The sequence below is a fragment of the Myripristis murdjan genome, chromosome 5 (assembly GCF_902150065.1).
Source record: "Myripristis murdjan chromosome 5, fMyrMur1.1, whole genome shotgun sequence".
Taxonomy (NCBI): Eukaryota; Metazoa; Chordata; class Actinopteri; order Holocentriformes; family Holocentridae; genus Myripristis; species Myripristis murdjan.
Genome location: NC_043984.1, coordinates 6,568,768 through 6,712,946, shown reverse-complemented (window position 1 = coordinate 6,712,946; position 144,179 = coordinate 6,568,768).

Genomic DNA, 144,179 nt, shown 5'->3' with positions numbered 1-144,179 from the left:
TCTTTGTCAGGGAATAATAATAACTACATTTACAAGGCACTTTCCTTAAGGTTAACAAAGCAGAAAAAAGGAACAAAACAATCACATAAATGAGCAGTCAGCTTAAATAAAGGGACGATTTGTGCTGCTGACACCATTAACGTCCACAAGGGCTCCCAGCAAACAAAATATTACTACAGCATAATGAGGAGAATAAGAAGGTATCAGTTAAATACCAGTTTTAGCAAATGTGTACCAAAGGTGTGTGAAAAGAATAACATTCATCAATGGCTTATTATTCACTGATTATTCACATGTATTGCCTGAAGACCCACAGAGAGTTCAAGGATTGCACAAGTCAATAGCAAAGAGGTGCCAAAAAAAAGTACTTACTGTTTGAAAGGTGTCATTACAAAAGCTAAAATATCTGTGTGTGTGTGTGTGTGTCAACCTGTACATAAAATGTAAAATGTAAATGTATTGAGCCATGTGACCTATAAAGGACTGTTCTCCCAGTCTATGTGCCATGGTATTCTTTTGCAATTGTTGACATTCAGTTTTAAATGTTAGTTAAATAGAGAGGCTCCAGCGCCTTTTACACAAGAAATTAATTATGTAAAAACTAGATATTTACATGCATGCAGATTACCTCAAATTGAATGCACGGGTCTTCAAACACTCCGCCAGGGTTGCCAAGTCCGCGTTTTTTCCGCCAAATTGGGCTACTTTTTAAGTGTTGCCGCGGGTAACAAATTTTGTCCGCGGGTTGGGCTTGGGCAGACATGAATAAAGATTCATATTTTGAATGACCAATGTTTATACCCAAATCCTGTCAAACTGACTCCGGGCCAGATCAGCATATAAACTATCCACATATGTCACATGCTCCACAGACAAATAATATGCCAATGCTGTGTGAGGCCACTCAGCACATGACCAATCACATCATCAGCACAACTCACGCCCAGTGCCTGTCAGCTGAAGTAAGGTATCCATATTATATTTTAAGTTCTGATATACTGTAAATTAAATAAGCGAAAGAACTGTTTCGGGAAATTGCCTTTAATATTTATGGTGTTATTTTATAGATATTATAGTGCATTTTGCAATTATAGCAATGCTGTTGGACTTTAAAAGCAACATATATGGATTTTTATGGGCATATTTTGAGTTCTGGTATTGGGCTGATTTTTGGACCCTTTTTATACCCGGTTGGGCCGGTTTTGGGCTGGTTTTGAGTTGCTGTTTGGCTGCTTTTGTCTCACAGACATGGCAACCCTGCACTCCGCAAGAATTCCTTGGAGATGGCCAAGGTCAATATCAATACAACCAAGCACAAAATTTTCACAGTAGTATTTATGAAACAGTCGTGTTGGAATTCATATCAAAATACATTTTGGAAACTGTTTGGGACTGATATCAGTAAGATGTTTAGGTTCCCATTTCCCAGGAGTCATCTTTTCCATAGATGACTGCAGATGGGTTTTCAAAATGAGTGCATACTGTATCACTGGATCAATATTCAATATCAAAATGTCTCCTGGGTAGCTAATTTATGCAATATTTAATTTTCTGAGATTTTGTAGATTCTCCAAATGATGAATATCTCATTATGAAAGGAAGCTCATGGGTTGTTGCTATGCTACCATCGTCCTGCACTGCATTTCACTGACAGTAAACCAGTTTCAACTTTCAGCATCTCACTGCAAGCACCAGGGGTTAAATTGGGATTAGGAACGTCGCAGAGCTCTTGACCATGACAGAGTTGACTCAACTCTCCTCTGGGTGGATAATTATATATTTATACCCTGTAACTGCAATATTCTCCAGGCCTATCTTATTTCTGTTTATTTGATTTTCTCCACTGCTGCCTTCCACAGCTTGCCATTGCTGCAATTAGTCAGGTTCTAACAGAGAACCTTGTGCAACATGTATACAGAAGATGGATGATTTATAAAGTTTGGTGAACAAGTAGAGGGAGCTACATGACTGTCACCCTGGACAACACTGTAAGAGATAAGGCTTGGGATGCTGCTGTGTCCCTGCTGGGGCATGAGCAAAGCAAACCGCGGGTGCCAGAATAAAGTTTTTTTGACATTAACCTGTGGCGAGAAGGCTTCTGATGGTCTTACTCCTCAGAAAACAGTTTGAAAAAGTGTGTTTTAGTTTGTCAGTTTAATAATCAGTGCAAATCATACCGCCAGCAATGAAGGAAACTAAATGCCACAGGTCCATTCATTTTCTGTGACCGATGGCAGGCGTGCTGATTGGCTTCCTCTTTTGTTGGAAAGCCAAATATAACACCTTTGGCTGTGCTGCTAGTAATCAGCTTGTACTGGCCCAAGGACAGTAGAATAATGATTTATTAAATAGCAGTTGGTTAGTTAGTATAACTGGACAACCAGCAGAGATGTTGAAAATCAGCCTGCCGCCTAGGGTGGGAGGTCAGTGGCTTAAAGACACTCTGCTAAACTCATGGAGTGCTTAGATGCCCCTTCTGGCTCCTAAATACACAGTCACACACACACACACACACACACACACACAGAGAGAGAGAGAGAGAGAGAGAGAGAGAGAGAGAGAGTCAACCTCCCTCAATCAATATGTGCTTAGAGGGTCAGTGAATAGATAGATGAGAATTTGCATGTGTGTGTGTGTGTGTGTGTGTGTGTGTGTGTGTGTGTGTGTGTGTGTGTGTGTGTATGCGCCTCCTCAGGGCAACTGGTCTGGCAAAGTTTATAGACTTTACTCCTGAAGTGTAAACTGATGTGTGTGTGTGCATGTGTGTGTGTATGATGGGAGATAGGAAGCAAGGCAACAGTCTAACTGGTGAGTAGAGATGGCTCCCTGGGGGGGATTTAAAACTCTGTGTGTGTGTGTGTGTGTGTGTGCTTCTGTTTGGGATGTTCTTAACAGCTAAACGGAAATTTAAATTTAGACTTGTTGACTAGTCTAAAAGTAAGACAAGCAGGCCACACAGAAAACAGTCAGAATTGAGCACAATTATATTGATGAGGTTAAACACTGTCCAAAAATAAAAGGCCTATAAGAGCCGCTTTGAAACCGTTAATCACACTCATCAATAACCAAACTGTATTTCAAATGCAGCCAAAATTCTGCAGACTGCACATGACCCTACCTGATGATCCCAGTCTGGGTGTGATCACTTTGTGCTGCTGCACTGTGTGTGCAGGCTCAGTAGATTCCATTAAGTTTCAGAGCCTTTGCCTTCCACAAAGTTGTGTCCTGAGTGCATATATTGCAGAGTGTATATGTGTGTGTGTGTGTGTGTGTGTGTGTTACACATATTGGTTTGACTCACAAGGGATAGCAGTGGCCCCATCAGTCAGACAACCAGTCTGTCAGACTCACTCACACGACTGCAAACCAATTTTACTGCAGTGACTTTGAGTCAACTGGAATAAATAAGTCATCTGAACACTATTAATACCACCAAGTAGCTGACAGATGACACTTGAGGAGATGGATTTCCCTAAGCCTCATCACAGAATTAGTGTACTTTAATGTAATAATGTACGTATTCTCATAGAACTAAATGTCTGCTTTGCTACTCTTTCTTGATATGACCCAGTTATGATTCTGCCAGGGCTGACCGCTTAGAGTCAGCAATTCAAGTCATGTGTCATAAACCCCTTACAGGCGACTGAGAAGTTTTTTTTTTTTTTAAAGACAGCCAATGTGCATTACAATGCCACTGTAAAACCGATCAAATGTAACCTATTTCTGCCAAGACACACCTTCATGATTTAAGTGTCAAATAACAACATGTGCTCATGGACAGAGCAAAAGACACACACACACTGCTGCCTAAAGTGTTCCTATAAAATTTCTATAATTAATTATTTATTCAAGGGCATCACTGCTGTTGAAAATACGCTTGTTTGCATGGCTCTGTTACATTTTTAATTGATTTGTGATTTTTTTTAAAAAACAATATTTTATTGTAAGCGTCATGAACAGTACAGTGAAGCCCCACATATATAGTGATTTTCATAAGTAGCTCTCACCCCAGGACTCACCCTTAGCACAATGCATTTTCTGATGACCAAAAAGACTACAAATTACAAATATATAAATAAATAAACTGTCAAATAGTCTCATTGAATGGTAGAGTCTGAGTCAGGCAGAGCCCTAGATTCAGCCCATTCAGTCCATGAACGCTTACACATTTGCTCTTCTGAATCTCTTACATAAGAAAGAAAAAAAAGGGATGTCTTATATTTCTCCAGCAGCAGCAATAGTTTTTTTTTTTTTTTTTTTTTTTTTTTTTTAATTTAGAATCAACAAAGGAGGAAGTGAGTAGCTATCATGAGCAGTGATAGCCACCATGGCTGAACAGATGAAGAAAAAAAAAACACCTACAGAAAATGGAAAATCAAAGGAAAAAGAAAAGAGAAAAAGTAATAATAGCTTAAAAAATATTGACTATTACCCCATTAAGTGTCATAGCGATTCAATAAATTGACAAAAAAACTGAATTGAGAAACTGACTGAGACGTGTGTGTGTGTGTGTGTATATATATATATATATGTGTGTGTGTGTATGAATAAGTTGATATGTATGTTTACTGAGAGACAGAAAGGTGGGAAACTATTTTGCATCATTTGGAAAATAGTTGCTGGTGTGTTGATGCCGTCTGTGAGGAGACACTTTGGTTCTGCTCGGCACAAGGCGCTGTTATTTCCTTTCCAATAAGCTGACGTACCGAGAGCGGCATCATAATGTTGAGTGGCATCTCAACCGGTATTACAGCGAAATCTCCCTAATCATCCTCAACTTCTGCCTGGCTAATAACGAATCATTGTCTTGGGTCATTTTCTGCTTGTTTTCGGCTTGTTTCTCATCAAACTTAATGATGTTATTCCAAGGTCAGCAGCATGTATTATCCAGCAGCAGGAAACAGCAGATTGTTTTCACTCAGATCAATAGCTCTAAAAGCCTCCTCTAGCCTCTCTCTCTCATTCTCTCTCTCTCTCTCTCTCTCTCTCCATCTGCCTTTCTGTGATACCTCATACCTCAGCCGCTCCGTCCCTCATAGCTCACACCCAGTGATGTCACGGTAACAAAATCTCACACTGCCACATGTCAAGTTCCATGACTTCCCCATGACTAAAATGCTGAATTTCCATGACCTATGTACATGTAACCTGGTGTTTTTTCCTTTATCAAAATATCAAACACACTTAAGATTCAGAGGTCTCATTAAAGTTTATTATGCTGGTTTATTCAGTTTGAACAACAAAAGTTACTGTACACTCAGTGTCTTATTTTCAGGATGCAGGATGGCAAGTGAATGTAATGCAAACACAATGGAAAATAAATATGTGGGCAAAAACTAGTTACTGCTTTTTTAATTAAAGCTAAAAAAAAAAAAAAAAAAAAAAAAAACGCTCCTAAAAATGTATCAAATTTTCCTGTGACTCTCCCTGCCTACACTGGACCATTCAAAATTCCATGATTTTCCAGGTATTCCATGAGCCACAGGAGCCCACTTTGCCCTAACCAGTTCTGTAAAGCTTATCAGCTCATTTGATGAGGAAATCGTAATTCATCCTCCTCCATGCTCAAAGGTAAGTCACTTCTTTGTCACTGCTCTGTAACAGCAGACGTGCTATCATGCATAGCAAGATAGTCAAGATTCCTTTATTGTCTTTGCACAAGGTGCAAAGAAACTGCGTAGCAATCCTCCTGACGGTGCATTCACACAGAATTGCCATTAAAATACAGAGTTCAAACTAACTAAAAAAAAAAGAAAAAAAACTAAAAACTCAGATATAACCTAAAGAACTATTTTAGGTGTCAAATGTTTAAGTAAAATATATATATAGAAAAAGTAGAAACATATGTTTCCTGTAACCTATAAAAGAACAATATATAAAAAATATAATAAAAAATGGTACAATTATTAACAGTGATTGGGGAGCTGCAATGGCCCTATGCACAGTTGTGAGGTCCTGTGCACAGTAGTGCAATTAGATTGAATTTATGCATACAAATGGTGAAAATATGATAAGGACAGTTATGGTAGAAAATATAGTTTTTTTTAGCACTTAAAACAAAAAAAATATTGCACTTCAGGTTATTGCACATTAGTGAACTGCACTGATGCAAGCCGAGTCGAGCTGTGTAGATTAAAATAGCTCATTCTGCTTAACTGCAACACACTCAATCTTTGTCTTGTGCGAGATGTACATTATGTAAAAGATACTGAGGGTAATGTATGTTACATTTTTATGAGAACTATTTTTACGGTCTAAAAGTCGCTCAGTGATCCTTAAAAAAAAAAAAAAAAAGAACCATCATTCTTCCCCCTTGGACGACCCAATCCTCACAAAACTTACATCAGTTTAATGCGACGCACTGTGATGCAAACTATGACTTTACATCATAAATACTCATATCAGAGTCCCCGCTCTTCCCTCTCTCTCACTCTCCCTCATCTGCTGCCGTGTGTGTGTGTGTGTGTGTGTGTGTGTGTGTGTGTGTGTGTGTATTGCGTGCTTGTATCTGATGAGTGCAGCTTTATGATTTAAATAAATCATTGGGTCACCTTCCTCTTATTGCGTACATGGATGTTTCACCTGCGCTGAGAGCTCTGTGCTTCAGCTGCCCGAGCTTTTAGTGGGCACTTCAATCAAGTGACTGGAGACATATTATTTTTATAGCGCCAAACCCCCACCACCCCTCACACGCTCCCCCTTTTCTTTCTCTCTCCATCCGCTTCCATCTCCGTCTACTTGTTCAGTCCCTTTTGTTGTCCATCTGAGTGTGTATCTTATTAAATCTTGCTGCGTGTCTTTTTCTTCCACAACTGACATTTTTGTCATCATATCTTTCTTTTTTGGCCACTCTGTAGTGTTCCCTCTCTCAGCTTCCTCTCTTTCAGTAATAGGTCTGACTGAGATCTCATGTCTTCAGATCTGATCACAGAGGAATGTGGTGGTTTTTCCTCCCGAAGCACATGACCAGTCAGCCGCTACACAAATAAACCAGCATGCAGACCCATCATGATCACAGGATAGCTCTACACAGCCTGAGGTAGCCATATATTCCTATGAAAGCTTATTTTCACGGCATGAGATTGAAGAAAGATCATCCATTGTCAGTGAAAAAAAAAAAAAAACAAAAAACTGAAATTTGTATACCAATATAACAATCAGTGAATTAGCAAGTATGACTTTTGTTCCAGCCTCCAAAACAGCCCTGGTTGCAGTTCTTTAGAGAGCAAAAGCAAAAAAAAAAAAAAAAAAAAAAAAAATGACCCTGTCAGTTTATGTGAACTATGCAAAATAATGTAATAATTTGTCCGCATGAGTAGAAAATTCCCTCTAACAGCTTGTGGATTTGTGTCCAAAAATCCTTAAATTCCACCGTTGCTTGTTTTGCCTGCCAGCACATATGATGGCCACTTTAGCCTCGACAAATGCAAGCTGTAGCATGAATACGCAGAATATATACCAACATTAATATGCAGTTGATTGCTAATTGGTGATATGCCCTACAGTGTAATTTGTGGCCAACTGTCACTCACTGATAATCAAGGAAATACGGCGACTGGGAATCACTGGGATCAACAGCAAACGACTCTCTGGTTGCAGACTATCATGAACTTCCAGCGTCTCTTTTCTTGAGTTGCTTGCAGAGTGCATGCACGCTCACAGTGTTTATTTATGTACATCCACTAATGCAACTCTTGCCAGCACTCCAAGTGAGACATCAGTGTGACTCAGTGACACTAGTTAGCCATTTACATGTGACATGGAGTTTTTCAAATGGAAATGACAAAAATCTGCAAACATTTTCTGACTGGTCTCTATCAATGCCAATAAAAGCAGAGTTCTCCACATATATTACTACAGGCATACAGAGTCAGCAGTCACTCTGCTGCGAGTTCCCTATCCTGCACTAGTATTCTAATAATTTCCCTCAGGGGTGGACAGAGAGTTTAGTGCTGGTGGTTCATGGTTGCCTGCAATGGGACAGCTAAAACTGGCAAGGCTGAAAATGTCTGATTGCAAAATGAGACACATAATACTGTGATGAACTGACTGCTGGCAGCAAAGCAAAACTTGGACCTTAGCTTACAAAAATAACAATATTGTTGTAATGTTAAACAATGCTTTTTTTAAATTGAGCAAAAAATATAGACAAAAACAAAGATAAACTTTTTTTTTTCCCCTTAAAAATGGATTTATTGCATTTTGGAATGGTATCATTGCATTCTGTTGCAGTGCTCCCCAGAAAACAGCAGGAAAGTGTGTGCTAGCACTTGCACTTTATTTTGTGATTTTGTGATGGCAGCTTAAGAAGTAGAAGTTGTGCGTTCGCTGCCTCGGCTGTACAGAAGAGTGACAGCGAGCAGGATCTGGAAAGGATGTGCTCAAGTGTTCCCCTCGGCAGAAATGAAATTTTATGATCAGAAGCAGCTCAGTCACGCATGCACATGCACATGCACGCACTCTCTCTCACACACACACACACACACACAGGCAAATGGCATGTCACATCTAATAACTAGGCTGATATGATTGAAGTGATGGCAGTGTAATGGCTTTTCTACATAATACAGTTTAATCGACACTTCAACATATCCTTCAATTATACAAGTGTAACTGCATATCCATCTAATGTGTCTAATTGATATCACACCCTGCTTGTTTGTATAAGTGTGCATATGAGTGCTTATTAGACACGTGTGGTCCAAAAACCCCACCAAAATAAAATCCACTGAGGTACAGTCATTTGTGAGGACTTTAGGTTAGGTTTAAGGTTAACGTCACAATGAAATGGCATTTGGAGAGCACTGTCTAATTTGATGTGTTTCTTATAGCATGAAGAAGGATCACTGAGAACTGTATAAACCAGTGGTATAAGTGGCATATATAGGAAGTTAAGATAAGAAAGGCAGTTTCATTTGTTGGGAGGGACAGAATTATCCAAATAATCTGTGATGTTTTGTTGATCTGGTTACTTACATCTACTGGTTAGGGCTGGGTGATTAATCAAATTTTATTTTCAGTTACAATTTTGGCCTCCAATGGTATAATAAACAAGTTAATTGAGACAAAACAATAATTGTGCTGCATTCTGTTTTGCAATGATGCTCTTCTCTTGTCATATGCTGCACCCCTCTCACCCCTCACTAACAGCCCAAAGTCACTCAGCCAGGCTGTGGCATGTTTAGATTTAACGTTCAAGGAAATCAACGTTTGAAATTCATGTTCAATAATCATGATCATCTAAATATTGACCAAAATAATTGTCATTCTGATTTTTGCCATGAACGAGCAGCCCTGCTACTGGTGCATGATGAAGTAACCCATACAGATGCATTGTTTTCTCCATGAAAGCAACAGAAGAAGATCACTGGTTAGTTAAGGGTCCGATGGGAAAATCCACTGGGCCTCAGACACAATCTACCAGAACTGGTGGTCAGTTATGTTTCAAAAGCAGAATCACCCCTGGATTAGCCTGTGTGATGATCAATCTGAACTCATTAACTGTGTCAGTGGCTTTGAAAATGGAACATTTTAAGAGCTGTAGCACTGACCAATCAGACTCACCCAGACGTCTGGTCTGACCCTCAAAACAACTCAACTCCTCCACACATCCTGGACGTAATGATTTTCCCCCTCAGAACTTCTCCCCTCTCAAAACAGAGGATCGCCACGGAGGGTCGCCATGGTTACAAGGTGAGTTCGCAGACGGCTCAGTTACGCCGGCGGAGTTGGAGAGCGAGAGTCTCCAACTCCAAAGGGATCTGCAATCTTTACATGGCAATTGTGCTTGCATTGGAACAAAAATGGTTCAGATAAAAAAGTAATCCTTCTGAGACAGATCAGAACACTGGAAATACATGATCCAGAAGATGAAGGCAAACCACTACTCTCTAGAGAATTTTCATGGGCCGTATATCGTTAAAAAGGTGTATATAGTGTTATTTCAAGTTAGCCAACAAGGTGAAAGGGTCATTTTTCCATTTCATTGCGACTTGAGGATTGGGAATTTAGTGACTGAGCATGCGGTTAGGGGTGAGGGTTGAAGAAACGGGTCTGGGATTGAACCTGTGAACAGATACAGTGTACTTGTCAGTGTGAATGTGTGTGTGTCTGTGGGTAAGTTACAGCCTGTCAATCACCTCGATGACCTCATAAGTCTGGGTGAAGGACGACCGCTGGGTCCCTGACACCCTCCCGACCCCCCGATCGAGCCAAAGTGTTATATTACTCCTATCAGCATCTCCAGCCTCCAATCATTTCCCATCATCCACCTCACCACCACCACCCCTCTCTCTCTCTCTCTCTCTCTCTCTCCCTCTCTTGATTCCCCCTCTTCTTCCATGTCTCCTTTCCTTACCTCTCCCCTCCCGCGACTCCTTCTTCTTCACCCTGGAGTCTCCATCATCTGACACTCTCCCTCTCTCTCTCCCTCTCTCTCTCTCTCTTCTTCTCCCCTCAGGCCCTCCATTCCCCTCCACTCTGTTATATGACTCTGCTATCCATTTTCCACGTCCTTCCTCGATCGCTCCATCCCCTCTGCTCGGTTATATGACCCCTCTCTCCCCCCTCCATCCCTCTGTCTCCATACAGTAATGACTCAGAGAACCCGAGACCACCCAAGAGAGAGAAAGAGAGAGAGTGGGGGGAGGAAGAGCAAGGGGAGAGAGAGAGACAGAGAGAGAGGGAGAGATAGGATGGAGGAGAGAAGGACGGCTGGATCAATACCTTTTAACGAGAAGGTGCTTTCAGGTCGGGTAGTAGATATTGGCCTCTGATAAACACACACATCTACGTGCATGAATACATACAGGCACTCACACACACACACATTCAGACAAACGAACATTTGTGTACACTCTAACAGGCGCACAGGCCGGATTTCACATACAAAACTGTCTGTATGTGTACACACACACAGTCTGTCTGTCTCTGTCTAACACACACACACACACACACCCACAGTGGAGTGCTTCTGGGAATTTGCTCATTCTTGTTTGTCTCCATCGCAAAAAATGTATACGGCACTGTGTGAGCTCAACGCCCCGCCGCGTAACGCTGCACTCGCTCACAGTCACATGACATCAACGAGGGACGGCATGACGTCTGCAGCCATTTTTAGGTCCTTCGAGCTCGAAAATTCACTCCCTCGTTTCTCGCCACCGCTTCAAAAATAACTGACACAGACGCAACACAAAACTGCTTCACCTGCACTGTTTCCCGCACGCGGTAACAGCAGCACACCGACCTTTTCATCTGGTGTAAATCAAAGACCACAGCGTGTTTGTGGAATTTCGTATTTATGTCAAAGAAGTGCTGGCATGCCAGTTAACACGTCCTTTAATGCAAAAAAAAAAAAAAAAAAACTTCACTTTTTCCCTGGTGGTGTTAGTGCCACGCTCGGCAGGATGATATCTGGTAAACATGCTGAAAATATGGAGGAAAATATACTCTTAATGATTCAACACTGTGTGAGGCTGGAGGTAAGGATGGCTGTTGGGATCAAAAGTTTCAGTCTCCCTGCTGTTACCCCCAAACCTCAGCAACTCAGCAGCTGTGTAGCCTAATGCAATATGAATGAATGTCAGGATGAAGAAAAACAAATGAAAATAATGATAAAAAAAAAAAATCCTCAGATGGTATTCTTCCTTTATACAAAGTCTCTGTAATAATTTATAATAATGTAAGTAACACTGAATAGTCTGATAAAATTATTTAATGCATGCTACCTCAGTCAGCATGGAGGTCACATTACATCCATAGAGCTCTGTTTTTTTGCTCAGAGGAGAGGAAAGGCGATTGTGGCAAAGAAAAAGAGGTTTTTGGTGCAACAATCAAAGCCATTTCCTCCATTTTTGAATTTGGCGAGTACAAAAGGTAAAGTCCGCACGCTCTCTCATCGGGCATCGGTGAGTCACATGAATCCAGTTCGGCGCTCAGCGTAGCCAAGAGATGAAACTAATTTGCCACCTGAAGCGATCCTTTTGGAGATGAAAAAGATTTCTTTAGCGCCAGTGGGACTGCGCCATAATTACTGTCACCGCCGCAGCACCGTGTCAAAAAAAAATCCAGGGGAGTTCCGTGAGAGTGCAAATGTGCCCCTGTGGAAGACAGGTAAATATGTACTCGACAGATAAATGTACTTCTGTGGTGGAAGAGTTTTCCTCCAAAACTCAACAGCTGCTACATCGAGTTTGTGGCAAAATGATAAAACGGTCTCTGACATCGGGGAAATTCATTATTGAAAGTTACGCACTACATCTGATTGAACAGAACACAGTGTAATGTTATTGAGAATGGGATCATTTCAGGGCCATATGATCTCTTGAGCTGTGAAAGTTTATGAATGCATATATGCTGTTTCAAATGAAATCTGTAGACTTAAAAAAAAAACAAAAAAAAAACAACCTTAGTTTGTTCTGACAACTGGATAAAGACATGGCTGAATAAATCTTGGTTTTTGTGCAGGCTTCTCCTCCAGTTTGTGCAAAATGTTCAATCCCTTTACGTCTCACTTTGTCTTTATTTTTGGGTTTTGAACTGAACACCTCCAGCCTCGGCTTGCCTGCCTGAACAGTATCAATTCTATTAGTTCTGCTTCATTATTCTGCAGCGTTGTGCGATTTTGTAACTCCAGAGTGAAATCAACCATGGGGCAAATACCGCCGAACAATATTGACTCGATGACTTTACCATCGCGTCGCAGTTGCCAGAAAAACCCAGCTACTTATCTTCGCTTGCGAGTTATTTTATCCCATGAAAAAAATGGAGCTGTGTGAGTAGGTGCGGATGTGTGTGTGAGAGCGGGTGTGTAAAAAATGTCTGTAGGTTTCTGTTCATGCCATTCAAGCAAAGAGAGAAAAGGGGAGAAAGGGAGAGAGCAAGAGGTAAATGTAGGCTGGAATATGCAATATTTACCGAGACAGATTTGCATCAAGCTTGCCTGGTCTATGAAAGAATCCCGGGAGAGGAAAGAAAAGAGGGAAATACAGAGACACAGGGCAAGGTGGGTTGGGGTTGGGCAGAGAGGCAAGCAGCAGAAAAAGAGAGAGGAGAGAAGAGGAGAAAGCAGGAGAGAGGGCAGCTTTGCAAATGCAAACTCAGGAGAGAGTGAGAGTATGTGCTGACTCTCAATCCCTAAATGCAAACAGCCTGCAGGAGACGGAAACTGTCATGGAAACACTTTCTTTCTTTCTTTCTTTCTTTCTTTCTTTCTTTCTTTCTTTCTCTTCAATTAGTGCAAATAGCAATTTCATGATTTGCTGATTCACTTAAAATTCATTTTGGCGTCCCTGGAGCTCTCGTCCCTGCAGCCTGCAGGAGACAGACACCGTCCCGGAAAAGCTGTTTTTCTTGTCAATGAAAGCGCACATAACACGGCTTTGGATCACACAAGGAAACAACAAAGACGACAGAGATAAAATCACGTATTGGCTCGGGCGATGCACATCGGCTTTGACCTTGAAAGGCCTTTCCACAGAGGGATGAGAAATCCATCTGGTGGGAATCGATGACTTGGTCCCTTATTGAGCAAACAGATATGGCTTCCTTGATAGAGCAAATATAGACTTAACCTCAGACCTCCTCTCACCTCGGGCCCCGCGGCACAGCATCACCTGCCCTACCTGTGTACGGCTTGCTCATTTCCACAACTCATTTTTTCTGTTCTTCAATGCAAACAAACAAACAATATAGTGGACGAGCGCACTTGCTCAAACACACACACATAAACGCACACGCAGCCGGTGTTAATACACACCGCTCGCTCACACACACTCACGTGGTCTGATCCGCTATTCATGAAACAAACCTAAATCTGCAAACAAGCTGCAGTTTGAACAAACACCCTGAGCCACATCAGGCTATATCTGTTTTTCCAATCTCATTTATGTGCCTTTCATAATCCATGTTATTATAAGTGAGCGATAATCCAAGCGGTCTGGACCCCTCCCTGCCACCAGCTGGGGTGTGAGCCTAATACCGGCTGAGATAACGGCGCTTGTGCATGAATATGAATCGTGATTGATGAGAGCGAGGGACGGGGTGTGTGTTAGTGCATGTGTGAAAGAGAGCAAGGGAGGGAGAAAAGAAAGCGATACTAGTGGAATATGAAAAGAGGGAAGTTACAAAAGAGAAGGTGATAATAATAATACATTTTATTTATATACTGCAACACCTTTAAAGGACCGTTCCAGTGATTTTGCATTATATCTACAAAAGGTATATACTTCATGTTTCGAATAATCTTGTGAGTGAAACAGTCTCTCTGCTGGAAAAAAAAGACCAGGGAAAACATTTTCTTTACACAGCCAGTTATCAGTTTGTTAGCCAGGACAAAGGAGGGTTTTTCGATCAGAACTTAAAATTTGAAAATCAAGAGATTTGAATAAATGTTGTGAAACTGTTGATTGTAATTTGCAAAATAACTTGTAAATGTAAAATGAGGGTAAATTGTAGTAAAGCTGCCAAACATTAAAAATCACTCAGATGGTCTTTTAAGATACAGCACAGAAAGTGCTTCACAAAGGCACCAGCACCACACAAATAAACAGCAAAAATATAATTGAGCAAAAAAAAAAAAAAAAAAAAAAAAATTAAGTACCAAAAACAAGCCTAAAACAGTGAGTTTTAAGAAAGGGTTTAAAGGTTGCTCCTGTTTTTGCCCTCCTCATATCCTCTTGCAAGCTATTCCAAAGCGTGGGGGCCCTAATGGCAAAAACACGGTCGCCAAGTAACAACCAACAGGGACTGTGAGAGAGGCCTTGCTCAATGTGGGTTAAAAGCTCAGTATTGTAAAATGGGTGCAAGGCCAACCTGTGCTTTAAAAGTGATCAATAAAATCTTAAACGCAATTCTAAACCTAAGGGTTGACCGGTGAAGGCAGGCTGAAAGTGGAGTAATGTGTCCTGCTCCACCTGTGCGAGTTACTAGTCTGCCTGCTGCGTTTTGGACTAATTGTAAGCATCAAAGGTGCTTCCTGTTGAAGACAAAAATGTGCAAAGAATTACAATAGTGTAGATGGGAGAAAATAAAAGCATGGAAAACTTTTTCAAGGTCTGTAAAATTGAAAAATGATTTAACCGTTGAGATATTTCTGAGACGGTAAAAGCAACACTGAGCGACTGTTTTCACTCGAGTGTTGGAGCCAAAATAAGTATCAAAGAATAGGCCTGATTAAGAATGAGAGCAAGTCAGTATTTAGCAGTGCTGCCAACGCCAACGTGAGGCAGAGACTCTACCTCGGCTGTCTATCTATCTGTCAAACAGACTGACAGCCACATCTGCAACTGAGGAGAGTGAGAGAGAGAGAGAGAGAGAGAGAGAGAGAGAGAGAGAGAGAGAGAGAGACATGGTGGTTTTGTGTATGCATTGTAGCATGTGTGCCTGATGCACCGCTCTGCATACATTTGTTCCACTTCCTCCCTCAAAATTCCTCTCATATAGAAACCCAAAAAACCCAAACAGCAGCGAAGAGCATAAGAAGCAAAAGCGAAACACGACTTGGCTCAGCAGGCTATCATTTCCTGCATAGAGACAGCCTTCAAATCACAACACTTTGGTCAACCGCGATCGTTGGAGCCGCTGTGTCAAGTGGACCTTTGGAAGATGGAGCAACATTGCGTTTTTACACTGCCAATAAATGATAAATACAGTGCACAAGGGCTTCTGCAAACGATAGCATATTAAGGTTAACTTTATTCATAGACATTGTAAAAGGATCCCTGCTGCCCTGAGACTTATTCCCCAAAGGGGGGGCTGTTTATCCGGCAGCACCAATAAATGACAATGCAAAAGGACTCCTGCAAGTGCTACAAGTTAAAGTTTACAAGTGCAACTTAAACTTTATTGGAAATCACTGTGAGCTAGAAGGGAAGTCAAATTTATTCTAGAGAGAGAGAGGCAGTTTTGGCCGTTGTCCTGTAGGTCCTGACTTGCACCCCAGCCTCGGGTCAGTTCATTTTTAATGCAGTGAGCTGAAGATGTGGCTCTCCTTCAAAACTCCATGACTTGGACTTTTTTTTCTTACCACAAAAGACTATACAGAACTGTTGTTGTTGTCGTGCTTCGGGAAGCATGAATTTATATTTTCAGTTAAGTGAAGTGAAAGTGCACTGATTTCAGCCCTGGCTTTCCCTGACAGTCACACACGTCTGTAGCACATCCTACAGAATCACTGCACAGCGTGAGTCTATATTTTTGTGGAATTTATAACAAATTCTACAAATCAAAGTAATGCTCCTCAAAGAAAAGTGGGAGTTTAAATAAATGAAACACCCTTGCACTATGTAAATATGAAAGCATTACTCATAAAGCCATAACAGATATGATGGAAAACATCTTGTGACTGTAATCCTATAAGTTACTACCTCACATTCATCAAAGTGTCATACATAAACTACGTTTCATTTATCTTATGTCTGCATGTAATTCGCTAATGCAGAGCCTATAGATTTATGCAGTTAATTACTTATCAGGATATCTTTCAAACTGTTTTTTCTGCTCATTTGTTTTATTTTTATGACATAATATTCTGGATATGGTGCTAATAAAGTCGATGAGTCATTCTGTTCACTGAGCAGTATGACTCATCAGTAGTAATCCTGCCCTACATTTTCTCTTAACTGACACCAGCCCTAAATTAGATACAGTAATGTTTGCACATAATTCGCAAGCATCTTTTTAACCTGCTTGAGGAAACAGATGGTGTCAGGTAATTTGTCAATCACAGCGATGCCTGGTGAACTCTCCAAATACTCATTCTACAAAACTAATTTCCCTTTCAGAGACATCCAACAATAGCCTGATAATAAGACTAAATGACTATTTCATTTCCATTATTCCCTCTGAAATTACCTCCAGATTTCTCTAGGCAGACTGATTTGAAACCCACTAACCAACCAGTAGCGGCTGACATGTCCACCCGCTGACGTAGTTTTCAGTCTACACACTAGCTGCTTTAGCCATTTGACACCACTACTGCAATTCAGTCTAACTTTAGTCACACAGAAAAATAAAGTCAGTGGTGTCAGTACAAAATACAAATAAAGAGCTCTAGTGAAAAACATTCCGATGAACAATTCAGTTAAGTCAATTTCCTAGAACAGAGCTAGGCTAAAGCTTTACATTAAATTAATTAATTAAATATTACACTTAAATTAAACTTTTGTCAAATCCTATTGGCAGAAAAACATCTCCTCCTCTAAGAAATGTCTTCAGCGTACAACATGGCTCTGCTTTGAGTGTTTTTAGTTGTAAGTTATTTAAAACAACATCAGCATTTGTCATTTTTATCATCCATTTTGCTGTGTGCCAGTGACAGCAGGTATGCTCTGATCTGTCTGGCTCGGGCACAGCTTGATAACATCAACAGTGTTTGTTGATGTCATTCTCCAACAATGGCGCTGATTGGCCCCAGTTCGTTTTCAGTCAAGAAATCACACTCGCATTGAGCAGCACCAGACCTGTATTAATAGCTGGAACTTTTTTGAAGTGAGCATAGATGATTCACAGGTTTGGAGCCAGGTCTCATTTATTCATATTGTGTACATAGCTTTAGATTGCTGACTCAAAATAACTTAAGAGCCAAATGAATGTTTTTGGCTAGAGATTGCTGAAATCAAGTACAACTGAGATACCTAAAAGTGGAAAAGATTCACACTCATATTTTGCAGGTAAAAGTTTGATTTATTTGGCTGTTATATCAAACGGTCAGATAAATCAGCATCCTACCTGCAAACTTAACCCTATAAAGCCATTTGTATCATATATGATACACATTTTCAATTCCGTTTTTCGTTTTCAGTTTAATCAATACTTGACCAAAATACTGTAATAATGTTGTATACCTTTGAACACTTCCCCTGTTCACCCTGGACCATACCACTGGCACTTCAAGTACATAGGTACAAGGTCGTGTAATAACATATTTTTTTATTTTTTACATATATATTTTGTTATAGGACTAAATAAAGGGTTCAATTTCAAAAAATTGGAATTTTCTGCCAATTCTTTCATAGTTCAGGCTTTATAGGGTTAATATGATCTCCTCTACGTTCATAAAGAGGAAATGTAAATGTTCAGGGCTTTTTTTTTTTTTTTTTTTACAATTTTCTGATGCAACATCATCTGCCTTTCTAACTGACTCTGCATTGCTGGCTACATCGGTGTAGCACAGACAGTCAAATGGGATGATAGCCAGCAATTTGCTAATTCACTTTGAGGGTTTGCATGTAATAGATCAAAGAGCACGGGCAACATTGTACGTTATCATCAGTGCTACCGGTGTATGGAGGATGTACATGGTATAGATCCAACATTAAATGAATGTAAAGCTTTGGTAAGGTCCCAAGTGGATTAAAACTGAAAACCCTTGAGTTTTGTACAGCATATTGTACTAACTGCTAACTGTAACACATTTCTCATTATGTGCCAGGAAGTCTGACCTAATATCTGTCCTAACATCACCCATCCTGAACTCACAGCCAGCAGCATAACCTACAATGACCTGATCCAATCAAAACTCACCCTAACCTGACCCAACGGGGAAGATTTCTCTCACTTATTGAGAAAAGACCGTTGAGTCCACCTTTCCAACGTGCACAGCCGCGGTCTCATAAAATGCATCAGCCAAGCCGGCGTGTGTGCTCAGCCAGTCCTCCAGTCCAGAGTCCTTACATTGCGATTCTAAGCTACGGAGCGAATGGCAGACGTTCCCAAAATAGCACGGGCCTTGTTAAATATTTTAGTCACTCAGATGGCGGCATAAGGAGAGGGAGGAGGAAGAGGAGGAGAGAGAGGGAGAGGAAGAGAGAGAGAGAGAGACAGAAAGAGAGATAAAACATCAAAATAGGCTCCAAACAAAAACAGACGCGCAGAATGATCAAATGGTGAAAAGTGAAGAAGCGCTGTCGTTATTGGGGTGTGTTATGAAGTGCCTTTTTTAGTTTCTTGATCCTGACTCTTGCTTAGAACAATGCCGCTATGCTTCTCATTGCGCTTAAGGAACATTTTTTTTCATACTTACAACTGCCTCTACAGAGAAGGAGAGAGAGAGAGAAAGAGAGAGAGAGAGAGAGAGGCATGAATACAGATAAAGTAAGTGAGAGAAAGTCTGCTTTTAGAAACCATACAGTAAAGTTAGTGAAGCCACAGCTGCCATGTTCGGGACACAAACAACATTTCTACGCACACACACACACACACACACACACACACACACACACACACATGCACATGCACACACACACAAACACCCTCTGTCTCAACAGGAGAAGTCCATTCCATTCCCAACCGCATTCCCCGCCTCATCAAATTTAATAGAGGGGTGGATTCCTGCTGCTCCTGCACTGGAAATGGATTTTGTAGGAGGAAGTTGCCTGGTTAAAGGTGCACAGGCTCTGCAGTTGCATCACAAAACTGCTAGTGACCACGCCTGCTGCCTTACTGGAGAGCTGGCTGTGTGCAAATAATGATTAAATATAATAACCAGGCTACAAAAGAGAGAGATGTGGACTAGATTGTTCTGTTGCTGGTGCAGAAAAATTCAGTTAACATTATGTGGAGCTTGGGAGCAGCAGCCCTGCATGGTGCATTCACACACTAGGAAGCAGCTTGATGATTTTCTAACTATAGTGGCTGAGCAAGTGCACGAACCAAGCGTTAACTTCAGTGGTAGTTACATCAACAGCCGCAGCACTGCGGTGTTAGCGGGTGACGATTTTACCCCCCTCCAATCATGCAGATCCCCACCCACCTCCACACCTGAGCATTAAGCGGTAACCAGCCATCATTAACACATAATAAACCCTGACAGGGTGATCATTATGTACCATTATATTCCTTATTACATGTCTACCTATGAAAGAAAGCATACATTTGAGCCTAAATGTTAATTTGGAGGAGATTTTATTAGTCCTCAGAATTGAAATAGTCACCAAATAGTCCATAGATTCTATTCATGTCTGTAACAAGTAGGCCTGGATGATGATATGTTAACATTTCAGCTTTGTCTTTGTCTCTGTAGTTTTCTTTTCGGGTGAAAAGAAACAATGAATATCACATGTCACTCTGCCCTAATAAACCCAAAGTTATATCCATGTTGTAATGACTGTGTATAAATCGGCTTGATTTAACCGTTCACAGCCACAGTTATTCATATTATTTGATGGTCAATATAATTCAGTGATCATTGTTCAGAAATACTTTACTGCAGAATGCCAAGACCAATCAGAACTAAATATTCCACAGAGCTGTGCAATACTTATAAGTTCAAGTGAATTCTCTAGTAAGACATTGTATTTGTATTGTATGTATGTGGTATGTATGTTTTTGTATTTATGTATAACGCTGTCTCTTGGTGCCCAAGACAAATTTCTCCTCGGAGACAATTAAGGCTAATTGAAATTGAATGAATTTAGTGCATGGTGCACTGGTTCTAGGTTCTAGGTTTCTGTTTAGAGCACAAGTAGCTCAGCTGATGTACACAAACAGCTGTTTTTGGCCTTGTTAGCCAGCTAACAAGCCAGGAAATTCATTTAGCAAAGTGACCAGTGGCCAAAGGAACTGACCCTGTTCACAGCGGCCATTTTGAAATGAATTAGCAGGGTACACACAGCTCTTACTGATGACATTACAGTTCTGTTGGATGTAAGTGCAGCAGAGTCAGCAGCAGGAGCCTGACTCTGTGTGCTGTGACTGGAACAGAGGCTTCATTAATGCCATGAGTAACACTTGTGTTTACCTGCTATTCATGTCAAAATGGCTACAGGGAAGAAAAGAGAGAGAGCAGAATATGTTATTGTGGTGATGGAGATACTAACAGCTCATCTGTTAATTCCAGCTCAGCACGATCCATGTTGGAGCACAAATTCTGATATTACTTAGCACTTCCTGATCTTTCACCCTTTTAACCAATATTTTTCATGGCCTACCACTACATATAAATTTGGCCTTGTCTCTGAAGTATTAGGGAGAAAAAAAGTTCTAATAACCTTTTCTTTTATTATTTGACTTTGCTCAGTCTGTATGAAATTTATTCAGAAAATGTTCAAAAATAGTTGCACAGGTCAGTCCCTCCAGGATTTTGCAGTTTTCCCTGTGAAAGAAAACTTGATGTTGCTGTGGCTGTTAGTAAAAAAAAAAAAAACAACAAAAATAGATAGATAGATAGATAGATAGATAGATAGATAGATAGACAGATAGACAGATAGACAGATAGATGCTCAGGCATTTGCAGTGTGTTCAGTTTCTAGTTGAAGGAGATAGACCCGATCTGCTCGCAGCCTAATGTTTTGATTACATGGCTTATTGCAGAACAATTACAATGCATTGCAAAAAAATTGCAGTTCCTGTTGAAACAAAGCTAAAACGGGGTCTTGCGGGGTAAAAGCATATGATTGGTTTAAAGAAAATGCAAGCTCTTGCAGTATCCGCAGATGTTGATTTTGCAACATTTCCTACAGGTCTTATGCCCTGAATTCGTAATGTGGAGGAGCCGGCTCCACAGTGGAACAATACAAATCTGTTAGTCCCAATGCATGTGCGGATTCATGCTGTTTGAATCATATGTTAGCCAGTGTATGTGTACCAGAACGTGTCATCATACGTGTGTGGCTGGGTGTGTGGGCGAGAGACGACGTGTTTGTGCATGTCTGCATTCTCACATCTCAAGTTTACAAGGATGTGTTAAAACTAGGTCGGCATAATCAATTCCCCCACACGAAGCTTCTCTCAGATCTAATAATAGTCAGAACTACAAGAGTTTATAGAGAGAGAGAGAGAGGGAGAGAGAGAGAAACGACGAGGGAGAGAGAGAAATGGAGGAAGACAGAGAGAAAGATTGCGAGAAGCAAGATTTAGAGAGTGAGAGTGAGAATAAGAGAGACAGAGTGAGACAGATGAAGAGAGAGACACAAAGGAGGAGAGGGAGAAAGATAAAGAGGATGATTGCATTTTCAGAGCAGAAACTGTCAGCTCCAGGCCTCTATCAGAGCCCAATTTACTATGACATCACACACAGACACACACACACACACACACACACACACCCGTGCTCAAACACTCCCACACTGACAAACAGAAGCGCCTACATACACACAGCATGCCAATCAATATGAACACACACACACACACACACACACACACAAACGGCGTGTGCATGCATACACATACACATTCAGATGCTTATAAGCACAAGCAGGGTCTTGGTGGTCCTGAGTTTGTTGGTGGCCACACACACACACACACACATACACACAGTTTCCAGTACTCAGAGGTTCATATTGATCTGTTCCAGGAAGTGCATGCTGCGGTCAGTCTGTCAGTCAGCTATTTATGACCGACTCTAATTCCCTCCGTCCATCCATCACCCATCCATCCCTCCTCCCCCCCCCCCCCCCCACCCCCACCCATTCATTCACTCAGACATCCTGCTAATCTATACATCTTTCTGTCCATTCATCCATCCTTCTGTGTCTCCTGCTTTAAAGATGAATTTTCTCTCTAAAATATAGGAGGGGGTGCTGAAGAGAGTGCCGCTATAAACATAACACACACTATCAGCCAATCAGATTTTAGGCAGCCGTACGACGTTGATATTTACAACACACCCAAAAGACAACAATGTCGCAAGCCCACACAAACGCAGGGAAGACAAATGTTAGCTTACTCGACAATGGTGAATTGATCCAGGTAAAAAAAAACAAAACAACAAACGTATGCATTTTTACAAGAATCTCTGCGGCCTGACTACATGCCTGACATGCCTGTTTACAGTTACCATGGCAATGACAAGAGCCGCCGCAAATCGGGATGCGGTGCTCTTGCTGTTTATTGGGGCTGTGGATGGAAGCTCAAGCCTCGGTGAGTGTAAAATTTTTTTTTTTTTTGGCACTTAAGCCCTTCATAACAGATGTTTTCACTCCATGTTGTATACAACTTTAAAGTGTCAGTAAATATGAAGATGTAATGACATTACATATGCCAGAATGTTAAACATTCAAAGTGATGTGGGTCTTCTCTGGCACTGAGCACGTTTCCATGCACACCTTATTCCTGTTTTAACCGGAATATTCGCAATATTCCGGTTGCACACGTGTCATGTAAACACGCAACGAACCCAATTAAGGTCATATTCCGGTTGGAGAGAATTCCAAATCAGACCCCTGGCATATGCCTGTTCCAACCGGAATATTGGGGCATGTAAACACCTTAGTCGGAAAACGGCCCAAACCGGAATATTCAGTCACGACTGCGCATGCACGACTGGCAAGGAATTCTGTGGCGTCTTTGTTGCTATGGTTACTGCAAGCAGGGAAAACGGCAGGGCAAACAGCAGCAAGAGCCAGGAGACTGCAGTCCGCCTTAGCTAATGAAAGACTTAAATATCACGGAGGATATCGATGGGAGAAAACATAGAAATAGCGACAGAAGAAGAAGAAAAAGAAAAAGAAGACGTTGAAGAAGACTTCTTCGTCTGTTTTTCCGGCAGACCCGATGCCTATATGCGTACTGCTGCCCCCTGTGGCTGAGTGTCGCATTACATAAGAGAGTGGAATACGCCGAAACACGGGAACATGGCAAGTAACATGTAAATGGAATATTCCAGTTGCCGCGGCGCAGTTACCCGAAGCGGAATATGGTGTGCATTTAAACGTAGTCACTGTTCCTCAAAATTCAGACTACATTTCCCATGAATCCTTTGCTCCCTGCCACAAAGACAGTGTTACCAGTTGTCCCTGCACCCCCTCACTGGTGACACTGCGTTCCACAGAGCAACAACAGGGATAAGAGCCAATAAAAACCCAAGATAGGAGCCATGTTTATTCTGAGATCAACTCTGCAGTCAGAGCAGTTAAAGGCAAATGAAGTTTCTTGTCGAGCAACAACCCTTACTGTAATGCAGCCGATTCCCCCGCTGGTTCTGATGCAGTGACACGAGAGGTGAAATTCACTGTAGCGACTGGTAAGAGGCTTCAGAGCCTCTAAACAGCGCGTCCGGTGATTATACTAATGTGGTAATGATTTAATGGCCTTAAAATGCACCGCGCTGCACCTTTAAATGTGCTTAGCCGTCTTCCATATCCCTCATGCCCCTCATTTGATTACAGGCCGGGCTGACCCAGCTCCATCCGCGCATCCGTCCGTCCATTAACCCTCTATCTAGTCATTTGTTCGCTGATCCATCCATCCCCACACCCATCCACCCACCTGCCATCTTTCATTCCTCTCCTTCATTTAGACGAAGGGCTGTGGCCCAGCTCTCATTAACAGGCCCCCCCTCCCCTCCCCCGCCCACCCATAGCCTTTGCGACATCCAGACAGTGCATTAGCAGATTAAACGGAGGGGGAGATGAAGCACCTCCTGTCCATGTGCCAGCTCCTTCAAGCCACTCCTCCCTTACACTCCTTCCATCTTCCATCTCCAAGGCTTTTCATGTTTACCTTGCCCCCTTTCCCTCTTAATTTTTCCCTCCGTCTCCTGCGTTTCAGCCGAGCGTTCAGCTCTCGCCTGAGTTTCTGAAGCTCGCCGAGTCTGACGCATGAAATGTCTGAGCCTCAACCAAACCTTTGTTCTTCCCTCTGCTATCTCCGGGCTTCTATCTCTGCCTCTGTCTTTCCCTTCATCTGCTTGCCTGCCCACTGTTTATCTCTCCATTTCAATCACGCTCGCTGTTGTTGTGGTTTTGACAGAAGTGTGTGCCCTCCGCTTGCTTTGCAGTTTGTTCAGTTTACCTGGTTTTGCCCTGCGTTCAGATCCAGCTCTCTCTCTCTCTCTCTCTCTCCCACTTCACCCTCTTTATTTCTCCAGCTCTGCCTGTATCCATGTGTCGTCCCTATTGACTGAAACTGTTTTTTTTTTCTATCTCTGCTTTCCTGTCTATTTTTTTTGCTTCTTCTTCTTCTTTGTTTTTAAAATCTGTCTCTCTTTTAACGAAATCTCTCACTGTTCAGCCTGTGTTGTCTCTCCCTAATGGCATAACTCCCCGTGTCTATGCAATTGTTGGCAATTTCTCTCTTCTTAAGACATCTCTATCCACTCGTCTGCTGCCTCCCATCTCTCCCTGTGTGAGCAGTTTCTATGGCTCTGTGTTTCTCTTATCACCAAACCCCGCCCCCCCCCCCCCCCCCCCCCCCCCCCCACCCCCCATCCCCAACACCACCCTGATTTAAAAAGTTGACTTATGAGCCAGTTTAAAATTCTCCCTCATATTCGGAATCATCCTTCACGTTGCTATGGATTTATGCAAATATAACAAGGCCATGCCTGCGGATGTAAATATATGGGTTTATAAAAATGCATGTATATAGGCTTCACTGGATTTTGAGTTATTGTAATGATAGTAACAGGTGCAAGTGTCACTTTAACATCAATAAGTCACTCCCACATTGATTTTGAGACACTAGTAGCCTATAATTACCACACACAAATTAGACCATGGACAGGAAGACTGGCAGCCTCCACCAGCTTCTACACTAAATTTGCTGGATTGTTTTATGGCACAAAGCATTGACAGAGAAAACGGTGCATTTCTTTGCAAGTAATACACAACTTCTAACTGCATAATGTCAGCATCACGTTCACCTACCTTGTCTGAACACACATTGTCTTATCAGCTCTTAACCTTCCTGCACTTCAAAATCAATGGAGCAACATCAGCAAGGAGGAAGAGGAGCAGCAACATCTTCTTTGCAGCGCGAGGCGACAAGGTTTATGGGAGATGTAGTCTTAATTTCTTTTTGAAACACAATATGTTCCATGTAGCACCTTAAACATTATCTCCTAAAATGAGTGCTGGGATTCAGAAGCAGTTCAGATAAATAATCAGCTGAGCAATATGGACAAAATCAAATATTGCAATATCTTTGACTGAATACCTCAGTGTTAATATGGCAATGATATTTAACTATGGGTACTTTCATAAGATATATTTGTGATAACCAGTCATTATTAATGTGGGTATGCTGACCAAGCAGGAAGAGGAAGACAACAGAACAGGTTCAACATTATAAGAAAATTGCCTTCCTTTACCTTAATGCAGCCTTTAAAAACCAGGAAAACACAACACTGACGCTATATCAAGATATTACACAATCCAAAATCCCTGACGATACCTAGTCTCGATATAAAATCAATACATCGGCCGGGCCTGATCCTCCTCTTGGTGACTAAACATCCGAGCAGCTTGAGAGACCTGCCATGTGAGGTCCATTTGTTTCCTGTTTTATTTGGCTGATGTTGAGGGCAGCTGCCTTCTCACTTTGTGAAAGCTGACTGCAGTTGATGTTTGGGGTGACATTGCAACTCAGCAGGCTGCACCGGCACCGGAGCTGCGGGTGAGGCGAGCAGCAAGCTTAAAAGTACAGTTACTTGGTGACAGGCAGCGAGAAATGAGGAGGAGAAAGACAGACGGAGAGAAAAAGTAGGGAACGGAATTGATTGGTTACTGCAATTCATTTTGTTTTGTTTCATTATGAATATTATTTTCAACTTCCTCTGGTGATACACAGGAATGTAGGGGGAACCTAACTAAATTCAATAAATCTTAGTATATTAATGAATCCATGCTTCATAATAAATAGTTTATAGTACAGCTGAGAGAGTAAATATCACAATATCTTTGACTGAATGTCTCGTTATCCAAATTGTGATGATACTGGGGGGAGATTTTTTGATAAAAAGTCATTTGTAATGTGGATATGATGAGCAAGCAGGTAGAGGCAAATAACAGAACAGCTTCAACAGTCTAACAAATGATTTCCTGCGATGCAGCTTTTATTGAAAATAAAACGGATCCTTCACGGTTCACGGTCGCACACATCACCGGTGACACGTCAGAATTAAGTGTCATTAAGCTGAACCGAACCCATGGAAGTAGTGGAGAATGGGAGAAAGAAAGAGAAGCGGAGATGTATTATTCAGAGAGATGCAGACAGACAGAGGGAGACAGAGTAAAGCCAGTGGAGGAGAGAGGAGAAAAAACTGAAAGAGAGAGAGAGAGAGAGAGAGAGAGAGAGAAAAGTGAGACAGAGAGGTACAGAGAAAAACAGACAAAGCTCAGCCTTGTGACTGTGGACTGGAGGCATCGGGACACAGTGGAGCTCTGTGTCTATGTGTGTGTCTATGTGTGAGTGTGTGTGTGTGTGTGTGTGTGTGTGTGTGTGTGCGTGCGCGCAAATGCATGAGTTCCAGTGACGCATCAATGAGTAGTAATGCGTGTATGCGTGCCACATCCCCCACCCACCACATAAACACAGGAACATTCTTTCTGACATGTGAGCATGTATTGTGCTGGAGCCATTTCCTAACTCATCATGGGGTTTCTGGGTAACTGTGTGTGTGCGTGTGTGTGTGTGTGTGTGTGTGTGTGTGTGTGAGACTGCTTCTTGTTACACTAAGTGTTTGATACGGTTAGTGATTTTAAGTCAATTCTCCATCTATAGTGTGTATGTAATCGAGCTATTACATAAAAGCTATATTTTGTGTGTGTGTGTGTGTGTGTGTGTAGGAATATCTCATTACACTTTGCATTTAATATGATCCAAGACCAAATCCAGAAACTAACAGCATGCATCATTTACTAGTGTGGTTTAATAATGTGGCCATTTTATAATATTTCCTAATGACGTGTGTGTGGGAGTGTGTGTGTGTGTAACTTCTTCCACTCACAGGAAAAGTCTTCAATACAGTTAACGACAAAATGAAAGCTAATCTCTAAATCCAAAGCAATTTTCTATCTAAAAGCGTGTATTAGCAAATCATTCACTCTGAGGTCATTACACTGAGGCCAGTTTTGTAATGCTTTATGCTGTGTGTGTGTGTGTGTGTGTGTGTGTGTGTGTGCCTGATGCAAAGTAAGTGCTAAAATCACAGAAAAGGCCAAATATGTTGAGTATTCAACCATCAGAAAGACGGACACAAAAGACGGTCCAGTCAATGACATTTTAGGGAGGCGGGTTTTGTGTTGCCTTTGGTTTGGATTTTATTCATTTTAACCCTCTGAGACCTTGATGACACTCCTTTCATTTCTTACAAAAATATTTTAAAATCATTACTTTGGCCTATGAAGGTATCTACACTATATTACCAAAAGTATTCGCTCACCCATTCAAATGATCAGAATCAGGTGTCCTAATCACTTGGCCTGGCCACACGTGTATAAAATCAAGCACTCAGGCATGCAGACTGTGAAACAAGACATTTGTGAAAGAATGGGCCGCTCTCAGGAGCTCAGTGAATTCCAGCGTGGAACTGTCATAGGATGCCACCTGTGCAACAAATCCAGTCGTGAAATTTCCTCGCTCCTAAATATTCCACAGTCAACTGTCAGCTCTATTATAACAAAATGGAAGCGTTTGGGAACAACAGCAACTCAGCCACGAAGTGGTAGGCCACGTAAAGTGACGGAGAGGGGTCAGCGGATGCTGAAGCGCATAGTGCAAAGAGGTCGCCGACTTTCTGCACAGTCAATTGCTACAGAGCTACAAACTTCATGTGACCTTCAGATTAGCCCAAGTACAGTACGCAGAGAGCTTCATGGAATGGGTTTCCATGGCCGAGCAGCTGCAGCCAAGCCACACATCACCAAGTGCAATGCAAAGCGTCGGATGCAATGGTGTAAAGCACGCCGCCACTGGCCTCTAGAGCAGTGGAGACGCGTTCTCTGGAGTGATGAATCACGCTTTTCCATCTGGCAATCTGATGGACGAGTCTGGGTTTGGAGGTTGCCAGGAGAACGGTACATTTCAGACTGCATTGTGCCGACTGTGAAATTTGGTGGAGGAGGAATTATGGTGTGGGGTTGTTTTTCAGGAGCTGGGCTTGGCCCCTTAGTTCCAGTGAAAGGAACTTTGAATGCTTCAGGATACCAAAACATTTTGGACAATTCCATGCTCCCAACCTTGTGGGAACAGTTTGGAGCGGGCCCCTTCCTCTTCCAACATGACTGTGCACCAGAGCACAAAGCAAGGTCCATAAAGACATGGATGACAGAGTCTGGTGTGGATGAACTTGACTGGCCTGCACAGAGTCCTGACCTGAACCCGATAGAACACCTTTGGGATGAATTAGAGCGGAGACTGAGAGCCAGGCCTTCTCGACCAACATCAGTGTGTGACCTCACCAATGCGCTTTTGGAAGAATGGTCAAAAATTCCTATAAACACTCTCCTCAACCTTGTGGACAGTCTTCCCAGAAGAGTTGAAGCTGTAATAGCTGCAAAAGGTGGACCAACATCATATTGAACTCTATGGGTTAGGAATGGGATGGCACTTCAGTTCATAGTATGAGTAAAGGCAGGTGAGCGAATACTTTTGGTAATATAGTGTATCTATCTATCCATCTATATTTTTGTTTTATTTTATTTTGTTAGAATGAGAGTTCATGTAAATGACAAGCATGCTGCTGAATCAACTGTTTTGTTTTTTTTCTTTTTTTAAAATCACAAGCCATCACCAAAGTGATTTTTAATCAATATTTTTTTTTCATTCACATGTATATATTCTTTATTTTTATATTGTTTTTAGATTTTTTGTATTATTTTTTTTTTATTTACTTACTCTTCATGGGCCGAAGTAGTGATTTCGATTTTTTTTTTTTTGAGGAAAAAGGTCATTTTGTGCACTGGTGACAGGGTTAACATGAAATCATGCAAAAGCACCACATCTCCTAAAACCAAAAATTAAAAATTCTTAAAGCTTACAGAGGAAGAGATGAAATGAACACATAAGAAATCAAACTGGCCAGCAAACAACAACCAGAGAACAGCCTCATCAGAGACAGGAGCTTTGCAGATAATATAATAATACAATAGTAATGACAATATTAATAATACTGAAGCAAAACAAATGGTCTTACGAAATGAAATGGGTGATATGAAATGGAAGAGAGGGAGAAAGGGAGGAAGCGAGCGAGGCGTTCTCATTGTCCGTGCAGGGGTGTGAAAGCAATGTTGACTCTCTTTCATCCGTGATTTAGCACCTCGACTGAAAACATTAGAAATCCTGTTGCATTCTCAGATCAGTGTTTAGCCATGATTTCACTCCTCTGATGGAAAAAGGCTGACTGTCCAAAGGAGCTTTTACATAGTGCAGGACGACAGTCAGTGTTTCTTGAGGCCCATGTGTGTTACAGTGCAGCTCCTCACTTATATCCCAAACAGCAGCAGGTGAAGTGGTGATTAAGATTTCTAGCCCCAATTATTGACATCAACGATTATTATTGGATCCAAACGTGATCGCCTCCACAGCTCAGGCTGCAGGAGAGGAAGCTCAAGCTGTGCCACATACTACCTGCACTTTACTGCAGCTTATAGAACACCATGCAATTTGTTGTACACAGGACACACATGCATGCATGCATACATACACATGCACATATGCACAGCTACACACACACATATGAGTGCGCACACACACACACACACACACACACTGCTCACCCACTGATCCAATTGAATATTCTGGCACTACAGAGGACCTTTAATTAAAAAACTGAATCAATGCCTGTTTCTCATCTGAGCTCTGTGGAGGCTCGTTGTGTCTGTGCACTTAACTGACCTCATTCCCACTGGTGTCACACACACACGTACACACACACACACACACACACACACACACACACACACACACACATAGACAAATAGCTACAGAAACATGCATGCACGTGCACACCCCACACAAACCCTTGTCAACATGCATGATCATGCACTCACTTGGATGAAAATGTGCTTACACACACACATACGCACGCACGCACGCGCACACACACACACACACACACACACACACACACACACATGCACTTGTCTATGTCTGCTCTGCTGATTGGAACCAGCGTGATAGATGGCATCCACAAGGAGGTTGTGTGTCAACCATAGGTCAGACACATCACACACACTTGAAAATGAATTCATACGCACGTACACACACACACACACACACATACACACACACACACACACTCACACAGAACCATTCCTTTCCGAAGCTTGACAAATAAAAGCCTTGGTACTTTACCGTGATGACAAAGATGCTTGTTTGATCCTGGCAGAGGTCTCACCTCTACCTTGCCGCTGTAGATGAGGCATTTTTAAGGATTTAATTAAAGCGCCCTAACTGTCATACAGCACACAGCACCAGCTGCAATATCATTATTTCCCCGAGGCAAACCTATATACACCATGGTGTATATAGATATGTCCTAATTCACGTATTTAACCTGCATCTATCCTGCATTAACATAGAAAACAATTCATCTCCAGATGCTACACACTAAATTAAAACACCTATTATCTCTTGTGCGTCTTGCAGCTGTCAAAGAGCTGGAAAAGAGTAAAATTTGATTTGTTCTCTTGGCAGTGGAGAAGGAAATGCAGCAGCAGTTCAGCAAGCAAACATTTAATCCCTACAATGGCTGCATGTGGACTCCCTCTCCAACACATATCCAGCTCACTTAAGGAGTCAGAAGGTCCGAGATGCCAGATGGATTCATTTTCAATTGCTGGCCAAGCAACAAAGTGGAAAATTGCTATCTTTTCAAAGGTCAAGGAAATGAAAAACAACTGTCTAATGTTAGGATAGAGCACAGTGACTCCGGTTCCAGCTTCATAATTTAACATAACTGTCCCCCTGCTTTGAAAACAGTGATGAAGACGATGGATTGCGATCATTCCTTTGAATTGTTTGATTGTTATTTCCTCACATGCGATATCTCAAATACCAATGATGGGATTTAGATGAAACTTGGGGGGATTACAAATTTCAAAATGAAGATTCACCTTTGTGGAGTTGCCACACAATAGCAAACAGGCCAGATGTGTTGTATCTACATGAGGCAGCAGTTCAATATCAACATCCCCTCAGAGGGCCGTCACAGAGGATCAGCCCTGCAGTCTGAGCTCAGGTTGACTGACATTTGTTGAGATACCGTTAGGTGGATGCCTACATTTTCAACATGGGTGGTCCCAGTGGGAAGTGACGCCCTAACCCCGGTGGGGTCGAGGCGTGACCGAGTCACCCGCTGAGCCGTGCAGACCCTCCTTAAACTGACAGTGCCACCCACCATGTTACTCCACAGCCACCTGAGCCGTGCACCACCAGCTAACAGTGATCCAGCCTCGTCCTCTTCGTTTTACTCTCTTTCATAATACAATATTAGGGCTAAAGGGTCGCTGTTCTGTTCTATTGTGTTGTATTGATTGGATGAGATAGGAGAGAGAATCGCGGCTATTTCAGTCATGAAGGCAGCCACAGTCCCTGACATAATTGTTCAGCCTAGCCTGAGAGAAAGGAACAGCTCTCTTTTGTTCAGCGTCTGCTGCAGCCAGGGGTTAACTCCCCATCTTCTCTCTTCTCTTCATCTTCCTTTGTCAAAATGAGGACCCAACTGTTAATAACATGGACCTCCTGACCCCTTTCATGAAGGGACCGTCCTGACAGCCAAGTTTCACCTCTTAGGGAGGATCCGCTATGTTATGTCAATCGATTATAAATAAAGAATCCAATACGTTTTTGATATTTCTGCTTTTCCCTTTGATGGAAATTATTTTCACCACCACTGGCAAACTAAAAGACAAATAAAACTCAATCAAAATCTGTCTGTAAGCTTGCAGCTCAGCATCTGAAATGACTTTGTTTAATCTTGCTGTCTCTAAATCCCCTAAAGAGTGGCTGTGCCATATTTTCTGTAACAATATACCTTAAAGGAAACTCTTTTTATATGTTTCAGAACTCTTGTAGGGAGAGTTCCAAAATGTTGCATGTTGTATTATTATGTTGTACCAAACGCTGGAGAAATTTTGAAATATGAAACTAGAACATTACAAATAATAATATCAATACAATATTAATAAGATGAATAGCATCCAGTTTGTTCTCATTTTATCAACAACAGCCTTCCTTTAAAATCGATCACCGTTTGCTTTGATTGTGTCCCTTTATTCAAATTGTGCAGCAATCTCATCTTGGAATGAAACCATCCACATTTTTCCATTCATCCTCCTCTCTGTCACAGCCTGACAACCAACTGGAGGGAAGAAAAAAAAAAATGAAGGAGTAATTGTTGGGGAAACGTTGGCTTGATCGGTTTTGCGCGATAAGGCCGCTCGGCTAACAAAGACGTTTTGACACTGATGTTCTCTGAGGCTCAGTGACTTGCATGACTTCAAAAGGCAAAAAAACAAAACTGTCAAGTGTCCTTTTCTGCCTTGTCGCCGGGGCTGTTTGACCTAGATCCCGTGGCTGTGTGTGCATCTGAGTGGCTGCCTGGTTCCTACATTAGATATGAGAAAGCCATGCTCGTGTTCAACTCGATTATGCGGATGACAGGAAAGCGAGGCTGGCTTTATAGGCCAAACAGCGGGGACCCTGACTTGACTCAACACTCGGCGCTCTCGCCCTCAGTAAAATGGAGTCCCGTTTGAAGCTTGCTTACTGAGATAACAGACCTAGGAAGAGCCCGTGTGTTTTCTTTACGTTGAATTATGCCAACTGTAATCATTTAAAAGGCTCACGGTATTCCTTTAACGTGCTTTGGCGTTTTTTTTTTTTTTTGAAAAGTTTCATCCAAAACATGATGATCTGTGCAAAAGCAGGGATACAGCTCGAGCGTGTTCCAATGGCATGCTGCGCTGTGTTTCCCAGAAGCATTTTAGGGTTGAAGTAACCCGCTGCACTGTTGCGAGCACATGGAAAACAGTGATCTTAGAGCTCAGTGCATTTCGGATGACAGAAAACAGGGACAAGGCTCTTATCCTCGATATAGCAGGAGTCTCGTTTGAAGCTTGCCAGCAGATCCGACTCAGCTTGAAAACCCAAGTGCAGCCACTTAAATTGGTCATGGTAATTAGCATTTTCCTCAAACGCACTTCAACATATTTTCCTCGGGAATCCGGCGAAGAAAACTAATCAAAGAAAACATCAAAACCCTGCCGATCTATGTCAAAATATGTCATTATGCACTCAGAGATATATTGAAAAACGCTCCTGCACAAGGGTAGCGCAAGGGGAGAGGAAAACACCGACCATGCACCCTTTGAAATGAAATGCTTTACTGCACATGCCTCGCCAAAAGATTATATATTTAATTTGTTTTCAGTGGACAAAGATTGCTGTGGCGCTACCATGCAGGGCTCAGGCTTAATTTGACACGCTATGCCCTCGCCACGTAGAAAATGGAGTCTTTTTTTGAAGCAACAAGTCAAACACGGCTGTTTTTCTTCTTGCAGATTGCCTGAAGTATCAGAATAGAAAACTGCGCTCCAAACTCGGATCTGAAACTTGCTGAGCCACACCAAAATCCACACCACATCTGCTGGATAACACTTGTGCGTTTGCCCTCTCTTTCATGAACACACACGAATGCACTTTTTTCCTCGGCTCCACCGTCTCTCGCTTTCTCGCCATGCCTCTGGGGCAGAGTGGACACACGGGGCGGGGGGTGCATGTCCCCCTCATGCCTGGAACCTGTCCCCTCTGTGCCCTGCACTTTAGTCCGCCTACAAATCGCCTCATCCCGATAGCATTTTTTTTTTTTTTTTTTAAAGAAACGCGAGGTCAGTCAATCCGTGTCATTTGTGAAACAATAACAGTGACACCAACCCATTGATTTATATTCATATAAAAAAACGCAAGTCTTAATCCTCAACAATCCACCTCCCTCACTTCTGACATGATGGATCCATCCCCGTCATCCCTTCACATATAAGACTTTACATCTGATACACACACACACACACACACACACACACACACACACACACATTTCTCTTACTACTGGATTACAGTGTGCACGTCACTCGTCATCACTTCTCCTTCTCCACCGCTGAGACTCTCTCCTCTATTGTTCTCCACAGTGAGTTATTAACCTCTAACCTTCACTATCTGATGGCACACCACTACCATTACTCTGTCTCTCTGCTCTCTCGCTCCCCCCCTCTCTCTCTTTGTCTTTTGTGTTTTCCCTCATTTATCTTTCTCCCCCTGCTGAAATCCCCCTTTCCATATGTATCTATATTTCGGATCTCATTTCCTATCTGTTGGTCTCTCTTTATTCCTCCTCTCTCTTTCTCGCTCTCCCTCTCTCACTCTCTCTTTCCCTCACCCTCCAGCTTCCTCTGGAGGCTTTAAGTGCATTAGGATAAGAGGCTCTCTGCCTCTCTTAGGCCTTCCTCTAGGCTTTCTAGCTCACAGGTCTGGCCCCCCTCTCTTACACACACACACACACACACACACACACACACACAGAGAGAGTGAGAGAGAGAGAGAGAGAGAGAGGACAGCCATAAATTCTGCACTGTTAGTGAGCCAGCTATATGGCAGAGAGAAATGGAATCATCAAATCCATTAATGACCACACATGAAGTCAATATCGTAAAAATTTCCTTTTGATTTGAGGATATTTATGTCACAACTAAAGCCGGCGGACTGCCACGAATAAGTCACCCCCCCCAAATCAGAGCCCAGAGAAGCACAAAATGTCTGCGGTTAAAGAGCAATAAAGGCCGCTGAGGTATAAGAAGGCGTTAAAGCTGTTTTACTATATTTTACACTGAAGTAAAAGAAAAGTAGTGAGATGATACCACATTTGCAAAATCAAAGTGCTACACAAGATGTAGAGTTTAGCACGAGATGTTAGCGCAAGACAGGATATTAGATGACAAAGGATATGGAGGCGCTTCTCCACAAAGCAATGCAACTAATTACAGGAGATATTATACTATTTGCAGATGATCACGCTCTTGGGGAAACTTGTGTATTGAGGATTTAAATTGGTCAGGCCAGATAAATGTCAGTGTTTTTTATTTTATTATTATTTTTTTGGCAAACATACCCTTTTTCAACAAAAGCGTCCTAAACGACAGTAGCTTTAGTAGCAGCTACATCCAAAGCAGACAGTGAGTCGAAGCAAGACTGAGAATGACACAGCTGTTGGTTTGTTGCCACGGTGCCATCCCCGAGGTGGAAGGTAACTGGTTCATGACCTAATTTTTTTTTTTTTTCTCCTTTCTTCAACTTTCCTTATCTTTTTTTTTTTTTTTTAAATTTACCTTTTGACCTAATTAATTACACTAAGACGAGATGTTTGCGAGCACAAATCCCCTTCACCTTTCCGCCAGTTGTGGAAACAACCGATGAGACATTTCTTGGTCTTGAGAAGTTGCAGCATTTATTAGCTGACACGCTGCAGCCTGTTACTCTGCATTTACCGCCAGATTGACAACTTACCGCTAACCTTTTCCTCGGCTCTGTTCGCACTCACCGCCACTTTTCTGTCGCCTGCTCTCTCGCACTCACTCAACCACACACTCGCTTAGCGCACACATTACACACTGCCCTATTCCTTAAAAGGAACTATGCTACTCTTATAACAGTACCTTTCATGCAGATGTCCTTTTTAAGAATGAGGAGCGGAAGGATTCTGGGATTTCATGCTCTTGCTGATGACTAAATTCCATGGTATCGTCGAGTGTTATTGTGTGAGTGAAAATGAAAAGTAGCCCATTGATATTAATTGTGTGAAATTTTAGCAGCCGTGCTCATAATTCCGCAGCGGCGCACGAATATAGTGGAAACTACTCTCCCTTTGTTAATTGGTTTGCTCACAAACTCATTTGTTCATATCTTAGATCCCCTTTACACCTCGCATTAAAATGCATTTTAAGGGTGTGACATGTGCAGTACAGTGTGATCAGATCACAATCGGATCTAAATGTAGACACTGAAGACGCATATTAATACTAGGGGTAAATGAAATCCATCCTAAAAATATCTAGATACAATCTGGATACGAGATGTTAAAACCAGGTGTAAAGGGGGCCACAGCTGCTACTGACAGGATTTTGACTGAAATTAGGGAAATGATGCATTGGTGATTGGCACAACATGTTTAGTGTTGTGTTGTTTCCTCTTTTAGTCTGTATGTGGTTCAGAAAGTGAAAACCAGGTGATTCACAGCCAAAGTCGTGAGCTGGAATCGAACTGAAAGTGCAAACAGGGCGCGACCTTCAGAGACTGCAGGACAGTCATTAATATGTTCTGTCACTTTTCTTTAATCTTCAGTCTACCACACACTCAGTCTACCCAAGTTGCTTTAATTAACAAATTGCTTGGCAACAAGCTGGCTAGTAAATAATCAGCGGATCGCAATGTGGGAAAGTAGGGCTGGACATGATTTGGGCATGATTTGGATTAATCCAGAGCCAGCTCCATCTCCGAGGACAGTGACTAGTGAAACTCCCTATAGAGAGCGGCTGTTCAAAGCTTGATCTAGGAGCGAAATGAATGTGGCAATCATCAAGAGAGGCCCAAATGAGAGGGAATCAGACAGAGGGGTGGAGGAGGAGAGAGAAGGACGGAGAGGCAGAGGGGTGAAGTGATAAAAAAAAAAACGCAGTAAAGCAACAGAGTTAAAAAAGAAAGCCAGAGAGCGGGACAAAGGGAGAAAAAATGAGGGGAGACGAGAGAAATCGAGAGGTCGGACACGAAGACAAAGAGAGGAGCAGTGAGAAACGGAGAGATAGAAATCCTCTCACTAATTAATAGGTGTCTGAATTTCAATTAACAGTGACCTCAATTTCTGAGATGAAGAGGGAAAACGAGAGACAAACAGGAGAACGAAAAAAGGAGGGAGAGCTTATATAAAAGGGCATTTTGTGGAAAATATTTTGTTTTTTCTCTCGCCCTGGTGGAGCGAACAATGCTACCATTCTTCAGCAGCAGGCCTCCCATTAGTGTTGGGAGCGGACAGCGCTGTGCTGAGTGTTGAGCTATGCTGTGTTGGCTGGTGTTCATTCTTACATTGCATTATTTCCCACTTTGTTTTACCATGCTGCTGTTTGCTTGTGTGACAGTGCGCTCTCTTCATGCATTGTGCTAATTTGCTGTGTTGTGTTTGACACTGGACCCTGTTGCACTACGTTGCCGTCATGGTTAGCTGTGTCATGTTGGGTTACATTGTGCAATACTGTGCTCTGTGATGCATTGCGCTCCGCTGTGCTATGTCACATTTTATTGCATTTTGTTGCCCCGTGGGTTGTGTTGTCTTGCGGGCTGGAGCTAATGTTAGGCCAGTGGTTTACAGCAGAAAAAAAAAAAAATCCCCCTCAGAACCTCTTACACTGTGACTTATCATCAAGCAGTGATGTTCATGCATTTCAGGAGTTATTTTTCAATGAAGTCTTCATTTTCTTTTTGGATTTATCCACATTTCCTCAACCTTATCTCGTCACTTTCCTACATTTCCCAGCGTGCAGCCACTGACTCAAAACACAGGCCCAATCCCATTTACCGCAGTTAAGCCACACTCACATGCTTTCACATTTTGATGTGTACTTCGTGGAAGTGCACAAGTGTGTTCCATTTGTCAACAAGCCAAAGTACAGTGCACCTGTTTCCACTGAAAATACTTCAAAGGAGCACTATTTGTACATAACCCACAATGCAACATGTTGGTGGTGCATATTATTGTTGACCTTGAACACAAGGTTGCAGTGCTTCATCAAAGGAGAGAACTGCCACCAAAAAATTCAGTACATATTATGTTTCCACATCAGAAAAAGTAAAACTACATGTTTTATGTTCGTAGAAGATACAATTCATTATTGATTTATTATTTGGGGGAAATCCAATTTCAAACAGCCACACATGGGAAGTAGTTAACATCCAAGAATGAAATTTCCATAAATACCTATACATCAAAAAAGTAAGTAAAATTGAAATAAAATAAGATAAATAAAAATAACATTTACAATAAAAAAAAAAATATATCCATGTGTAATACATGTGCAATATTTGTGTATAAATAACCAAGCACACTTTCCTTAAGTATAGTAAATGGGACTGGACTACAGTTTTGTTTGTGGCTGCATTGCACTCTGCTCTGCTGAGGTTGCTATCAGTGGAAAAACTGGTATCTCTGCCTCTTCTGCAGTGGATTTCTGCCTGATTGCTGAACTTCAATGCAAAATGTTAAGTTTATAAAGAAGCTCTTGCTCTTTGGCTCTGAGGACGTGACACCAAAACCTCATAGTAGCTGTTTTTTGGCCATCAAACCGTATTGTGGCTGCAATGCTTTTCCACAGCGACCAGTGGGGAATACTAAAAACACACCACCAAACTACAAAATGGAACCAGAAATGCAAGCTATGCCAACAAAAGTGTCAGTGTTTTCGGGTGGATTTTCCTTTTTCCTTTAATGTTACTGATGGGATTACACTGCATACTATTATGCTTTATTTATTCAGTTTGAGTTGTGTTGCTGCGCCGTGCAGCGATGTATTGTACTTTATCATGTTATTCTGCACCATTCCTGCATGCATTGCTTTCTGTTGTGCTGTTATGTTGTGTTGCATATAATTCAGCTATTGAAATCTTCCGAAATGAGTCCTGGCAGTGTAGCACAAAGAGCAGCTGGCTCTGAATCCTATCTACAACCCCCACCTATCAAACCCACATACACACCGTCTGTGATCTCTCGTCTTCTGCCACTCTCTCTTTCTTCCAACTGTCTGAATTAAAGTGAATACCAGAGCAAAGACAATGATCTGCCCGCTTGACTTTGAAAAAGGTGAAAAAAAGGTGTGCCAATACACACCGATGCTGCGCTCTGATATTCTCTGACTTTTTTGAAAGAACACTTCAGAGAAAAGTTAGCAGAGAAAGCAATAAAAGTTAGCAGCGAAAATGATAAGCCGCCGTCTTGACAGTGTGAGGCTGGATTTCCACAGCCACACAGGACTTGGTTAGAACCACTTTGTGGCAAAGATCTCATCTTCTCATGGCTGATTAAAAGTGAGCAGAGAGAAATGACATGGGATGTGCTTTTACCCTGTTTAGGCAGTCATGACGAGATGAGACATCTGCTACAGAGGGTTACAAAATCTGATTCTGGGCTTTTTTTTTCTTTTTTTTTTATCCCATCAAGAAGACAGTCTGAGAGGATCTGCGAGTAGGAAGGGAGCTGACAGACATGAAACTTGAAGGATGGATGGATAGCTGGATGCGTGCACTGATACAGTATATAATTGCATGCATGCCTGGATAACAGCCTTCATCAGCAAAGTCATAAAAGCAAGCACCACTCAACACAGCTTAAGATATTGAGGGAAACAAGACCTAAGGACACAAAGTGCTTTGGAAGGCAAAATAAAATGTCAAGCGCCCCAGCACGGTGCTTTGTGGTCCGAGGGAGATTTATACTACACAAAACCCATAGGCTGGTGTATTTTTCAAAGCCCGTCCGCTTCCCTATGAAATTCCGAAGCTTTCCGCCATCTGAAAGTTTAATACTAAACTATTTCTCAAAGTGTAGTCGAGATAAAAGCTATAAAACATTTCCTCTAGGAACCCCCGGGGTGACGCTGGCCCTATTAAAAAGTGTCAGCTAAGCATCTAAGTTTATTGCCAGTGTGTGTTTTTTCTACGTTAAAAATGGAGTTTCTGGTACATCCCGCAGATAAGAATTTGTCTGGTCCACTGAAGAAAAAAAATCTTCAACTCAACATGTCATATAATCAAATTGTCAAATTTTGTCTTGAGCAAGAGCAAAAATCAACGAGCGGCACAGGGTTATTTCTCATCTCCAATGCAGTTTCACTTAGTTCAAGATTTTTTTTAAAAAAACAGTGCTCATGTATCATTTTAAGAATAAATAAATGATCAAGGAAGTATTTTTGTAGTGGCTTTTTTGTTCTTCAAAGCTCAATTTGCCAAGACAAGTCACTTTGTGCTCTTTATCTTGCCAGCAAATATTTCTTGACTGGAAACAAATAGCATATGGCCACAGAGTTGCACTGCCTAAAGCTGATGTGATGCTGCAAACAAGATCCAGCGGAACAGCGATCCACTCGGTGTTGTTTGTGATTCACAGTTTCAGAAGCTGAGTTTTGTTGAGTTTGAGGCCATGGTGGGACACAGGGAAGGATTGCGTGTGGGTAGTCGATTGCTACCCACACACTCACACTCACACAAATATGCAGACTTGAATACTGACCATTTGAATGGGCAGCATTCAAGATGTATTAGAACATTATAGATATAAGATATAAATGTTAGGACCTTACTAACAGAGCTCAAGCAAGCAGAATTTCTTTAAGTGCGTGTGCTCTGTGCATGACAAGTGACAGAAATACATTTTCCCGTATTGAAAGGATTATGTGGAGGAGACAGGGCTACAGCAGGCAGCACTCCGACATGGAAATAGCACAGAGGAAAGCAAAACTGTGGAGGCTGAGGAGTTGGAGTTGCATGACCTGGGTTCAGTTCTTAACTCAGTCAATTAAGTTTTCTACTCTGAGTGGAGTTTTCAAGTTTTCATTTTCAGAAAAAGTTCTTCTCAGTTTGCCATAACCCCAAACCTTTATATTCATCATACTGTTTTTGTTTGCTGCTTAGCCGTAGCCTATTGGCAGAGCCATCAGGCCCTCTAAGCAGATCAGACACAGTGCCTAGGGCCACACAGGCCCCCCCACAAACACTTAGATTATTATTTAGTTTGTTTTTTTTTTTTTGAAAGCTCAGTTGAAACCTGGGAAAATTAATTTGATTTCTTTTGAAAGGTGATGAACAATTTAGTAAAAAAATGACCAGAAAATTAGTACAAAAAAAAACAAGTAAAAAGGAAAGACGGAAAAGGAAAAATTACACAATTACCTGAAAATGAGAAATAAAGATGCCAAAATCACAAAAAAAAAAGAAAGAAAAACCCCCCTAAAATGAAAATTAACAATAACTAAAGGGAATTTTGTTGAGAGGGTGAAATGAAATTTTAAGGCTCTTCATCTTTTGGACCTGCATTTATCTATTCATGGTAAAAATGCAAGGTCTCCCAAATGATTTTTTGCCTAGCACTCCCAAATGTCTGGGGACAGCACTGCCTAATGGTGTCCACAACATATTGTCCACATTTCAGAGCGAGGCCGTGTTGCTCTGATGCTGAGTTGCACTTACTTTTGTTGCAAATCCATATCCCCGGCTGACTGAGAGCTTGAAAAACACCCCACTTTCGCCCGTCTCCTCTCCTGCCTCGACATGCCCCGCTTCATGAATGAAGTGGATACAATCGGTGAAATCAATGAGGAATCCCAGCTTTCATGTGGACTCACCTGCTCGCTCTATTTCGTAGAAAACAGACGGTGTAGCTTACATGCACCCGGCACAAGTGAGCTGGTGTAGGCTCATATCTGGTCTGTTTTACATGCAGCATATACACAACAAGCTGAGGGCAGTAAACACAGTGGCTGATTTGTTCTGTATCCAAGAAGTCACATTGTTAGCCCCAGGCCACTGCTACCATGCATGTAATGCTATGATCAATATCTAACGGCCTAACTCTTTGATGATCACACACACAGATGCAAACAAAAGGCACGCCGGCTATCTACAATAAGTTACACGCACACTCAGACACACGCGCGCACACACACAAAATTATCTATCTGCGATTAGCAACACACTCACACAATCAGCCATGCTACATTTCCACAGCTGAAGGGCTGAGAGTTCACTATCTGCTTTGAACTCCAAAGTAGTGTGATGAAAACAGCATAAATTAGCATTAATCCCCAAAAATGCGGCTGAGCGTGTGTATTTGCCTATGCGCGCCGTCTGCATATGTTTGTGCACGTCTGTATATGCTCAGCCCATTGTTGTGTGTTTGCGTTTGTGCCTCTCTGCGTTCGTGTGTGTGAGTGTGCAGATGCGTGTCTCTCTCTCCGTGTATCGTCGTGCACATGTATTCCGGCGCGTGTGTGTTTCTGTGAGCGCGCTGGCATGCAGCCTTTGTTGTGTGCGCTGGCATGAGCACCCGCATATACATGTGTTTCTAACAAGCCATGCCTGCAATCCTCGACTCCATCCTTATCACAACCACCACTGCTGCACTCCTCGATGCTGACAACAACAGGCCATAGGCACTGGACTGTTTTTTTTTTTTTTTTGCCCCCCTCTCTCTCCCTGCGCCACTGTTTGTCTGCCCTATAAATAGGGCATTACTTTGAAATGTAAGTATGCTTCCTAAACCCCCACCCCTCTCACTCTGCACTCTCTTTCTCTCACACAACACATGCACACATAGGCGCATACATGCGGCCCTCCCCATCCGCACACACAGCCCACCAACCTAACAACAGAGCCCAGATTAAACTCTCCTTTTTAAAGCTCATCTCTATGAGAATGGAAGGGCAACGTCACGGGGGCTGTTTGATGTGGGTGGTTGATATGCAGCTTGTGATGTTCCTGCTGTGTGTGTGTGTGTGTATGTGTAGGATGTCTGTTTGATGTGAATGTGTGTGTTAAACCGTAAGTGAGAGCGTATCTGTGTTTGACCTAAAATGTGTCGGTATAGCGTAACAGGGGCCGAGAGAGAAAGCGAGACAGAGGCAGAGAAGGACAGAGACAACACCGACACGAGAGGAGTCTTAAAGTTCCAGTGGCCTTTCCTCCATTAGAGGATGATATGGCTGCAAGTTGACGCGCATCAGCAACACTAATGGAAAAGCAGCTAAATGGGCATGTGACGTGTTAGCTTAATTCGCTCTCTGGATGTGGAGTGAGCAAGATCCTAATTCGATTTAGTGTAATAGGAAATGCTGTAGCGACATGAGCGAGACGGAGGATGGTTTGGTTGTAGACGAGGGACACCGGAACGACATCTGGCCCAGAGTGCTGAAGTAGGCATGTACGCTCCGCCGATTTTACGTTGGACTCCTCGTCTCAAAGGCGGAGTCGGTCGGAGTCATGTTTTCCTGCTTAAGTGACAGAGGAATCACATGCTTGCGGAGAAACAAGGAAAACAGTTTCATTCTCAAAACGTGATTACAGGGCAAATTTGATGAGGAAAAACTGGAGTCAGCAGACAGCGCTCTCCCTCTCAAGTCTGCTTGCTCATTCTGTGCTCTGGTGTGTGTATGTGTGTGTGTGTGTGTGTGTGTGTGCATCCTCATTGGCTGTCGTCAGGTTACTGAGTCGCGGGTGGGAGAATGGCGGGAGTCCATCTGTCGATTTAAAAACGTGTCTCTTCCACCCTTCTCAAGTCAAATGCAAAAGATGATAAAAATATCACCATGAATATTAAGCCAAATATTTTGCTTGACAGTGTGGCAAACCACAGTGTGGTCTTATATTGTGTACAAACTGTCATTAATGTCATTAATTACTGAAATGAATTTCTTAAATAGTCATGCCACTTCTCCTGTCTCAGTGGTTTTGATTATAATTTCAACATTTGAGCAGATATTAGCTATTCATAGTGCAGTCAAAAATACACATTTTTTTTTTGTAATGATGAAAAGCTATATTTTATCTGCAATGGGTATTTGACTTTGACCAGTTTACAGTACCATTATGCATATTCCCATGTATGATGTGAATTGGGAGTAGGACCAAAGGCAAGGACATATCTACTTGAAACACACCGTACAACAGAGGAAGAGGACGTCAGCCTATTTGTTATTCACCTCAACAGCCTCACTTTGTAAGGGGTTTGTTGAAAGCTACCAGAACGAGTTCTGTGTTTATCTGCACAATAGAGCGATGTGAAGGCACATGCTATGGCTGAAATCATAAGCCAAGGTCTCCTGAAGTTGTGGTATGCAGCATTTTTGAATTTCACAGACAAATCGCTTTCAAAGGAAAAAGGGCCAGATTCGGTGCTCGAAAGGTTACACTGACTGAGTAAAAAGAAAAGTAAAAAGAAGATAAAAGATAAGTAAAAAGAAAAAATTTATTTTTCTTTCAAGTTTCTTAACTTAGCAAACATTAGCACCTGTATTAGCTGCCGGTAGCTCATCATTACATAATGCTAGAACATTGTGATTTGCTTCAACACTAATATAAATTGATTTCATAAAAAATATTTGACCTTCGATTTGCAAATTTTTTTCATCAGGTTAATGCGCTGCGGTACAGTGTGCTTCAATTGGTGGAAAACCACTACGGGGAACCTTAAAGGACCATACCAGTGATTTTGAATGGGCTAGGTGCTACTCTTCACACACATTTTACAGTGCAACAAATCACACTGCAAAACATGCAATGGAATGAATGACCATTGGCTGGAAAAATGATATCAGAGAGCTTGCTTTGGAAAAAAAATTAGCATAAACGTTAAGTATATATATTTTGTAGATATTACACCAAACATGCAAAATGACTGGTATGGTCTTGTAAGTTGCTTCACAGTTTATGTAGCAAAAAGGACAATAGACATCAAAAAATATATATATTTTCCACATAATAAATAACATTCACCAAAAAAAAAGAAGAAAAAACTCCAAAACAGCCAAAATATCATCCCAGATTTCTGAATAGTCCCTCTTTCCACTCCTCCCATCACATAAGAAGTGAAACTTCACAGCTTTGAAACTACCACAACACGGTGCAGTTTTGGGTGTCGTCCCAGAGTACTGTTTCCTTTCCCTAAGACACCATGGTTGGTCCCGTTGGCTGGTATTTGTTCAGTTTGAAGGATCTGGAACTTATGTACAAAGCATTTTTCCTTCCTTTGAACAGTGCGTCCCTCCTGCTACAGCACGTCCCACCCCAGCATCCTGTTTCAACACACAATACGTCACTTTGCAGCCGAAGTACCATCAAAATACAAGTTCCTTGAGCTTTTAAGTGAAGGTGTTACTGAATTTCCTTGCCGCTGTAGAACAAAATGACACTAAAACGTGTAGCATGCGACGTGCAGTAAGCACAAGCTCTCCCACATGGCGAACCAAACATCCACCATTGAGCTAAATTGGGACTAATCTCCACTTTGTGCCCCATGTGTCCTCTTGCACTGAATGTGAAATCCTGTTGTCCCTGCGCCATGCCTCTGTCTCTGCATGAGTGCTCTGCTGTATGTTCCCTGCACCGGTGTCACCAAGGCAAATCCCCCTACATTTATTGTGGCTGCAAATGAAGTGACTCTGGGGCCAGATTCACCAAACCTCCTTGGGAAAAATAATCTTCTTAAGTGCTTTAACTTTAGTCTTAAGAAAGTGAACATTCATCAAGAAAAGTTCTTTAAGCATTTCCTTAACTTGAGCCTTATTTTGCTTCCTTCTGAAAACCTTGTGAGCGATAGGATATTTGAAAGCAAAGTGCCCACATTAGTTCTTGTAAGTTGGGCTCCTACTTGTTTTAGAATTATCGCAGAATAGAGGTACATCTCAAATATTATTTGTTGTGCGTGCTAAGAAGGTATTTCAAAATGTTATTAGTGTTGCTGTATCTGGCTCATGTTTCATGAACAGACGCCAGCAAGTTATATTTAATAGCACTTTAGGAAAAAAGGCAGTAACAAATCAATGTGATTTTTCCCCATGCTTTAATTTACATATTTGCCTATACCATAAATAAATTTTAGAAAGTCCTTGGAGAACTGCACATAAGAGCCTTCTTCAGAACTTCTTAAAATGTCCTTTTTGGGGTAACTTCTTCAGATCTACTTGAAGAGCAGTTTTGTGAGGCCAGCCTCTGATGCTGGAGCCAGATTTAAGTACAGCTTGTGTATCGTCAATCACAGTGCACTACAAGCTGGGCTCAATGGTCCAGCGCAATTTTCCTCAGTTTAGCGAGCGGCACAACTGGCTGGACAAGTTTCATAAGGGCATGTAAGGCAGCTGTCAAGGCCCAATGCCATGATGATTAACAGTGGCAGATAGCTGAGGCATCATTTGTCAAGAAATCCTTGACTAATCCGGTTGGAATTTTTTATAGGAAAGATAATACAACCTGAAGATGGACGGCCCAACCAGGAATTGACCTCATGTTCTTGAAATCTCAAGGCCACCGCTCTAACCACAAGGCCACTGCACTGGTGTCGTATTAGGCAATAAAACTGCATTTGAAGAGTTCCATTCCCAAGTGAGACATCAGCCACTGTAAAATATGGACACTTATTACTCTTGGAAAATGATTGCTGGCATGAAAGTAAAGCAGATTATGAACTGCTATGCCTTTTATGAGATGTCTTAATAGGTTTGCCTTACACTGTCTCAGGGTGGAATCATCTGAAAAACCGACTGGTAATGTTTTGTGTGCTTCTTTCTTTCTTTCTTCCTGTCTTTCTTTTGTTTTACACAGCCTTTTCATATAAAACCCATAATTTGTTTAGGAAAAAGCAAAATCAATTAGGGCTGTCTGCCTTTACTAGCCAGAATTCTTCAGCATTCGGTCAGGTGTTTTGAAAATATACAGGAACAATAACAGATGTAACAGGATGCGTTCGATCCAAACTCCACATTGCAGTAAAGGTATCTACATAATGTCACAGTCAGTGTGTTCTCCATGTAATACTAACCACTGCATGTCTTTGGCTTAATCTTAAATGCTGGCACATGATAAGATCATATAGGTGAGATCATGAGCGAGATTATGTAGGAAGCAGTTCTTCGTTTTTCCCTGATAGAAAATCACTATAATTTCCGATAGTACTCCCATAAGAAACCAGAGGCTGTGTGTGGCTGTGGTACTCAGTAGATAGAATATGATGATCTTCATGTACATAAAGATATTTTATCCCCTGTAGTATGACTGTGATATTCCTATAATATTCCCATGAGCAATTGTGGTGGGTCTGTGGTGCTAAGTAGGTAGTTTATAGTTACTTTATCGCATTGAAAGGTATTTTATCTCCTTTGGTATCACTATAATGTGTGTTGGGAGCTTGTAGCGTGTAAACAGTGGTGAATGTATTTATAGTATGGCACTTTTTAATATCCATATAGTGTGATTTTGTGTAAAATGCATCACAGGATTCACTGTGGATCTTATTCACAAGGGTTTCCTTCAGCTGAGCCTTGCAGCCCTTGAGTGAGAACACGAGGTGATCAAACCTTGCCAATTACTGAGACACAGTCGCCTATTAAAGATAGCAGACCCCCCTTACACCCCCTTCACTTCCCTCCCTCCCTCCCACACACACACACACACACACACACACACACAATATCCATAAAGAGACAGAAGGTATATGTTTCGGTGTCTCCAGCCTCCAAAGTAGGCTGCTGATGTAACCACTGAACATCTGTGAGCCTTGGGGAGGATGGTGCCATATGCCACCCAAATTTCGGAAGAGGGGAGAGAGGATTGGAGGCTGGGGAAGAAATTAATGCCTGCGAGGGAGGAGAGGGGGGGAGGAGGCCTGGGAGGGCGAAGAGGAGCGGGGGAGCGAGCAGTGGTTTTCAAAGTGGGGTCCGGGATCCTCCGGGGGGTCCCCGAGGGGGTTCCAGGCGGCTGAATGAGCCGCAGCGGGTCTGTCGCTTGTGCGCAGTTTCATTCATTATAGAAATGATTTGAGAATATGAAATGAAACGTTTAACTGTCACTTCCATCATCTCCCCCGCCGTGCGGACTGTACACAATTGAGCGCTGCCAACTACAAGTAAACACGAGTGTGCCGCCGTACAGACATAACCGCACGCTTAGTGTGGGTCTAAAAACGTGAAGGTATAGTGCGCTACTGGAGCATGCAGCTACATTTTATAGGTCTGCCTGCCTGTCTGGCACATTGTTTTATACGCTGACAGAATGAGACGGGTAATAATTACTCTGAACTGCAGCGCACTGTAAACCAATAACAGCGTCAGCGCGTTTCCCCCTCACTTCTGGTAATTACAAGCACTAGTCATTACGGACAGGATAATAAAGCTCAGTCGAGTCCTGATGCATATGAAAACACAGAGAGTGCTGAGGCTGTATCCAAATGTGCCACAGCTATAGTTCTTGGAAGTTAAACTCAAGCGCCAATCCTCCCATTCCCATCCCCTGCCTTTTGCCCCCTCCATGTTCCCACTAAATCACACAGCCAATAACGCAATGACTAGTAATAACGCACTTTGCAATAGTGTGCCTGTTTCCCCCCTCCGTTTCAACTCAACCAGCAGCAGCAATATCCCTCTGCGTTTTATTTTTTGACACGCACATGGCTCAGCCAGCCAGCGCTGCCAGAGGATTCGCCAAAATGTACAAATAAAGAGAGAAAACACAATCAGAAGTGAAACGGTAAACAGGAGCGCGTTCTTACCGTGGAGTGGAGAAATAAACGCCGGAGAAGGGGAGGAAAAGAGAAATTATAAATCCTTAGTTGGTGTCCACATTGTCGGAGGAGGAGGAGGAGGAGGAGGAGGAGGATGAGAGCAGCCTGCTACTGTGAGGGAATAATCCGACTGTCAGTGACAATAAACCGGAGAGGAGAGGAGCGGGTTGGGGGGGAGAGGGGGTGGAGGGGCTGGAGGGTGGCCGGGAGGGTGTGGGGTGCCCCATCCAATTAGAACCAGTGGGACTGATTGTTAAAGGAAACAAGGCATTTAGACCACTCCAAGTCCATTTTGACCATTTTGAAAAACTGCTGGGACTTGAAGCAAATGAATAAATAAATAAATATATGAAATAATAACAACAATAATAAAAAAAATTAAAAAAAAAAAAAAAGGTTTTCTAGAATGCCTAGAATACAGACTCGCGAGTCAAGTGATGTTAAATAATAGTGCTTTTATTTAGAGTAACAACAAATACTGTATCAGCATGCTGGGCAGATTTTCTCCACTATTGCCAAGCCCACTGTGTGATATTCAGAGCTGAGATTAGTGTGCCTATTTCCATATCCAAACAGTGCTGGCTGGCCTCACCATCTCACCCCGTTTGCTGCCATCTAGGGAGGAAAGGGTGTAATTAGAGAGAGAGAGAGAGAGAGAGCGGGGCGGGAGGCACTGTGAAACTTATTATTACGCCTACCATTATTTTAACCCATGTTAATCCAGTGGACATTGCTCTATTTTGAGGCACTGGTCACTAGAAGATTCCATTCCTATTCCATATTTTCCATTTATTCCTACAATGCAGCGACTCCTTCTTGAACTACAACTGCTGTATGAAATGTGCTATATAAATACATTTATTTATTTATTATTTTATTGATAATGATTTTTTTCATTTTAAATTTGATCGATTCATTCGTTTGTTTATGTTTTTATCTATTTATTTTTCCTTTATTTATGCAGGAAGAGCCTATTGAGATACAATATCTCTTCCTCCATGAGTCCTGGTCAAGAAGGCAGAAAAAAGATAGAAATTACACATAGAAAAACACTCACTGAAGACAAAACAAAACAGTGAAAAGAGTGTTAAGAGAAAGAGGTGTAGTCTGATCTGTAATAGCAAAGTCTATAACTTTTTTCTTTTTTTCTTTAAGATACACCTCCCTATCCTCTCTATAAACCGCATATAACACTCTTTAATATTATCATAACACTCTTTATGAGTGTAATGATGATATTGAGATGACAAAACCAGTTTAGTCACACAGCCGTTTGTTTGAATTGTCCCAGCCTCCTTACATGTCAAATGAATAGGGTTGCTGCTCTAGGACTACACTGTCAGACAGTCAGGAAAATATGTGGAAAGTTGTTTAGTATACTATATCTGAAGAACAGCTTCAAGCTATCGGTGGTGAACTTTGAAAATCAGTAACATTCCATTTTTGTTTCTGAACAGTCATCTTGAGTTAAGTAAGTGTTATGGATGCAGTGCTATACTTTGGTACATTTATCAGCCTTCTATTAAATATCACATATTGGCCAGTTGTGAGGTCCATTGCCTCCATGATGGAGGTTCACAGCCACATGAATGGCCTGTAAAACCTGCAATGAAATGTGATTTTATGTGCACATTATTTCAGTTATGCTTTTGTAAATCTGTTTTTAAAGGCCTAACACAGACAGCTAGTTATGCCAAAATGTGTTATCATACTCCACAATATAAGAAAAAAAATTGTTAAACTGAACCCAGGTTTCCATTAATCACTTTACGAAGTATTTGAAGAGCTGCTACTTTGAGTTGCCTATTACCCAGTTTCCCCTACCACTGAAGAACTGTTGACTTTGAAAGTTTATTAACAAGTATGGCTGTAAGAGGAGAGTTTTACTGTCCAATGGTAGTTTTAATTGCTACTTCATAAGCTTTTTTTCACACTGACAGGCATGAAAGTGTGGGGGAAACACTGATACATTTTCTTTTTTATGCAGGCAAGAGTCCGTTGTCTATTTCAAAGATGCTTTAATAGGAACTCTTGCTTTAATGGACATGTTTTAGGTGTGGATTGAGATCAAACCTTTGTTCTTTCAGTAATAATACAGTCTCTTTAACCATTTGGCCACCCTACCTAAGAAATATGCCAGGCAGTTTTGTTGGGAAACATCAAGAGGGCTTTCTTATCACCCTTGTATTATACTGACATTGTGAGGAGAGCTGGAAGTCTGTTCATTTTCTGTGAACGCTGCTGATGTTGGCTATAGCTGAACGTTCCACGGTTCCTGATGTGACTCTGTTTCATGAACAATAGCTCCTGCGACTTCTTGTTACGCTTACAAATTCTTACAGGTTCATGGCCCTGTCATGTTGCCCAAAATCGTTTGCCCCCTCCGTGTCACCGCTTCAAGGGATTAACCATCAAGAGCGTGTGAAGAGAAAACACTCCATAGCCACCTCTGCTATGTCGCCATCAACATAATGGGCTTGGTGTGTGTGTGTAGCTATTGTCAACATAGTTATATTAGGAGCATGCCCCATTGGGTTTGTGCGTGTGTGTTTGTATGTGTGTGTGAGTGGGTGAGTGTGAAGAGGAGCAGTGACATAATGAAGAGGCTCTAAAGTGGTAGGAGAGAAAAGGCAAAACAGGTGTAGGACACACACACACACACACACACACACACACACACACACACACACACACACAGAGGAATGTTCCTAATATAACTATGTTGACAATAGTGGCAAGGAGATACAGAGGTGAAATGTGAGTAGGTGCACAACAGACATTGTATGTGAGAGCTGCAGTCTGTATCATTTTGATGTGTTGTGTGACAGAAGGAAAGTAAGAAAGACAGAAAGAAACAGACAGACAGAGAAGAAGGAGAAAAGATTAAATCATAACTTTAAATCTGAGCCTGTTTTACAGGGAAACACTGCCCTCCTCAGTGTGGTGAAGGGATAAACTATTAAACCATTCTTATGCATTTGTGTACCACTACATTAAGCATCACTCATGTAAATGCACAAATAAAACATCTGTGTCCCTGTTTAGCATCATTGCATAAATTTAATAATCTGCTGCCAGCATATGCTGCTACAGCAGATATGCTCCCCCGTAGCAGGCAGGACCTCCTGGTGCACCTGTTGGCTGTAACCTCCTCTTTATTTTTACAATGCAGTGTTTTGCAGAATCCATGGAGTGAATGTAGAGTGAACTGTTGAATGATATTTTTGGAGTGGAAAATTTGGATTTCAAATTTTATCTGAAAAATGACAATAATTACAATAGTTACACAGGTTGAAAAAAGGTCATTTGTAATTCTGAGCAAGGATCAATGAAGCAAAATACTACTGCTGCGCTATTACTAATTATTATTATTATTATTATTATTATTATTATTATTATTATTATTATCATCAGTAATAGTAGTAGTAGTAGTAGAACAATAATAACAATAATTATGATAATAATAATCTCTTAAACAAAATAAATATACAAAGTGTGCTTTAACAAGGAACACCTTGAGAATTTAAAATAGAGGATTCTGTTGGTAAAAGTCATGTACTATCTCTCTATCTTGTAAAAATGAAAGTATTTCATTTTAAATCTGTGCCATCCGATATTTTGTTTGAGTCATTTTGTTTCAAATACAGTTTACTGAGAGGTCATAATTTAGGTTTATAGACAACTGATTTAATATATGAAAAAAAAAAAAAAAAAAACTGACAAACTCTTCCTTTATTTCATGTGCCAAGCATCAAGTGGTGCTCTGAATCTTTGGAAGTGACAGACAAAAGTGAAAATTAATATTGAATAGAATCACCAGGGGGGCTGTTCATGCGATATCGGGCAGTTGTAAGTCAATATTGTGAACATGAACAAGTCTGTCCCAAAGCTACCAAACAGACAGCTACAACAGACAGAAACACACTGACAGCTGGTTAGAGACGGCCTCTGTGTACACACACATTATCTGCTCAGGACCATACTTGTGTTTTTTCATAGCCTGCTTCCTACACTGCATGCATACTTCTCATTACTAGGGACCATTTGCAAATCATACTTATCTATATTCATATTAATATTTACACTTGCAGTTAGCGAAGAAAACAGTATTTTCTTCAGGGACTATTTTCTTGTGGATTCTGTTGTGTGGGAGTCTCTGCAAAGGAAAAATGTCTGAGTAACAGAGAGAAATTGTGCATTAATGGGATATCTTAAAAATCTATAAAATACATTTACAATTTGGTACTCTGCCAGACAAACTGTCATATTTTTTTAAAAACAAGAAGTCAAATCTCCAGCCATCACTTGCACAAGTTCCATGTTTGCTCACCATTTCATTCTTTCACAAAATAATCTCTGAATGCAATGCAGGCAATGCTTTAGAAACTCCAACATCTAAACACCTGGATAATGGATGTTTTATGATTTGTTCCAACCTCCATAAATGGATGGATGTATTAACCAGCATGTGAACACACAAGACAATGTATAGACCTTTCAAATCACTGCAAGCCTGAGACTAAAACAACGCTAAAGTATGTTTGACAAAAAAAAAAAAAAAAAAATCTGGGCTGGGTGTTCACTGCAATGAATTATGTGGCTCAAGTAAGTTTCATGTCTCTCCAAGTTGATTTTTGTACAATCACAAAATGAATTAAAACAAATGCCTATCAATTTTTTGTTTGTTTGTTTGTTTGTTTTTTTACGAAAGACACTTCAGCTAAGTCCACCTATCTCTGCCCTCTGCCCCGCTGAAGGTCGACCAGTGATTACGGACTCATTCTTACTCCCCTTTGTTGTTGTAGAGTGCCAGAGAAATGCTTCCTGGAATTTGCTAAAAGATAGCTGAAAAGTGTAGTTTAGATAACTAAATTTATACAGATTTTACCATTCATGGATACTACAGTAAAAAAGAAAGAAAAAAAAAACATACACTGATGTGCCCTTCATAGCAATGTCCCTGAGCAGTCAGCAGAGAGCGCCCTCTGACTATGAAATGGCCAGCCAGCCCAGCAGCCAGCGTGCTGTCCTCAGGCCTGGAGAGGCAGGGGAAGTTCAGGTGAGGTGAGGTGAGGTGAGGGGTAAATGATATGCACCCTCCAGTCAGGGCTGAAAATGGAGGTAATCTGCACACATGGATCTTAATCAAGATGCTGGCAACGTGTGAGGCCCTGCCTCAACTTTTATGACCCAGCTCGAAAGTCACAACACAAGGAGGGGGGGCAGACAAGGTTTAATGCATGATGGGCAAAATTTTATTTACTAAAGGAATAGACTACTAAAGACAAGTAGAAACAGCAGTTTTCTCCCTCAGTCTGGTCTGGGTAAGAGTTTGAGCAGCAGTGATGGCCTGTTTAAGTTCAGCCCCAATCCACATAGGTGGCTTCAGTCTGCACATCAGTTGTTTCCACTCTTTTTAATGGGGCGTTAAAGGCTCCTAGTCAGGTAGTGACGAACCAGCTGGGTGGACTTGTCCTTTTTTTTTTTTTTTTTTACAACAGGCCCTGCAGGCTCCAGAGTAAGAGGCATCTGTCTGCAGCCTTCAGGATAGTAAAAACATGCCCCCTTGCATCACTTGCTCTAACCCTAACCTCAGTTGCGTGGGTATGTGTTATGTGGGTAGGAGTGTGTGTGTCTTTTACTGTTGGGGGGAGTGTGTTGAAGTGAGGGATCATGTTTTGTACTAGCCTGTAGGTTGCAGAAAAACCCATTTTGGATAGAGCTGGCTGTTTTCACTGAGTGGTGTAAATTGGCCAACAGTGAAAAACAGAACGCCACATGGTGGAACATGATCAAACACTCTGCAATTATTTGTCTTATTACAATTTATTCATCAGGAGCAAAAATCAAATGGTGTTTGGTAGCTGGGAGTGCAGGAAAAACTGTCTGCCTATTCAGAGCATATTTTAATATTTGTTGTCCGCCTTAAAAAAAAAAAAAAAAGAAAAAAAAGAAAATATATTTTTTATATACTGCAAACATCCAGGTGATAAAACTATCTCTCAACATTCTATGCTGCTCTAGTTATCACTCCTGCCTAAGTTTAGAAGTCATGGATCTTTTCTTCAGGGACTGTTTTCTGGTGGAGACGGACATGCTGTGGGAGTGTGTGGGAGTCTCTGCATAGAAAACATTTCAACACAGAGAAATTGTGTATTCATGGGATATCTGAAAAAATCTGAAAAACAAATTTCCTGCTTGGTATTTGGCCAGCCAGGCTGTTATATATATAATTTTTTTTTTTTTTTTTTTCTTAAAAAGAAGTCAGGTCACCACAATTTACATGTTTGCTTCAGAGTGTGGAACAACTTCCATTAACAGTGGTATCACAGAATAAAAATCTCTTTGTCTCTCCTTATGAAAAACAAAGGCTGCCATTATGATTTTATGATACTCGAGTTGATATCAGTGTTGTATATGATTATTGTGAACAACTTCAACAACATAAACAGCGATAAAGGCTTCAAAGCCAGAACAGTGCTGAGCTTTGAAAGGGTTTCTACCACACAGGGTTAAACCTTCTTCTTAAACTATAACAAGCCAGTGTATCTATACAGCAAAATAGATTATATATGATAGGCTATATCTGTATTGTATCTAACTATGTGGCCTCTCCCAGATGATAACATGTTCCTCCATGTTTTGTTAATCCATGCCCCAGGGCTGCCAAAGATGAGCGAGCGCTGACCCTCAAATATATCGCTGGGTTCCTATCACACAAAACCTGGCAGCTTTTTTAATTTGTTTTTTCATAAGTGCAACAATGACCTATTGATATATCAAACTTTTACTGAATCGAGCTAGAAGGACACCAAAGCTGAAGTGTGACTATGCTCTTTCACTTTGTATGCAGAGAAACCATTCATTTTTTACAGTTTGAGTGGTCACTCTAGCTTATTGGTTAAGGTCAAGGTCTAGGTTAGGGGTAGGGTTGGACATAAGTTGTTATGGCTAAGATTAGAGAGGTTGTGCATGTAAGTCTGTGAATGAATGTAAGCCATTAAGCCCTGTAAGATCCTGCCTTCACCATTCTGCTGTTATACCTACATGTAGTAGGTATAAAAGCATTTGGTATTGCATTCTGTGAGGTACAGTTAAGTGCTGAGTGGGGATATGTGTTGCAGGTCGTTTCCAGGGTTTTTCACACTGCAGCGGTCAAAGCAACATCTATCCTCCTCTGGTGCACTAAAACTATGACATGACCCCATTACCACATGATGAGCTACAGGCCATACAGGCTGGCCTGGGGAAAGAGCGCTGCATGCACTACAACAATTACACTCTCCACTTCCAAGCAGGAGAATGGTGCAGACTGGTACACTGTTGGATTGCACTTACAGCATTTTCATCGCATGCTGATGTCTTCAAGAATCCATTAATACCAGCTCACAGAGATACAGAGGCATACTGCTGCATGGACTATCATGTTGAAGGAACACATTAACACTGTTTAAATACAAATATGCCTGTTTTACTTTGTGGTTGTGGTGCTGTTTTGTTGTTCTCTAGTTTAATGTCTTTACGCTGTAAGTTGTTCTTTGCAGGCCAGAATTATGACTACAAAATTTCATTTTCATTGGATGCTAATTGTAATCAATATATGTGGCTACAACTACCTAAGCCTGCAAAGCTATAAGAGATGAAATGTACTTTAAGAGAAGCAAGAAATATCTGCTGTGGGCAATTTATGATTAATTTAAAATTTATAAATACAAGTGATTTTGATGTTCCAACACATAAATAATGCTTTACCCCTGAAGTAATCCTGTGCCTCCATGTCTTCTGATATAATGTTAATGTGGTAGAGAACTGACAACCAGCAAAGAAGAAAGAAAAGGATAAAAGAATAAAGGGAAAAGGAAGTGTTTGAACAACACGGAAAAGCATCAAATGGACAATTATAACTGAAATGTTGCAGTAATTATTCAGTCATAGCCATTATAGATGTGTTTACCTGCAGTTTAAGTGCGATTGAGTTGAAAAGACTTGTTGGAGTCAATTGTTGGAGCTTGCTTTGGGCCCTGCATGCTTATTGGAGAGCAGGGCTCCTATCATGGCAAGCAGAAACTACTAAAATAGGGCCCAGGCTGGAAATAGCTGCAGCTATCCACAAAATGAACAAAATGTGGAACTTCACAACAATGAGCAATTCAGAGGAAGTTGGACTCTCCAGTGAGAGCTGAACCTGCCAGCAAGAGGGGACTGCTCGTTGGTCTGACGGCCCATGATTCCAAAATCCCAATAGTCTGAAAAATGGCCACTGGGTAAATTTGGTGAAGTTTAGTGAGGGGTTTCCTCAGGTTAAGGTAAGGGTAAACAGGGGTGCATGCATTTCCTGACAGGGATGCAAAACTTGGCATAACACCGGCAGTCACTGGACTCCAACAACTCCAGAGTGTGTATTTTAGGAGCAGTGGGTGTTTCGGCGGAAACGGGCTGTCGGACTAATGGGCTTTCAGTCCAATGGGACATTTTTCGAACTATTGTGGTTTCGGAATAATGGTCCGTTGCACCAATGGAATGGCACTTTCTCACTATCTCCACTCCTGCTACGATGAGCAAATTTTGGTCAAAGATGTATGCAGTTTGTTGGTGGCACAAACTTTCTAAAAGTGTAAACAGGTATCTCTCGCTGCCAGTGTGGCTTTGAATGTGAAATTTCTCAAAATCCCTTTTAAAATTTAAATGTCACCCCCTCCTCTGATGTGACAAAACAGAGATCTGAGGGCCGATGCCAGAGCTAACATGCCAGCCACGGCTAATGGAGAATGCTAAATACTAATGTAACGCTGATGTATCACTGATGAGATACAACTAGAGCTCTGAGGGCCAATTTCAAAAGCAGACGATGCAGTTTCAAAGTGGAGGGCACCCGCCCCTTTAAACTGCATAGTGAAAGTGCACCCTTGATATTATGTAGAAAAGAATGATGAATGCACTCAATTCTCAAAAGAATATAACTTAGAAATGTCTCAGGAGCCAGGACAAGTCTTTAACGCCTTCATAATCCAAAATATAAGTGCATTTTGCTCCTTTGTTTATGTTTTTTGATTCAAGACAAGCATTTAAAAGTGCTCCATTAATTCTATGGGCTCCTCGTCTTGGCAAGAACCTTCCTCAGCCTCATCCTTAACATCAGAAGCAAAGTGATGTGCCCTCCCACTTGAATCTGTATAATCTGCCCTCGACATTGTAAGGGCTAACTTTGCTTGTCTTTTTTTTGGTTTACATGCACAGTGAAAGAAACACATTATCAATCTGTGCAGGTGAGCTAAAATAAGGAGATTATGCAAACATCTCACACGTCTCAAAAATAAGAAGAAAAACACAACAACAACAAAAAAAATAACATGTCAAGCAAAGACAGAATACAAGAGCAGAACCTAAATGACAGCACAACACAGCATGGTAGAAGGCATTAGGACAAAAACAAACCTTGCAAAAAATCTCTCTGCAGTCTGAGAGGCAACTTTAATGTAGCTGACAATTCAGTGTCAGTAATGATGAGGCCGGTTTTGTTGTAATTGGAGCGTCTCCTTTTTCTGAAATGAAGTAGTTGCAGGCTTTGTTTGTTTATACTTTATCATTCAGCAGCAACCCTCCGGTCATAAACAGAGTGGTCACACTCTGTTTGGACTGGAGAGTATTTACCCACCAATTAGTCATTACACTGAAGCCCTGAGCAGAATACTGTCGGCTGAATCAGCTCCCTCCTTGAAAGACCACACCGTCGCTGATGTCAGAGCAGCTAAAAGGAATGAGTGATGCTTGCCAGTTCATCAGGCAACTGTGATGTGAAACCGCTGAAAAGTTGGGCTGAATTTATTCCTCGGGTTCAGACACCGCCCTTCATCTAATTCAAGAGTTGGCTTTTGAAATACCTCGACTGGTAAGACGGCTGTCTATCACGCTCGAAAGCACAGGGCTCACAAGCTCAAGGGGAAACGAGGCTTAGTGGGAGCAGTAGCCCTTGCTGGAATGAATGACACTCTTTAAGTACGCACATCCACTTTGAGGTGCTTGGCTGAGAGCAACAAATGAATAAAAATAGAGATCTCACCCTCTGTAAGGCTTACAGATGTAAGACAGTAGAAATCCCTGTTTTTACATGCCTGCTGCTCCGCTGCGCCAGCCACCAGAGAACATAACAAAAAAAATTCTGTTCTTAGCAAACGCTTAAGGGTTACCTAGTAAATTACACTGTAAATAATTAATTGCATTTGTAAATAATTCCTTGTGTTTGTTGTAACCTGGAGTACCAAATTGATGGGATTTACCAAACAGGTAAATGCAGGTAGTTCCCAAAGTCTACACTGTTGCAGTGAAGCTGAGAGTAAATTTAACATCTAATCTTCTAAAAAATCTAATCAGAAAAGTCAAGAATAGACTTCTTAGTCTAATTTGTCAAAGTTAGCACCTTATACTTCTCCAAAAGTTTCTTAGCTGATACAATTTACTTTCCTTGAGCTTTTCTTTTCATTTTGGTGGTGCAAAACAGTCACTCCTGTGGTGGTTTTGCATTTTCCTACTATATTTTGTAAAACAGGTGTTTCGATCGCAATGAAGAAGACAGAACAAGTTCTGGGACTGAAGTCTCTCTCCAGAGTTACTGGCATTTGTCAGCTTTGTGGCAAAATATTCTATACAGCAAGTGAGTAGAATCAATTGCTTTTGGGTGGCTCTACCGTTACAATGAAAGCATATTTTATTATTGTGCTTGAGGAGATAATAAGACCTGTCCATACTGACAATGAACTCAAACCTGCTTGCCATGCTTGCAAAGACCTCTTTATGAACTACCATCAAAGTGGTGAAGATATGAAAAGAATATTTGTGCTAAAATGTTGGAAAATGTTGAAACAAGATGTAAACATTGTGCTGCATCAACAACACTACCTCAGAGGAAAAGAGACACTTCTGCTGTGCACAGATCCGCCACAGAGAGCCTCTGATCTGCAGGATCAGAGACACTCTCCCCATCCCTTTGAACACTAGCATGATTTTTTTATGGTCTGATAACACATGGTCTTATTTATTTGCTTATTTTCTCCATTTAATTTTGCCTGGCAGGCGCAGTTACTAAAATGGTTTGAGATTTTTTATATTGTTGAGAGATGAAACCGTGTATCACTGAGATGTTTTCCAAGAGCATATTTTCCTCACAGATAGCAACCGACTTAAGTGGAAGTGTTATAACCCGGCTGCTATAAATTAGGAGCACACTTTCAAGAATGAAGTGTTACCTTCTGTAGGTGGCCCTCTTTGTCTAGCCAAGGTGAGCGACCCAGTTCCTCTTCTATTTATTCCAAACTAATCACTGCTGCTGGAAAAAATGCAATGCATCTCATTGTGTGTGTGTGTGTGTGGCAACAGGCGTATCACTAACTGACTTACCGACTGACTTTCTTCAGAATTCACACATTTTACCCCTAGTGGTTGCAGTGCCAGTGGAAACTACAAAACTTTACGACTTTTGTAAAGATATAATGCCTTCAGCTACAAAAACCTGGTTGGAAATGTTTAAGGACCTGTAATGCACAAAGAATATGAACTTACATGCCATATTTCACCAAAGCATTTACTAAAGGTACATGTCTGCAGGATCGAATCATGTCCATGCTTCTCATTCATTGTCCATGCAAGCATCTGTGCAATGCATTCTGGTTGCGTTGTGTTTTGAGAGACGGGGCTTTTATTTCCCTGCCAGGTGTACGGAAGCAGAACTGAGTTTGGTGAAGGTAAGGTTTAGGCTTAGGCTTTTTTTTATTAGGTGTAGAGCAAATAATATTTCAAGTCCCTCTCCACTCAAAAATCTGTTTTTTCTTCTGTTTGTGTCCCCTAAAATGTCTGACCTTGACTATACTAACTTGTATCTGTGCAAAGTTTGTCACTAGGGAGGTGTTTTCACAATGTTCTGCTGAAGGGGGAGGTTTCTGTGCACATCTGAGATTCAAACGTGCCCCCGGGACATCCATGTTCTGTGAACAGAGCTCTAGTTATGAGCCGGTGTGCCAGCAGGCAGGGGGGCTGGGCGGGGACAATTTGCATATTCATAGAGCCATGCATTTTTAATGAGGGCAAGGTTTAGAGTTACATTTAAGGCATTTTAAGGCACTAAGGGATGTTTTTTCATGGAAAAACTTATAAATATGTAATATTGATGAACAGGGATGATTTTTATGGGGCTTAATAAATGGCTGAGGGGGGACTTTAATGTGTGTGTGTGTGTATGTGTGTGTGTGTGTGTGTGTGTGTGTGTGTGTGTGTGTGTGCGTGTGTGTGTGTGTGTGTGTAAAACTGTAGACCTAGTTTGACTGTGCACTACAGAAGCAAGTCATGTTAGTGAGCTTCCTGCCACTCATGCACACATATTAACTTAAGGGACATCCAAGGACACCAGGCGCTCATAGAATGGAGAGATGACGCCAACGATGACGACCTCTTTTATTACTGGTGACTGGGGGGGTTGATTATTATCATCATTATGAGCAGCATTATTAACAGAAATGTTAATATTGTCCTACTGATAGTGTGTGTATGGGTGTGCGTGTGTGTGTGTGTGAGAGAGAGAGAGAGAGAGAGAGAAGTGGATTTGTTTTTTGTTCTAAATGTTTTAGCCGTTGGAGAGTATTAAAATCTATCAGTAGTGCACTGTCCCTTTCTTTCTTTGCCTGGGGTGTTGGTGAGGCAGGGTGGGCTGAAAGTAACTCGAAAGCAGGTAAAGTAGAAGGCAGCGTCTGATCAGGGTGTTGATGGTGCCTCTGCAGATACTGAAGGCTGCTGTCACATCCACTTTGGACAAGCAGCATGAAAAGATATTCTTAACCCTCCTATTATGTTTGGGGTCAATTTGAACCCACTCAATGTTTAACGTCTCTAAATAAATGATTTACATCAATTTTCAATTGCTCCATCAATTGCTCCATATTTAATGACTTTTCCTAATTTAATGGGTACTACCGGATAAACATGAAATTCACATGATGATATGTTTTCAATATGCTGTACACACTTTGTAACGCATCGGTTATAAATAACAAAAATCTGTACTAATATAAATAATATAAAGATTTAAAGGGCTATTTAGGTAGTCAACAAAGAAACATAAAGTACCTGACAGAAACTTTGTTAACAATTTTAATTATAATAATTTTGTGGAGGTTTAAACTGCTGGGGTCAAATTGACCCCAAACATAAAAGATGTTTGTAAATTTGAAGATAACAGGAGGGTTAATACTGTGACTACTTGAAATTACCTAACAGATATACCAGTATTTATTACTGTTAGTAACATATTTGTACTAGTATTTGATATTTATTCCAATATAATGTAAGTACAGATATTTATCAATAGATATTTTACTTCATTCATTTTCTTTTTATATTCTGTTATGGTGATTTTCTTATTATTAGATTGTGAAATCCAGTTGTTGTTATTTGTAATTCACAAAAGGTTTAAATGACAGCTAGACTCTCAAATAAACTCTCCTCAGGCATGATATTAAAGGCTTAAGTCATCTGCTAATTTGAATGAGTGACTACATGAACCAGCAGATAATAAGAAAAATACAGGCCATCATCATCATCATCTGACTCACTGTGTTACTCTGTTAATTTATCCACTGTGTCCAACTGCCCTTTACTGCATTTTATTTTTGAAAAATAAAACTAGGAATTTACTTATACAAATTTTCAACATATTATGAATGCAGTTCCTCTAGCACAGCACAGGCCTGGCTGTTCTCATTTCAGAAGAAGCTTCTTCAGCACTGGGTGTTGAAATCATGAACTCGGTGTAGATCGAATCACCATCACATCATATCAGTTGGTGATTCAAAATAGCAGAATGAATATTTCCTTAGATGAAAATGTTGCGTATTATTACTTTGCCCTGATTTTGCCTCTAATACCACATATATGCTGGAAGATATAGCCAAATGTGCATGCAGAATAGGCACAGACTGGGGGAGATGAATATTACTACATGCAACTACAGGTTTCAGTTGCATTCAAGGTGGATTCCTTTCAGATAATGGAATAAAAGTATTAACAATAAACCTTAGCTGTAGCACTTTTTCCCCCAGACATTACAAAGCAGAATGTTATCAAAGCAAACAACATGAAAACAAGACTCATAGTGAGAGAATTATGTGGAAAAGAATTAAGGTAAGTCTGGGTTTTTTAAGAAGTAGCATGAGATCAAAGAAAAGATCAAAAGTTCTCCTCCATCCAAACAATGATCATTCGCCTGTTAGTCAACTCAGAGTTACTTTACTATACCTAACAGTGGCTTGCCTACTCTCTTGTTAAACGGTTACTTCTCCTTCACAGATCTGAGCCTCATGGAAATAGCTTCTTTCTCACTTTCCATCATTGTGTTTACCCCTGTTAATCCTATCAGATGTGTGAGCAGGAGAGAGCAAAGTGCCACATGACACAGATTAACTCTTTTGCATTGTTTGCTGAGTTAAATGCAACATGTGGAAGGACTTTTGCCTGGACCACTGTCAAAGATTTATTGTTTGCTGGAAAAAAAAAAAAAGCAAGTATCACCATTTGGGACATCTTGGGGAGTTTTGGGACATTCTGCAAAATTTCAATTAATTTCTGCAGGCTTACAAATTCTTCATCAAAGACAGGAGGGAAAATGAATTCTGCTGATAGACTGCAGCTCAAAATGATAAAATGAGCTGCTTTTGACTGACATTTTTCATTGTTTACTGTGCCTGTGAATTTGGATGCATAACCTTCAGTGTATTGGAAGGGTAGCAAATTGAGCCTAAGAACCGAATCCATTCTTTTTTTTTTTTTTTTTTTTATTGCAACCAAATTATACAGAAGCTTATGAATGATCTAATTCAATAGGAAAAGCTGAGTACTCATAGGTGTTCATTTTCTCAGCTGATTCAACGGGCTCTGTCCTTCACACAGTTAGGTCAAGATACAATGTATCCTTGGATTATCCATTCATCCTTGTTGGCCAGCTCACCATCCATGTTTCGGTACATCCTCAGTTGCCAACTAACCAGCACTCAAGCATATTCCCGTTTTTAGGATCATACTTGATAGCATATCAAATGCATTGTGGAGGACCCAAGACTGTGCAAGAAACTGTATTGAAAAGACCCAGTAAAATCACCCAGAGATTCTTGAAACTCTTAAATATTTTTGGGGGGCATTTCTGCTTTATTTGACAGTGACAGTAGAGGGAGACAGTAAAGGCGGTAGAAAGACAAAGGGGTTGACATACAGCAAATGGCCCAGACCAGATCCAAACCCAGGCCACCGTGGCAAGGACTTATCCTTGACATGTGGTACGCACTTTACCCCGTGAGCCTCCAGGGCACCCCAGATTCTTGAAACTATTGAGTCACAAGATTGATGATTGAAAACCACTGGGCTTAGTGAGTAGGAACATCATTCCTCAAGCAGAAGGCCTGGGTTTAAGCCCCCTTTGAGGCAAAGCATCCATCCTGAATCCTTACAGCTGAACCTCTGACCTCGTTAAAGGGCAAGGAGCAGGACTACCTTTTGCCCCTTTCACTCCTGGCCATTCTGGAAGATTTCCATATGTGCTTATTTCTTTCTTGCATTCACATTGCCGCTCTGCCAGATTCCCATGCATTCCTTGCAGCATCTCTGACTGGGACTGATTTTAGACCTTTAGACCTTAGACTTCATATATTGTGTTTTTACAATATATGAATGATTGATTTTACAGTGAAATTACAAATTGTAATATTAAAATTCTCCATGCACCATCTTGAAGTTGTTTCTCCAGTGTGCCTTTCTCCTCTCAGTGTCATTGTTCTTTGAACACTCTAGACTGGCTGTGAACAGCAAGGTGGAAATTATGCAGATTTGTAATGGATTTGTTGTAATAGATTGTCACAATGGCCAGTGGTGTCAGAATTTAATGCTCCTGTGAGCTGATCTCAACAGATTTCCACAATGGCATATTACTGAGAGAATACTACACTAAATCTCATTGTGTTTAAAGTTATTACTTTTTAATGTGCCATTGTCCTTTCTGCTGTGCTTCTTTGATAGCACCCTGTGCCAGGTATAAATAAGTATAAACATTTTAATTTTGTTCGAGGTTAATTTCTCAAGTTTTAGTCCACAATGAAGTGTCCCACATTTAGAAACAACAGCCAATATAACAAAATCTACTGACAAATTGATTCCTATGCTGGAAATGAACCTCACTGTGGAGTGCAATGCAAGTCATTAGCTTTATTTTGACCATTAGTTGCAAAACATCAATTATTTTAAAGGATTCAATGATCTGAGACAATGAGCTGTGAGCACCTGGCAAATGGATTGCATTTTGGAATGAAACACTGTGGCCACTAGTGTTACTTATAGACCTTGTAAACTGCTTTTTTCTGTGGAATATTTTGTGGAATATTTTAAGCTTCTCCCTTCATATGTCCTTGTGACTCACACTTTTACACACATGATTATGAAGTGTATTCTTCTGTCCATAACATACTGTATCTCTGAATTATTCTGTGCATTATGTGTTGTGTTGTCCCGGGCCATGTGTGTGTCAGTCAGTCGCCATATAAGCTGTCAGCAAACCTGTTCACCAGTGGCACAAAGGCCACTTTGCTGTACATTTTTTGCACTTTGTAATTAAAGTGATTTTGATTCTGATAGCACCCAGGGGTGAGCGTGAGCACCTAAGTGGAAAAGACAAGGATCTGACATGCCCTGTCACCTCACATCCATAAGAGAAGACATCAAACTATGAAGTTCAATAAAAGTTTGTCTCATGCAAAACATCACTCTTGTCTTTGAAGCTGCTTAAGTGTTAAGTCTGTTGAACCTGATTCACTTTGAAATATTTCAGTATGTGTGTGTGTGTGTGTGTGTGTGTGTGTGTGTGTGTGTGTGTGTGTGTGTGTGTGTGTGTGTGTGTGTGTGTGTGTGTGCGTGTGCATGCCTGTTTTTGAACATGCTTATGCGTACAGGTGCGTATACAGATTGCATAAGGGTGTTTGCATGTGCATGGGTGCTTTAAGAAAACACGTGCACACAAGGATGTGGCTGTGCATTTGTGTATGAAACACCGGTCATGTATTAAATCAAAGGGTCAAGGTTGGTCACCACATCAAGGCCACAGTGTCTCAATAACAAGGTTTAATGTGAGAGAAACAGCTTTCAAGATGTGTGGAGGGGGCTGGGCAGGTGCTTCAAAGACACTACTAATGCCACGCATCCCTACGGGAATCCAAATTACTGCTCAAGGCCGCGCTGAAATCCTCATTGAGAGGAGGAGGGCGGCGGAAAGGTGGGGGTGGAAGCAGAGGGGAGAAAATCACAGAGAGTGACAGTGTGACAATGTGAGCAGGGACGGGGGATGATGGCAGAGGTTTTCTGTTTCATTTCAGGGAGTTTTTTGCTCATGATGCAACCACAGCAACAACAACAACAGATTTAGTGTCTGCACACACACAAATGTCCACGCACACACATCAAATGGTGCACTTCCTATTGCGGCTGTTTTAACATTTAATCAGTAGCAGTGACAGCAAGTATATCAACAGCTGCTTTTCGACTAGTTAGAATTCCAAGCCGACATATCCTCGTCAACATAATGCAGTGCTGACTAGTGGCAATTCTAATGACAGAGATCTACAATTCATTTCTCAGTAGCAAAATGTTGAGTTTGGATATCAACAGTTAATTTGTTACCAGTGGAAATGTTCATGCTAGATGTCTGTAATATAATTACAGACATCAGTAACTGGTATCCATGATTCAATTACTAAATAAATGAATGAATGAATGAATGAATAAATAAATAAAAATACATATCCAAAATCAGACAACATATTTGAAATGAATGCACTTATAAGGCAACATATCTGAAACGCAACTGTTGAAATGTCAAACATATCCGACATTTATATGTTAATTAGGCTACATATCCAAAATGTAGTTGGTGATATGTCGAACAGCTCAGCTTTGACTAGTTGAAATATAAATTCTGCATGTGAAAATAGATTTGTAAAACTTGTCAGAAGTACAAATGCCTCAAAGAAGGTGATGATGGGGAAAAAAAAAAAAAAAAAAAAAAAAAAAAAAAACATGACGTTGTAGTCTTAACTTTAAATTTGGAAATACCATCTCAGCCAGTTCACTTATGTAGAACATTAAAAATTAACTTACAATGAATGTTCAAAATATAAGGGACACTTATCCATTTAAGGTGGGAAACTCAACAGATGAATCCAGGTAAAAGTCATTACCCCTCATTGATTTTACTTATTAAATCTTGACCGATCAAAAAAGAGATATGGCTGTAGAGAAGCCGGGGAGTTAGGGGAGGATTTTGAAGCTTTGAAACCACTGAGATGTAGATTATGCAACATGGGACTTTAATTCTTAATAGTGCATTATGGTGTTTTAGATAGCACCAGTGTGAGCGAGAGATACATTGTCCTATTCCTTACATGTCCGCATAAGCAATTTAAATAATATTCTGCCACAAATGAAAGTGTCTTCTATCTGATATGAAAAGATCAGACTCTGTTTTTTTCTGTTGACATGAAGGGGAAAAAACTAAAGCTTTTAAGATCCACATGTGAATTTTATTTTTCAAAAGCAACTGGCGTCAAATCTAGAAACTTTATATTTTCTGAATTCAATGGGATTCTGCCTCAGATTCTACCATGGAGAACAACGTTAATGTGTTGACTCACAAAGCATTCGTATTACAGATCTGACCAGATGATGCTGAGTCATGCCACTGAGTTGTGCTTGTCTAATCTAAAGACATTTGATGATCACAGCATCTCCTGTACACAGTGTAGCACCTCCCTCTACTGAGTGTGGGGACTTTGGCAAATATGCTTTACAAATCAGCACACGATGCCACCCAGTTCTAGCAACCTCTCCAGCAGCCAGTTGTTGCTTTTATCGGAAAGGAGATTGAAACACCTTTGGATGTGTTTCAAAATGACACCTAGCTGCTGTAGAAGGAGCTAAACCTGGTGGCCAATATGTGCAGACAATCTGCTGACAATCTGTTGCATGCGCTGCAGCCCCGGTGCTTCTGCTGAAAATGACACAGTTCAAGCTCATTTGTTCATATAGCCGTCACCACTAGTGTCTCAAATGACTTCACGAAGAATGAACCTGCTTAGATCAAACTGATCAACAATCAGTCACACAGCACAGTGATGAAACACCAAGCACACGACACACACGGAGGCAGAGAGCCAACCCGTCCTACCCACCACCAGCACAGGCAAGGAAAACTGTATCACTCAAACAATGGGAGAAACCTTAGGCAGGCCAAGTCATTATGAATTTGAAGTGCGCAGTCATCCTATTGTATTTCATATTAGGTGCAATATCATCCTTTCCACTTTTAGGTTAAATGCCATATTAAAAAGCAATTTCCTCTTAAATATTTTAATGCACTTTGGGGAAAAAAGACCCATTTTTCATATCTCATGTTAATGTTCTCTGTCTCCTTTCACACCTGTCACAAACACAGCAAAACTATAGCTCTTTTCTTTCATGTTCTCCTTATCCATCATCATCACCCTTATTGTCATTTTATTCATCACAATCATTGTCATAGTCGGCATTGTTATCGCCATGATTACTATAATCACCGTCGACACCACCTCTACAATTATCATGAAATGAATAACAACTGCCAATGGAATAACTCTTAAAAACAAATGTGTCATTTCCAACACATCTGTGCGTCTAATTTGGGATGCCAAACATTCATCTCCATGTTGCACAGGCAAAAAAAAAACCTCTGCTCTGAAGTTTCATTGTTTATTTTTTTCTGTCGGGAACAAAATAAACCTAGAGTTTGTTTTCTTTCCTGTTCTTTCTACTCATAATCATCATGATTATTGCTGTTCTTCATCATCATAATCATTGTCATGATCATCATAGCCATTGTCGTGGCCATTATCATCACCAGTACTCCTGCCACCATCATTATCATCATCATCAGTGACAACTGGCATACCGGATCACATAACCGTTATATGGCAGGTTTGCACTCTGGGTACAGATTAAACAAGGCCTTTCACAAAAAAAAAAAAAAAAAAAAAAAAAACGTATCTCACAAAGTTATTTCATTCTGTCCATGCTGCATATTATCATCCATGATCCATGTTTGCATCACATTGTAATGTATTCTGTATTCTCTCATTTCATCATTTAGCTACTGATGATCCTGCTTGCTTTCAGTGCAGCAAATGTCACGCACACACATAAATTTAAGATGTACACTTTACTTGCCACGGTTTAAAAAATAACCTAAATCGATTTGTGTCTCGGCTAAATTTCATTACGTTGCAGTCTTAGTGTAATATATTAAATACATGCTGAATGTATTGGAGGTGATCTGTGTCCTTGACCCAGGAGATATGGGAATATATTTGTGTGAGCATGTATCGACATCTAAGTGCTTATCTGTGTGCATCTGTGAGGCAGTACCTGTGTTTTTGTCTGTGTGTCTGCCTTTGCCTGAGAGTATAACACACTGTGTGTGCGTGCATGTGTGTGTGTGTGTGTGTGTGTGTGTGTGTGTGTCTGTGTAAGTATACCCTTATGTCTTTGCACACCCATCCATTCAGATGCATGTAGTTATCTCTGTGAGTGCTTTTCAGTGCAACCCATTTTCCTCAGCCAGCTGTGTGTGTGTGTGTGTGTGTGTGTGTGTGTGTGTGAGTGTGTGCTGAGCTCATACATGCATGGAATACTTATTTACACAAACACATTATTCTCATGCAGTGCATCTGCATGTATATATGTATTGTAGACACACCCATATTCTGGTGTAAAGCAGGTGCATACATTTGTATGGACAATGTGGCTTTAATGCATTTTGATGCCATAGGTGCTATACACTTTGCATTTCTTGTAGTGTTTTATGCACTATGCAGCGGTGTACACACACACATTCTCTCTTCCTCCCTACAGGGTCATAATCCAGGTTCGGAGCGGTGAGACTGAGTCATGTTCATCACACAAATGCACTAAGACACACACTTCAGCACGCACACACACACACACACACACACACACACACACTAAAACACACATCAGTGGGTCATTATTCAGGTTCATGGCACTAAGAATCACATTCATCACATCCACATACATTCACATGCCCCCAGTCACACACACCTACAGTACATGTGCACACACACACACACTCTCTCTCTCTCTCTCTTGTGGGTCATGAACCTGGTTCAGGCAGTCATGCTCATCTTTTTCTTCACGATGCATCCTTCCGGAAGAACGCCTGTTTATAATCTAGTGAATAATATTCACTAGGTCAGATAAAAGCAGCCCTGAGGGCAAGGGAGAGAGAGAAAAGACTTCTCACATTTATTTAATTATTTAACCTCCAATAAACCAGAAAGGTCATCTGGGGACAACTTCTTATTCAGGATGAATAATTCAAAGATTGATAGCCCAAACTCATTAAGCACATGTTACATAGCTCTAGTGCTCTATTCCTGGGATACCTGCTTTAATGATTTCACATGTCCCAGCAATGTGTGTGTGTGTTTATGCTGTATTTGAAGGTGTGCTGTGTGGTAGCATGAAATGTTTTTCATTATTTTTCCCCCTGCTGTCTGGGAATGTTGTTTTGTCCTCTGCTTGGTTAATGGCTGCTTGTTACCGGAAGGTCACCACCTTAAATCCCAGACAGATGGGGAAGCCTGGGTGGAGCAAATAAATAAGAAATGGTCTCGCTCCCTTCCCCTTAATCAACCACTGCCATCCAGGTGTCCTTGAGCAAGGCATTTAGCCCTTCAGCTGCTCCAGTGGGTAGCTCGAGAAGCCTGTGGTTGTACTGGGCAGCTTCCAGGAGTAAATGTGTATGACTGCATGAGTGTGAAGATGGATGGTGCCGTAAAAGACTGTGCATGCTCAGCAAAACATCTCGGGATATCCCTGACTGACACAGCTGCCTGAACACCGTCCAGTTTAATAAACCCAAACCGCAAACCACTAGAGAGGTGGCACACCGAGCCCGAGACAGGAAGGGAGGCCAGCAAATCTATTCAAAGGCCTTAGGGTGGGGTCTGTTGTGTCTGCCCTGGCTTTGAGGGAGGCTTAAGTGCTATCCTCACCCCTGGGACAGGTACTGAACAGGGATGGGAAATTAACAAATCTTTCTTCTGCAAGAAATGTCTTTCTTAAAGGAAGAGGTGACCCATTTTGAAAATTCTCATTATCATTATTAGAGTTATTAACATTATTAGAGTTATTAACATTATTATTAGCATTTGGAGCATCCAGCCAGCATCCAGCACTCAGTAACAATGAGAGGACGATAGCACCACTACTGTGCTACAGAACAGCTAGAATGAAATCATTTTAAACACATTTTAAATACATTTTTCAAAATGGGTGAACTATTGCTTTAAAGGTGACACGTTTTCATCACTTTTGGTAATTTTATATGAGGACCTGTTGTCTAAAAACCTTGATATTTAAATTAAAGAAAATTGTGAGGGTTAATTTAGGATAATTTTTTAAGGCCTTTCTTGCACCTAGAATCTAGTAACTCCCGGTTTTGGTGTCATTCATTCGTAATGGCCCATTGGTTGCTGATTGGCTCGTAGCTTTGGTGGCCCCGCCCTCCTCCTCCTTTGCTGCTCCACAGCGCTGCTAAACCATGTGTGCACTGATGCAAATTTAAAACGCTATAAGATCGGTTGATTTTTTTTATGAGGGCCACTCGAGGATTGGCTGGGTTTTCTGAAGACATCATTTCCTGAAGAGAACTTCATCAAATGACAAGGAGTAGCACCTTTATCTTTTAACATAATTTAAAAACACCCAAGACTGCAATATTTCTGTCAAAACAAGGTAAATCCTGGTCTCTGTATTATCGCTCCATTAAAGGTACAATATCAGTGTCAGAGTTACAGCCTGTTTACAACAGAGTACATCTAGTTTGCATCGCCAATCATTTTGCAGTACGTGCTGTATGGAATTACATTTTTTTTTTTTAACATTTACTGATTTTTTTGTTATGAAAAATACAAACTTCACAGTGTCAAACTTGGTATCAGCTGCTGTCACACCCACCAAAAGGTGCTCTAAAAACAGGAGACACTGATGTGACTATGGAGTTTGTAAGACGACATGCTTGGAGGGATTATTTACTGGCAGAGATTTGCACTTTCCTGTGGGTGTCAGGTCAGTGACAGTAAGCACAACGTAATGCAGTGCAGCACTGATAGGGAAACACTCTACTTGGGCACAGAATTTATGAAACTTTGGCGAAACCAAATTAAGGCGTCAGGTTAAATGTGATGGATTCTCAAGCTTGTGTGATTTTCAAACCGGCGGAACTTATTTTTCATACGGTATAAGAATGAATTGCAGCCAGTGGCTTCTCCTGAATGGGCTAAAAGAGACTGATACGAGTGTGTGATGGCACCAACAGGAATAATATCGAGGAGAGGGGCAACCTGGACGATTGGCACAAACCTGAAAAAACACAGTTATGTATGGTATATATTTCTTGGCAGATTCTGGAGTTATTGTATCGGCCAATGAGAAGCTTCCCCTCACTTTCAAGCGCCTATGATATTATTGGATAGGGAAGCTATTTAATATTCCTGTGCTGGAACCACTGGTGCCATTACTGTTTGACTCCGAGGAAAATGCGCCATGTCAAAATGTTAGTCCTTGCATCTTTTCAGTGTAATTATTAACAACTATGTTGGATACTCAATTCTGATTGGTCAGTGCAGTCTGCGGTTGGTTATTTCTGAATAGAGGACTGTTGTCAAGCTGCGGCCTCATTACTGTAGCTGTTCCATTCCAAATTAATGCACTTCATGAAGCCTTGCTGCTGTGTTGTAGGCTAATGTTAACAAGCGACATGTACAGGAAGAAGTCCATTCAACAGCTGACTCACAAAACCTTGTGTTGAGAGGATGTTATGCCCGCTAATTTCCCAGCCTAACTGTCAATTTACATCTACAATCAACATACAACTTTCATAAAGCTGTGCAATAAGGGAGATAATGGAGTCCCTGTGTGGAGCCAAACCCTGTACTTGGCTTCCTTGGCGATCACCCTGCAGAGCATGAGTCTCCATGCCGACACATAGGATATAGTGCTGTGAAAATCACCACCGCTTCATTTCTAATATGATGTTGGAGATTGTTACTGTAACTGTATGCTGTCTGTAAAAGTAAAAGCACCATGGACACATGCATCAGATATGCCTCTTTTAAAATCAGACCCGTCTGATGGCAGCAGCCCATAAAATCACTGGTACTCTGAGAGCCTTTCAGACGTTTTCTGTCCCTGCAAGCCGGGTCGCTGTGCCACTGGGCCGCGCTTGTTTTCTTCCAAACCCTCCAGTGACTTCATGCTCTCTCTCTCTCTCTCTCTCTCTCTCTCCTTTTCCTAACTGAGCCTCTCCTGTCTTCTGTAAATCGCCACAACTCCCTTCCTCTCTCTCTTCTCCTCTCTTTCTTTTCTCTCGCCCACTGGGCCTGTCCTGTCTTCTCACCAATCCCCATGACTACCTTGTCTTCTCTCACCTTTCCCTCCTTCCCCCTCCTGTCTCCCACTGAGTCGGTATCATCCTCTCTCCATCCCCGCTATCCTTTGCCCCCCCCCTCCTCCCCACAGTATTCTCCTCAGCTGAACCTGTCTCATCCTGAGTCCCCTATGAATGTGCCTCTTTCTCTCTTCATTTCCCTCCTACCCACCCCCCTTCCCACTCTCTCCCTCTCTCTCTCTCTCCTACCTTCTTTCCCGTGTGTCGGCAGTGAGTGCCACGTTAATAATTCAGACCGTCTCTAATCTGAAGTTGTAAATAGTTAATCAGGAGCAGAGCTAGGTGACACCTCCTTTTGGCCCACCACTGCACCCTGGATCTACTGGCTCTGTAATTCTCTCTCTTTCTTTCTATCTCTCTCTCTATATCCCAGTATAAAATGAATCATCCATGTGCTGTCTATCTCTTTTGTGCTGATGCAACTCTCTCTCTCTCTCTCTCTCCACATTGCTCTGTACTTCACTGAATGTCATTGTCATTAGGCTCTATATCTCTCCACTGCTGATATTCTCTTGCTTTCACTCCCTCTCTCATTCTGTCTGTGTCTCTTTAGCCCTGTTCACACGGCACTAGTATTACGTGGGGAGCTCAGGTAATTAATGAATTACCTCCCCAACCTCTGCACTTTGTGGAACATGTTCCCACGTGATCATGTAATTCACCAAAACCCCCCGGTGTCCCAGACACAGATGAATAAGGTCAAGATTTTGTTCTGAAAATTCATTCAAAACCTTTGTCTATGGATTCCACTATTGCCTCCATTTAAATGACAGAAGGAAAATAGAGCATCAAGAGGAAGAAGAAGAAAAAGACGTGCCCAAAATAAATCATAGCTGAAATGACTGAGAGTCAGACTTGCACGGGATTAGTATTATTAGGGGAGCTCTGTCTTTAACAAAATACAGTTTGTATAATTTGCATTCAAATTTTTATTTTACCAGTTCCAGTCATAGATAATGCCCCTGGGATCAAAATCACCGAACATCCCGTATTTTACTTTGCTGTTATGTAGAATATTAATGACCAGCTGGCTCTAACATTTTTTCTTTAGAGAGCGTAGAAAGTTGAATATGTAAAAGACAGCAGGGCTACTGTGATGACAGGCTAGTTACTGCTCCATGGTAAGATTCACTTCACAGACGATCCAGTAGATTATCATTTAGATGGAGGATAATTTTAATCTCTGATCCCTCTGCATGTTTACAATGCGTTCTCTCTCCCTTCTCTCTCTTTTTGTCTCTTAGTTTTCTGTGTCTGGGTATGAGCATGGTCTAAATCATCCTCTCGCTCTACGGCTACATCTATAAATCTTTCCATTTCTTTGTATCTTCTTGCCTCTCACCACCTCTCACCCTTGCAAATTCAGCTCCAAATATATTTTGCTGCCACCAAAGTTGTATCATCTATCAACAGAGGCAATGTTTACCCGAGACATTTTTTTGACAATTACGTATTACATTTTAGCCATCTTCCTGAAGTGACTTACAGTGCCTGCAACAGTAGAATTCAACTGGAAAATTCCACCCTTGGATACTTTACTGTTATATATCATCAATCTGGGATGTTCAGAGCTCTCCAGGAGCTATTTTGTGATAAAGTGATGTAATTTACTTTTTTGGTGTACCCACTTTCCCTCAACCTGCCTTGTTTACTTCTACCTCAGAATGTAACATCTTGCAACAACATGAAACCCAAAGAAAGATGCAGGTGGAGGTTTTTTTTTTTTTCATTTTCCCCTACACACTTAACTTGCATTGGCCATTGCTGATGTACATGGGATTCATGTCACGTTGAAGTACCTGCCTGGGTGACTTGAAATCACTGTCTCCAACTGGATCTGAAAGCAAAAGATTAAACTCTTTAACCTGCAAGCGCCGAAAGATCAGTGTGCTCACTGTCCACAGCGACTCCCCCGACCTCGGTCTCATCCTGAAAATCAGCAGTAATGGCCAACCGCTGGCTATAATGAGCCAAAAAGTCATGCAGTGCATCCCCAGCTAAAGGAGAGCCGGACATGATTCAGCAGGGGGTAGGCTGATGGAAGGTACTTCTGGAGATTAGGTTTCTGCGTCCGATGGAAGACAGGGAGTGACTGGGGTGTACTGACTGAATTTGGAAGGTCATTCCACCATTGGGAAGGCAGGAGGAAGAATAATTGAGTCCCAGTGGAGTAAAGACCAGGTCGAGAGAAGAAAGAGACAGCTAAGTGGTTGGTAGTGGAAGAATTTAGAGCGAGCAGCTGAGGTCAGCCAATGAAGGGGAGAAAAAGGGAGAATTTGAGGAGGTTGAGGACGAACCAGGCTGCAGCGTTTTGGAAGAGTTGTCGAGGATGAAAGCAGATTTTTGGAAGGACGGTGGGGAGCTGAGTCCCTGGTGAAGACGGGTCTGATTTGACAAACCTGCAGAATCAAGCTCTGGGTATAATGTGGACCTCAAGCGTGGTCTATCCAAATTTTATGAACAGTGCATGATGTCCTAAAATGCAAATACCTGCTCCATGCATGAAAAGTGAGAAAATGCTGTTTTCCCACCATGAAAGGCTTGCCTGAAGGAGACATGACTAAAGACAGGCAACAGTTTGACATTTAAATATTGCAGTGGAAAGTCAGGATGTTGTAATAAATGTGGTAACGGGCAACCTGTTTTCAGTTTCCATCCCTTGCCAAGATGTTTTTTTATAGTGGAAGTAAAATTTTGTCTTATACAACCATGACCAAGCTTTACACTTCATCAATACATGCAGTGATGCAAGTGATATGGGGTCTCTTGGTGCACCTATCTTGACATGATCCAGAAGACTTTGCAAGATCAAAATCAGAACCAATCAGGAGTCGGGACCTGGGCCGGAGGCTCCAGTAAAATATCTTTGGAATAGAGCCAGTGTGACAACGCTTTTGTTTGTTGTCAGTCCAGACAAAATCGTTGAAACTAATGGCTTCTATTAGTTTCTTTTGGGCATTCAGCTGTTCATTTGCATTGCATTGCATCCTGTATGAATGCAGTATTACGCAAACCAAAATAAAAGTTGTTTTTGTTACCAAACCTTTACCAGACCTGTAGCTGCCTAACCCTAACTTAGTAAGTCAGTTCAGTAAGTACCACTTCAATCAAAGAAAACTGTATGGTCATCTGCAGTACATTATATTATGCCTCCATTCTGAGGCTTCACTGCCCTCCTCTGAGCATACATGGGAAGCCTAAGGCAGGGAGAGCACACTTCCCCACCCTTCCATGCAACTGCACCCCCCATAGGGTAGACAACAGAGGCACTGATTAAGTCAGACACAGCATGTAAAGGAGGAGCTGGGGCGGAGGCCGGATGCAAAAGGGCGTGCAGGTTGAAGCAGCCTAAATAAGGACCCTGTATAAAATTTGCCAACAGAATCAGCTGAGCTGATGTGGGCTGGATTGAGATCAGCTGTTATCAGCTGATGTAGCTGGGATTGTGGTTGTCATGGCCTGCATGAACTAATGCTTTGCTCAATTTATTTTACCTGCCTAAACACTGATAACCTTTTGACGTGATGAAAAGCTGAAAATTACAATTCAAATCTAACATAATCCAGTTTGTGTTGGATTTCACATAATTTTCACATCTTCACATAATCCGTGACCCCAACATGTATTTCACTTTTTAGGGGAGTTCACATGCATGCTCTGAAAAATTGTTGAAAAAAAAATGTGCCGAGGTATTATGCAAAATAGCTGATAAAGTCTAGATGAGTCTGTTAATATGATGGGGTGGAAATGCCTCTAAAACAGCAGTCATATTACATGACACTAAAACTTAACTTTGGGCAACACTGAGGAAATTCCTTCATTCATCCTTCATACTGTTCAAAGGTAAAAGTCACTTTTTTGTGTTATTTAATAAATCAGAGGCATCTAGGTTACTTGCTGTTAACTTTTCTGTGTTGCTTTAGATCTCTCTCTCCCTCTCTTTGCTTACTTTCAGTGTTTTTCTCTTTGCTCTGCCTGTATTATGCTCACTTATTCTCACCCACTTGCTTCATATTTACAGTGTTGCTCATCAGTTTCTGTTTCTGAGTCTCTCTAATCTTCCTGAATGTACCTCACTCCTCTTTGATATCCCTCCAGGTCATTTTGAATCACCCACTTACTCCATACATTCCGTCTGTTTCTATGAGTCTCTTTCTATCCCTCATTCTTCCTGTCTTACAGTATTACATCGCCTCCAGTGCTTTTTCTTCTAGCACTGATTTTTCTTCATCTTTTCTGTCTTTTAATTCCCTCCCCTGTCTTTCTGTCTGTCCCCCTAATCTCTCTTTTTCTCTTCCCTCTTTAATATCCCTCTGTCCCTTTTCTCTCTCTCTCCCTCCTCCATCTGCTACACTTCTGAGAGGTATCATATTCCATATCCCATCTACACTGACCTGATATGATATCGCATTTCAGCCTCTTTGAGCTGTCAGACCAAAATGTGAGCTTGTCACCAAAAGAAAGAAAGAACTTGTCATTTACCCCACTAAGCAGTCCCTTTTGAAACAAGATTTGATTGGTTGATTTTTGACTTCATTTGTTAAAATAAAAAATGTGAAAGTACATATTTACAACACATGTTTAAAAGTACCATAAAATTACACCTTCCCCTCAAAAAGTAAAAAAAAAAAAAAAAAAAAAAAAAAATTAACAAAATTAACAAAAATGTAAAAAAGGAAATAAATAAATTTATACACACACACACACACACACACACACACACACACACACACACACACACACACACACACACACACACACACACACACAAATTCATCCCACAAATTCATCCCACAAATTCATCCCACCAAAAATTAAAAGGAAAAAGAAATGAAGTGAATTTTGTCAGCCTTTTAAAATAAAGTCTGCCCACAAGCTCCTGGGATACAAAGGGTTAAAAAGATGGAAGAATTAGTTATACTGATGTGGTCCATCTTTGGTGCCTGGATATCTCATTTTGTACCGAAATAAATACGAGAAAAATTGCCGTGAGGAGGCTTTCGCATCATAGCAGTGTACTGAGATTGGTCCAAAGTCCCTATCAGGGAAATCCACAGTCGAATAGAGTGGGCTGCTGTAGCCACCAGGGGCACCAAAGCCATAAAGGTTTTATGGGTTTTATTTTCTGTCTTTACTGCATCAACATTACAGTGGAGAAAGATCAGATAATATGATGCTCTTGACCCAGAGGGGACGGACAGCAGATAAAGAAAGTTGAGGGTGGAGAAGCTGAGGAGAAAGAGGAGGCTGAGAGACAGAGGGAGAGAAGAGAAATCCCCTTGTTATGGCTGCGCCTCCTGCAGGTGCTGTTGGCCTCATTACTTGAACCTAATTCAGAGAGACATCTTGGATGGGAAGTGCCCATTTAATAACCTCAATGGCATACACATGCTCACCCATTGCTCCTGTCACCCAAGCCATTTTTCTTTGTAGGCGTTTGATGAAGTTGAATGCACAAAGGACAGTAACGCACGGTCTGCCAGGGCGAGTCTGATCTCTGTGAACGGGAAAACACCGTCCATCTTGATTTGCAGATAGACAGAAGCAAATACCTGATGTACTTGAAAAGATTTGAATGGGACCCTCGTCTGTCTGTGAACTGCGGCATACAGCATAAACACACACACGCATAAACATGAGTGCATACACACATAACCCCACAGGTACACATATGCACAGCAAATTGGTCAATGGTAATTAAACTCCACTGTAAATCAACACTGTGTCGGTTTTTTTTATAAACTCACACCCATCAGACTGAATACAACACAGCCTCAATCAGCTCTATGAGCAAACCAACCACTGGTCCATTATTAACATTGCATTTGCTGTGCACATATATGCAGATACACTCACATGCACACAGACACACAAAGTAACGCTCATACTGACATGCATGAACTTTGCCCAAACACATATCTATACAGACTCTGACATGTGCACGCAAATATACAGTTATGCATTTCCACAGAGCATACACTCACAAATACACACATACAGACCGAAGGAATTAGAATTAATGAACCTCCTAAATAGCTAATGCCTCTCACAGTCGCAGGGCCTTAGTCAGCGACTGAGTCACAGCATTGTCAGCCACCCTCGGTAAGTCACAAAGCCAAGCACGGCTGATATGATCAGGAATGGGCAGAGCACGGCAGATGTCATGGCATGAATTATCCAGAGAATGTGATACGTGTCTCACTTTGTAATGCAGACAAAACTAGAAATATTTTTCTTGCCTTTCAAGACCTTCAGCAGGAGTCCCTTATAGAAATGCCAGGGTTTGATCTGTTGGATTTATGCACTCTGATGTGCCCACGTTTTGTTCAGCAATACTTTCATTTAACCATTATTTAACACTCAGAAGTGCAAAACACAATTTTTACAATCATCAGTTGACACGCTCACCAACCTCAGTTACAATTATCACAACACAGGTCCCCATGGAGGGTTCATCAGTAAAAAAAAAAAAAAAAAAAAAAAATGCAAGCTGCATGGTTGAGCTTTGTTCAAACCCATTTTTTTATTCTAGTGGAGATCCCGAAGTTTCCAAACAACCCAAATATGTCCTGCTGAATTCCAGGGAAATGTGTAATATGATGCACAAGACATCTAGACATTCACTGTTTGGTGCAGCCATGAAACAATGGCGTCGTGGCAGGTGCTTTATCAAATATCTGAACTGTCACTGTAACCAAAGCATCAAGCTTAAAGGTGCGGTGTGATTTGTTCCAGTATTTTGGAGCATAAAATTTAAAGGCAGTTCTTCGCAGGTCAGTGCGAACCTGAAGAGCAAGCACCAACTATTCCCGAGAGCAGGACTGATTTACTCCAACCCTTCAATCAGTAAACAATATAAATTGTGATGCTACTTTTTAGGGACGTCCATTTGCTGCTATACATCTCTATTAACTTTTTGTTTTGCTTTTTAGAGCCTGATTAGCATTGTTCCTTTTTCTGAATTGGCCGTTTCCTCAAACTTTGACTTGCTAAAACCCTGGACCCCCATTCCCCCATCCTTCAAAACATCACATACACATACACACAAACACACATCTTCAGTGCTATGTGCCCCCTACGACCCTCAACCGTTCCTGTGTGGCGAGGGGAAGCAGCCTGACTGACTTTCGGTATAGCTGAGGGGTACTTACTTTATTCGCCTCTAGATGGAGCTGTGTAATTGAGAAACATCAATAGAGTTCTGCCCCCCCCCTCCTTCCCAGCTTCACTCCCCCATCATATACATGCTCTCTCTCTCTCTCTCTCTCTCTCTCTCTCTCTCTCTCTCTCTCTCTTTCTCAGACAAGATGAGAGACCCAGATTCACAGTTCACATTCTCCCATTCATGCCTCTGTGTGCTTTTCCAAAACCCTTTTCTTCTCCACGGCGCCCGCATCATATCTTAAAGATGACACATTATAGAACCTGAGGCACACTCATAATGGCGACTACCTTCTGTTGCAGTGGCTGTGTAACAGTGAGAGTACCTAAGGCTTCAGTGTGTTCGATGAGGCTGCGAGCGGCTTTAATTTGTTCTCTTCATATACAGTAGGCTGCCACAAAGTCACCAGCAGTGCATAGGACGGGAGCGCTGAAGCCAGACCGGCTCCAAACAACAATTGGCAGGGATGATAGCGATCGATATGCTTTCACCGTTGCCCCCTGCGCTCAAATCCTCCGCCAGGGATGACAATTTAAAGACGTTGAAGAAAAGTTTCTTTGAGATATCTGTTATGCCTGAGCATTTTTTTTCCGTCATTTCTGCTGTATTAGTTAGTGACAGTGGAGAGAGACAGGACAGCCAGCGGAGAGAGAGAGGCGATGACTTGCAGCAAAGGGTCAAATCCAGGCCACTGCAGTAAGGACTCAGCCTTGATGTGTGGCACGTACTCTTCTGCTGGCAATATGAGCATGCTTTTACCTCAGTACCTCAAAAACTTTAGATATTGATTTTTTTTTTATTACTTTAACGTCGATAGATAGATAGATAGGTAGATAGATAGATTGAATGACTAAATGTCTTGCACTTTGGCAAATGAATTTTTCCCAGATGGATACACTGAGATTTAAATTTACATATATTTTGTCTTTCATACTTATTCTGCAGGAAATGTGACAAAATTCATGAGCCACTACAAGAGCTGCATCATTTGCTTGCAGATACATTGCACTTGCATGCACTGGACCCTCTAAGAGAAATGCTTCACCTTTTTGTCAGCTCTCTGTGATTTTGTTTTGATGAGTGCCATCTCAATGTGTATGACCGAACAGGTCCCTGCACAAAACTGCAAAAACTCCAAGACGTCCCGGTTTGGAATCGATATAGACCGCCGCCCCACAGATTTGTCAGCCCGTAGTTTCTAGATGGCTTAATGAATGATGTGGCAACTAGTTGTTTGGAAAATAAAACATGAAATGAAATTTTGCTCAATACGCCGAGTGAATTGCAATATTAGAGAGGTAGGCTGCCATGGCCACTGCAATACTAATGGAGGATAGATGGATGAACGAGGGCTGCAGTGACAGCCTCCACCATCTGAAGGGAGCTCAGAGCATATAGGGAAGCCCATTAAACACATTAAGAGAAAATAATGAATGTACAATGTTTTTCCTTGATTTCACGGAATAAATTGCCAGTATTTTAACACTTTTTCAGTGACAGCGAGGACTGTTTGTGCTCTCATTAGAGGTCCTTGGCGATTAGAAATCAATAGATGCTTTGGTTTTTAAGTGCATAGAACAAGAGAAAAAGAAAGGGGGAAAAAGGAGCAAGGAAAACAAGGCAAGTGGTTGCAAAAACTACTAATTTAAGGCTTTGTTTTGAGGTGAGATGTTTTTTAGAAGCGTCTGATTTTTTTTTTTTATCTCACCTGTCCAAAAATAATAATTACATTCTTTTCCTTCAGTGCTTTTATCGGCAGGGAGCAAGACTATGCAAATAAAGTACCGCATGGGTTTGACCTTTTGCCTTTGTTTTCTCTTTTTCTCATCAGTGTTTGTGCCTCTGTAAAGGGAGATTTGCGGTTCAAAATGATATTTTGGAGCCATCATGGCCTGGTGGTAAGGGGAAGCTGCCCTGTAATAATGTATCCTTACCTGGCCATCCATTTTAAGTTGCTCTGGATCAGTGAAAGGTCTGAAAAATTATGGTTTTGCTCTGCTTCATGGCATGTCATTTTGGTACATCACAGTAATGCTAACCATCTAAGGCTGTTTTACATTCTGGAGAGTAAAAGTGAAGGTGACTGATTTACACCTGGGATGCCAGCTACCTGGACAGAAAAGTGCTCTGGGTTTGGAGGATATAGAAGGTAATGGGTATACAGAAAAAGCTGTTTATGCTGGCATTTTGTCAGCCATGCACTTATCACCAAACCATCCAAAATTTATATATCTATATCTATATCTATATCTATCTATATCTATATAGATATAGATATAGATAGATAGATAGATAGATTGATAGATAGATTTATTTATTTATTTATTTATTTTTTACTACTAAACCTTTTATGGTTGATCCAACTCTTTTGCATATGGTGTACATTCAGATTTTTGTCAGAAGTGTATCGTGAACATGCAGAATCTTGAGAAAAGACACCTCTTTCACACACCAAGCCTATGGCCTTCCAGTTACAGGATCATCGTTTCAGCCATTAGCTCACACTTCCAAACATCTCATTTTAAAACTTCATACACTGCATTTGTAAAGCAATCACTTATTCTAGATCATTACCCCTGCTCAACTGTGAGACACGGTCTGAAGGACATTTGAATGATTCTAGGGAATTCCTAATACTACTGTGGCTCATTTATTATACCAGGCTAAATCATACAGGAGTAATAGTAATCTCAAATCCACTTTGCATTTATAATATGGATGGCAAGCACAGTAGATACTGAGCATGAGTCTGGAGTGGCGTTTGGGACAACAGGGCATATCTGCCCCCAATTAACCCCTCTCTATATCTGCCTCTTTTTCAGTAGGTGCAGGTAAATGAGCCTGGGGACGGAGCTATGGACAGCTGAAGCTGCATGCAGAGGAGGCAGCAGCCTGATAAGTCTGCATATAGACTCCTTCTCAAAAGGGTAAATATTAGTTTCACCACTGGTGATCTGTTTTGGGTTGAAAGTAGTTTGGGGTAAGATTTGGTGCTGAATTTAAAGAGAATCAGAAGGACATGACACGTGTCCTTCCAACTTCCAAAGGACTGGTAATGTAGACTAAACATGTACCATATAGGTTCCTTTTTCCCACAGGTCGTTACATACAAACCACCAGGTGACTAATAAAATAGCCCTATTTCACAACAGCTATTTTGAAATGAAATAACAGGTAAACACAGGTGTTACTAATGACATTAATTAAGGCTCTGTTCTATGTAAGTGTGGCAGAGCCTTTCCAATGCACCAGCATGAACAACAGCAGCACCCTGACTCTGTTAGACCTGAATGGAACAGAACCTTGAGAACATTAACGTTATTTGTTACACCTGAGTTTACCTGCTATTTCATGTCAAAATGGCTGCTGTGCAAAAGGGCCTATTTATAACTGTGTCATTGCCGTTGTCCCCTCTCTCACCTTTGTCTGAGACCGAGCCCCCCATGGTATTTGTGTCTGTTTGGTGAGTTTGCTAGGAGCGCATGGGGAGGCTTCGACTGGGGTGTCGGAGATCAGCAAGCAGTCATGTACATTAAAGTTGACACTAGGTGCCACCATCACACTGGGCAGGTATCACAGCAGGTCTGTAACAGAGACGCTGTTTGTGAGTCATCCTGCACGCAGTGATGACGTCATTGTATTCATAAAGGATCAATAAAGGGAATAATTAAATGAACACATGCTTTTATAAATAATTTGGTGCAATGTTGCTGTGCTGTATGGATCATCTCTGTACAGGACATCGCTGACCTTTATAATCTTCCGGACACAGGCACAGGAGGTACCTTTCCACATTTTTCTCTAACACTTTTGGTCCTCCACACAAGTGTAGAATGGAAATTTCCCTGGAAACTGTTGATTTCACACAGGCTTGTCTGGCTTTTAACAAACAAGAGTCAGACACTGAAATGCTCAAAGTGTACAGAACATGTTTAGTCTACGTTAGCCATTACGGAAGGACTGCTTAATGCATTTGTTCCTTGTCTGTCCTCCATTAGCTCGGGAGACTTTTGTTTCTTGACTGTTAAACAGTGAAATCTAATCAGCAACATGGATCTGTAATATCTCTCAGCCGTCTAACACCTGGACAGTTCCCTGCAGTACATCGAGTTACAGCTGGAAAGAGAGAGTAACTTGATTTTTCCCAAACAATTCCTCTTGGGCATGAAGCCAACATGTTACAGTCACTGTATCCGTATCTTAAAGGGGGATTTCAAGATTGCACTACACTGCGTCTGCCCCAGTAGAGTTAAATCAATGTCTGTGAACTTCCGAAAACTAGAAATCAAAGACTGAACCCCTGAGTTTGTGATGTCAGTGAGTCTTAAAATAGGGCTCTTCCATAGACAATCATTAAGGTATGAACCAGGTGCAAAGCCAGAGCTTTACATCGAAAAGTGCCTGAATCTACATCCCAATAACACAACAAATTCAAGGGTTAATTCTCTAGTTCCCAGCTGCAGGGGCAAGTAGTGCAGAAATAACATACATCAGTTGTCAAAATGGGTGGCATTCCCCTTTAAAAATTAAAATTCTTTCATAAAAGTGGATAAACAGAATGTTGAAATTGTAAAATGTTTGTTTCTACATGCTTGAGAGTGTTTGTTGTTGTGGATCTTGGCAGTGGACTGTAATGGTCATGTAATTGCCTTGCAATTACTGGAACAGGGATGCTGGTAATGTTTGAACTTAATTGAGTATTGCCGTAATATTTCAGGCTAATGAAAATCAATGCAAAGACTAACAGCATTTCTCTTTTCTCGACAGCCTCTTGGCCATGAACATTTGGTTAAAAACTGTTTCAAGCCTTCACTGTTGGTAGGAACATAAGGTTGGGAGGGGAAGAAGCCAGAGTTTGACTTTATGTGATTTTTAAACATTAAAATTTGAGCATCTGAACAAATCGTTTTTTTTTTTAAGTATGCCTCTCACTTACTTTTTTGCAGACCCAGTCTCTGAGAGCAATATAGTGATGATTTAGTCCACTTTACTCCGCGAGAAAAACATGAGGTCAGGAGAGATTAAAAAAAAAAAAAAAAAAAAAATCACTAGGATTTTGTGTGATGCGGAATTTTTTTTTTTTTTGATAGAAAGTTGGATGTAAAATGTGTTTACTAGTCATGTTGACTCGGCAAGCTGTCTGTGTGCTATTTTTCATCTCCGCTGTAATGCAAATAAAGTGAAACAGCTTCTCTCAGCACAGAGGAGCAGGAAAATAACGGCCAACAAAGGTTACATCCTCAGTGAGAGCCTCACGAGTGTGTTCACAAAGAAACACACTCGTACGCTGATAGAACATGCAGACACAAAGAAACACACACACAGGCATACAGACAACACACACACACACGTATATATATATATATTCAATCACCCACACAAATATATGGTTTTCTGCATACATACTTTCACAGTTCCCACACATAAATGCATCTCTCTCTCTCTCTCTCTCTCTCTCATCCTCACACACACACACACATACACACACATGTTCACGCACAATGAGAGCTCTGCAGAGCAAGACGCTTCTGACTGTGTTAAACAAGCCCTTAAATCATCTTTGCCAAATGGAGGGATTGGAGAAAAGAGGGTGAGGGGAGAGGAAGAGGGGGAAGTGATTTCCCTCGCAGGCAAAAAGCCATAATAAGTGTATTGTTTTTCAAAGTGAAAACCTTGAATCCAAGTCTCATCTCCCTGGAGACGCGAGAGGCTTACTCTTCCTTAGCTATTTGCCATTTCAAATAAATTTGACTCGTGTTTGCGCATGTATGTGTGTGTGTGTGTGTGCATGCGCCTGCACCAAATATGTATGTGAGAGACAGATTTAGGGGAGAAAAAGAAAGAAATGGGGAGAGATGGAAGCAAGGGAGCACCGAGGAGAAGGAGATGGAAAAAGACACACAATTATATTCCCTTCTCCATTTTAATGAAATGCAAAAGTAATTCCCTCATGAAAGCTGCGGTAATTGCCCAAACAGTCTTATTATGTGACAATCATACTTAGAACAAAATGCAGTATGAAATTGCGAGGGATTTGAAATCAAGGGGGATAATTTTTGCAAGAAGCCTGACAAGTTAAGATAATTAAAATACATTTTGTTTTTATTTTTGGAACAGAAGGAGGGGCTTTTTGTTAGCATGTCGGGCTGTCAGGCTCCCCTCTCTTCCCTTGTATCTGTGGTGAATGTAACACGCAATTATACGGCAAGAGATTTGGCTCATTTTCCCAAACAGACTGTGGCAGAAGGGAACGGACTGTACTTAACCACACAATGTAATCTCCCTGTCCCAACCCTAATCTGGACATTATGGGTGGATGATAAACCATTATTTAGCCAGTTTTATTTGACATTTTGATCTAAAAATGCTCAAATGAATCTGTTGTGGATAATAGTGCGCGTTGCTCGAGTGGACATTTAACGTTTGGAATACACTAGTACACTGGACCGCGCCAATCACAGTGTGTGAATGGATGTGACAGATATTCTAATTCAAAGTAACATTCAAGACTGCCCATTTGGCTGGGACACTGAAAAGAAAAAAAAAAAAAAATCCACCCTCAGATACTTTTACAGTGTTGTATATCATCAGTTTGTGGCGTTCATGGATTCCAGAGGTTATTTTGGGATGAGGAGTAATTTACTTTTTGGTGTGCCCACTTTACCTCAACCGGCCTCGTCTGCTTCTGCTTCAGATCATGATTAATGACATTTCTGAGAATGACTTTCAGCAGCCCCCGGAGAATGTGCCTGAACTTGTTGAATTTCAGCTGTAGGTTGTACTTGTGCGTGGAGTGAGCAATAGCATTGAAAAAGTTTTTCAAGAACAAAAAAAAAAAAAAAGTGAAAGCTGCACCCCAAACTCAAGAAGCAGCAACGTGTGGCTACATTGCATTAGGCTCAACTGAAGGTGATGTTGGGGAAAACGGTCTCTCTCTGCCTTCTCTATGATGGATTTCTCCTCTGGCGATTGTTGAACATCGCTGTGATGCCCCTGCTCTTTGATTGTGACGAACACCAAAATGAGACGCTTACCATTTGATGTTTTCTGCCATCAAATGCCACCTCAACATGAAATCCTGTCATCTGTGTTTGTCCAGTGATCTATGGGAAAAAGAAAAACTCATCAACAGGTGACCTCACTCTCAGGCTTTCAGCACTGTACAGAGCAGAAAACCCTGAAGGAAGGTCTTTGATTGTTGTGGGAGAACAAAGGGAGCCAATAAGACCCACCCACAGTCCTCTCATTGGTCTCTGGAGACGCCCGTCAGAATTTGAACAGAAAAGTGGAACTTGTAAACTGTCCCGATGATTGGAGTCTCTTCAATAGTGTGACTGAATAGTGGCTCTGAGAACTCTATATTTTGCTTAACGCTTGTTTTGTTTTTTTTTTTTTTTTGCTTTCACTCACTTTTTCACAGTTGAAAAATATTCTGCAAGGTGGCCAGAAGCTGAAAAGGAAACTGGACATCCAAGGAAACACAGGAGCTTTGCCAAGGCCAACCACCAGATAAAAAGGACACAGGATTGTAAGTGTGAATGGATGTGACATACACTATTAATAGTTTTTCTTTTTTTTCTGATTATTTTAATGTGATTTATGATTTCTTCCCTGTAAGACACCGGCCACAGACTCTTTCAAACTGCTGTCATTCGGACTTTGCATTGTCTCAGTGCAAGGACCTCATACACAATGATTTCAAGAAGCGTTGCTGTACATCTACATTTAAATTAAAGGCATTACACTGATAACTCTGATGCAGAGTAACATGCCATGAATGAAATAGCATGATAGATGTAAAATGCCAGATCACTGACATTACAAGCAACCAACAGTAAGAGGTGTGCAAAGTTCAAAGAGACAGAAGCCAATTACTTGGGCACCTACAATAACCATGGATACCAGAGAGGTGCTAGGTAAAGAAATCCCCCACCCCTGCCAAAAAAAAAAAACTCAATCTCAGGCTCAGTACTGTTAAATTGCACAGTAGTCCCTCTCTATTCATTCTTTCTGTATTGTTATTCAAGATAAGAGCGGAGGACAAAAAAAAAACAAAAGATACCTCCAGTACAGATGCCTCAATTACACCCCAATTAGATGGATTAAACTACACAACGTACACATGATTGGTCTCATCAGTTCCTGAAAACTGTGTTAAACTGGTGTTTTCCTGAGATCAGTCCTCTCCATCCATTCCTTAATTGGATGTAATATGAAGATGACACCTCGTTTTAATGCGACCTAAATCTACCGGCAGTTCGAGCGACAGCTAATATCGGTTGCCGGGGTGGAATCTGAACCCGAGGAGCACTGATCAGATTCACCGTGTCAAAGTGCGCTCAATTAGCCGACAAATATAGAGCCCGTTTCAATATCAAATACAGCATCTGCAGAAACGCCCCAATTATACACTGAATCAACTCAGCCGGCGCTTATATAAGCCTCATTTCCAGCTCGTTTGTAACCCAGGGGAGAGAGCCACGGCCTGGAAGCAAGTTTGCCGTCTTTCTCAGTCAGCAAAGACGTTCAGTTCTCTATAGGAAGGAACTTTACCTAGGTTTGATCTTCCCCGTGTCCCACAATGTCGTTAAGTAAAAAATACTAGTTAACATTCATGTGTTCAGTTTTGAGCGGTTTGGTTTCTTCTGGGTTTGAGCGGTGGTCCCCTTGGATGTTGTAACCGAGAGGAGGAGAGATATAGAGAAAGTTAAGAAAGGTGGCTTGGGATAGGAGGGGGGGGGACTGAAGAGTTCAAGAGAACTGGGGAACAAACTGCAAAGGAGGAGGATGCCTGAGACAAGCGGGGGGAAATTAGAGCGATGGAGAGAAAAAGTTGTAAAAAGGGGAAGGATTTGTGCACGAGACGACACGCGGCAGAGATGCGGGCATGTGGGACAGAGGCAAACGAGACACAGAAAGAAGGCGAGGAAAGAAAGGGAGAGGACGCGCGTGAGAGTGGAAGTGAGTAGTTTGAAAGTTAGGAAGAAAGCAAAGGCATCGGGGAGATTGCAGGCGAGAAAGAAGGGCATGAAAAGTAGAGGAACGTATTGTTAGCAGAGGAGAGAAATGTCGTGCAAAAAAAAAAAAAAAAGAAAAATACAAGATCGAGAGTTGTGTTCATGAGAAGATGTAAATGGCAGGAGGGGAAGGGAAGAGAAGCCGATCACGATGTGGCAAAGGCAAGTTTGAGAGAGGACGACAGAAGACGAGACGCGAGGCAACCAAACGGAGAGGAGGGCAAAGCCGACGAGGAGGAGAGAGGTGAGAAGAGAAGCGGGAGGGAAAATGAGAGGAGGAGATGAGAGGCGAGGGAGAACAAAAGATGTCGACGTTAGAGGAGGCAACGAAAGACGAATGCGGCGAGCGGGAGGGCGAGGCGGAGAGTACGCGAGAGAGATCGGGGAGAAACAAAGAAAGAGGAGGAGAGGGGAGAAATGAGAAGAGGGAGAAGAAAGGAGGTTTGAGCGGCAAAGCGAGGGGACAAGGACGTGCGGAAAGGCGAGAGGAGGACAGGAAAGTGAAGAGGCAATCGGAGATGGAAGGGGACACGAGGAGAAGAGGAGCCCATATCCAGGGAGAGAAACCATGCCGGGGCCGAGAGGGGAAAAAAAAATTAGGTGACAAAATTAAATGAGAAGCCAGCGGACAAGCCATGAGGAGAGGAGAGGGTGATCGGGTGAGGAGGGGGGGTGCGAGCAGACGAGTGGAGACGGTGTTTTCACATCCTGTGGAAAGCCCAGGCTGTCTCCTAATCAGCAGACCCACCAGGGATAGGCAGAGGTCCAAGGAACGAAAAAAAAAAACTTCCTTGAGGGAGGGAAGAAAAAGAGGAAGAGGAGGTGGGGTGAAAAAAATAGATAGAACAAAATGGACAGACAGGTAGAGGGATGGAGAGAGAGAACACACAGAGAGGAAGCGAGAAATGTGGAGACAGAGAGAGAGAGAATACAGGACAGGACTTCCGGGTCACGTCAACCGGACCAATTAAATAATAAAATCAAATTCAGTCCTGATTCCCGTTTTTCCATTTCGTATTTTTGATCCGAGCCTAAAATTGAACTATGAAAAACCAGGCATATTTTGGATTTTGGTGTTAGATTAAAAAACAAATAACAAAATAACCAGTCACTTTTTCATTTTTTAAATTTTTGATCGGCCATTGAAAATAGAAAGAACGAATGATACACAGATTAAAACACACCAATGGAATTTTTTATATTGTTTTCTCCTCTTCCCTTTGTGTTGTTGGTAATTGGCCACGGGGATAATCAGCTCATAGGTGCACGTTAAACGGTTTTAAGGCACTTTGTGGAGGCAGCACCCACTCGCTGATTATCCCTTACCTTGTTCGTTAAATAACCCGAACCGTCGCGTTTCACAATCACGTCAGCCATTACGGGGAACACACCTGGATGCTCTGACAAAGCGGCCCCCTCAGCTGGAGTGGTCAGTGTGTGCTCGGAGCACTCTCCCTGCATTTCCAAACAGGAACACACTGAACACACACAACAGGAGAGCGCTCAGGGTGTGTGCTGACGCCGCCGGAGTGAAATTATGAAAGAGCTCATCGTCTCAGGCTGCAAATGAAACTTTTTCTGTTGCCGTGTCCCCAAACTGAGATGGAGCAGATGATGCAAACGCAGTGCATGTCACTGGATGGTTCTCTTGCAGAACACTTTTGTTCCACCATGTAACATCAGACTTACAGGCATATAAGCACCGCTAATACCACTACAGGGTATCCGCGGGGTCTTGAAAAGTATTACAACGTGATAAATCAGTTTTGGGAAAATTAAAAAGTATTAAAAAGTCTTATCACAACTTTATAAAGTCTTAAATTTTGAAAGTATTTTTTTCTGAATAAGCTGTTGAAGAGTTTGAGTCCCAAAAACATCGTAAAAGTGTGTGAATTTATTCATTTTTATTAAAAAAAACAAAGATGAACAGGTATATAAACAACTAAGCTATTGTGGGTGCGTTCGTAAATTGTCTCTGAGAGCGCCAGAGCGAGCGGGCGGGTGGAAATTCAGAAGCACAAAGTACGCTCTGTTGTATCATAGTGGTCTATAGTCTTTATCACAAACTAAAACTGTTAAGTTAAAAATATCACTGATGTAAATGGTTACAGCTTGAAGTGCCGGTAAGGTATTGAAAAATATTGAGAAGGTCTTGAAAAAGTCTTGAAAAGGTATTAAAATTATCTTCAAGATTCCTGCATATACCCTGCACTATGTGCTTTCTCATAAGATGCTGGTGTATTTGTTGTCCTATGAACGTAAGAGACTCCGCTTGCCTTTGCTTTCCATTGCTACATCGCAGTCCATGCAAACTAAAAGACAAGACCCCAGAAGCAAGGTGGTGTTACGTCACCAAAACACATTGGAAAGAGGACTAAAATAACTGCTAAGGTCTAAATAACTAAAGGTCATGACACACCACACTGAAGTTTCATGGCACCCAGATATAGGCTGGAGGAGTGAAGAAGAGTCTCATTTCCTGTTGCCCTTGTTGAGTTTGGCCCTTGAAGACTATGATGCCTTAACAAGATGGGAAGGGAAAGAGAAGGGGCAAACTACAAAGATGAAGGAGCAAGATGGAAAGAGGAAGAAGCAGACATAAATCAGCAGGGAGCGTGAGTTATACAAGGATAGGAGAACTGAGAGTAAAAAAAAAAAAAGCCAAACAAGTGCAAAAAGAGAGAGGAAAGGGAGAGGAAAGAAAGAGAGCAATGCCCATCAGAGGACCACATACAACCGGGGCAAGAAGAGCAACTGAGCAGGAATAATTGAGAGAGAGATGTGTCCATCAGACGTCCACAGAGAGTCGGTGAATGACAGTAAACAGGGAAAATAGAACAAGGCAAAGAGAAATAAAGGCGGTTTGGATGAGATGCAGAAAGAGAATGATGCCCAGCGAGAGGAGCGAGTCACTTAAACTTTTCATTACAGAGAGAAATACAGAGAGAAGGATCACCATCAGTCAGCCAGCCATGCGTAGCACTCTCACTCACTTTCCCGCTGTGACACTAAGATGGAAAGCAGGGAGGATAACGTTGTCATGGGGGACAAAATTGGGGGGGCGAAACCTGCACTGCAGGCAACATTGGGACATCTTCCCATTTGGAAACTACTCTAACTGCGCCTGTGTTTTGCAGTGACAGCCATTGTAGATGCTCCCAGTTTGGCTTCCACCTTGTATTTGAAGTGGAAGGAGGGGGGATGCTGTCAAACATCCCACATTAATAAGTTTTCAAGATACTGTTTTCACATATGGTTTTGATAACAACAACAACGACAAAAAAAAAAAAAAAAAAACTTCTTCACAATATGCTGCAAATTGATATAATCAGTACTTGAATCTTCTCATTCACTCAGTTGAACTAAGCGCTAACAGCCAATCAGGACCAAATCCTGATGTGATGTGTTTGGATTGTGAGACTACCTAGAAAAAAAAAGGTGGATTTCTGAAAATGAAATTAACGCAATCTGACTCAAGCAGTATCAAATTTCAACAATGTCTTCATTAAAACGTCTCTGATCATTTAGTTGCAGACAACTCACCACTCTAAATGTTCAATAATTGCTTCATTATTTTTTTGAATCAAAGACAACACCAGGTTTGTATTTCTTTTGCAAGTCCACAGAGATAGATGCACAAAACATATGGTGCTGAAATTCACAAAATCACCCTTTTATAGCCTAAAATATGGTGTAGGCACTGGTATAGGGAACTGATGTCAGATCATGTACTCTTGCAGTAGCGGCATCGGTGAATGTCTTGCAGATGCCTCTTTGAGATTTCCTCTGCATTTAGTAGAACTTGCAAGTTTTCTGAATGACAACACCTCTGTCAGTGTTGACAAGACCAACATGTTCTGTTATATGTAGCATGTATTTTTATGGGTATATTTTGTTTTGTTATTGTAGTAATTTTAGCAATATTCTAGGCCAGGATTTCACAACCTTTTCCAATCACTATAAAATCATTTTTGGTAACTGCAACAATAACAATAACAATAACAGGTCCTTGAAATATATATATTAAAAAAAAGGTCTAGATCCACAAAACAACAACAACAACAACAACAACATCAACAAAAAACAGGTTCAGATTCATAAAAACTGTTTATCCCAATGACATAAATACCAACCTGGGGTCTTGCTCAGTGTGTTCCTGATGCATATATGTAACCATTAATAATCATACACCAAACAAAAAACAAAACAAGATATAGCTAACAACAACATTTATTTTATTGCTTTATTTTTTTTTTTTAAAGAAAGGGGTTGGTAATATAAGACTTTCTTCTTCCTGCCCCTTTTCGATCGTGGATTGAAACAAATGTAACAAACTTGTGATTGATTATGAACTACTGTTTCCATGATACGGAATTTTTAAAAAATGAGATGAAATGAAATGAAATGGATCGGAATAAATCAGGTAAGTTGGGAAAATTTAAATGTGTACATTAAAAAATCAATACCACTGGAGCTGTCTTTTCATTTGTAACCTGGTGATAAGTTCTGAGAGACTCATGTGAAAACGTGTGGTCAGATAAAGTGAAGCTGTGGAGAATTTTGATGTAAAGTTCATCTTTTGTCCAGCTTATTGTTGAACAAGGCCAATAATGACCTTTGAAAGCTGAAAGCTCGCTCTTTTGACTTGCACTCACCTGGAAGTGTGAAATCCACATTACACTGTAGTGAACTTTAGCTCCAGTGCATAGTAATGTCTCCCCAGCTTGGACAGATACAGGTGAGGTGACTGCTGTATTACTCATTTTAATTTCCTCTGTCCATAGCTGTCCCATTCACATTCTGTACCTCTGAAGCGTCCTGTTCTAAACAAAACATATCCATTTTACCCACATGTAAAAATGCTATCATCAAGTAGCAACCTACATTCAATAATGTGTCTTAACCTAGATTACCTAGATGGTTTTATCTAATCTTATCTAGACTGTCTCTGTATCATGATAAAGGATGTATGGCCACTAGGTATTGATGGACACGGAGTCATCTGCATGGATCCAAAAGCCTTCTGGATGGTGCATTCAGTGGGCATCCGACAACAGTAAGGTACAGTCATTTTCCACTGACTAACAGCAGTGGCAGTTCTGCCTATGTTGCCGCCCTAGGCGAAATTACTGCCTTGCGCCCTTCCATGTTACCACTCCGACATTTCTAAAGCACTGAAATGCACAGCTCCCCTCTGACCTTGGAAGTACTTGATTGCAGGAGACAGAAAAAATGCTTATACAGTATCAGAATGCTTCTCTCCACAAAAGCTCCGCAAACTTACGGCTTGCGAGTTTCGACGATGAAGAGATCCATAGAGGAGACAAAGAATGCACTTTCTATGGAACAACTGTTTTCTTGTAGGCGGGACATCCATCCAGCTATGCTACCAATTGCATTGAACAGTCTTTCTGCTGGAAAATGTTTTCTTTACACAGCCAATTATCAGTTCTATGGTTTATGAATGGTGATGACTTTGTAAGAACAAGCAGAAAATTATAGAGGCTCATTTATGTTCCCGGCATGAAAGTAAATACATCCGTTTCAAATAATGTAACCGTCACTGCCCACGCGCCTCCATGCATCCTTTACGGTGGCATGGATGTTAAACAATGATCCACTAGGGGGCAGCTCAGAGTCCAAAGTTTCTGACAACAACCATGGCAGCCGTGGAGGACGATGTAATGATGGAGCTGCGACAAAGAGGCAAAAGCCGAGGCGGCGCTGTAAACGGCGGCGGTCTGTGAGGTCATTAAACACATCACCACAGGAGGACGGACAATTTTTTTACATTATCAAAATTTGAAACGTCTTCTGCGTGTCGCGCTCGTAAACTGGTCACGCTTGAACTACTGCCTACGCTGCCCTCACGATTTAAGGTGTGTACAAAAATGCATGCAGTGTACAGAGGGCTCCGTCCATATCCATACACATATTTAACGTTGATCATAAATGAGCCTCGGGGTGTGTGTTTTGAAAATCGAGGGATTTTGACGAACACATATGTTAATATATGTTGCGACATATTTATTACCCCTGCAGGATTTGCAGAATAGTTTGCTGTGATGTGAAATGTGACTAAATTGTAGTAAATAGGCCAAACAGTCAAAATCCATGTAACGTTGTGCAGCTATTGTTTAACTAAAGGGAAGACTCAGTGTGAGGATGCATCGCAGCCAAGCAGTCCACATGTCTGTGCTATCAACCCAGACAGCTTTGTTCATTTGATCATTGCTCCTAAGATGTGTTGGATCAGGCACACTTGTCAGGAACGTTCTGCGTGAGGACAGAGGCGGCGTGGACGTGGCGTCCTTGGCTTTGATAACCGTTTCTGCTCTTTACTGGATGTTCTACGCGATTTCATTCCTCGATCTCTTTCTTACCATTGTCTCGCTCCGAGCCTCTCCCTCTCCTTCCACCTCGCTGTATTGCTCCGTCTCTGTCAGTCTCTCGTGAATGTCATCCCTTTTGACACCTTCCCTCTCTTCATTATGTCTTATCAGCATTCCTCCCATCCTTTGCCTTCCTCTCTCATTTCTTCCTCCATTCATCAGAGTTTCTCACTTTTTTTCTCTCTCTCTCTCTCTCTCTGGCCTTCATACAGCGCCTGGATCCTGTAATATAATGCTTCCTCTCTCCTTCGCTCTGTGGTTGTTTCCTGTCACTCTTCCTCTATTTTCATTCTGCTTTCTCCATCCTGATGATATCTGCTCTTGTCCTCCATTTCTTTTTTTTTGTGCTTTCTTTCTTTTGTGAAGAATCCAACTCCCTCCGACACTAACTTTTATGTCATATTTTCTCTCTTTCATATCATGTCCTCCCGTTGTCGCTCTCTCACTCTCCTGCCTGTCTCCCGAAGGCAGTAGGGGGTCCGCGCTTTTTCAGTTTTTCCCTCTTTTCTCCCTCTCTCTCCTCCTATCATCTCTCCATCATCGGTATTGTTCTGTCTTTCCCTGACTGGACATCAATTATTCAAGAGGGGATCAGGTGGCCTACTTACCCCTGATTTACACACACACACACACACACACACACACTCCCTCCCTCTCTTTCTGAACACACACGCACACAAAGTAAAGACAGGCACTAGAGTTCAAGAAGGGGTAAGTGCAAAAACAAAATGTGCAATCAAGCACACAGTTACATACAAACATGCAAGCCCGTCAATATTTGCAGTGGCTGGTGGATTTTTTAGTCCACCAGACAGTGGCGGGTTAAATAAAACATTTCTGTGGCATGAAATGGCCCGTTGAGGAGTCAGAAACATAAAACAATGAAAAGCAAGTAGAAAGGGCTAAGAGAAGAAGATTACTTAGTGAAAGGTGGTGAAAGGATGAGAGAGGAAAAGAGCAAATAAAACATGACGATATGATGTCCGCTTTGCCGAGTGTATAAGGGACAGTTAAATACATTTGTCGTGGGGAGCAAAAAGCTTCAAACTGGAGGCAAAAGTCACACAAATTCTTTCAAAAAAGACACAGGCGAAAAGATGATAACCAAATTAGTGAAAAAATAACCAAATCATCTTTAAAAATCACCAAAAAACAAATTAAACAAAACAAAACAAGAAAATTTGCAGAAAATTAGCACACAAATACAGCCAAAAAATAAGCAAAAATTTTAAAATTACAAGAAAACAATTATTAAAATGATATTTAAATGTTGGCTTGGTGATGCTTGATCAGATTTCTTGTGTTTAAATGTTTGTGAGAAGATGCATTCGGATGCCTTTCGCAAGCATTTAAACACCACAGGTGGCTCAACAGGCACAAAATATACCAGCTGTAAACGTGATTTTTGAAAAATCGGAGTGGTTGGTAAAATTTGGGCCTTCAAAAGACAGTGTGGCAGGTCGGCCAAAAGTTAGTTTGCCACCATGACTGACAGACACAAAAACACGCGAGTCCACCTAGAAGTGAGCTGAACGGTTTCACTTTGCTTGTTTTATAAACTCACGGCATCGGCTGTATCACTAAACAGCTCGCGATCTCATTGGATGAGAAAAAAAAACGAGACAAATATCAGGAGAGCTGACACGGACAGAGGATGAGAGATAATAAAGTAGCTTTATCAAATTCTGTGTCCTTATCTCATCCACCTTCTCCTTAATATGAAACTGCGAGATCCTGATGAAAATAGTAAGGCAGAAAGTTGGCGTCAGGGTTGCGAGGATGTTTAGTGAAAGGACTTTCCTTTTAGACGTTAACAGCATCTTGCTGTGAAAGTTGCTGTGATTAGCGGGGAAAATTAGATGTGCTGGTACAAGCAGCAGCCGCAGTGATCTACTTCATGCTTTTCATTTGCTCCAATTTGGGAGAGTTTGAGTTGGATTCTCTGTGAAATCTCAGCAGCTTCCTCTGGTGGACCAGTAAAGCTCAGCAGCAGTCGTGGTGATTGGGTCTACGGGTTAATGAAAATCAGCTGACGAAAGCTTTTACGGTTGCAGTTGTACCACCTCAAAGTAAAATTAGATTCGTCGTTTAGAGATGTTCAAACAAAAGAGAACTTATTAAGGTAATAGAAAAAAAATTGCAAAAGGTATTAAAAGAGAAATAGTAAGAGAGTAATAAAGGCTTATATTAATAAAGCGAGGGTGTATAATTGCAGGGTGGTTTTAGTGCAAAGTACAAATTTCAGAATAAATAAGTAATTATGTAAACAAGTACAAGCAGCAATGTAGAATATTAGAACGGTAATACATGTAAGTGTGTGTGTGTGTGTGTTTGTGTCTCATGGTTCTGTTGCAGAGGACATTGGGTGAGCCGGGCCTCCATGGTGGACGTGTAGAAGTGCACCAACATGAACTTCCTCAGCTGTCAGCAAGCACAGCCTAAGCTTAATATATTGTGTTTCCTAGATGTCGGTGCACATTGCATCGCAGCAAACAACGTAATTCAATATTAGACTTTATGAAATTTGTGTGAATATGTGTACACCTCTAGCAGAGAGGAATTCCTTATGAAAAACAAGGAGTCCTGCCCTAAACTGGTTAAACACAGAACATTCAGTTCATTGCTGTTTTTTTTTTTTTTCATTCCACTGCAGACAAACTGGTGGCTGTAATGGTTGTCTATTGACCCTCTGTGTGTGCGTGTGTGTGTGTGTGTGTGTGTGTGTGTGTGTGTACATGCTTGGGCTTTCACTGCAGCCTAGGAGAGTGGCATCTCATCTGAAGGACAAGGTATTTTTGACAGGTGAAAATGAAACAGAGTATACGGTTGATTTCTTCCCGTCTCCGTCTTTCCGTCTCTCTCTTTCCTCCCTCCTTTTGTCTTCTCTGCCCGCAGCCCCACAGCCACCTCATCTCATTGTCAACCCTCTTGATATTGCATACCTATTGCCAGTCAAAGGCACTCTGTTGTAGTGGAGAAAACATGCCAGATTCAGTTACAGTAAAAGAGGCTCGTCACATGTCCGAGGCTGCTGCGTTCTGTGGTTCCTGTGCTGTCAATGAAAAGCAAAGCGGGGATTGTGTGCCCGGTCACTATCGGGAGATGGCCGGTGCATTCGAGTGCAGCAAATAATCCAATGACCAGATATGCTCTTGAGCTCTTCAGTGATGCCCCAACCCGCTGAAATGCCCTCTTTTTAATGCTGAGTACTTTCGAGTGCTTTGCATTTTCAGGTCCTGCATTTTCGATCCACTTTTTGGATGTGAGAGGTGTTTTTTTTTCAACCAGCACACATGATGTGTTATAATCGGTTGATGCAATCCATCTTCACATCTGAGAAGATTAGGATGTACTTACATCAGTTGCAGGGAAGATGCATGATGGAGGTTATTTGAAGTAGTGCTGAAATTATTAGGTGATTAATTGATGAGTTGATCAGCAGGAAATTAATTGGTTGCATTTTTGTGCAAGTCGATTATTGAGTAAAAATCCAAAACACTTGCAGGTTACAGGTTCAAAATGTTCTATATGCTTATTTTCTCTGTTTATATCATTATAAAATTAATAGTTTGTTGTTTTTTTTTAGCTGCCAGTCAGTGTAAGGAAACAAGTTAAGGGCTGGCTTCCCATGAGCATGAATCATCATTTATCATGTTTAAATCTTTATAGACTAAATGATGAATTGATTATCAAGAAATTCAATCAATGACTAAATTGTTTTAGGTCTAATATGAAGGTGATCACACAGATGACTGGATGAAAAAAAAAAATGCTGTTAGATCTGAAAATGGCTTCCAGATACTTTGATGTTGTCCCAACCAAGATATGAAAAGAAGCAGATGTTGGTGGCAATTCAACATGGGGAAGCCCACACAGAAAAACAGCAATTTCTTACGCTCACTCAAACATTTATTAGAGTCAGCATGCCAGCCAATACTTCAACTCCGGGTCGTCTTCATGGGCTGTGTTGTGCAGCCGAGGCAAAAAGCCTGCCGGCTGGCTGTCCACACTAGCTGGCTGGGCTGCTTGTTTAACTACTTAAATCACATTTTGGGATAAAGGAAGCCTCCTGGTTTTGGCCGGGGGACACTTTATTTATTTAGACTTTATTTGCACGTCAGGAAGAATCAAAATCTGAGGAGGTGAAATGACCTGCTGCGGGGGAAAAAAGGGCTTCGCTGGAAGAGAGAGTGGGAGGCAGGGAGGGAGGGAGGATAGCTGCATGGTGGGAGACATAAAGCTGAAAGACGGAGTGAGTAATTGGAGTGAGAAAGATAGAGAGTGGGTGTGGGAGTTACGCAGAAGTAAGGCTGTAAAAAGAGAGAGAAAGGGGTAAAATAAAAGGTAGAGGATCAAAGTGAAATGGACGTGGTTGAAACATTAAAGTGCTAAGTGTAGCATTTTATCTTCAATAAATTACACAATTCCACATTTAATTTAAAAAAGAGTAATCACCGTGAAGATCGGCCCGACAGTACATTTTACATATTGTGCCTGTGGGACAGATTCTGTTGGAAATCTTGTAGACACACAAAGAGAAGTTACTGTACAATACAAAACAGGAAGGGGGCGCTGTTCTTCCAGTACAAACAGCACTGAGTCTTAGGGAACAGCAGGGAGTGGAATGAAAAACTGGAAAAACACCAGGAATGTTTGTATCCTCTACTTTAAAGCAAAAGAGAATATCTAGCACGATCCACACTGTGACAGGGAGAACCAGGGGGAAATGTAGCCTTAATTTTGAGGAATGATTTAAAGCTTCACTAAAAGATTGTCGAGGCTGGTCTCACAGAAATAAATGAAATGGACACGACTTCCTTAACAACGTATTACACGGTGGCATCACGAAATGGGCAAAAACCTAACGACACTTGTGTATGTTAGCTTGCTACTGTTACTTTGATATTTGTGCACATGCACACACTTTGACATGGTTTTGGCATGTAAATTTTCCTAACTGACTTTGCATTGGCATTGAACATAATTTTAGCCCATTTTCTTGCACCACCAAGTAATTGCGTTGTTAAGAGAGTCGTGTTCATTTCACATATTTCTGAGATTTCAGTTGTGATTTTGCGGACAACAGGGTGTCAAGAGCAGAAACTCTGTTTGCAAACAGGAAAGCCTTGAAAAGTGGGTTTTCTCTTTTGCTGGACATGAGGGAGCTTGCGCTTTCAGCTACAAAATAAGCTTTGAATTAACTTTTTCTCTTGCCACACTGCTGATTGCAGAGAGAGGTACTCATGTAATTGACCTGAAATTTGGATGCATTTATCTGCAGAATGTGCGATTTCAGACACAGTTGGAATGAAGTTGAAGCAGCAAGCAAGTGATGTAGGAGGCAAACCTGAGGCGAACCTCATTGTCGGACCGAAAAAGAAATGTGGAAAGCTTACACATAGGCTGGCTATCACTGCAATGAAACAATGAAAAGAAGACAGACCGTGACAACTGTCGCATTGCAATGGGCCATTTTACTGCAAAAAATGTGTGTAATATTGTTTAAACATAGCTTTAAATACTAACATAGTTTCACTGGTGTGAGATATAGGCTACCATTTGTCGCAACCATGATCTCATTTGTTTATACGAAGACATCAGAATTAATTTGACTATCAATGTGATGCTGATATTTAAAAGTGCAACATGCAGCAGCTTTAAATACAGAAAGTGAGAGTAAAGGGGAGTGAGAGAAAGACAGAGAGCGCCTGAGGCTGCTAGTAGATGCTGAAGAACATGTGATAAATGGCAGTAGACAAACGTGTCAAAGCTGCTCCTCACACATTGCCTTGCTATGGCCCCCAGCCACCACAGCCTACTGGAAAAAACACACATTTAAATGTGGGACAAGTAACGCATATGTCGAAGTCCATTACCAAACACTTGAGGTCATTTGCATTATGCAGGAATCTTGAAAGAACATGCAGTTTTTCCAGCAAAAGTTTTGTTATTGGCGATGCATGACTAAATGGAGCAAATTCTGTCTTTCTCCACTGAAAGCATGTAATCAAATACAAACTGGTGTTTATTTCTACCTGATGTTTTGATGTGGATGCTGAATACGAAACATAAAAACTCTTGATACCATATCGTGGGCGGACTCCTGATGATAAGTTCTGAGAGACGCAGGTGAAAACGTGTGGTCAGATAAAGTGAAGCTGTGGAGAATTTTGATGTAAAGTTCATCTTTTGTCCAGCTTATTGTTGAACCAGGCCAATAATGACCTTTGAAAGCTGAAAGCTCGCTCTTTTGCCTTGCACTCACCTAGAAGTGTGAAATCCACATTACACTGTAGTGAACTTTAGCTCCAGTGCATAGTAATGTCTCCCCAGCTTGGACAGATACAGGTGAGGTGACTGCTGTATTATTCATTTTAATTTCCTCAGTCCACAGGTCATCATTAAATAAAGTAGCAACCTACAGTCAATAAAGTGTCTTATCTAGATTATCTAGATGGTCCTATTTAATCTTTTCTAGACTGACTGTGTCATGATAAAGGATGTATGGCTATTGGGTATTGATGGACACTGAACACAGTGAGATAAATCCATAATTTCTCAGCTCTCTAGGACAGCCCCAAACTCTCAGCCAATAAAGCCTGCCTAGATAGTCATATTTTGTGGTAAAATTGCACAAACTGGAAGCATATTCAATTTTTTTATGTGCTTAAACACCTTTTTATTATTTGTCATCTGTTGGAGGCCTGGTTTTCTGTTCCACTGCTCAAATTGGATTCCTGAGTTTTGAGAGAAAATGCATGCAGAGTGTAATTGGATAGGTACAAGTATAAGTGTGTAATTTAATAGACAATAGCTGTGGCTGAGCAAACGTCAGTAATATATAAATATTTAAAGTCCTCCCCTGATCATTATATGTTTGTGCCCCGACCCTCTTCTGTGTCTGGTCTATTTCATTACTCGGAGGTTTGCCTCCTTAATGCTTTATGGGGATGTCAAGGTAAAGTCATGGCCCACATATATTCAGAAAATCACACAAGGACCAATAGTGAGTGGGAAGGTGAGTTCAATGAAAAACAGTTTTTCAGAGATGCTTTATATAGCTTATAATCACCGTTTTAAGTGCATATTCATTTTTTTGGTGTCAAATCTGTATTAAAGTACAGTGAACGTACAGTGGCTGGCTGCTTCTGAGAGACCTCAGCTCAGCTTTACCAGCATCCAGCCCCACATACAACACAGACAAAGACAGGAATTGGAAGTAACTCTCATATAGGCAGTATCACCTGAGTGCTGCACTGATTGCCGGCCTGTGATAATCAGCACAGGTGCCACTCAGAGCTATGCGAGCTCCCCCTTTCTCTTTACTAATTTCTCTTCAAGCAGCTTGTGAAACAATAGAGAACCATTGCTCCTAGATTAGGTACTTCAGTTTAATCAGCAGTGTCTGCGTCGCTTCTAATAATATGAAGGAGGGGAAAAAAGGAAGAAACTACCACTGCGAAGCACTGAACATCCAAAAGGCAAGAAATGATCCTCATCGACAAATGTCATTTGAAATACTTGTACTGTTTTTTGTCGTCTTGATTTTCTTGTGGAATGTGGGCTCCCCTGTTTTGTTTTGTTTTTTTAATCTCCAAAGCTGCAAAACTATGTTTGCAATTACACTACAAAAAAATAATTTAAACAAGTCATTTAGTGTTAAAATCATCATTTTTTTTTTCCCCAAATAAGCTAAAAAATGAATTTTTAAACACTAAATCTGCCACTGGGATGAGATAATGGCACTTGTTTCCAGACTTTTCTCAGTGTCAATGACTGTTTACATGCATAAAATATCCCAGTTTTTGCCTTTATTCTGAAAAAGACAGTATTCCTAGTAAACTGTTTGCATGGCTATTGAAAATGATTATTCCACTAATGTCCCCTTTCATAAGCAGCCGTGCCTTGTTGGACCATGTGATCACAGCCTCCCACTTTCATTCATTCAGCCACCTCACTGAAAAGGTCAGTGTCCAATATTTGTGCATATCCAAAAAACAGCTGACATCCAATTCATTCATAATGAAAGAAATGTGGCCTTTTCTTTGGTGAATGCATCTCATGCATCTGTTGGCTTGTTGGTTTGTCTATAAGACACAGCTGACTGTAAACAGGCGGCCGTGTGTCGCAAACTGCAGTAAAAACCCCAACTGAGACACACAGTCCAGATTCGCAGCATACATGACAAGAGAATGCTCCTAAAACCTGAATAACATCAGCATATGTCACATGTCTCAATCAGAAAATGCTACATTTGGAAAAAAAACAATGTGCTGTTTAAGTCAAATCAAATTCAAAATGTTGTCTAATTCATAATAATAGTGACAAATTTGCATGAATAAACATACTGACTGTCTTGATACAAGTAAGGTGAACTGTCTTATTCTGGGATAATCTCATCCCACTGGCAGCGTTTTTCAGTTGTGTTACGAAAAATAAAATAAAGAAAAGATCCCTGTATTGAACATGAAACTTACTGACTTGTTAACGTCGGGATTTTTTTTTTTTTTACATATTGTCCATACTGCCACCGAGATCATGAATACCAATGCCAGACCTCTTTCTCTACCCGAGGAGCATGTGAACACCCAGACCATGAAGTTCCCAGCAGCCCCCACTCACATCCTGACAGCCAGCACTAAGTCCCCCCATCTGATAGATCCCATGATGCAGGTGAAACAGATACACAAAACCCCTTTGGTTTCCTGGACAATAAAACTGATTAACAGAAAAACAAAAGGCCAGATTCTCCCTCGCCACTCTGCCCCTAAACACCGACACAGTATCCTGTTTCCTCCTCATTCAGTCAGACTAGTTAATCATATCATTGCATGATTTTTTTTTTTTTTTTTTTTTTAATGTGTGTCGGATGTCATTATCACAATATGATGGATGATTGATCCTAATGTGCTGATCTGCCTTACACTGTCTTGTTTCAACATTATTGTAATCGTTTCCAGTAACTGTACTGGAAACAAGTGGGATCATCCCATCCAGCTGGCACATTTTTATTTATTTGAGAACAAACAGCTGAATATGAGACTAACAGAAGATTTTTCCTCAAGGGAAAAAATATATTTGCATACACTTATGTAAACATTTTTAACTGCAAGTTAGTGAGCATGAAATGAAAATTGACCTTTTCTTATCAGAAGTTCCATATCAAGACACACATATTGTATTTTATAATAAATGCTTCGAAACTTACACATTTTTTATTCTTGTATTTTGCATCAAAATCCCATTGCATTTGCTTCCTGTGGTTTAACACTTTGTACGATGCCTCCCCAGCCCACTATCCTGTTTCAGCTGAAAATTCATCAAATTAATAAGCATCAAATGTTCTCACAGATGCATACAGGTAATTCTGCATTTTTGACACACTTATAGGGAAACAGGGTGGTAATACAAAAACATTTATTTTCTTAACAAGTATAAAAAGTAAATAAACAATTTGAATGGGACAGCATCAAAAACAAGATTTTTGAGGAAAACCTAAAACATGAAAAGATGAAATATTTTCATCGTAAAGACATTGCAAACAATAAAAACAACCAACAAAGGTCAGTTTTGAGCCACTTAGACATCTGAGGGTTAAACAGTAAAATGCCTTTTCATGGAGACTTCAAGCTCTTGGTGTCTTCGCATAGAACTGATGCCATGATTTCTGAACACTGATCTAAATTAATAAATTACAGTGTTATGCCCAAGTGTGCAATTTCAAATCTTGCCTATTCTTCTGTCCTCTGACTATTGTATTTGGGCGTTCATCCTCCATCACCTCTGGTCTGCTGCTTCAGTCAAGGGTGTGCCTGTACAACAATGGATCCCTGATGTTTTATGGAGATGCTTAGGGGTGAGGCCTGCTGTAAATTCTGGCGCTGGGGAACTTTGGCTGGCAGAAACCCTGTCTCTGACACCCAGTTTAATGGTCCACCAGGCGCATCAACCCCGCTGATCGATCTTAGTCCCTCTTTCTCCGCTCTTTCTCCATCCTTCTTTAACCTCGGCCCTTCATAAGTCATGCTGGATTTTATGTCTTAAAGGTACAATGGCGCGATGACTGGCTGACCTCCTCTGCAAGTGCTGAGATTTCTCTTTCTCTGAGACTGTATTACTCCGTCTTTGTCTCCCTCTGTCTCACTGTCCTCTCCTTCAACTCTGCCTCTCACTGTTTTACCTCTCTCTCACTCTCTCTCTCTTTCTTTTTTTTTTTCTTTTTTGCTAATTTTAACCTTTATTTATCCAGGGAAAGTGGAGCCTGCTTGCACTTTTCCGGTAACGCTGTTTCACATTTATGCACTTCCAGCAATTTTTCCAGCCTGCTGCTGGCCTATTGAGCAGCTCCACTGGACCAGTTGGAGGTTAAAGCATATTTCTAGACGTATTTGACCAGGTCCCTATAGTGTTTTTCTTTTTTCCCCCCATAATTTTCCATCATACTGATCACTTCTGACCAAAACCTCTGCAAATGTTTTATTATAGAGCTACTTCAGTCTTGCTCTTTGATATGGTCTATAAAAACTGACCAAAAATCTACCTCAAAAGTAGCCAAAGTTTTTTTTTTTTTTTTTTCTTTACATATTGACACCCAGAAGGCAGAGGTAGAGTGAAGGTCAAGGTACACAAAAAATCCCCATCTTAACAAGTCATTTAGCCTTATATTCAGTCTTTAAAAAATGTGTTTTTCTTGAAACAAATGAAGACATCTGCTAGTAGGATGAGAGAATCCCACTTTTTCCAAAGCAAATCAACCAGAATTTTATTGAATCAAGTGTCTTTTCTTGATTCTAATGTGCTGATGTGCCTTGTAAGATCAACCCACTGGCAAAGTTTTTCACTTGTTTTAAGAAAAAACAAATTGGTAACAGTGAATAGGAGGTTAGATGATTGATTTAGATGGAGATTTTTTGATGAAGTTGTATGAAAAAGGCCCAGCTTTGAATAATATTCCTTTACATCTTCTAATCTGTCTTATGACAGAGTGAGCAAACTGTGATTAGATGAGTTAGATTAGAAGGATTTTGGTCAGATTCGATCAGCATGATGCAAAAAGACTGGAAAACAGAATCAGGTCGAAAATCGCTGCGCTTAATAGCGATGCTTTGCCCAAAGGCACCGCAGCAGTGGCTGCTGTCACTCAGTTTCATCATCTGTTTCATCGGCTCAGTTTCACCACCCACATTTTCTCAGCCGATTTGAGGACTCAAACCATCGACCTTCCCACTGACTGACCTCTTTTCTGTCTTTCTGTTTACTCTCCCAAATGTCAAGTGTTTCTCTCTTTCTCATCATCCTCCCACACCTTTTGCCTGTCTGCCCTGTCCTCCATTGATTGGACATTTTTGCCGCTTCTCTCTGTGTTTTCCTCTGCGTCCCGTCCCCCATCTGTCCCTCGCACTGGCCTCGGTCCTTTCCTCTGTCACGGTCTGTTCTCCCACCTCCTTCTCCCCCACATCACCTCTTTTCTCCCTCTCTGCTCTCCTCCTCCATCTCATTCCAGTAAAGGGGAACATTCCAGCCAAAGCAGAGGCGACAGAGGCCTTGTGTTGGAAAGGCCACTTAAACAAGAGAGAGCATTGTTGAAGTTTCCAGTGGCACTTCACGCCCGCTGAAATACGGATGGCAATAAAAGCTAAGTGGGCAACACTGGGATATGATTGATGCATGATGAAGTTTCTGTACAGAGGCTGAGAGGGAAAAGCTGAGGGTGGGTTTTTTCGAGGGCTGTAATGTTTCTCCAACCAGAGGGTAAAAAAAAAAAAAGGTTTTGACAGCCTCGCGCAAGTGTCACGGTGTCACATATCACGCACAAATATGGTGTGATTTACTGCATCCCACCCGTGCTCTTACCTTGAAGTCGGACCCGGTGTGATCTATCTCAGGGAGTTTGTTAGAGGAGAGTTGTATAGTGTGATGCAGCATTAATACTCAAGTGAAAATACTTTGTACTTATGCATGCAAAATCACAGTAAGCTTAGTATACTGGCCTTGGTGGTATACTTTTAGCCTTTTCTTTTTAATTCCACCCTGTGCTGTGTTTTATTCTTTTTAATGTTTTATTTAATGTGTTTTCAAATGTTCTTCTTTTTACTGTGAAGCACTTTGAGCTGCAATTCTAGTATGAAAGATGCTATACAAATAAAGTTTTATTATTATTACTTCCAGTGTGCTAAAAGGGAACACTTCATTTTGTAGTTAGTGCGCTTTAGCTATTCAAAAGTGGCACATAAGCACAACCTGTGCTAGGTCTATTTGGCCATGCTAAAATGGAAGAACTTTTGTCACAACTGAGAATACTGAAGATACTTGCAGCTATTTATATCCACTTGCTGACGCTCGCTGCAGGTTTGGACATCTTCAGCCCCTCCTCTCGCTTGCTCGCATTGCATTCTGCTAAAAATAGTTGTCTGGGATTGTCCTGGTGTCAAGCTGGGTCTCCCGAGTCCCAACAAATATCTATAAAACACTAAAATGTCAGTTTTCTACATACACTTCCAAATTGTCCTGTTTTTTTTTTTTTTTTTTTTCCTGTTCATGCCCACAATTCGAGCCAAACATTCACATAATATACACTAAAAAATGTTCAGTGTTTTCTGCTGAATTTAATGGTGCCAGTGTTGAAACCATCTACTTTTGACGCTACGACCCACGGAAGCTGATGCACTTAAGGGTCCCAGTTTGGGGCTTAGAAAATATGGTCACCCAATGTTTATTACTTTTAGTTTTTATTTATTAAGTTTTTGCTACCTTTAGCTTTCTGTATTTGATTAAATGGAAAGTATACTTTTCAAAAAGGCTTTTGTGGATCGATCCAGTGGAGTGTTAAAGCTCTATGCAGCGTCGATCTTTTTTTCTATTTCCCGCATCAAGTTTTTCCTTCCTCCTGTTATATATTGTTTAGTTTTAGTATATTTCAACCTGTTGCTTGTTGTAACTCAGTATATGCAGAAAAGTTACATTTATGTACAAAGTTTGTTTTCTTGAATTGTGTTTTAATCATGGTGCTACACACAAAGATATTTAAAAAGTAATAAATGTATTTAATTGCAGTGGTGCACCTGTGGTGGCATAGCGGACACTGTTACCTGAGCCTCAGACAAGACGCTGTCTCAGAGTAGACAGTTCATCAGGATGACTGACAAGTGTTGGCTGGAGCTCGACCAACTGAGGGGGAAGAGGGCGGGCCCGACCCTGCACTTATGCGCTCACAGCAGAAAGCTGCATGTTGCACTGACCTCTGTTGTGTGGAGTCTTTCCACATTTAATGATGCACTCTCAGTAGTTTGGTTTGGTGGGACATTTTTAAAATGACAAAAACAGGTGGCTGACACTTGGCAGGCACATTCAATGTATTAACAGAAGAGACACTGATGTGTCAATTAAAACATGGAGGGTGGAATGTGTTTGTGTGTGTGTGTGTGTGTGTGTGTGTGAGAGAGAGAGAGAGACAGATTCACAGGAGAGCAGGATGTGTGTGGGTGCTGTTTATTTTAGGATTAATGATTGTCCGTTTAAATTACACACATCTGTTTAGAGGTGTCATTGTTTAGCTATGCAGCCTCATGTCTCTCATAGGGAAGTGTTTGTGTGTGTGTGTGTGTGTGTGTGTGTGTGTGTGTGTACATATGTGGATGTATTTCATTATTGGGTGTGCCTCTGTGTATTTTTGTGTATGTCCCTTGTGCACATTTGTGTGTATGCACGTGTGTGTTATCATAAGTACAATTGTGTGTGCATTTGAAAATCTGTGTGTGTGTGTGTGTGTGTCTTTGTGTGTGGAGTTGGAGAAAGCTGGAATGACCTCATTTTCCACTGAAATATATGCAGGCCCAGCATCACCACATAAACCAACGAATAAACCTTATAAACTACCCCACACGGCCTTTACCTTGAAACACACACACACACACACACACACACACACACACACACAAATAAAGACATGCAAACAAACCCACCGAATACACTGTTATATGCACAAATGTAAAATCCACACATTGTATACTCCAGTGATTGGACATAGAAACACTCGCAAACCTGCACCTACGCAAAACATCCCGCACAGCACATGCACACTTCAAACCACACACACACACACACACACACACACACAGCCATCCTTTCAGCCTTCTCAGTAAACTGGGTGATAAAGAGGACAGGGGAGACAGGTTGATAGTGATCGTCTCAGTCACAGCCACTCTTAAAATTTAACAAGACGTTAATGGAGGCGCCAGCCCTTCTGGTTTGTGTGTCTGTTTCCGTTTCTCTTCTTTTTCCTGTATTTGTTTGCTTTCTCTGCTCCTGTCCAATGTGAAGCTGCGTTTGGCGCCAAGGATTCATGGCATTTCTAAAACTGTGTGCTGTCCCTCTGTTTCCATGTATCAATCTGTCTCACTGCTCCATTGTATGTACCTGTGAGGCAGACCGGATTTTGAGATCAGCACTGGGGAAAAGGCAGAGCAGACCCATAGCATCAACTTGTGTGTAAATATGAGAAGCCAGAGGAAAGCTGGGTAAAAATAAATAGGTCTGACCAGATCAGCGCTAAGGAGAAAAACCAGGGAAAAGACTGACCTGACCCGGTGTGTGTTCTGTGTGAATGAAAGCCAGGGAAGAGCGGGAGCCAATAGCATGGGACCGCACGTGTTTCATCACTTGTGCACATCAATTTGGTGGCAATCGCCCTTTTTCACAGCAGCCATTTTGACATGAAATAGCAGGGTAAACACAGGCGTTAATACTGACATCAATTAAGCTTCTGTTAAGCATATACTTCAATTCCACCTGTATATTTTCATTTCATATTCATTACCATCTGTATATTTCTTTTTCTTAGGTTAGCCCTTATTGTATATTTTTAGTTTTTAGTCTTTATAGTCTTTATTGTAAATATTTAGTTAGTCTTTATAGTCTTTATTGTAAATATTTAGGCTTTATTCTGTTTTATTTAACTTTATTATATGTTTCTACTGTTGCTGCTGGAACACCAGAATTTTCCTGGTTGGGATCAATAAAGTATATCTATCTATCTATCCATCTATCTATCTATCTATCTGTCTGTCTGTTTGTCTATCTATCTACCAAGTTAAGTATTTGTGACTGCACGAAAGCCAACCTCATTCAGCACATCAGTCCTGATTTGCCCTGGTGCGTTTACAATGGATTCACATGTACAATATAGTTTTACAGATAACCTTTATGTTAAATCATATTGTTATAAATGTAGTATAAATTGGTTGTTCTAAAAGATGTTTGTCATTTTTTTCCTATGTCTTTGTCCTGCTGCCGATCAGAGACTGGAGTATGAAATGCCAAGCTAGCTGATGTCCAAAAATGACAGCAGTTGGTATGCCACACACAGTGGTCATGACGCTGCTTTTTTCTCAGAGCCGAGGACGGATCAGAGTGTGTCAACGACGCACTTTCGGCACTCCCTGTCATAGTGGTGGCCACGGCTATAAATGCTGGTTCAGTGGAGCACGCAATTTGAATCCAATCACGCGCTCACAGCTGGTGGTGGGAGGATGCTGTTATACGGACCTTCAAGAGCCACGGCCGGTCCAAAGAAACACGTTTGTGGTCTCTATTGTACTTCTGAGACACTGGTCGGTGGTGCGCTGTGAAGTTATCCCAACTCGGCCATGTTTGTAGTTGCAATTTCAAAAACCGGTTCTGTTCTGTACGTTCTGTCCAATTTGTCTTGTATTGACTTTTCTTCCCATATGGCAATGAACGCCTCGGTCTCTGCCTGGCCCCCAAACAGAGTTCAAAGCTCTGGTCAGCCAAGATGAGTGAATTTGGTTTCTCCTTGTGTCGCACCATGATCTTTTTTTATAACAGTGACAGAGGACAAATGTAGACGTTATTATGTACATGTAACTATAAAAACATTTCGTTTTGATGGTGCATTCACACTCAACTCCCCTGTTGGAGAATCTGTTTCCAAACAGCCGGGACCATCTCCTGATGTGGACGTCTCCAGGAAGGATCTACAAACAGTTTCAAGTGTTTTCTTGCATTTGTATTTAGTCCATAAGCAGTCCCAAGGTCCAATGCATTTGATCTATTTCATTATGAGTTCTTAGTGTAACAGCCAAGGTCCTTCTATAGTTTATACTGGCTCACTGGAAAGGCACTGCTATACTTAAATGGAAAGGGAACTTTAATTAATATCATTAGTAACACCTGTGTTTACCTGCTATTTTGTGTCAAAATGCCTCGTAGATGGAAATACTCAGCTGTCATCAACTTGAAGTGACGGGGGCATAAAAACTCAAAGCCAGGTTAACGGTGACTTCTCCAGTTCAAGCAGAAAAGCTGCAAATATTAACAGAAATATCTTGAATGTACCAGATGTATGAATGACCTTGTGTTGAAATGAATGGAATAATCACGCAATAAGCATCCATACTGCTGCATGAGATCCAGTGGTTTGTGTAAGTCGATCATACTGTGTGCAAGGTGGATTAACAGAGCCTATGATCAGGATTAACACTGTCCCAGCTCTTTTTAGCAGCAACATCTGTATCTGCTGCTACACTTACAGGCATATTTTAGACATTGTTGTGGTTGTGGTGTATTTTTAATACTATTAATGTGACGGAATAGTCCTTTTTCACAGCAGCCATTCTGACATGAAATAGCAGGTAAACACAGGTGTTGCTAATGACGTTAATGAAGCTTCTGTTCCGTGCAGGTCTAACAGAGTCACGGTGCTGCTGCTGGATCTCTGCAAAGACTCTGCTACACTTAAAGGGAACAGAGCCATAATTAATGCCATTTGTAACACCTGTGTTTACCTGCTATTTCATGTCAAAATGGCTGCTGTGAAAAAGGCCTGTTGCTTTCAGAAGTGTCTGTGAGTGTGCATGAGAGAGAGAGAAAAAGCGAGGGAGAGAAAGGTGTGTGTGTGTGTGTACGTGTGTGTGTGTGTGTGTGTGTGTGTGTGTGTGTGTGTGTGCAGCGCTGACTCTTGATTCAGCTGGTGGGGAATTATAATGACAACTGTGTTATTCACTTGCAGCAGTTATGTAATGCGAGGCCAAGGCCTATTTGTTTCATACATTTGTAGACTGTAATTAATTTGTGTGTGTGTGTGTGTGTGGCGTTGCAGTGTTTTATTTTCGGCATGTGAATCCTGGACACAAGAGCTCTCCTTCTTGAGTGTCCGTTTTCAGAGGCCTCCTTCAAAAGCCAAGTCGGAACTGCAGCCCTGGCTACTAGCCACAGTGCTGGGTTTCATAATAATAGCCACCACCATTTTTAAACCTTGCTATTTTTCCCCACCAGGCTTGTTTTCCATCACAAAAACTGCCGTTCTTTGTTCACTCAATGAGGTTTAATTCTCTGCCGCCAGATCAGCTCTGCCTCCAAGAAATATATCAAGTCTCCAATCTGCACAGCAATGCGCATCTCTGCCTCATTCTTTCTGAATTATATATTTACATTACGTCTTTATGTGTGTGCCTTTTCCTTTGACACTTTTAATGTCTGCATACATCCATCCGCCTCCATCTTTCCCCCCCTTCACACCACCTCTGTGTTCACTCTCATACAAGCCAGTCATGCACTTCTGCCTACTCTTCGGTCTGATTTATAGCATTTAGCGCGGGGACATTATGGACAGAAAACCTATCATTAAATCTAATTTGTCTTGTGGTGGTTCTGATGTGCAAAGAGCCAGGAAAGAGGTGAGATTGCAGTTTAAACCACTTAGATTCACAGTGGGGGGCTCTCACTCCCCCTGCAGACTGTAAATAACCCCTATGGAGTGAGGTCAGCATCTCTCAGGGTGGGAAATGTTGTATTTGCACATCAGCACATAGAGATTCATAAGGCTATGCTGTAATAAAAAAAATATCTTAAAGTCTTGTTTTTCTCAGAAGAATTGAAAAAAAATATCGCCAGAGGAGTAATATAATTTCACTTGTTTCCAATGCAAGTCAGATTGTTTCAAGACTTTGAATCAGTTTTGTTTAAAGAGTTTCGCTGCAAGAAATATGAAGGCACTTCTGAAAAAGTCAAAGTTTAAAAAGTTTCTTTGCTGCCTGAAAATTGTAATTTAAGTAACACCATACAGAACAGTTGAACTGAAGTTCCTTAGTTGTTTTGAGGGAACAGTGTTACTTATTCTCTCTAAGTATCGATGATCAGTTTATCCCTATTAAGAATTTGATCGATTAATGATAATCAGTTAATCAATGGTTGATTTATTGCATAGATGTAGGCTCTTTCCTGCATTTTTTCATCTACATCTCATTAACCCAGTCATCTCTATTATTGCATTAATTACTTATTATAGAAGAAGTCACAGTCGACAAACAAATTTTGTGCACGGCCTGCCTGCCTCTCATCGCTAAATATTTTATAAGCGTCATCATATCAATAAATTGTTTTCATCTACTCATTGTGTTAAATATCCATCCATATCTCAGTTGTTAAAAAACACATTTAGTATGCATTTTTAAAACAGATTATGCGTGGTGATTGTGAGTGTCAATGACTGATGAAGGAAATGTCCAAAAAAAAAAAAAAAAATTGCAACCGTAAACTTTGCACGATTTTCAATTTTAATGAGAAATTGACTTTCAGTTCATGAATCACACATCACAGCCGTCCTTCCTGTAACTTTACCTGTGACTGTAAACTTCACGCAGAGTTGAGATGTTTACTTATTGAGTTGAGATGTTGACTTAGTTATTTATTTATAGTGTTTTTATAGAGATTTTTTCCAGAATTCCGATGCAGTGGGAAGTACACTGGGATCGCTTTGTGAAGGACACAGGAAAGCTGGACTCAACTATGGCTGAAGCTGCTGTGGATGTTTTCTCACACCACCTCTACCCCAGCAGCCACCAGTTTCACGGCCATGTACGCTCAGCTTGCTGTCATCAAGTGATCCGCTGACAGTTGCTCAGCGCTGCTTCACACAAATCTGAATTACAACACTTGAAATACTTAACGCATCTAATCAGGGATGATTTCATACAAGGGCTGCAAAGTAACTGCAGTTCACTAACTGGCAGAGTAGAAAACCTGCAGTCTGGGTCCTGAGGATTCCCCAGGATTGGAAACCAGCAGCTTAACATGAAACTAAGAGGGAAAAGTGTAGAGTAGCTTAGAGGCTGGCTCAGCGCGCTCTAGAACAGCAGACGAAGTAGTTTGGGTTGCATCATGTTGTTTCCTGGGTTGCATCATTTATTTATTTAGTCCGGGTAAACAGGAACTGTGGAGATGCATTGTGAATGTTTAAGTGGTGCTGTGCATGGGGCTGCTGCCCGTTTGGTCAAGCCAGACGCTACGAAACGTGCGCAGTGGTTGAGTAGAGGCTGTGGTGATTAATGGTGCAGTGGCCCAGTGACAAGAGGGACCGTTTTGTAAATGAATAGTCACAGGTTTGATCCCAAAGACAGCTGAAGCTTCCTGTGAAAGATCCTACATGCAACCACTCATTGCACATTGCTCTAGACGAGAGTGACAATTAAAGTTATGAGGTTAAGTACTGAGAGTGTCTTTCCCTTAAGTCCCTGCAATGTTCAGGTAAATATTTTCAAAACTGCTTGTGAAAATTGATGGAGTTTTTTTTTTTTCTTTCAGAAAAATGTACGACAGTATGTACACAAGTTTTAAAAGCCTTGACTGTCAACACAGCGTTCATCAAGGTTGCTTCTGAACTTTGGTAGAAAAAAGGCAAAGTAATTAACGGCTGCACAATAAAATCTTAATCAGTCAGTGCCTCTTTGTGACAAATGACTGCTTGTTAGAAATTACATCGATGATAAAATGTTGCTGTGCTGAGGACAAGACCTCTAACTGTTACATTTTCCTAATGACTGTATTGAATTTGGACTTTACTGTGTTTGGCATGGTGCCAGGATAACAAAACATGACATGTAAGAGACATCAAAACTGACAATTCTCCGTACAATTCATTTTTAGATTTATTTTGATTTTCCAGATAAAAGTGTGGAATACTGAGATGTTGCTGTTAATGTGACAAAACGCCAGTCCTGACACTACTAAATTTCACCAAGACAATTACAGCCATGTTTTTGCGCTGCCTCTTCATGTTCACTACAGCCATAGGAGTCTCTCCTTTGCAGTTACAAAACGCTTGAAAGACCTCTGTTGGGCAACCTGTTGGAAAAAGCCATGCAACTCATGCATACCAATACAGCATTTCTGGATGAAGATCCGGGGTGATGATTGGTGGGGACACATGGCCCCGTAGGAGTTCAGTCATATACAGTAGAGAGAGAGCTTAGGCAGCTTTAGACAGCACTGCTGCATCCAAGGCATCCCCAGAAATATCACTGTCTGTCTGCTTTTGATGATGACAGCGGCGGCTCTGGAAATTTGGAATCCGTGCGGAATACTGACTCATAGCCAATCACTTTGGTGTGCACAAAACAGCGTAAAGAGGTTTATTTACCTGTTTTGCGAGAGCATGGCTCTGGTTGTGCCAGATGTCACCTAGGTGCCCATTCTGTATGATGCGAGTAATTGCACAGCACTTTAAAAAAAAGCACATCACATCCTTTAAATTATAGGCTGCACCAGAGATTGATAGAGTTGTAAAAGGAGAAAGCACACACGGCGCCATCTTTGAAGCAGCCCCTGGGCAGTGGAATCGTGAGCAGCAAGACCCGAGCCCTGTCTCTTTGAACGGGGAGCTGCCTATGTCTAGTGTTCAGGTGCATGTGTTGTCATTTGTTTTCCATATTTAGGGACACTGTCAAACAAAAATGTTTGACTGACTAGTGCCTCAGAAAAACAATATGTTTGCACTCACCAACCCCTGTGCGCATGTGCAGTCCACACAGAACAATGACGACATTCAAGCCTGTGGCAGCCCCTCTCATCGCCATGTTAACTGTAAACAGCCATGCCAGGCACATAGTCAGGCTATAGATGCTGCTTTACAAAGGCATACTGTTCTGTTGGACTTGTATTAATTCCTTGTGGTGTTGGTGTCCATTGGATCTGTCATAAATATCAAAGTTGTGTGGCTATGCAAACTCTGACAGTCTGATTGGCTGACAGTGTATTTTATGTTGACGTGTCGACCTTTTTTAGCATTTCAAAATTTCCTGTTGTAAACTGACAAAGTGCTCCTTTGGTTGTCGCGGTTAAGGAATTTCCCCTGTGGTGACCCAGGGTGCCTCAACAGCACCGTATGTGGTCATATGTGGTATTAGCACCTTTTGCAAATTGCTTTATTTATTGTGATTTTAGTGCTATATAAATAAGCTTTATTGTTAGGTTATTATTGGGTTAGTTATGGCTAATGTTCTGGCAAACCACAGTAAGCTACGCTCTGGTGTCAGACAGGAGAGAGAGAAGGTGACAGAGAGAGAGAGGGAGAGAGAGACAGACCGAGCAGTGGCCTGAGCCAGCTAGAGAGTGACTGAAGAGAGGGACCGGCAGTATTGAGAACAAAGCCGTCAATTACAGAAGTAAAACATTATTTTCTGATCACAGCGGTCACATCCTAGAGCACAAAAAAAGAAACACGCCCACAACACCGCACAGCCCTGTGAGAAGGTGCTGCATTCAGTGTGAATGCATTTACCTTACTGATGAAAGGCAAGCTGCTGTAATGCACGCCTGCATGAGTATCCATGAAATCTCTCTCTCTCTCTTCGCTTCTCTCTCTCCCTCTCTCTCTCTCACTCACTCGCTCCACAGAGACTCCGCACACACAGTGGACACAGCATCTAAGCCCTCCAAAAAGCCAGGGAAAACCCTGCAAAACGTGAACATAGTGGCTGTGGAGGCTGCTTGCCGTCCCCTGTGGTTGGATTTTCATTAACATGGTAGTGCGATACTATGGTTATCAGAGAGCCCTAAGCGCACCATCACCTTTTGGAACTGGAATCATCTCTGAGAGCGCATGAATGCACACATCTGACCTTTAGATGGATATAGGGATTTAATTAAATGAAATGGAAGACCTCATACATCCTGCAAGCAGATATGAATGACAGATATTGGAATTATTATGGAAATTTTATTGATGACTTGAATTTTTAATGCCTTTCAAGCAAAACTGGTTGTGGCTATTTACAAATATACAGCACATCAAGCACTGCTCTCATGGACTGTAATGTGATAAAGGTGTATATGTGCCCTTGCTGGTTTCTCTTAATGCATTTAGTTTACGACACAAATATATATCTTCATGCAATTAGGCTCAGTTTGATGAAGAGCGTCATCACTTTAATCAGTATTCTGTTTACATGTGCTCTGTCTGACTTGCATTAATGCCTTACTTGCATTACAACCCCACGTTTGATGTTCATGTAAACATGGCTATTTTCAGTGCTTAATTACTGTAAAAATAATAATAATAATAATAAATTATGAAATATCTTCCATTTGAAAAGCAATATCTTCTCTCACAAAATGACTGACAGCAAAAATTACAGTAGTTATAGCGGCTTTCTGATATATAGATACATGAAAGTTAAAGTTCTTGATTAACAAATTGATAACACTTTTACAAGCTGCATCTTGTCGTGATAAATGCATTGGAAAGAAATTTTTCACTTTCTGTAGAGAGGTAAAATTTTCCGTGTGTGCATAACCTGGAAAACAGTCTTGATCCCCTCTGTCTGAAAATTAAATATTATTTTGCTTGTTCTGAATTTCTAAGATCCTTATAACTCATTTAACATCAAAGCGCACTAAAAATGACCCCAGATGGAGCATTCTCTGGAGTACACATCAAAGATTAGTAATAATTAAACCCTCTCTAAAGCAAACACTGGTTTCACTTTCCACTGTGAAAGTAGGTTTCAAATGCTGTGAAGATTTGTTGGGCTGTGATGAAAACAGCTCAGCATGGTGCATCTCAGTCCAGTGTGTTCCCTATTTGCATGTGTGTGCATGCACGTGCGTGTGAGCACGCTCTCATGCAGACAGACATTAGCCCTAGTGTTTGAGCTCATGTATTGTCACGAGGTTGTGCGTGTGTGTGCATGCATGTTTTGGTGTACAGCCGTGAGCATGCATGCATGTGGCAGAGGTTTTGCTTCTGTGCATGTGCATGTGTATTTGAGCATGTGCATGTATGAATGTACACCCCTGGTCCAGCTTTGGGGAGCAAGCCATCCAGCAGCTTACAAACACATCATTAGTGGAGTTCACGGCCTTTTGTTTTCAAGCTGAGGAATGTGTCTGGTGTTTGTGTTAAAGCCCGGGTTTGTCTTAACTAGGGCTTACGCAAAAGACAGTTCAATTCAGCCAAAGTTCAGTTCAATTGAGTTCGTTTTTTTCCACAGCTGAAGTGCTTTAACCAGGGAAAGTCATATCACACTTTCTAATAAAACAGTCCACTTTTTATTAGCCAGCTCACTGTGAAGAGGCAGCAAGCACTGCCAGACTTGAACGCATAATGTCATCGTTACAAGGACTGCATCTTAAATTTTTAGTGTTTCTTTAGAGCAAACAACAGCATATATGCAATTGTTTCAGCTCTATGACCCTCTCTTGAGTGCATTTGCATCATAAGCAACGTGAGATAGCAGCTATAGAGATAAAGCATCCTCCGCCTCATGTCGAGTGGTTCCTTGCCTCAATGCCATGTATTTATTCTACAATCAACTGTATTCCAGACTTGTGGCCTAAATGCATTCTCTTGCTTGTGCGCAGAAATACATGGATACTTGCTCCTCACTAAAAAACGACGACTTTGGCCTACTGACTTTGACAATGTTTAATGTTAACGACAGATAAAACCTACTACAAAGTTGTTACAGTACATTTTCATGAATCAGAATTCCCAATCAAATCAAGAGTACAAAACATCCACCAAGTTTAGTCCAATAAGCCCTTTGCTATCTTTACAACAGGATCGTCATCAGGAACCTACTGCTCCAAAATGAATTAAGTAGACATACAGACCATAACAACACAATTTTTGAGCTGCAACATAAACATAAAATTTCTTTTGAAGGAATTGTAGAAACCAATAACACACACTTGTGCAAGATTCACTTTAATCACTGTTTTCAGTACCCCGGCTTCCAAAATGGCAGAACTATTTTCTGCTGTAGCACTGCACCTATGTCACCATATTCAACCCACAGAGTGGCACAGTGGTACTAAGCAATTTTTCAGCTTTGTGTTGCCACTCAAAATTGTGTTGTTCTTCATTCATTCCCAGTACACTCCCATTGAAGATCCGGTTCTAATGGGAAAGGAAGGACATAATGGACCAAACCTGGTGGATGTATTACACTTGCATACAGCAACAACTACCAGTAAATGGATATGACTCCAAACTATCACTTTAAGGTTCGGTTCCTTGCTTTGGTCACATAGGTTGGTTCAAACCTTCATATGCCATATGCATTTAGCGCAGTGATTAAGCTTAAACGGGATTACATGTGCATGGCGTACTACATGTGCATGCAGTTAGAACACACACCCTCCAGCCAATCAAAAGAGTATTCACCTAGACCACGCTATACACCTAATTTCACCAACCAGAGAAATGTTGTTCTCCATTGTTCTCCAAGGAGCTTTGTGTACTTGTTTGCTCATTGTTTCACTTTTCTTTGCGAACTAGTGCCACAACTTGCAATCAGCCATTTCAAATCTGACCATGGTACAGGGAGGTTCAATACTTTCCTCAACCTATCCAGAACAGAACACCCCATCTGTCTTCAGCCTCCCTGGATTCTGCTGTATCAGACCCCGTCTTTGCTCGATCCACTGGCTGCCTGTGGCTGCTCATGTTGAACCTTGATGCGAAGGACACCACTGCTAATGGAGCAGCAGCTTCGCAGCTCCAGGCAGTTGCCCAACAACTACTGTCTGCTTAACTCTCTCTTCCCTGCAATGACCTGGTTGTTGTTACATGCAGACTGGACTCCTCCTCCTCCTGGCTCTGCAGTGGTAGAATGTCCTTCCCATTGACACTGAATGGGCATAGAACGGACATTCCCATTCAGCTCAACATAGCAGGATGGACAGACAGACTGGCAGCCATTTTTATTTGAATCGCTGACACTGACTGCAAGGAACTGTGACTGCTGTTGCAGCAACATCTGTGTAATCTGACCTGTGGGAAGTTGCAGACTCACTGAGGTGATGTTATGCAGTAACCACCAAATGAACAGTGGAGTACTACAAAGCATAGAGATGTGTCTTTCGTGTACTGTCACCATTGCCTTGCTGCTAGACGGGAATGGAGGATTTTAGAAACTTTATGGAGGATGAATTTTATGGGAGGACCACGGCCTTGCTGTATTGTCATCTCAACAATCACCATTTTCTTTCGAACTAGTTAAATTACCATGGCAAACAGTTCTGTGTCCGTTCTTTTCTAAGTCATATTCCATTTCTATGGTCCTTCCCCTCCTGTCAAGATACAGAGGGTAAGCAAATATATCAAAAACATCTCATAATATATCAAATCAAATAAGAGCTATGCTTTGCTTTCAGAACAGTGATCTGTTTGCAGTGGAATCTTGAATCATTTTCTAAAGAGAGATGAAGTAGGTGGAAATCAATCAGACTTTGAACTCCTGAACCTCTCCCAAAGTTTCAGTGATGTTTACATCTGGTGATTAGGGAAGCGATGGAAGGAATCTGACCCTGTCCTGGTATTCATGAACCTTCTCTTGAATTCTTTTAGGAGTGTGTTAGAGCATTATTATCTTTCAATAAGGGAGAATCATGAGAGAACAGTGTTCACACCATTGGGTGCACTCGGCCCTGCAACATGGCCTTATATTCCTAAGCCATTGCACCTTATGACTCCAGTGAGATGGCATGATTTCCAAGATAGCTCCCCTTGCTCCCTTTGAAATAATCTTTTTTTTTGTTCACCAACTATTTGGCTCTTTGGAAGTTGTATAGTTGCTGTATGTTTGTTTGAATGAATCTCACATTAAAGTGCTTATTATCAGAACTCTTTTAAATCATATGTACTGCTTTTTCATGTTTCTGTTGTTTCATCCTCCCGCTGTATCTCGTGTTGTAGACTGGAAATTCATCCCCTCACGAATAATGCCGCAGCACCTCTTCCCACTGAATCATGCATCCCCCACCCTATATTTCCTCTTCCTTTACACAATCTAGTATGCTCTTATCTGGAAATAAAATGAAAACTCTTTTACCTTTGTCCTTGGTTGTTATTTCTCCTATTTCTCAACCTCGCAGTTCTCTTTTATATAGTTCTTAATATTCTCAGGGCAATGTGGCATTGACCCTTGGTACTCCTAACTATTGGTTGGTTGTAGTGTTCAAATAATTGAAGCTTATTTTGTTGTCACACACAGTGAAAGTCACTGTAGTTAAGAGCTGAATATACTAAGTGTGCTAGTTGTGGACAGCAGCTGAATGCCTAAAATGAACATTTATAGTGTTTTTAGTGGTTTGAATGCAGAGTTAGCTTTCAAGCTCACATTACAAAAGCACAGGCCAGCATTGCATCAAATGTAAGAGCCTCCTCGTTTTCTTATTAGTTCACATACAGGCAGTATTGGCTCCGTTGCTTCCCCAAATAGCTTTCCAAAAGATCAGCGTAGCAGGGTAGCACTGTACACGGAGGCTTTCAGATGACCTGTGACACAATCTTTTGAAAATAGATCCTCACAATAGCTCACCAAAGGAGGACAGGCAAGAGTGCAGGCTTTGTTAGATCTAATACCCCAGGTAGGTGGGTGTGTGTCAAATACCTAGACGTTCTGTCAAGTAGAGCCTAACTGTACCTGTACAGATCAATACCAGGAACCAGGTTGTGCCTGGTTATGGTTCAAAAGTGAGCTGTGAACAAAAAAATAAATAAAAGGAATTACCAATTACTAATGTTGGATAAAAGCGCAGTATCTCCAGAAATGTAGCCTGTCAGGACCAGAAAGCAACCTTGCAATCAGATATAAGTCTATGTGTTTCAAAATAAAATATTTTGGGTTTGAATTTGTTTATATGGACACAAGGGCCAAGAGCCACAATGCAAACATGTAGGAAGGACACATATATTGATGGTGTCAATTAGGAGGAAAGTGGAAAAACTGGATGGAATTGCAAGATAAACCTTGATCCTAACCAATCTAATCATACAGGGAAACTAAAGTACAACAGTATAAAATAACAATGACAAAAAAACTGCTGATTTAGAGCCAAAAGCATCATCAGCTCAGTATACTTTGGTTGTATTTACAAATATTTGCAATATTTGAAATTTCAGATTCCAAACAAAAATACTTTTTAAAGGCCAATATCACTGGACCCTGTAAGAGAGAGAGTTTTTTTTTTCTTTTCTGAAAGATAATACTTTGTACTTTAAACTCCTAATATATTCTCGCTCTCATTCTCAAGAGTTTGTAGATTAAAGCTTAAATCCATACATGAATTCTTAGCCAAGACAAGGCTTGTGTATTGACCTATGATAAATCATACATGCGCCTCAGGCTGTATAAGTTTGCCGGGCCCTCCTGGTATCAGGTAAAATCAGTTTAGGGACGAAACAGGCAGATCACAGACAGATCCATCAACAAAACATGAGCGTGTGGAGGAATCGATTTCAAATAAATCATACATCAAACGGCGTGAAAATGGTTTGAGTGTACAAGGGTTTTTGGCTGAGAATGGGTGATCGGTACAAATGAGAAGGAAAGGAAAGAAAGAGGGAGAGAGCAAGAATAAGAGAGATTTGTGTTTACCTGGGACTTTCATGGAAAGGTATGATCATTACAGATGAACAGAGAGAGAGAGAGAGAGAGAGAGACAGCGAGGTTGAGAAATGAGAAAACATCAAGTGTTTGCTTTGCAACAGAGCGCCGATTTCAAAGCTCGGCCTCGTGCGACGCCCTCAGCCAATTTCTGTCCTTGTCTCCTTGAATTGCCTTTAACAAGGTGGTAGATGGACAAATAAGACAGAATGCTCTGCCGCAGAAAATTACAGCGAGCAGCAACAAATCTAATATTCATTTCACACCTGCACTCAATAATTTCAGCCACATTACAATCAATAGGCAGGTGTTGTGCCAACTCCTCATGCTTCATGCTTCACGCTTTTTATAGTACATGCTGCCATCCAACAAAGAATACAGTTCAAAAGAATAATATGACAAGAGGGAATAAGAATGCAATTACAACAGGCAGATTACAGCGCAAGTGCACAGATAGGTTTGTGGTGCTGGAAATAACTTATTAAAGCCAAGTAATATATAAGGAAGATTGCAGAGGAAGCAATTCCACATAAGCCAAATATTGCTTTTGTTTATCCCTTTCACAGGGCGGCTGAAAAGAGAAGGAGAGGAGACGGAGCACACAGGGATGAGGACAGAGGTAAGATAAAGATAGAGACAGCGGGAAGACAGGAGAGGGCAGGTGTAAAATACTACCACTCTTTATACTGCGTGTGCATGGTGGAAAGGATAGCTGAGGTAAGGGCATGAGGCAATTTGATGGATAGACAAACTGAGGGGCGAATGAATGCGCGCACGGAGGGAAGACTTGCAGAGGAAGAGAGGAAAGGTGAAGTTAGGTGACAGAGGGAGAGAAGGAGAGGCGGTGGAGGGCAGAGGGAGGAGAGGTGAGATTAGGAAGAACAGGGTTGGGGGGGGGGGATAAGATATGTGGCAGGGACCGGGGGAGATGAAAGGAAACAAGAGGAGAGGAGAAGAGAGTGAGGAAAAGAAGAGGACAGGGACAGACAGGAGAGGACAGGTGTAAAATACAGTACTATTATAACTTCATACTCCGCGCCTGCTGCAGATGATAGCCGAGGTAAGAGCACGCGACAGCTTGATGGATAGATGAATTGTCGAACGGATGAATGCAGGGAGGAAAGACAGATGGAAAAAAGAGGAAAAGATGAATGAGCGTCAGGCGGGGTGATGGATGAGTGGACGCAGGCGGGAGAGGGAGGAGAGGGAGGACAGGTAGACAAGGACGATGGACACGATAAGATGGAGGAGAAAAGTACCGGAGGCAAACTCTTTCCCCACCTCACGACCGCCCACACACATGCCACACACAAACGCACGCACGCTCGCGCAACACACTCATACCCGCCCACGCGCAATCACAAAACAAAAGGAGGCCGCACAGTTGCTGACCTTCTAAGTTGATTTCCACAGTAATACAAATGCTTGGCGAGCCATTGAAAGAAAGAGCGCCTTTTCAAAGGAGCAGCTTGAGACATCTGTGGGATGTCTGTGTTCGATATGCGCCTGCATGGCTGACCTTTCCCTAATGGGCTATGCTACTAATGAAGCGACAGCGTGTATTTGAACACCGCCATGCCGTTAGAGGTTCTGCGTTGCTAAAAGGAAGGCTAAGAGCAAAAGCTGCAATAACTGGGACTTGCTGAATTGCAGGTTATTTTTATTTTTCCTTACTTTTCCCTCTTTTTTTTCTCTGGTGTGTTTGACTGTTGTTCTGCGTTTTGTTGCGAGATGTGCCATTAGAGAACATCAAAAGTTAGTTTCGCTTTCTTCTTTGTGTGTGATTGTCTTTGTGTGTGTGTGTGTGTGTGTGTGTGTGTTTATTTGTGGGAAACTTTAGGCTTGGGAGATCAAAAGAAATGCCGGCAGACACAATCAGCACCAGCTGACACCCTCTTCACAGACCACATCATACTAGACACACACACACACACACACACACTTTGCTATATGAAGACACATGCCTCTTTAATAGAGTCACATGTCCAAAAATTCGTGCCACATCCGAAAAAGACCCTAAATGTACTAACTGAAGCAGACCTGTCTATGTTTTGAAAGCTGGTACCAGGATCCGCATAGAACCAACAAATGCTGGATCCAAATGAAAACCAGACCGAGGCAGAGCTGAGGTATGTCGGCCCCAAATCCAGACCCGATCAGCACTGATGTCACAGCTGATTGCTGCTGACAAGTTAACATTAATTTCCAAGTTGTCAAAACCAAACTTTGTGTAACACGTTGGTAGCGTTCTGTCCTGTGCCTGGCGGTGGCAAATATTAACCACGCTCTATGCCAAGAAATTACAAAACAGTTTTTTTCTGTTATTCCCGTCTTGCTGATTGAAAAAGCATGTCCAATCCAAGTGCATGTCCACTTGCTGTCACGGTGATGGCTGTCAGACGCGACTTGTTTAGAATAAGCTTTGTAGTTGTGTTGCGTCCAGCATAATAACTGTAACTTCGACTGTTTGCCCTTTTGAGCTACAATAATGACCCTGTGTTTTTTGTTATTTCTTTGTTATTCCTTATTTGTCAGCTCATCCAAATGTTACGATTATTGCAAATTACAATACACACACACACACACACACACACACACACACACACACACACAGCACTTCCATCATGATCAGCGCTGTCTGATCACTGTCACAGTCTTCTCAGATCCTCTTGGCTATTATACATAGTGTTAAACAGACACGGGACCCGTGGCAGTAGAATGGGACCCAGAGTGGACCTGACTGATCGTAAAAAAAACTTGGATCTGAACCCATACAGATCCCGGGTTGGGTCTTGGGTCAGGTCTTGGGTCCAACGGTTTGGGTCGACTTGTAAAGATGTCTACTCTCTAGCATCTACTTAAGACACAATGGTGACACAGGTGTGTCTATATCTGATATACACCTCACATATGCCACACCCTCCTGTATGTGTAATGCTCATATATGCCACATCAACAGTACACCTTACAGTTTGATTGATTACGTGTGTGTATAGGTACACATTGTAAGTGGAGTGCATATTATATTGGCGGCACCACAGCATAAACCTACATGTGGCTTAGTGCTTTAAAATTAAGGTTGCTGATTCAAACCTCATCTGTGCCTGAGCTATTTTCCAACTGCCAGTATGAACAGCTCTTAACAAACGAGCCATGGCTAGACTCACATTTATCATGTTATTATCCTCTTTTAACCAAGTCTTTAGTCTCTACCTGTGGGTAACCTATAATAAATGTTATATTGTATTGCGAGCAGTGTCTGCGCTGTCTTCTTTAGTTTGCAGTAACACCAGACAAGCAAAGTGACTGAGGACCAGTTAACTCACTGTCTTTTAATTGGTGGGACAAAGAACTTACACACTTTGTCAGTGGTCTGGCCTTTCTAGTTAGCTGTTATGGTATATGTGGTTTTATTCACGTAAGGTAATGTTACTTTTCCCCCGTCCTAATGTAGTTCTCTGGGATTTAAGGTTTTGATTTTAAAGACATATGTCTGGTTATGTATAGGTATGATTGCAAGCACTGGTAGTTTATGTTTAGCCAAATTATGATTATATAGAGCAGATTATCCAGATTAGCCGACTTAACCATGTTTCCAAACAGGATGGATACATTACAACTAGACTTGAGTTAATAATGTTAATGCTTATGCAATGAAAAAATGTATTTATTTCCTTTGTACCACTGTATTTATTGAAATCATTCAGATTGTTTTCTATTAATTGTTAATGTGATTTATAGACTTTGCACAATCAGCTGGCAGTTAGACTAACACCAGCTAAAGCCACTGTGGAGCAGTGGCTTTCATTTCTTCTTTCATTTCTTCTCTTTCATTTTTTCTTTCATAATCAATCTTTTTTTGTTGTTTCTAAAATCTGACACCTGTTGAGTCAGGCTCCATTCTCTGGGTGGAACACCTGCCACAGGTTACCTGCTATGTTCAGCACCATGGCCAGCACCCGTGACACACGAGATACAAAACAAACACAGCTGTGACTATAACAGTAATCAGTTTGTGATTTGCTAGTCATCTATATTGCCATTGGAACTCACCATCATCATAATTAAAGTTATGTTCTTGTCAAATGTTACTCACTGGGAGGAAAAAACAGCCAAATCTATCTTAAACATTATGTTGCACTATGATCCACAGCTGTTCACGAGGTTTTCAGACAGGTGGAGGAGTTCTGATTAGATGAAACCTAAAAATAAAATCAAAGAAAAACAAGAAATATCCTGAACCAACTAATGCTACCAAACACAAGAATAACAAGTGTCTGAAATGTCAGATCCATATCTTAATGCATTCATGCACATGGCCATGGGTGTTACAGCTAAGCTAAGTCATACATTAGCTTTAAGTTTATGGAGGATACAGGAGCTGTGATAACATGTTGTTCACTTTGGAGAAACTATGTTCAAGCCAGTCAAATAGCAATTTGCAAGTTTTTTTGTTTGTTTGTTTTGTTTTGTTTTGTTTTGTTTTGTTTTTTTTTTTTTTTTTATAGTGTAGTGGTTTTGTTGTTGCTATTGTGTCTCAGTATCTTGTCCAATCCTGTGCATTAGTCAAATCACTCAACCATCTCGCTGAGTTAAAACGACTGTATAGCAGGAAGCACTTGTATTCAGTGAGAGATAGAAGTAAATGTAGGAGAAAAGAAAAAGGCTGAATATGTGTTAAATATACATTTCTGGATGGAAACTTTGAGTAACCGGACCTCCTAAAATTTTAGCTATGTATTTCTACTTCATTATGGGCTCAAACTCCTGGTCTATGCTGTTAACAAAAAATAAGAAATGTTCATACAAGTTTTGCACAATGCCAGGAGAGAAATAACATCACATTTACAAATGTGACATCTGGCTGAAAGTTTGTAGCTTAGTAGCTTTCCTTTGTATCTCTTTAGAACACTAATGACATATCATCCATCTGTCATAAACAAGCATTCTGGTAAATACACAACTCAGTGGAAGAGAAAACACATACTTAATTTTGTTTGTTTGTTTGTGTTTTTTGAGCAAATCAGGAAATGTAACCTGATATTGGAAATTATGTTAACAGCCAAAAGATGTAGGCTACAACTGGATGAGAATTCACACAGCATTTGTCAACAGATAAAATATAAAAATGTAACACATAAGAAGCAATAAATTAATCAGCAAACATAAAAAGCAAATATAAAAAATATATGGACATAAGCAATAAAAATCAATAAATGCACATAAAAGTTACAGTTCAGTTAAAACAGATGCATTCCCACTGCTCCATGTCAGCTAAAAGAAATTTCAAATAATTAAAAAGGATTAGTTTGTCTGATTTTGCTATCTTATGCAAATTATTCCACTTGTCTGTGGAGTAGTATTTAAAAGCCCGTTTCCTAATTTCAGGACTGTTTTGGAGGGCCAAATAGTTTTGGGACCTAGTGCAGTCTGAAAATGAATTATAGATAATAAGACATAAGATACCCAGGACGTTTGCCAGGGTGTGTAAATAGTCAGACAGTGAAGTACAGCACCTGCGAGTGCCCAGTCGGCAAAGACAAGTGCCATCATATGGCAGCTTTGTTGATCTGGGTGGAGAAAAATGTGTCCCACACAGATGTGGAATGTGTGTGGAAGAAGGCGAAGGCACCAAAATCTGACAAGATTGTTGCCAAGAGAGTGTCTGTGATGACACCATCCACATCACAAGGTTAGTAATTAATTGACATTGTAATTTGCATTAATTATTTGTAGTGTACAAATGGTCCTGTCTTAGTTAGTCAGTCAGTGATTCATATTTTCTGAAGCATTAAAACATTGGTATTTAGCTTAAAGGTGTGCTATTTATGAATAGTGCTAATAATTGGATGTTTTAAGATAGCATTCACACTTGAAAGGATCTCAGTGACTTTATTACTAATTTCACTATGCATTTATACTATCATTTAAGCTGGAAGCAAAAGGACTGGACAAAGACATCCTTGTCACAGCTAGGACATTTTACTGAGATGGGGTTTGTCTTGAATCCAGAAACACCTCAGGTAGGACTTCTATCTTTTGCACTTTGATTTGGCCTCCATGTTACCAGAAACATCACAATTACACAACATGAATCCAGTGACAATTCAGCTAGGGTGAAATCATCCCACCACACTCAGTAATTTTGTACAATGTTCAAGGTTTCATTTCTCATTATCTGAACCAAGGGTGTCTTAATTTGTGTAATGTGTCATTTAAAACAAACATTACATAGTATAGCCCCATGACAAGTTTGGTTTGACATGATGTAAACAACACAGATGTACAGTATGTAAACCCTTGCCATTCACAGAGATCAGACTGTCAGCTTTAATTCAAATGTATTTTGTACTGAATAATCATTTATCTCTGACACTGTGTGCTTAATTTTAAATCTAGACTCTCCCCATCAAGACATTTGATGGGCTGGTGACTAGTCCAGGTTATGCTGAAGCTGAGGACAAGGCTCTTTATCTGTTGTCATCACTCGCTGTCACTGATCTGGAGAAGCAGCAGATAGAGAGAGCCACAGCTGGGCAAGCGAAGAACATATTATGGTAACAATACAATACTAAACTATAATTCTTTATAAGTATGTGTATAACACACGTGTTGCCAAAACTGGTTGCCCACCCCTTGTCTACGTGAGCCAGTGCCGTCGTATAGGGGGGAAAGGTGATGACAATTCTAAGGGCCCACGGCCCATGAGGTCCCACACACAGTTAAAAAAGTGGCAATGAATGGGGTAGAGGGGCCAACACCGATATTCTTTCAGGGGACCTAGAATTCCTAGCAACTGCCCTGACGTGAACTGTACTATATTTCGGGTTTCTTTATAACAGGTCAGCTTATCGCAAGAAACAGATCACAGCCAGCAACTTTGGTTTGGTTCTGGGAGCAGTCAAGCGGACTCCTCCCTCCCTCGCCTTCCTTATTCAAAACCCTGCTTGGCCAGTACAACCTCAAACAAAGTTCTAATGTAAGTTATGGGGTAAAAATGATTTAAACTGAAGGTGTCAGTGTCTCTTAAGAATTCACTTATTAAGTCTAAATGTGTAGTATGTTCTGCCCCTACCCTCACTTACCCTCCCCAGGCATGTGAGTGGGGAGTCATCCATGAGCCAAAGGCAAAGCAGGGCGAGCACTGGTGCTGTTATCCAGGAGAGGGGGGTGTTCCTGTCTGACAGTGGCCTGCTCGGTGCATCTCCAGATGGGACAGTGTCTGCTGATTGTATTATTGAGGTAAAGTCAGGGTTGGTTAATATACAGTATACTATGGTTAGGCAATTACCGAAATAAATAAACTGAAATTTGGAACCAATAACTTAACCTAATCTCAAATAATTGAAAATTTGTTTATTTTTATTTCTTACACGTATATCAACTAATCAACATGAATTATTATTATTATTATTATTATTATTATTATTATTATTATTATAACCCTGTATTATAATTCATTGTACAATGATGGTGTACAAAAAATGTGAAAATAGCTGATCTACAAGCTCACAACATATTGCGAGCTTATAGATTTACTATTTTCAGTTTCTTTACATAACACAAGTTTTAATAATCACTATATTGATTTGAAGTCATATTGCCTAGCCCTACAGTATTCAGTAGCTATATAAAGAGATTGTGTCATGAGACTAGGGGCCCTATGTTGCATCAGAGTCCCTAAACCCGTTATTTGGGGACTTAGCATTGCGTAAGAGGCGTTCCCCCACAAAAGTTGCTATCTTGCACACCTGCCATTATCCGTAAAACACTTGCGCTACCCGTTACATTATGCATAGGCAGGGTGTGGGCGTTACGCCAGTTAAACCAATCAGTGTGTCAGGTGCCATTGCCTTTAAGGGCAGGCTGCGCTATCCGAAATCCGCAAACCGAAACCCGTGATGGAGAGAGGAAGGTCGCAATTTAGTACTATCTCTGCCATTTTCTCAGGGTTCAACTGAGGCTAAAGCAAGGTGGCTCTTTATAGGTGAGTTAACTGGGGAGGTGGAGCCACATGTGCACGTCCACATGTCTCCAAGTGGATGTGCATTGAAGCCGCCTGGGCGCGCTCTTGTAAAAGCCCAAATGGGATAGCGGGTGGTTCTAAGGACCCGTTTTCTGCTTTCCCTAACGTGTGTGGTCAAGATAGCAATTGTAGGGAAAGCACATAAACACGCCCATGGGCACACCTCCAGGCGCAAATAACAGAGTTGGCATAATGTATGGCGGGTAGTGTGGCCGCAGATACCATTTAGGGATAGTGGAAGCTGCTAAATACGTAATTCACGGGTAGCGGGTAGTGGCAACGGGTAGAGCAGTGTGAAAGATAGAGCCCTAGATATCTTAGATTTTGGATATCATGATGTGGCTTAAGTGCTGTCTTAAAGGCAGCATTACAGTAACATTGTGTTATTTTCTGAACTTAACACACTGTTGTAGCTGATCTACTTCATGCAATCCACAAAAGGGTGCTATGTTTGCCATATCACACACCCCTAGGTCAAATGTCCCTGGTCAGCCAAAACCAAGACCATCCTTCAGGCAGCAGAGAGTAAGGACTTCTTTCTGCAGTTGGATGCAGTGACTGGTTCCCTGACACTGAAACCAACTCATTCCTACTGGCATCATATCCAGGGCAACCTACACCTGACCGCAGCCAACACCTGTCACCTGGTAGTATGGACCCCTCTTGACCATGTCATCCTGCGAGTGCTGAAAGACCCAACATGGGCTGTAAACATTGAGGCTCTCGAAACATTTTACAAAGATAGTTTCCTTCCAAAGATTCTGCCAGAGTTGTAAATCAACACTGAACTTGTGTTCATTCATCTGTACTAACGCAAGTTAAGACATTTGTTAGCCCAAAAAGTTAAGTATAATGTGAAGCTGCAAAACAAATGTTTGTTCTGTTTAAGAAATGTTAGCTCTGTTATTGTGACACTTATAACACATTGCATTTTTTGCACTTTATACAACAGCTGTTTTTTGTACCAGTGTTTCTAGATATAAAGAAGAGCAGCACTTTAATTCAATTTTTTTTATAAACGTATTCAAGGTTCAGATGTGAATTTGAGTCAATTTCTTTTAAAAATTTTCATTTCATTTTCAAGGATGGATCTGTGTTATTCTGAGTTCACACGTTCATGCAATTTCATGAAGAATGGGTGTTTGTAGGTTTGTAAGACACACACATGCTTTCAGTGTTTTGTTGATGTATTTTTTTGTACTGATATGAGATATGGTCCAAAATGCTTTTGAAATAGTTCAGTTTGTTTTCTATCAGTTGTTAATGTGATTTATAGACTTTGCACAATCAGCTGGCAGTTAGACTAACACCAGCTAAAGCCACTGTGGAGCGGTTAACACACTTTCTCTTTCATGTATTCTTTCATAATTAGTCTTTTTTTGTTTTTTTTTTCTAAAATCTGACACCTGTTGAGTCAGGCTCCATTCTCTGGGTGGAACACCTGCCACAGGTTACCTGCTATGTTCAGCACCATGACCAGCACCCGTGACACACGAGACAACTGCTTCAGTGAGATACAAAACAAACACAGCCCTGACTATAATGGTAATCAGTTTGTGATTTGCTACTCATCTATATTTCCACTGTTGATGCTGGAACTCATCATCATCATAATTAAAGTTATGTTCTTGTCAAATGTTACTCACTGGGAGGAAAAAAACAGCCAAATCTATCTTAAACATTATGTTGCACTATGATCCACTGCTGTTCACAAGGTTTTCAGACAGGTGGAGGAGTTCTGATTAGATGAAACCTAAAAATAAAATCAAAGAAAAACAAGAAATATCCTGCCCCAACTAATGCTACCAAACACAAGAATAACAAGTGTCTGAAATGTCAGATCCATATCTTAATGCATTCATGCACATGGCCATGGGTGTTACAGCTAAGCTAAGTCATACATTAGCTTTAAGTTTATGGAGGATACAGGAGCTGTGATAACATGTTGTTCACTTTGGAGACACTATGTTCAGCCAGTCAAATATTAGTAGTTTGCAAGTTTTTTTTTATAGTGTAGTGGTTTTGTTGTTGCTATTGTGTCTTGTCCAATCCTGTGCATTAGTCAAATCACTCAACCATCTCGCTGAGTTAAAACGACTGTATAGCAGGAAGCCCTTGTATTCAGTGAGAGATAGAAGTAAATGTAGGAGAAAAGAAAAAGGCTGAATATGTGTAAAATATACATTTCTGGATGGAGACTTTGAGTAACCGGACCTCCTAAAATTTTTACCTATATATTTCTACTTCATTATGGACTCCTGGTCGAAACTCCTGGTCTATGCTGTTAACAAAAAATAAGAAATGTACATACAAGTTTTGCACAATGCCAGGAGAGAAATAACTGCGAGCCATCACCTTTACAAATTTACAAAAGCTTTCCTTTGTATCTCTTTAGAACACTAATGACATATCATCCATCTGTCATAAACAAGCATTCTGGCAAATACACAACTCAGTGGAAGAGAAAACATACTTTATTTATTTATTTATTTATTTATTTATTTATTTATTTATTTTTGAGCAATCAGGAAACATAACCTGATACTGGAAATTATGTTAACAGCCAAAAGATGTAGGCTACAATTGGATGAGAATTCACACAGCATTTGTCAATAGATAAAATACAAAATATAGCACATAAGAAGCAATAAATTAATCAGCAAACATAAAAAGCAAATATAAAAAATATATGGACATATTAAAGCAATAAAAATCAATAAATGCACATAAAAGTTACAGTTCAGTTAAAACAGATGCATTCCCACTGCTCCATGTCAGCTAAAAGAAATTTCAAATAATTAAAAGGGATTAGTTTGTCTGATTTTGCTATCTTATGCAAATGATTCCACTTGTCTGTGGAGTAGTATTTAAAAGCCCGTTTCCTAATTTCAGGACTGTTTTGGAGGGCCAAATAGTTTTGGGACCTAGTGCAGTCTGAAACTGAATTATAGATAATAAGACATAAGATACCCAGGACGTTTGCCAGGGTGTGTAAATAAATAGAATGCAGTGCCATTCTCTGCTCATTGCCAATGACTGCCACTGTTGTCCATGATGGATAAAAAGGTTGAATAAACAATTTGCTTTATATAATTCTATGCCAGTTTTGCTTTTAAAGATAATCATTCCATGATTATATTTTTTCAAGCACAGCATATCATCAATCCAGGGACCCACATATTTATAAGTATTTATAATCTTTCAATTGGTGTTCCATTAAGAGTAATAATATTTATTTTCTTGGTACTGTTTTATCTGCATTTTGTTTTATCTGAGTTTAATAGTAATTCAAAGTGTGCATCACAATGTACCGCACAGAAAACAATATGCATGTTTTGAACTGCCTGGTCAACAGAGGGAGCTGTTGTGGAGATAATGGCATCATCTGCATACAGACGAATTATGCTTATAAGTAATTATGTTTTTCACCTGATATGATGAAGGACCAGGGGTTAACCCAAGGCCAAACTGGAATGGCTCTACAGTGCAAAATGGCAGAGCTCAGATTGGCAGCAGTCAAAAAACTGACTTGGAGAAAAAAATAAAATAAAATTGAATACTTCTCAATATAAGATTACACAATTTGTGAATCCTGTTCAGTACAGAGTAAAAGTTATATGTGTCTTTCCTTAGTAATATCTAAGTTTTTATCTTTACATTTCATACTTTAATATATTTGAATCCGTAATATAACACTTCGGACACTTTCTCTCAATTGAAAAACAGCACAGTTGTAGTTTGTGCCAGTGACCTGTTGATTGAAAGGCAGGTGACTGTTCCTCTGAGCTAACACTTGTAGGCGTGCAGACAGTTGCTGCAGCACTCTAAATGTAACATGTGCTCCACTTACAACACACCAACACATACCTATACACATGAGGTGTAGTGTGTTGATGTGCTATTTGCTACCGCTCACTAAAGCACACGTGCACACACACTTTAACCTCAAAAGGTACACAGTGAAGGTGCTGTGCGTGCGTTTGCTGGCATGTTCCACACCTCATAATAAAGACTTAGATTCATTCGGTAATCCCTCACCCCTGACCTTTAAATGTCTAACCCTGACCTTATTCTAACTCCCCACCTAACATTAACCCTGGCCCATAATCCTATTTATACAGTGAGAACTGGCAAAAATGTGGAGGATTTGAGGATTTTCCTTATCTCCCTACCTTCCTGAGGACATTTCTAATCTCTGTTCTTGTGAGGACACACACACAGACACACACACACACACACACACACACACACATCATCGTTGTTATAGTTATGATGCCATTCTGGTCTGTCCTAAATACACTTCCAAAGCTAACCTTTTAACCTCGACCATTTATTACCATGCTCTCTGATGCGTGACCCAAGCCAAACTTTGCTTCTAACATTAAACTAAACTCTTTAACACCTTAAAATAGCCCCTGTTAAGAGTTAGAACTGACAAAATTTCATTACTTTATACATCTTCCTATCCAGGACCTTTTCTCACAGGCATTCACCCCCAACGCGCTCACACACCAACATTCTGCGCACAATGCTCATCTCTCTTTCTCTGTCTGCTGTCCACCTTCCTTACCACTGGTTTTGACATGACACATTTAGCAACAAGTATAGGCCCTGTCATGAATATGTTAGCACGCTGACTCTGAATTCATTTTAAGCCCCACCAGACAAGCAGGTGTGGTAATTGAAACGGCCACAGAAGCTAGTGAGCAGCATGAGTCATATTAAGTGAGAACAACATCAACGGATTTGTACACCCGTCAAGGTTTTTTTTGGCACCACCTCAAGAGCATTACATGTGAATACAAGCTATTTGTATGCCTATTTAGCTCTGCATTACATTTACATTTTAGGCATTTATCTGACAGTCTTACATGGAGCGTCTTACAATGAGTGAGCAGGTAGGAGTTTAGTGTCTCGCTTAAGCGGACGTTGACGGGATGCATGCTGACTGTTGTGGATTTTGAAAAGTGGGGGCACCTTACTACCTACTCTGCACTTCTGCTTTACAATATGAGGTGATATGGATTCACTAATATCCCCAAGTCACAAATATGATTAAAGGTGGTACATCTAGTATTTTACAGCTGACTTCCAACTCAGTATCTCCATGGTCAGATGTAAATATGGCGTGACAAGCCTGGAAGACACCATAGACATGAACAGCAGGCTAATGTTTGTGTGGAAGTGTCAAAAATTTGGCAAGAAGATCAAGAGTCATATATTCTTAAAACCTGACACTGGCAAGAAGACTAGCAGCTACAGCATACCACATTCTAGCAATTAACTAACTAGCAATGTTGATCAAAATCTGTCCCAAAGTGTTACAACACTACCAACTACCATAACTATAAAAACTATGTGGTCAAATCAAATTTTATCATAAAAATTTGATAAATGAGACTTTGTGTTTACCTTTCACAGCATGTGCCACCAAACTGCTGTGACGGCTCTCACTGAGGTCGGAGTAGATCGATCTCGGCCGAGATTCCGACTGGAGTGACTGTTCATTTGCACTTTCCCTGAATCAGAGTTCAGTATTTTCTGACTTCGGAGACAGTATAGTTATCCTAATTAAGGAAAATGATCAGCCAGATGATTGGTAGCCTCTAATGGATTCACACTGTGTGGTTGGATTCTGCTGAAGTGTGTTTTGCACAAATCAGAATTGGTTTATGGCACACAACAAGAAGAGGGTCACTTTTCTTCAGCACAAATGATACTGAAGCTGCAGAAAGCAATGTTTTGATGAGAAATGCGGCTTTGACTTTGAAACACACCAACAACACTCCTTGCCTGAGATGGAGACTACCAATGTAGCGTAGTTCCCAGAGGATTTGTGAAATGAGTGCAATATCTTCAAATGTAATTAAGTAAATGTAAAATGGAACCTTGGTTATGTAGTCATGACCAAACCTAATCCTCAACTTGACCAAATTGTAGATAGATAGATAGATAGATAGATAGATAGACAGATAGACAGATAGATTACTTGTACTTGGCTGCACGAGGATGCTCTTATCTTACATTTTACTGAGCATTCATTAAAAAACACTGATATGCCATTGAGGGCACAGTGCCCTGTGCTGTAAAATATATATCTGAGGGGTTTAATCCCATATCCACTTTGAAAAATAATTGCTGGCTGAAATTCATCAGTCAGTTGTTAAAAGTGGGGTGATTTTACCCCCAGGTGTGTGACTTTTTTCTTTTTTTTTTAAGTAAAGTTAATTTGGGTAGAAACTCCCGCAATATTCTAAAATCAACTGAATTTTTGGTGCCACAATTTTCTCAAAGACTCAGATTTTTGTGTCTTACCTTATTATTGTTTGTTTATTCTGTTTGTTTTTTCCCCAATTGGTTGATATCTCATTTTGTAGAAAGGAGCAGAGTAGATTTTCTTTCCCAAGTGTGAAGTTAACTATCAATAATTAGCCATGCAAAGTTGTTGGTGTCATGAGGAATCCTTTCTCATCCCATTGACCTTTTACAGTGCCTCTTTTGTTTTATCCTCTCCGCAGACTCGCCTGTAGCACGGAGACAGTGCATTAGTGAGTTTGGCTTTCCATACCATCTATATTGCAGAGATTGTTGTCACAGTCCTGCAAAAATGTTTTATCCCCAGAGCTGCCTTCATGTTACTCTAATTAGAGCTTTTCACACAGTACAGTTTTTTGAACCCAGGGCTAGATGCCAAATTACCACTGGGCCGGCTTGTCCCTCAGCTCTGGACCAGCTATGGTTTTACACCCAGATACTGTAATTTATAACATATATGGCCTAAAGCTGACCTTTGGAATTGTCTTCAAATTTCAGTGAGGGGTGACTTTTTGTTCCATAACAGAACCAAATTTGGGCCTGAAAGTTTTGTATAAGTAATTGTAGATATATTATGGTTTATTTTCGTCTATGGGGCTGTCCTGTAGCTGCAATTTTTCCAATCTCAGAAAATTTTAAACAAACAAACAAACAAACAAACAAAACAAACAACAGACCTGAGTTCACAAGAACGCTTGATGACTTTAGTCTGTTGCAACTTGCCAGCTCACTTTACTGATCTGGTTATTAGGTTTGTACAAAGAAACCATTACTTACTACGAGCCAAACACACTGCTGCAAACAGTGGGGGCTTGTTTTCTAACCTAAAATTATTTAATTAAAAAGATTTTAAAAATATATAAATAAATAAAAACAAAGCCAAGTAGGAAATCCCAAACATTTTTCACCTATGCTAGCTCTAGACTGTCTGGTGAATATGAAATGCATACAAGATTCAAGATTCAAGATTTTTATTTGTCACATGCATGAATGTACAAGTACAGCAGCAGTGAAATGCAAAGGCAACAACTCCAGCACTGTGCAAGTAAAAAAATAGATAAAAATAAAACTAAAAATAAAATAGAAAGTATAAAGTATAAATATACACTCCTATATACAATCCTATGTACAATATGGACATTAAATGTGCATTATATAATAAATAGAAAGTAACAAAACATTACATAAGATAACACTGAATACATGCTAATGTAATGTGACCAAACATCAATCACAGTTCACAGTTTTTAGTTGTCGCATGTCCAAATCTGCAACACCATAATGTTAGCTACATATTTTAAGTTGAAAAAATTAAAAGTTTCTTTATTTCCAGACGGAAGAAAGCCAAATTATAATAAATCTTAATTTGCTTTATTAAGTGCTTTTTGTCTAGTAAAAGCTAGTACAGTATTGATAGTCAGTATTCCTTTGTCTGAGAGTTTTTCAGACAGGAAGGATGCTTTTTTGCTTGGCTTCAGTGTTTTTTTTTTTTTTTTTTTCCGGTCCAGAATTCTTATCCTCTATTAACTATGAGTGGGGTGTTGCAGTCCTCACTGACAAGCCTTAGGAAATGGGCTGTTACAGCAACAGACTGGCTGCAAATAGAGTCATCTCACACGAACCTTGGACTCCTTTAAATTTCCTTTCCTTTAAATAACTTCAAATTTAAAAAAAAAAAAAAAAAAAAAAATATCCGTGTTGTACGACAGTGTCACACACATATTCCATATATGGTTGCAGCACTTCATTAAAACCGCATCATGCCGCATCATGCTGACACTGAGTCAAATATTCAAAGGCAAGATGCCTTTGTTTTATGGCTGCAGCATTACATCATATAGAAAACAATATCTAGATGTCTTGTGCATCATTTTCTGCACATTCCCCTGGAGTTCAGCAGGACATTTTTGGTATCTTTGGAAACCTCAGGATCTCCACTAGATTTTGAAATAAAGTTCTGTAGTTTGGAACAAAGCTGGGCCATGCAGCATGAATTTGTAATGATGCACCTAGCAATGAGACATGCAGAGTTGAAGAGGTTTAACGTTGTATCGCACAGGGAAACTGTTTTCTACGTGTCAACGTACTTTTAGCTTCCTTCTGAAGCACAATGTATAGGCTTTTGCACCACGAGCTAATTTTTCATCATCTGAAGGTCTGGTAGCAGCACACTAAATACTGCAGAACTGTTTTAGACGTCTTCTGACCTGATCAAAGTCTATTTATTCTTTTAAGAGGGACAGACAGGCAGGTAAGACACCAGACAGACATAATGCAAGGCCAGCTGAAGAGAAAGCCTCATAACCAGACATCGTACCAAACAAACTCCCATACACACACACCCACACATACACACACACAGAGAGACAGACACCAAATCAAAGAGACAGACAGGCAGACAAACTGCGTCGCAAACACAAACACACACAGTCACATACACACCCTGTCTCATCCCATCTACCAGAGTGGGATCTTCCACTTTAGATAGTACGGGAAGAGAGAATTGAGAGTGGGTATTGGGTTTTGAAAAACAACCAAGAAAAAAAAAAAAGTCCAGGAAAGCCATCACATTCCTTCGTTGCTACCTACAGCTGGCGGTGCGGACTAAATGAACAGCTGACAGGCAGTCCTGTGTCTGAGCAATAGAGAAAACAGACAGCTAGGAAATTGTCTTGGCAATATAAGGCCCTCACGCCTCTTATAGTTTAGAGACTGCCATATCAAGCTGTCTGGCCGTGTGTGTTCTTCCATGTGCACAAGTGGGGCGACCGGATGGATATTCACCGCTGCTATTTGGGAACCTGGTAACTCCAAATGTATTTAGTTATTTTTCTTGGTGTTATTAGAAATGAAGGTTTTATGAGGTCTTGTGTCGGAGTGAGGAAAGGTGAGAAAACCCACATGCGAATGTCAAAGCATGTTTGCTCTTTTGGAAATCTTTTTTATTTTATTTATTTGTTCATTTGTTTGTTATTGGAAATCTGAAAACCTTCGTTCAGAGGTGGCAAATCTTTGCTTGTAGATGTTTTTTTTAATGTCTTCACCTGCAATTTGCTGTGACATTATTTGTTTTGCAAAGTGACAGCTGAATTTCACACAGTTCCCAGGGGAAAGTATTTTTCCCCTGGGAACTGGCATAACGTACATGTTGGCTTATGAAAACCAACATGTGTCCAAAAATAACATGTGCTTTGAATGAATGAATGTATTTTTTTTTTTTTTTTTAAATAGGATTCAGATTGAGAAATTAATGTGAAGTCAAATATGCATGGATGCCAATCAGAAATAAGGCAGCTTTTTATTCCTTTGCTCTTCAAGGTTGGCATTTTGGAGATACAAAGTCTATATCAGACAGTGGTAGAATTAAAAAAAAAAAAAAAGATTGATATCAGAAGCAGAGAATGAAGTGAGGTCTATTTTGGGGTGCTGACAGACATGCCAAGTAGCTGGGGAATCAAGTCTGCGACATGATCAAAATAGCAATCAGACTGCAAGTGACAAGGTTTTGATGGTGAACTGACATACCCAAACAAACAATTGACACATTCCCACACACAAACACAAACACACACACACACACACACACACACACACACACACACACACCACACACACACACCACACACACCAGACTTGCAGTCAAACACCACAGAGAAATATTTCCTCTGACTCTCTATATATTCACTTTGGATCCCTCCTGTGCTTTAAAAGTCATTTTTAATTTATTTTATGCTCATCCTATCTGTCTTTTTGGTTGCTGTGCCACTAATTTTGAATATGTCAGTGTCCCTATTAAATAATCTTAGGGTTCAAAATTATGCAGTAGCGCACAACTCACTGTCGCACTGCCACTGCCTTGGACCAAGCCGTCTGAGCTGAGACTGACTCTTCTGTTAATACATTACCTATGATGATCATCACCTATGATGGTGCAGGTGAATAAAGACTTGCGTCATGTATGATATGCAGAGCAGATAACAGCCTCTGCATGCCAGTCCCAGAAATCACCACTTTGATGGTGACAGGCAGCCGGTTGCAGGATGAACAACACCACTTTTGCTGTATATCACTGGCAAACATTTAATTCCATGTAATGCTGATTTCTGTGGTTTATGTAAGCCCTTTTCCCATGCTAATGCTGGAGAGACTGACAGAGACTGGAAAGACCGTGACTGAGACTGTAGAGAGACTGAGAGAGACTACAAGAGACTGAGCAAGACTCTCAGAGAATGATGGCAGGTTTACTTCAGCGCCAGACAGACACGCATTCTGGATAGATTACCAAAATAGCAATCAGTCTGCATTTGACATGTCTAAGTGATATTGAAGGCACACACACGGGCAATTACACAAGTCAAACGCTGGACTAGAATTTACACTAGTCAATTCTCCTACTGTGCTAACTGATAAATGCATCATACAGCATCATGTAGTCACAGCATTTTTTTGTCCCTCTGGGAACCCCGCAGGACAAGAGGTTAGAGAGAAAGGATGGAGAAAGTCTGACGGAGTCACTGGGGGATCAAACCTGTGACATAATCAAAATAGCAATCAGACTGCAGGTGACAGGATGCTTGTGAGGCGTTTTACTCTTACATAAACAGCAGCAGATGATGAATTGAACCCCGCAAGGACTTCAGAGATAATTAGGTTGAAGTGTTGTGATCACAACAATGAGGAATTTAATTTGTGACAATGACTGCAAAGAGAACAATATGTAGACATTTTTTAAAAAGTGCTTTCACCTGTTTACCTGCAGGGAGAAAACATATCTAAATTGCAGGATTGTCAGGGTTTTTTAATACCCGCACCCACCATACCTGTTATGAGAGCCAATCTGCAGTGCCTGACCCACTAAAATATGCACTAATTAACCACTCAAATGTGACCTGACCCGACTGGCAAACAGCAAAGTGAGCAGTGTTGCACTATTTTGTTTTTTAACTGTTTGCCCAGCATCATACACTGATTGCAAGGCACAGACTGCTGTATCTTAGCCTAATGGCATCTGGGTCCTGTCTGCTACATATGAGTGAACCCCCGTGCCAGATATTAAATGGGCACAGGTCAGAACAGCCAAACTCCACAAAACTGTTCATGAGGTTAGACTTTGCTGCAAGTGGCACCTTGTTCTTCATGAATGCTGACATCAAGAGCTGAATTGATGGAGCTTGTTGTGTGGGCTTGCTCGGCTGTGGAGCACGACATGAATACCTGTTCAGGTTTGATGAACCTGTCTCATGGGCATCATATTTGTACCATGCCCCACAACTCAAGCGGATAAGGTAGTCTGTAACAATGACAGGACAACCTGCCAGTATCTCATTTTTTGGCTCTCTATGCATCCAACCTTAGCATGGCTCATTTTTAAATTACATGCATTGACCAAAACCACAATTGCAAATTGATGATAAAGCCCCTTGTGTGTGTGTGTGTTTGAGAGAGAGAGACAGTGGCAGAGAGAGGGGAAGAGAGGGTAGACTAGTAATGTACAGCCTAGCCAGATTCTTTAAGTTATCTATAACTTACTCAGAAGGCTGCTTTGTCACTTTTTGAACCACCACCTGAATCTGTAATATTTTCTAGTAAGCTTACCTGAACCCGCCCCATAAAATTTGACACACTCTGACATACTGTAAGTAATATGTTACACGACACTGGACTACAATACACTGCACTTCACTATACTATACTTTGCTACAGTGTATTATGTTATACTATACTATATTATATCATACTAATATACTATACAATACTATACTGTACTGCACTATGTTATACTATATTATAATATCATATTGTACCATATTACACAACTCTATACTATAATATACTATGTTACACTACATGACACTATACTGTGCTATACTATAGGCTACCTCAATATAGTGCTGTACACTACACTATACTGTAATATGTTACGCCACACTACACTATACTACGCTATACTGTATAATACTAAGCACCAAGTTTCATCTGTAGC